General features: G+C 38.3%; 7 protein-coding genes across 10 annotated transcripts; 4 read left to right on the top strand and 3 right to left on the bottom strand.

Moving 5' to 3' along the window:
* The first annotated feature begins 423 nt into the window (after positions 1-423).
* CALHM3 (calcium homeostasis modulator 3) lies at positions 424-4,361 on the top strand. Its single transcript, XM_081956012.1, has 3 exons — positions 424-909; positions 1,613-1,874; positions 2,916-4,361. Exons 1-3 carry the CDS (start codon positions 623-625, stop codon positions 3,330-3,332), a joined length of 966 nt encoding a protein of 321 aa, XP_081812138.1. The 5' UTR covers positions 424-622; the 3' UTR covers positions 3,333-4,361.
* A 3,971-nt stretch (positions 4,362-8,332) lies between these two features.
* CALHM1 (calcium homeostasis modulator 1) lies at positions 8,333-14,567 on the top strand (the record flags this gene model as incomplete). The annotated part of the gene is made up of 2 exons (XM_081956002.1): positions 8,333-8,881; positions 14,103-14,567. 2 exons carry the CDS (start codon positions 8,333-8,335, stop codon positions 14,565-14,567), a joined length of 1,014 nt encoding a protein of 337 aa, XP_081812128.1.
* A 7,916-nt stretch (positions 14,568-22,483) lies between these two features.
* CALHM2 (calcium homeostasis modulator family member 2) lies at positions 22,484-35,030 on the top strand. 2 transcript variants are annotated; one of them, XM_081953729.1, is made up of 4 exons: positions 22,484-22,647; positions 25,084-25,235; positions 28,106-28,734; positions 32,903-35,030. In XM_081953729.1, the coding sequence occupies exons 3-4, from the start codon at positions 28,192-28,194 to the stop codon at positions 33,317-33,319; spliced, it is 960 nt and encodes a 319-aa protein (XP_081809855.1). In that variant the 5' UTR covers positions 22,484-22,647; positions 25,084-25,235; positions 28,106-28,191; the 3' UTR covers positions 33,320-35,030. The 2 variants fall into 2 exon arrangements, with proteins under 2 accessions (XP_081809855.1, XP_081809854.1); XM_081953728.1 differs by lacking the exon at positions 25,084-25,235.
* Positions 35,031-35,248: 218 nt separating this feature from the next.
* On the bottom strand, positions 35,249-105,024 carry PDCD11 (programmed cell death 11). 3 transcript variants are annotated; one of them, XM_081953710.1, is made up of 36 exons: positions 105,012-105,024; positions 67,271-67,382; positions 64,951-65,082; positions 64,323-64,490; positions 63,776-63,937; positions 62,698-62,821; positions 62,141-62,322; positions 60,909-61,016; positions 60,241-60,447; positions 58,846-58,970; positions 57,919-57,979; positions 57,420-57,566; positions 55,962-56,213; positions 55,001-55,144; positions 54,179-54,373; positions 53,579-53,749; positions 51,628-51,847; positions 50,790-50,942; positions 50,182-50,297; positions 48,959-49,473; positions 47,580-47,642; positions 46,793-46,892; positions 46,388-46,477; positions 45,203-45,305; positions 44,655-44,832; positions 40,419-40,475; positions 40,126-40,248; positions 39,605-39,727; positions 39,159-39,315; positions 38,960-39,073; positions 38,717-38,854; positions 37,871-38,121; positions 37,478-37,646; positions 36,522-36,675; positions 35,930-36,095; positions 35,249-35,645 (listed from the first exon to the last, which is right to left on the bottom strand). In XM_081953710.1, the coding sequence occupies exons 2-36, from the start codon at positions 67,370-67,372 to the stop codon at positions 35,474-35,476; spliced, it is 5,442 nt and encodes a 1,813-aa protein (XP_081809836.1). In that variant the 5' UTR covers positions 67,373-67,382; positions 105,012-105,024; the 3' UTR covers positions 35,249-35,473. The 3 variants fall into 3 exon arrangements, with proteins under 3 accessions (XP_081809836.1, XP_081809835.1, XP_081809837.1); XM_081953709.1 differs by lacking the exon at positions 105,012-105,024 and adding an exon at positions 70,547-70,696; XM_081953711.1 differs by lacking the exon at positions 105,012-105,024 and adding an exon at positions 70,547-70,696 and having other exon boundaries at positions 38,717-38,851.
* On the bottom strand, positions 78,752-95,195 carry TAF5 (TATA-box binding protein associated factor 5). The gene is made up of 12 exons (XM_081953712.1): positions 95,021-95,195; positions 93,301-93,989; positions 91,101-91,335; positions 89,258-89,573; positions 87,974-88,137; positions 87,509-87,644; positions 85,528-85,648; positions 83,028-83,157; positions 82,747-82,911; positions 82,331-82,508; positions 80,860-81,037; positions 78,752-79,729 (listed from the first exon to the last, which is right to left on the bottom strand). Exons 1-12 carry the CDS (start codon positions 95,029-95,031, stop codon positions 79,512-79,514), a joined length of 2,541 nt encoding a protein of 846 aa, XP_081809838.1. The 5' UTR covers positions 95,032-95,195; the 3' UTR covers positions 78,752-79,511.
* Positions 95,344-121,196, top strand: PCGF6 (polycomb group ring finger 6). Its single transcript, XM_081953726.1, has 10 exons — positions 95,344-95,758; positions 97,039-97,138; positions 98,867-98,963; positions 99,434-99,489; positions 101,050-101,109; positions 102,630-102,738; positions 104,991-105,018; positions 107,343-107,441; positions 112,265-112,351; positions 119,368-121,196. Exons 1-10 carry the CDS (start codon positions 95,465-95,467, stop codon positions 119,434-119,436), a joined length of 999 nt encoding a protein of 332 aa, XP_081809852.1. The 5' UTR covers positions 95,344-95,464; the 3' UTR covers positions 119,437-121,196.
* Positions 121,197-123,122: 1,926 nt separating this feature from the next.
* On the bottom strand, positions 123,123-131,719 carry INA (internexin neuronal intermediate filament protein alpha). Its single transcript, XM_081953723.1, has 3 exons — positions 129,791-131,719; positions 125,557-125,681; positions 123,123-125,271 (listed from the first exon to the last, which is right to left on the bottom strand). The coding sequence occupies exons 1-3, from the start codon at positions 130,802-130,804 to the stop codon at positions 124,962-124,964; spliced, it is 1,449 nt and encodes a 482-aa protein (XP_081809849.1). The 5' UTR covers positions 130,805-131,719; the 3' UTR covers positions 123,123-124,961.
* Positions 131,720-132,024: the final 305 nt, after the last annotated feature.

The raw sequence follows: 132,024 nt of genomic DNA, 5'->3' as shown, positions 1-132,024 counted from the left end.
GGATGCAGCTGTAGTGTTGATGCTGCAGAAATCCTCCAGCACCTTCTCTGAGAAGAACAGGGAGGGGACTCGTAAACAAACTCTCTCATTTGATTATCCTGCTTCCCCATTGTGCACAGGGACCGCTGGGGAAAAGGGAAATAAGGAAGAGCTCTGATCATTTAAACACCCTTCACAGTGCACCAGCTACAGATCCTGCAACTGATAGGAAATCCTGCAGGTATTCCAGGTGCAGCTTGTTGATATACAGAAGAATTCTGTAATTTTCTCCCTTTCCTTTAAATGGAGATAGTGGAGAGAAGTCTTTTTTAATAATCCAACGACATACAGATAAACAACTTTGCTGATGAGGACTGACTAAGAAGGCTTCTAAATACACCGGCAAGAAGGACACAACAAAATGTCATATTAATGAAAATGAGATTTCAGGACAACCAAAAAGGCCATCTGTGAAAATCTATCTACTCTACTGTGCTCTTCCTGTCCATTGTCCTACTAACTTAAGAACTTGTAGAGCTTTCCTAACCAGTGCTGAAGAGGACTGTCAGGAAAACAGAGCTTGCCGGTGCTGAAATCCTTTGACACTATTTCAGCCCTTCTTCAGGGAAATATCCTGAACAGCATGGATCGATTCCAGATGGTCCTCCAGTACTTCCAATCTAATTCAGAATCAGTGACAAATGGGATCTGTGGGCTATTAGCATTGGCAAGTGTGAAGATTTACACCATCTTTGATTTCAATTGCCCTTGCCTTGTTAAATACAACATGACATATGGCTTGGGAATAATGTTTATCCCACCAGTAGCACTTTTTTTCTGTGGGCTCATTGTCAACAGGCAATTTGTTATGATGCTTGAGGAGTGGAGGAGGCCAACTGGAGATAGAAGGAAGAAACCATCAATTATCAGGTGGGAGATTCCAATGGTTTTTACTGCAAGATTCCAATTACTTAAATAATGTGTTTATTTTAAAAATGCAAAGTACTTAGATAATTCAATTTAAAACACATTCTTCTTTCTCTGCCATGTTTTTTTCTGGAACTTTAATTCCTGGAATATTATATTAGATATTCCAGGAAATAAAATTTCTTATGTTTTTAAAATTAAACATATTTGGCAGGGATCTTTTAGATCAGGACTGAAAGAGGAGGGTTTTAAGAATTTTACTTTGCCTTATATTTTTGTGTAGCAAAAGTCCTTTGGCATTTGTTTATACAGCAAAACATTTATATACTAATCTGTAAAATAATATTTAGGTAAACCATTATTTTATAATTCTTCTGGAAATTCATTCTATAACTTATCATTTCTATTTGTTTTTTTCTTCTGTTTGGTCTCTATATACCTTTTTGTTTATTTCTGTTACATGGTTCCAATTTCTAGAAAGATAATTTGGTCTTTATAGAAGGATTGCACAGAAATATGCATAAGCAAAGTAGATTCATGCAGACAAAACTAATAGCCTAATCAACATATTCAGTGTTAACTTGCATATCATTCTTTTTTTCATGATAACCCTCTATGATTCTATCACTTTTCTTGTAAAGGCCCCTATGTTGTTTTCAGTTTATGGTATAACAGACAAGTCTCTTCCTGTCTGTCCAATGCACAGGTACATGTGTTCTTCTGTTATGCAACGGGCTATGATAGCACCCACCGTTTGGATCTTAGTCGCCCTCCTTGATGGGAAATGTTTTGTCTGTGCCTTCAGTAATTCCATTGATCCTGAGAAATTTCCAGATTTTGCTGCCAACATCACTACCTATGATGCCTTGCAACACTTCCTTGCCAAAATCCCATGCAAAAATGATGCGTTGATGAGGAATAACACTTCCCGCAAGGCAGTGTCCAGGTATCTCAAATGCTGTTCCCAAGTAAGTAATGGGCATCTATTGGCATTGGGTTCTGTGAGGAATATTCTTTCAATCCAGCACCCAATAAATGCATTGAGCTCCTGACAAATCCTATCATTCCTCGTCTTCCTGCCAAATGGGGATTTAAAAAAAACTGTATAAAATACCTTGGAATAAGATACTTACTCCAGTTTATAAATGAAAACTATATCTAAAATGACTGTAAGTTTTCAAAAGAGTCAAACTCCATTGTCCCCATTCACTGCACCAGATTTTCCAAACATTTTGGAATTACAACTCCCAGATTTCCCACTGGAAACCTAGATGTTCTAGTAGTTGTAACTCCATTGCAATTTCATCAGGTTCAGACGGATGTTCTACACTTATATTACACCACCTCGCTTCTATTCTGCACCTCCCTTTTTACTTTTTACTCTTTTGCAAGGATTTATTTCTGACCAAAAAGTGATTTCTCCTCAAGATTGATTCAAACAAAGTTATGTTATTATGGTATGGATTGACTCTGGCAACTGTTGTGAAACTTGAAGTTGCATAGGGATGTAGAGCAGGGGTGAAATCTACTTACCTTTGCTACTGGTTCGCAAATGTGAGTGCACATGCGCGGTTGCTCTGCTCGCATGTGCACCTCTGTGCATGCGCATGACCTTCTGCACATGTGCAGAGCACCAAAAACGGATGTGATTATGTCTGGGCAGGTGGGCAGAGTCTGCTACTGAGCACACCTGCAAAGGTAAGTAAAACAGCGAGGGAGGGAATCCGCTATGTCACATGATTTAGATTAGCTAGAAACCAGGAAATCCTGCTTTCTGGCTAATATAAATCATACGTCACAGCTGATCGTCAGAAATATCAGTTCGCCCGAACCAGTAGCATTTTTTTACTACTGATTCGGGTGAACTGGTACCTTTTTGTATTACTGGTTCGGGCAAACTGTTCCGAACCGGTACCATTTCACCCCTGATGTAGAGTCAACCTAGGGTTGGTTTTCATCTTCTTTCTGTAAATCCAAAGCCTCTCAATCTGTTTGTCATTTTCTTCCAGGCTTTTGGTTGGAGTCTTTTCTTAATCCTTATCGTGATGGCCTTCCTTGCTCGTTCTCTCAAGCCCTGCTTCAATCAAGCCGCCTTTTTGCAGACCCGCTACTGGAGCAATTACATTGACCTTGAACAAAAAATATTTGAAGAGACCTGTTGTGAACAAACACGGGACTTTGCACATAAGTGTATCCTCCATTTCTTTGAGAGCATGCAGACAGAAATCAAACTCAGGCGGTTTAATGCCTACACAAAAGAAAAGGGAGAAAAAGGAAAGGAAAATATTCATTTGAGGGGCATCACTAGCCAGGAACAAATAAGCACATTTCTTCTGTCCTGGTACAATAGAAAACCTCCACTGGATTTGAACCAGGCCTACAGCCAAAGAGATGATACCTTTGCTTTGCGCAGGCAGAGCAATTAACCGGTGCCATCCCCAGCCAATCAAACAGATGTTTAAAAGTAAGTTGAAACAGGGGCTTCTCACTCTTAGAAAATTCCCAAGTCACATGGCTCCCCACAGCAACAGGGGTCTACTGCCTTGATCTGCAAGACTAAGAAGCTGAACTTTTCCAAACAGCAACTGGAATTATTTAAAGAATTGAATTTATTTTATCAAGTTTACCACTTTTGTTTCTACATTGTCCATAGATCATCAGACAGAACACAAAATGGTCCAGATATATTGTTTCTCAGACAAGACTGGCTTACACATTAAACAGAGGCACAATTTTTAAAATTATGGTATACTGCAGTCCCAACTATCTGGGTTTATCCACTGTCCTAAGCAATAATCCAATAATGGACAAAATCAAATAGCTTAGTGCAATGCAGGAACCCAACCGCGGTGAATATCTGGTTCATCAACCAGAATTAAGCAAGAAAGTGTGGTAGAGTTATAGTGATGCAATAGAATTGCTTGTAAAGGCACAAGACACAATATGTTTGTTTTTCAATTGACAGTCTTATCCAACAGAAAAACAAATACAGCAAGCAAATTTTGTTATTAGAAAAACAATTGTAATTGTTAGTGAATAATGAAAACATGCAATAAAAAAAACAAATCTTTTGAGATAAGCTGTGGTGGTGCAGTGATTAGAATGCAGTATTGCAGGCTAATTCTGCTGACTGTCAGGGGTTTGATCCTCACTGGCTCGAGGTTGACTCAGACTTCCATCCTTCTGAGGTTGGTAAAATGAGGAGCCAGATTGTTGGGAGCAATATGCTGACTCTGTAAACTGTTTAGAGAGGGCTGTAAAGCACTGTAAAGCGGTATATAAGGCTAAGTGCTATTGCTGTATAGGACTGTCTATATATGAATTTTTCTTATCTTTTACTTTAAAGAATCGTTTCTCATTTAAACTAGAGTGAAAGGTAAGAGAATGATGCATATCTTTATCTGAAGTGGGCAACTGGGACCTTACCATAACTGATAAAGAGAGGCTGCTAAATTGTAAGGTTGCTTTATGCTGTTAATAGAAAATTGTTTTGTAATAACATGCTTATTTTTTAGTTAACTTTGACTTGTATTTTTTTGTTATTTGGTTTTTTATTAAAGTGCTGTATTTTTGCTGAACTAAGCTGTGTAGCCACTTCCTCTGTTTATCTATGTCATCATTATTTTTCTGAGTCTGTTTTAGTTAATAAGCCTAGCAGGCTGCTCAGAGTAGTAAAGTGCCATTTATTTAGATGGTGTTGTTCAACTAATGCTCTTAAAAATAAAGACTTTCCCCCTCCAACTTTAGAACAGAAAGGAAAAGAAATGGGATGCAATATTTCTTCTCCCAGGGAAGACAGATCAGTCCGGCTTGAAATGATTCTGTCCATAATTAATTCAATGTCAATGCAGGAATTAGGAGGGCTAATTCCATGCCTATTCCCATGTTGCTTGGCACCAAATAAATAAATATACATCTAGCATTTTCTGTTGTAAAGACTGCATATATTGTGTTACTCAACTCTGTCCTGAACTATTCTTCTTCACTAAATGGTACTGTTTGAAAAAGAGTTTCTATTGTTTTACATTTTTAAGGTCTGAACCAAATATAGTGATACCTTAGTACTTTTTAACTGCATTGAAACTCATTGAATTTGTTACTCAATGCATTTTGGCACAAAAAAAATGTCCCAGTACTCATTGTTTGTTTGGTACTCAACCCATGAGCTAGAACGTGTCACTGTTGGCTACCTTATGACTCACTACATTATTCCTTATGGGAAAATTTTGTTTGGTCCTCCTTGTGCCTCCCGCAACCAATTAACGATGCGTACCAAGGAATCACTGTACAGTTTACAAATTCAGCTTTTTTATTTATGCATCCCACGAACATTCACATATTTTATATTTGTTTACCAATAACTGCTAGAATTAATTCCAAAATATTATTGTAAAAGTTTCTATCTTCCAATTTTATCTGTATCCTTAGTCTGTTTATAACTTTCTAGGATCCAAGCCTTATTTAGCTTTTTGCTGTTTATTTCAGATTCTTAAAACTCTTAAACCTATTATTAAATTTTTCTTTCATTCAGGATTAGGTAAACTCAATCGTCCCATTCAAAATTTTAATTCTGGAGGTCTCTAATAGTTTAGAAATAGTTAATGAGCAGTTTTCCCAAAATGATTTGAAAATGAGATTTGCAAAGTTAGTATTCTTTAAAATGGTTGTGAAGGGTAGCATGATGGCTGAGCAGTTAAGACACTGGGCTTGTCGGCTGAAAACCAACAGCTCAGGTTCGTGGCCCAAACGTCCTGTGACAAGGTGACCTCTTGTCCTTGCACTAGCTCCTGCCAACCTAGCAGTTCTAAAGCATGCAAATGCAAATAGATAAATAAGTACCATTTCACTAGGAAAATAATTGCCCACATGACCTTGGAAATGTCTTTAGACAGCACTGGCTTAATGGCCCTTGAAATGGAGATGAAAGATGATTCTCATTCATTCATAGGTTGATGCATTGCACTTTGAATAATTGTCACTTGCAGGTGAAGGTTTCCCATATAACTTTGCAGCCAACTGCTAGTTGTCAGGATTTTTGGAATCTGGATATCCAAAAATGTAGCTCTATTATTCTTGACATTAATTAGCAAGGGCAGAGGATAAAAACTTCTATATCCATTAGCTTTGGGCAACTCTCCAGGTTATGGTTTACTATGACGTTTAACTTCAGTCAATAAACCACAACTGAACCAATAACAGCTTTGCATAATGTGCAAATTTAGCTAAAATAGGGATGCCTGTATCTATTTTTTGACTATTGTCAGAACAGATTTTGCATTATTCATCTTGTTGCCAACTAGGGTACATTTATTACACAAATATTCAGAATCAAAAGAAGTTAAACAAGCTATAAATATTTTTAAAACTTGCTTTAAAGGGCCTGAATCAAACATGCACTTTCTCTCGGGACCAGGTTCATCATATCTTCTTAGTTGGTCAGCAATGAATGAAAGCATCTTTAACTACAGCTATCCCAATCTATTCAGCTCAATAGCTTACTATGCATCTTGGGATTGTTCTAATTTAATTACATTCACATAGTGAATACAAAAATTATGAACCTGAACTTTCATATTTACTCAGGGCTTTAATCAAACTGGCTATTTCCTAAAGTAAGCTGAGGATGAACAAGCCCCATGGAGATCAATTGTATTTGCATACTGATTTCCCTGAAAGGGTATTTTTACATTGTTATAGACATTGCAGAATATTTTTGTTTAAATGAAAATATACTGAGACTGGTTTCTGATAGTGACACTGTTATTGTTAGACTTAACAAATCATTGTTCCTCTAAATGTATTATTAATATTTCAGTAATAGCATTCCAAGAGGCTGAAATGTGGGAAACTAACTCAATCTTTCATTCTAAACTGAGACCAGATACTAGGAAACCTGAACTCGGGGCAAACAAACAGGAACTGGAGGGTTTCCCTTTCTATCAAATAAAGTTTTAAAGGGAAGGGGACCTTGTTTTGTCTTTGTTCTTCCATAATAACAGGGTGTCTAGTTTCCTAGCCTGGCTCCTATCAGATAAGAAATGCAACTTAACCTGGAGAAGGATTGGAGTTTCAAAAGAAAATCATGAAGCCAAACGCAAATTAGATTCCTTATACATGTTACTATATTATGTATTGAGCTATTTATTTGAATTGTCAGTCCTGTTGAAGTTCTATTTCTATGTGATGCCATCGTGTGTGAGAAATCATCCCTACCCTAAGCCCCATCCACCTCCCACATTAAGGAAAGTGATTGGTGACTATTTGGAAAAAAAGGAAAGTGAAAGGAAGGAATTGACTAATCCTTTTTCTCAATGTGCCATGTACACAGTAGCAGAAGACCTTTAAGGTCCCTTCTAGCCCTATGATTCTATACTATGGACCCCATCATTTAGGAGCAGTGAGTGATTATAGAGGAAGCAGAAGTACCCAACGTTATGCTGATACAGTACCAGCCCAAGGACTGGCATATTATGCTTCACTTCAGCAGTGGAGAAAGGACCAAAGAAAAACCAGCAAATTATCTCAGTGGCCATAGGGAAGGCTGAATGGCACTTAGCTCTGTGATTCCCCAAGCCCAGCAAAAACCTTAGTTCTGCCCAAGAGAGTTTTTAAGGCAGTAGTGGAGTGCCAGGCACATCAGATCTACATGCATGTTGTTGGGGTTTTTGTTGTTGTTTTGGTCTCCATTCAGTGAAATTGATTTATTGACAGCTATTTTTAGGGGGGGGGATTATGTACATTTTCTCCTTTTTTCATGAACCATAAATACCAGCCCACCCTATTCCCCTACCAAGCAGAGGTTGATTTCTCAATTTCAAAAAAATACCAAAAAAAAAGAGAGAAAGCCACTTAATAATATTTCTGTTGCCTAGGAATCTGTCTAGGCAGAATGGATCCCATCCCACCCATCATTTTGCATAGGCTCTCTTCTTTCTTTCTGCAGGTGGAGCATCCTGTTTTTTTAGGGACTGTGGGAGGAGCCCATCTTGCAAACATCTTCACCAAAATCAGAGAGATGCCTTTCCTGATACAAATGAAAAGTGTTTGAAACTGAATCAAAACATCTGCTTTCTCCAGATAGAAGCACCATTAGACTACTAAAAAGACAGGAAGGGAGAGAGACATGGAAGAAACCTTCCTTGTATTAAGCCAAGACTTATCTAAAATGGTCCAGAACTGATGGTTCAGAGCTGGTAATACACTACATTCCAGATCCTGGGAAGAACAGAGGTGAAAGGTAAAGTAATTTTTTATAGACTGCAATAGAAAACTGAAGAGGCATGTTTTCTGAATAATGAAAAAAATGACCGGAGAAGCAAAAAGTTGGATGTTACACTTATTATTGTCATTTTCTTTGTAACTTCTGGAAAATTGAGGGACCCTTTTGATATTTCTACAAGAGAGTGCTCATAAAGCAACAAAGAAGATGGATAAATTCCGAATGATTTTCCAGTTCCTCCAGTCCAACCAGGAATCCTTTATGAATGGCATATGTGGCATTATGGCTCTCCTGAGTGCACAGATCTATGTGGCTTTTGATTTCAAGTGCCCATGTCTACCTGGTTACAATCTGGCTTATGGGATGGGTATCCTGTTTATGCCTCCCTTAGTCTTGTTCTTGTTTGGTTTTGTGATGAATAACAATGTTTCCATGTTGGCTGAAGAATGGAAAAGACCCATAGGGAAACGGCAGAAAGACCCAGCTGTCTTGCGTTACATGTTCTGCTCCATGGCTCAGCGGGCTATAATTGCTCCTGTAATTTGGATCTCAGTCACACTGTTGCATGGGGAATGTTTTATCTGTGCATTCAGTACCTCCGTCCCCATGCACAAACTTGGAAACAGCAGTTATAGACACTTTCCTGAGAAGGAGATCAGGAAGACTTTAGCCCAGATACCCTGCGATGATATTTACACTGGTCAAGAACTGATTGCCAGAGAAGTGGCAACTAGGTATCTACGCTGCATTTCACAGGTAAGCAAACAATAATGAATATAGAAATTTATTCAAGTTAGCTCATGTAGAATACCCAGCAATGTTCCCTCTAATTTTTTTTCGGTGTGAGCAGAAAAGTATAGTGTTTGAGCGGCACATTTTCATGCCTGAGCACCTGATTTTTTTCCACAGATGTCACCTAAGACAGCAACGAAATCAGTGTTATTTGAAACTCAAAGTTATGTTTATTCAAGGTACCCCCTTAATTAAAAGTGTTATATAATATATCACTTAACAACGCTCCTGCTTAGCAACCAAAATGTTGGTTCAGAAACTCTGCCATTTGAAGTGCGCAAGTCTTAAAGCTGTCAAATTACAAGACCTTTGCGCCCCTAACCCTTTAGAAAAAAGACCCCAGGGGTGTTCAAACTTGACAGCTTTTAAGACTTGTGGACTTCAACTTCCAGAATTCCTCCTCCAGTCATGTTGGCTCAGGAACTCTGGCATTGAAGTGTGCAAGTCTTAAAGCTGTCAAGTTACAAGAACTTTGTACCCCTAACCCTTTAGAAAAAAAGACCCCAGGGTGTTCAAACTTGACAGCTTTTAAGACTTGTGGACTTCAACTCCCAGAATTCCTCCTCCAGTCATGTTGGCTCAGAAACTCTGGCATTGAAGTGTGCAAGTCTTAAAGCTATCAAGTTACAAGACTTGACAGCTTTTAAGACTTGTGGACTTCAACTCCCAGAATTCCTCAAGCCATGTTGCTCTTTCGTGTCGGCACCACTCTGGCTACCTCTGTCCAGACCTGTCAGCTGCGGTGATGTCATCAGCCTGGATCTGCTCCATCTTCGTTTTTTTCACCAGGGGCAGAGCCGCTGCTGAAGATGCCGATGAGCCTCCGCCGCCACCAGAATAACTGCTGCCGCCTCCTCCTCCAACAGCACCACCGCATTTGCTGCCCAGCGCTGCGGCTGAGGTGAAACCGCCAAAGCTCCCGCCAGTGCACCTGCCCGTGGCAGCAGTGGTGGTGCCTCCCCCTCCGCTTGGAGCACCTGAGCTGGGCCCCACATTATCCCTGCCGCCTCCTCCTCCGTCACCGTGCTTTTGAGGAGCCATGAAGCCTTATTTTTCCTGCTCCTGCCCCCTCCGCTGCCTTCCTACTGGCTCCTGCAATGGCGCCGTCAGGTTCCTCCTCGCCACCTCACCTTTGCCAGGGCTCCAGCGCCCTTTTCCCCTCCCACGGTCAGTTCATACCCGCCATACAGCTCCCGCCCCACAGGAAAAAAAAGGCCTCATGGCTCCTCAAAAGAATGGCAGCAAGGAGGTGGCGGCAGGGATAATGTGGGGCCCAGCTCAGGTGCTCCGAGCGGAGGGGGAGGCACCGCCACCGCTGCCATGGGCGGGGGCACCAGCGGGAGTTTTGGTGGCTTCACGTCAGCCGCAGCGCCGGGCGGCAAATCCAGCAGTGCTGTTGGAGGAGGAGGTGGCAGCAGTTATTCCGGTGGCAGCGGGGGCTTTGGCGGCTTCACCTCAAACTACACAAACTACCGTCAGTCACCCCGTGTTCATCAAAGAAAGTCTGTGGAGGTCCTTTGCGGGCGGCCAGTTCTAGCCGCCTGCAAAGGACTTCCCCACGCTTGCTTTGCTGAATACGTGGCGACTGACGGTAATTTGAGCAGCACAGCCGGCCCCTAGGAGGTCCTAGGAGACCGGCCGTGCCGCGTAAGCTCCTGCCGCCGCCCCCACCCCCGCGCCCGTGCTAACCCTAACCAGGACAGAAAATCTGAGGCCCCTCAGCTTCCGGAGCCTGTGACATTAGAAATCACTGCGCGGCAGTTGGAAACTGCTGCGCGGTGCTTTCTTGCCATGTCCGCGGCCACGCACCTTAGAGGGAACATTGATACACAGTCTGTGCCTTCCTACTGTGTTGCCTTCAATTTCTATAAACCCCCAGCCAGATTATGGGGGTTGAAATGCTACAGAAACAAGTTTAGAGAAGGCTGCTATAGGAAATGTTGTTGTGTTTGATTCCAAAGGCTTAGAAGTTGGACTTAGCTATCTACAGCCTCTGAAATAACTTCTAAGATGTTGAGGATTTTTACCTAAGGCGGAGCACTGTCTTTAAATTGACACAACTCCCATCGTCATGATAAAGAATCAAAGGGTTGGAAACTGAGGTGATTAATATCAACTTACTCTTCTGGAGCTGCAGAGGAAGGACTTTTCCATAGGTAGAAACTCTTAGGGTTGTCTTCCCCCACAAGAGGGCAAGGCACCATTAAGCTTATAGTCATCCCATTTGTACAATAAAAAGTAACTATTGGTTCCTCACTCTGTGACCATTGCAATCTTTTCCTCTCAACCTGGGATAAGAAATTGTGCTGAAGGATGGATGAGGAGGAGTTAGCTGGCTGTCCTTTTTAGTACTCCTCTATTGACAAACTACAGACAGCAGCCTTGGCCAACTTAAGCAACAGAAGATGAGGAGTATAGATAAGTCCTGCATAGCAGGGTAAAAACACTGTTTATGGATAAAGATCTGTAGAGATTCTCAGTCATCCAAGTTATGATTGTCCCAAAGGTGTCTTTTCAGGAGGCAACTGGACTTTCTTGTTTTTTCTTTGAAGACATTTTGCTTCTCATCAAGAAGCTTCTCGGATCAGAAGTGGAACATCTTCAAGCAAAAAACAAGAAAGTCCAGTTGCCTCCTGAAAAAAAGCAACTTTGGGACTATTTATGGCTGTAGTGTGGTTGTGGAGGAAGCCATCTGGCAAGATCTAAATTACAGATTTTCAATTATTTCAGCATTTTCCTAAGTTATATAAAGCCAAGGATCAACTGGCAAGCCACACTTAAGCCTTGAGTGGGATAACACCCTGCCTTCATCTTTTTTTAGATCTAGCTTTATAGCAATCATAAACTATTTCATGAAGATTCTTTTCTCATGAAACCAATTACTCTTATTATAGTACATATTTTCTTCATAGCGATCTACTTATATTTGTGAAAATAAAATGAAGATATATTTGCATCAGATGAGGATTAGAAGAAATAGATTGTGTATTCAACTATATGTATGCGCTACGAAGCACAAACTAATTCCCAATTTAATGGTTTTATGTATGTTCCAAAGCTAATAAAAGAATGGATGTTGCCTCCAACTTTATCCTTCCCTGTTCCATATTTCATTTGCCATGCAAAAGAAGTTTAACATAATCCATGATTCCACCTTACAGCCAGAGCAAGCATATTCTGTTGTTTGTTGTCAACATTCATTTCCTGCACCTCTTATGAGATGCAAATTCTTTCCAGGTAGTCAACCCATAAGGACATTATCGACTTTTAAAATCTGGCACTAAAGGCCTTAATCCTTCTTATGTTGCATATTAAAAGTATATCGCTTTTCCCATACAATGAATACTGCCTGCTCATATGACTTGAATGCATTTTGCAGCAAATGTTTATAGAATTAGAAGGAAAATACTCCATTTCTGTTATCACGAAGGGGACACAGAACATTTGCTGCCCTCCTCTTCTCTCACCCCAACCCATTTCACCCTACACACATTTCCACTTCACCCTACCGTAAAGAAAATCTCTTCTTAATAGGAATCTCTGCAATTGTACAGTCAACTATATGGAGATGCTGTTTTGTACATGAAATCACCATGCAAAACGAACCTGGCTTCTAGGGTATCCCTAACCCAGGGACATGCGGTCAGGGGAGGCAGGGGAGGCAGAGCCTCACCTCTCTTCATGAAATAATAGTATATAATATTATATACTATATATATATATATATATATATATATATATATATATATATATATATATATATATATATATATATATATATATATATATATATATATATATATATATATATATATATATATATATATATAAAAAAATATTATAATATTATATACATCCATCCGGCCGCGCTCGGGAGCTGCGGAGGCAGAAATGTTGTCGGCGCTCCCAGATGACGAAGGCACGAAAGCAACTGGGGAACGACGAGAACCTTCCTGCCTCTGCTGGATTTCACGCGCTCCTCGCGACTGCAATATGCAGTCGCGAGGAGCGCGCAAAGTCCAGCAGAGGCAGGAAGGTTCTCGTCGTTCCCCAGTCGCTTTCGAGCGCTGCGGAGCACGAGCCGGCGGAGCACGCTCAGGAAGGCGGGGAATGGGATCACATGTGCTGGAGGCTGAGGCAGCCTGAGCCTCCAGCACACGTGGTCCCATTCCCCGCCTTCCTGATGACGTCACCAGCCTCACCAGCCATAAACCTCACCGCACGTCACTGCCCTAACCTAAGATATCTAGAATTCAAAGAAATCAAGTTTGTCACTACAAAGCCACACCTTGGTTTGGTTTGCACATTATTCCACCTGCCACAGGACTGGGGTAGTTCTGGCTATACAGTTCTGCCTATCAGCTCTCCTATGCTCCTCCTCCTATAGTCCCTTCTGTTTTAACCGAAAGTGAATCAGATCAGAGTCACAAAGGGAATCAAGTCACAAGTAGGACTTAGGGTTTGTCTTCTCTTCCTTTGTTTTCTTTTGGGCTAAATTTCAGATTTTTCTGGGCAATTAGGTTTATGGTCTCATCATTTCACTTCGCACTAAACTGGTAAAAGCTTTTATTTACATACTGACAGTACTAACCATTGAACATCTATTGTGCAATTCTAATAAACTACTAATATATAGCACGGGCATATCAAGGTCTTTGAGAGATGACATGAGAATAGGGGCAGATAGGCTGAGCTTGGACTAGAGCAGGGGTGTCCAAACTTGGGAACTTTAAGACTTGTGGACTTCAACTCCCAGAATTCCCCAGCCAGCATGGCTGGCTGGGGAATTCTGGGAGTTGAAGTCCACAAGTCTTAAAGTTCCCAAGTTTGGACACCCCTGGACTAGAGGGAGGATATGTTCCTGCATTTGTCTAAAATGGCTAATTAGCATTGTTTTGATCTCACCCAGTACTGATCCCTTGACTTTATCTCCAACTTAATGGAACTTCAGACTACCTCACTCATAGGCTGATGATAAGATGAAGACAATGTCATAGAGATTCAGAAGAAAAATGATGTTGCTAGGACACTTTCATGAAGTAATTAGGTGTAAAACAGGAAAGACACTAAATGGAAACTAAACAAAATACATAGCTCTAGAATTCTGAGTAAAATCAGGATATACCCCTAGCTTACCCACTTTAATAGCTTAGTATATTATTATGACTCTTCTTTCCCTTTGCAGGCAACAGGCTGGGTCTTTGTGCTGCTGGTAACTCTGCTGGCTTTCCTTGCCCGAGCCATACGTCCCTGCTTTACTCAGTCTGCCTTTTTGAAGAGCAAATATTGGTCCCACTACATTGACATTGAGCGGAAACTCTTTGAAGAGACATGTACAAAACATGCTAAGAGTTTTGCCAAGGTTTGTGTCCAGCAATTCTTTGAGAACATGAACAAAGACCCCTTCGTGGGCCACACACATATGCACGTTCCTGAGAAGGCACCATCAGACTCAGAGGAAGAAAAGGAACAACTGCTGGGCATCGTAGATCAAGGAACCATGAACAAGCTCCTGAAGAACTGGCACAACTGTAAGCCCCCTTTGTGTCTCAATCAAGAGCTGATGCAAAATGGAACCAGTTGGACAAGAGAAATTGCACAGCCTTGTCCCTCAAAGAAAGAGTATGCAGTCTATTACAGCAAAGTTTGAAGGCAGATAGGCTGAGAACAAAGGACACAAAATCATTACCGGGAACAGTTTCTGGATGCATCCTATTGTAGACTAGATTTTGCCTTTTTCCAGACATATAGCTAGAACTCACATCCTCCCACCACTCAACAGTTTATAGTTTATTTTATTGGAAATGTTTTTACATTAATAAACAAGCTGTAGACTACTTTCTCACATTTATTGGAGCAGCATGTCTTATTACATATAGTCCCAAAAATTCTTATTTATTTACTTATCAAAAAGCTGTATACTGAATTTCCAGCAAGCACCCAAAAGTCATATAACTGATATATGTTTCCATTTTACCTATAAAGGGCAACACATAGTAAATAATATTACCATTTAATACTGTCAGACATTTCTTAAAACAATATATTACAAAGACACTAGAGGGCGGTATAAACCAGTAAGAAATGCCTTCAATACTAAGTAATCATCTCCAGACCAAAACTGCATTATGTCACAAACATTTTGAAATAATTTCCAAAAGTTTCTTTATTTCAACATTATACTTAATTTTGTATGAAAAGTCAAATAATTTTATGCTTCTGACATTGATATGCTAAATTAATACTGTTAGAATATACCTTTCCTTTTCTCTATTTCCAATACTCCAAGTTATCTAAACAATAGAATATTTTAATTAATACTGTGCAAATACTAGTCTACATAAACAATGTAATATATCAAAAAGGAAATAAATCACACAACAGGAGGGAACCTTCAACAGGTATCCCTGGAAAGGGATAGAGCCATTTAAGCACCATCTAAGGCAGTGGTTCTCAACCTTCCCAATGCCACGACCCTTTAATACAGTTCCTCATGTTGTGGTGATCCCCAACCATAAAATTGGTGTCTCGATTCCTAAGACCATTGAAAATATGTGTTTTCCGATGGTCTTAGGCAACCCCTGTGAAAGGGTTGTTCGACCCCCAAAGGGGTCCCGACCCACAGGTTGAGAACCACTGATCTAAGGTTTTATAGGTTACATCAGCACCTTGAATTGCACTTCACAACATATAGTAAATGTTCGATGTTCCCAGCAGTTTGGTGATGTAACAATACAAATCCTGCTATTTAAGCACAAAAGCGTCCTCATTATGGGCAGCTAAAGCTTTCCAGGTGATTTTCAAAAGACTTACTTTTGATCAATACGATGATGGGAAATTTGTTTTGAGAGAGATGTCACTGATAAATAGTGGTTGAAGCTATAGTTGGCCCACAGGATGTGTTTTTCCTGACTTTTGTTTAAGTACGTATACTGTATATGCTCCTTTCTCCTAAAAAGCTACCGGCTGTGATCTACAGAATAATATTTGTACAGGTTCAGCTGGTATTACAGGAATGCTCAAAGGTACAGGAAATGTTTCAATGAATTAATGTCCATTCAACATTCAATGCACACTCAGCATCCAACAACAGGCACCTCACCATAAGCCAATAATATGCAGGCAAGGAAACAAACACAGATACTATGCTTTCCAGCACAGTTCTTTGCAGTAAGAGATAAATCTATTTACATACCCAAATTCTCGTCGTTGTGACTTTTAACTGGGCAAAATGTTGCATCATTGGTCAACCATTTTTGTATCAAGGTACATCATACGGTCTAACTTACAGATTATGTGCATGAAGCAAAATAAATTGAAATATGAGAGTGTACTCCAAGTTTATTTATTTAATGGTTTGTTTATTTAATAACACAAATTAAAGTATTAAAATGTATTCCAAATGGTTTGCTTATTTTGTTAATACACAGAATCACTTTTTTCTTAGTAAGTACGGTAATATCCTCAAAAGAGAAGTTTTGCTGATGTCAATTAATCATTAAGTATCCAACCACAGTTTAAAGCATTGGAAGAAAAAATACAAAACCTGGCATAAACAAACATTCATATTACATTTTATACAGTATTAAGGATATTACTGTTGTATATTTAGAACTTTTGCTTACTAATTGGATCATAATATTGACATGTCATACTATTGGTCATAACCATTTTGTTGCTGGTTTATTATTATTATTAATATTTTCTACCAAGTGAAAATAATTCTGTATCTTCTGGCTGCACCTTTTTTCCTAAGCAAGAGGAACCAATTTTTCTATATAATGAAATGTATATTTCAAAAAATGCAATTATACCTGTCATCCATAAAGAAAATGTTGACTATTTGATGATTATGAAGAAGGTGATGATGGGAGGAGCCAGCGTCGCAACAATATGGTTGTGTGGTCTCAATGCTCTGAGACCACAGCCAATACCTTTGTCACTGGGTGGTCCAAATGGACCTAAACCATCCTGAAGAGACGGTGAACAGGAAGAATACATCTTGCTGATTTTGGGGATATTGCAAAATCCCTGAAAGAAGCAAGAGAAGTTCTTCAAGCTGGCGACAAAAAATCCAGCCAAGGCTGACAAAGTCGGGGAGGCTCCAAAACGGAAGGATATGGAAAGAGAAAGTGTTTCCAGCTGGTGAGGAATTTTTATTGTTTTAAAAAAGAGACTGCCTATAAAAACTTAAAAATTAATTTAAATTGAAGAATAGAAGAATTAAGCGGTGAAATTAAATTTGGAATGGTTTTGGACAGTGTTTATCCCACTTTTTAAACTGCTTTTTACATGGACGGAATCTTTACAAGCTTTTTAAAATGGATGGATCAAGTCTTCTTCTTCTACCTTTTCTTTGTGACTCTCTGTGATTTATAGAACAAAGTTTTCCCCTTTCATTGTTGTGGATACTTTTCTAATTCATTAGAAAAATTTATTTAAAGTTTGGACCACCTGTTCTAACTTGAAATACAAAATAGTTACAAAAAAGAAACTTTTTAACAGCGTTGCGCTGCTCAAATGCTGGGAGGCTTTCTTGAACAGAGTTGTGTGTATTCAGGCGGGACGTTCTTTGTTTAGACTTACAGCTTGGCTACGGACTGATAAGAAGAGAAGCCAGAGGTCCCTTTGAAGTGCATTTAAAGTGAAAACAACGGCATTTGTGAAGTTATGCTTTAATCTTGTTGACCTTCCAAGCGAGAGCAGCTGCGTATGAGAATATAGCATATCAAGAAAACATAGAAGCTTTAAACTCGCAAGGAATATTTTTAGAATTGCAAAAATTATTAAATACAAGGGAGAGAAGGGAGAGAAAACTGGAATACCTGGAGCATCTAACAGCAAAATATGATGAAAAAACCGAGGATGTTTATCAAATGCAAAACGAGGTGATTGAAATTCAAAAAACCGAAGTGGAAAATGAATATAAAGAGATTAAACCTGTCGATATCTATGGCAATCGGTTTATTTTTGAAAAAGGAAAGAATGGAGTATCGAAAGAGGAATTAAATGGAGAGGAAATTTATTCTAAAGGGCAAGATATAGAAGAATAAAAAATTACATAATTTATAGACTATGAAATCCTATTGGCAAAAATATTGATAACTCTGCTGACAATCAAAGACAAGCTGAACAAGGAAACAGAAAGAGGGCATCAAGAGTACATGAGAGATTTCACAAGCAAGGAGTTGCTAAGAGAAGTCCATACAGATTTGATCAAGAAGATGTTTAGAAGACTGGTTCCACAAATGGCAGAATATATGAGACTGTTTTGTTACTGGAAAGATACAGGTTGATAGATGGAAAAGTATAATTTAAAACTAACTAAACTTAGTGAAATTTAGTGACAATAGGTATAGTTAAATAAAAAATTGATAATGATAATAATGTATACAATGTGTAGTGTTATGATAAGTAATAATTGGATATGAATATTGAATGATACCCATGAAGGGAAGGTCAGAAATCCTTTTGAATTATATATAAAGGTTAATAATAATAACAATAATAAAAAAGAACTAAATTAGACACAGTTAAGTTTTGATTATTGGGGGGAATGTTATGGTATAGATACAGTCAAATAAAGAAGAGATAATGATAATAATATATTATTATTATTGATAATAATATCAATAAGGAGGCGAGCCTGTGGCTTAGTGGCTAAGACTCCTGCCTAAGATATAATACAGCCCAGGTTCAAATCCCAGTAAGTAAATTAGACACAGTTAAGTTTTGATTATTAGGGGGAAAATGTTATGATACAGGATATAGTCAAATAAAGAAAGGATAATGATAATAATCTATATATATTTATAGGTATAATATAAGGAAACTGGATGTAAATTGTAAACAGTGATTTGGAAAGGAGGATTATAAAATTTTGTTATTAAATATTATGGATGTTTAGCTAGAATAGGATATAAGGATTCAGTGTTAATGGAGAATTTTAGAAATAGTAAATGAAATGCCAGTATGTGGTTATGTACTAAATTTTGGTATATTTTATGATGAAGGACGTTTAAATAATTATAGTCAAATAAAAGTGGAGGTATGATGATGGTAATATGTATAAACATTTGAGTTAAAATATTAGAGTTAATATGAACTATATTTGATGACGGTGGAAGAGATGCATCAAAACCTTTTGTAACCAACTGATGCACTTTCTACTGTATGTAAGGAAGGACGATTGTTATGTGTTGTGTTTGTTTTGTAAATTAAAAATGAAAAAATGAAAAAAAAAAAGAAGGTGATGATGTTATCCATTCAGACATGTCTGAGTCTTGGCAATTCTATGGGCCAGGTTAGAAATTGACCATCACTTTTATTATGATTGCCATACCAGCTTTGTAATTATGTAAGAGAGAAAAGAACACTGAAATAAATTTTATTGACACCAATTTCTCTTAGAGATAATGTAATTCTCATCTTGCAACAGTTTGTTTAGCGCAGGGGTATCCAAACTTGGGAACTTTAAGACTTGTGGACTTCAACTTCCAGAATTCCTCAACCAGCCATGCTGGCTGGGGAATTCTGGGAGTTGAAGTCCACAAGTCTTAAAGTTCCCAAGTTTGGACACCCCTGGTTTAGCGTCTGTTCGAAATTACAACAGCCCTGAAAAAAAGTGACTTTTGACCATTTTTCATACTTACCGACCATTGTGACCTCCCCATCGTCACGTGATCAACATTCAAACGCTTGACAACGTACTCATATTTATGATGATTGCAGTGTCCTGGGGCCATGCAATGACCTTTTGTGACCTTCTGACAAGCAAAGTCAACGGAGAAGCCAGATTCACTTAATAACTGTATTACTAACTTAACTGCAGGGATTCACTTAACAACAGTGGCAAGAAAAGTGATAAAATGGAGCAAAACTCACTTAACAACTGTTTCACTTAGCAACCGAGATTTTGGGTCAATTGTGGTCGAAGGTCAAGGACTGCCTGTGGTATCCATCAGTTTAACTGAAATATAACTGAAAAAATCCAGTATATAACCCCCAGGGTTCATTTTTTTAAAAGAGCGCTATCAGAGCAGAATTATCTGATCATAGATACAGAGGCACATATGCGTTGTCTTCCTAATGAGCCCATGAATTACTGTACAGTATAACAAGTTTTGCAAGGGGGTTGAATCAACATGAGCATGTAATCACTCATTGCACGGCCATTTAATTTTGCTTATCACTTTAGTAAATGCATTGGGTTATGAATATGCAAAAGCTTATCATCATAACTATTCTCTGTTTGCAAGAGAGGGTAATCACCCCCACCACCACCCCAAAAAAGAGAAGAACATAAATTGTTTTATGGGTTGGCGTTTGAATTCCAACGTGGGTTGGCAAAGCTTCCTGCCTCTCTTTCTAAAATAGTTTTAAATTCTAAAAAAGGAAATGGGAAGCTGTATCTTCATCATACAAATGCATTTTAAAATTATTTTATTTCAGCAAAATAAAGATAACAAGCATAGTAAATAAGATAAGTAAAGTAAAGCATTAATCACAAGCCTAACTTACACTTCCGAGAACATATATCAACCATATATTAGGGATATCATATATGGCCTGCAAAATTAGCTCAAATACAAAAAAAACCTCTTTTCTTTCCTTCTTTTTCTCTCTGTTTCCAGTGTATACTACCGCCATTTCTTCTCACTCTCTCTAGCAACTTTCTAACAGCAAGACTAATCTTGATATTAAACATACTCCTGACTTTTTAATTAATTGCTGACACAAATATCACAGCAGATGTTAGCTATCTGCAAAGTTCTAACCACATAGACCTGGCAGCCCCTGTCTAAGGGCTGTTATCTCTTGCTCTCTCTTTTTCTTTTTGTGGTAACAGTTAATGTAATACAAACCTCTGGGATTTTATTTTTAAGTTGTTATCTGTTACTCCAGCTGTCTGCAATCATACTGAAACCAGGAATCTCTTCCTTTATAAATTAAAAAAAAACCTGCAACGGCAAAGCTGTGATGATGATAATAGAAGTCAAATGCAATTATTGGACAAGAAGATATATTGCATCAGTAACTCGTCTGCTTTTATGATTATAAATGGAAAATTGATGTTTATGATTGCATACGGGGAAATGGTCAAAACAGAGTCAGTTCAGAACATTTTGCTGCCTGAGTTAAAGTAGCAAATAGCATCTACAGATTCTTGCATATAACCACCTGACATTTAACTGCATTATACTCAAAAAGGTCTGCATTAAAGCAGACAACTCTAGAAGGGCCTCTTTCTTTCCTTGACAATAACAATATTGATAATCGAAGTAACTAACAATCTGCTAACCTTTTGTGCAAGGTAGTTATCTAAATTAGTCAAAATGAATTCTGACATCATGTTAGCACTTCAACTGGTTGGAAGAAAATTGTACCAAAAAAATCCCTTTGAGTTAAATAGCATTTCTTGATAAAAAAAAAAAAGGTTAGAGCAAAGATCTTCAAACTTGGGAACTTTAAGACTTGTGGACTTCAACTCCCAGAATTCTCCAGCCAGCTGGCTGGAGAATTCTGGGAGTTGAAGTCCACAAGTCTTAAAGTTCCCAAGTTTGAAGACCTCTGGGTTAGAGGAACATTGTCAACAAAAGTAGCTTGGAGGTGGAAAGGCGACATATGTTTTTAAAAAAAGTCAGGAGGGAAAACAAATGGAAAGCAATTACTGTGATGGACAAAGGTTAGTGACCAGAGAGGAAATGGTGTCTTCCAAGACTCTCAAAACCTATCTCTGGTTATACCTCAGGCAGATCACCCACAACTTCTTCTGCGAAATAAAGCTTTACAGATTTCGCACATCTTAATAATATTGGCTTCAGGAGAAAATATTGTGTATGTAATGTAATGATAATCTATGACTATCTCACTTATTGAATAGGGTTGAAATAAAGAGAAAACTGTGAAGACAAGAGGGGAATTTTCATTGTTAGAGGTGAGTCTAATGCAGTCAACTATAAGCAGGGACAGAGTCTAACAATCTCTTTATTTGTATGCAGTTTCTCCTATAACAGTCTGCTATGGGTTCTGCGGAACAAATGTTCACAATTTCTTCAGTCTGAAGGCTGTGTTTTGTTTTAAGTAGCTTGCCAGAGGGAGGAGTTGGGCTCCAAAAGTGGCAAGATGTAGTAGATTCCAAGTGACCAAATGTCACAACAAACTGAGAACATAATTGGTTCTCATGGGAGTAGCTAAACAATGTTGGAGAGATGGTGGGAGGGAGGGAGGGAGAGAGGGAGAGGGAGACACGCACTTCAAAATCCATTCTTGATCAAACATTATTTAGAAAACCAGAGGACATTCAATTTCTTAACTGAGTATCTTGAGGCAGCTGAAGGACGGAATTCCTGCCTTCTGCTTATGAGTCATCCTTGTTTAGTGGTAGAATGTTTCATTTTTTCCAATAATTTTTCTATTTTTCTCTTCAAAAAGCAACCGAATGAAGCAAGCCCCCCCTTTTTCCTCTCCTTCTCTGCATGCATAATCTCCACCCTGACTGAATTCTTTCTCCTCCCCTCTCAAATGAAAAAAAGGCCCTTTCTGAGCAAAAGGAAACTGCTAGAAATCAACACACCCGCTCTTTTTAACCCGTCTTCTGACAGCAGCTATTTTTGCCTCTCATCCCAATGCCCAGCTCAAGTGCCGGACATCCGAATAAACCTGGAATAAATTCAGAATCCACATGGTCACTAGAGAAGCCCCGGACATTGCTTTAGCCACCCCCTGAAGTAAGTGATAAAAGATTACTTTTCATCATGTTTCATTTCAGTTTTAGAAAAAGCGAGACTTTTTACAATAACAGTAAAAGCATAAGGAACAACAGAGAAATAAGTGTACCAGTTTATAATACAAGACCATCTCCATCTACTGAAGATATATTGCACCTTAATATGATGATAACTTTACTTTTAGACAGAATTTAGTTTGAGAAGTTATCAGATGTCAGAAATAGATTAGATTCTTTTTTCCCCCAAACTGTCAAAAGTTACTAAAGCTTTTTTTATAGCAGTAACAAAGTGTTAAGTCCATTCACTTAGCATATTACAGTGTTGATGTTGTTCAGCTTTAAAATAATGAAAATGAAATATTTTCAAATCTGCAAATTCGAATCATGGACATGATAGGATTTTTGTTTGGCTTGGTTCTGGTTTTAATTTTAGTTAGTTTCTAACTTTTAGGCATTAGTCTAAGGGTGGGGCTCTATTGCACTAGGATGACACGTGAGACGTTTGGCATGTGCTTTTCTTGGCATTGGTGTCCTAAATGACATTACTAATTATTGTAGTGATTCCACTGCAATGAACAAGGAACAAATGTGGATGTGGGTAGAGATACGGACAATGGATCTACTCCAGTGTGGGTTTCTGCTGGTTCGCACGAGATCGGGAGAACCGGATGGTGAAAGTTACCGTGTGATAGCTTTCTACTAGATTCCCCTCTGTCTTGCCTCCTCCGATCTCCCAAGGTTCTTTCCCCAGCGTGCGATAGCTTTCTACTGGATTCCCTTCTGACTTGCCCCCTCAATCTCCCAAGGTTCTTTCCCCAGCGTCTGATAGCTTTATACTGGATTCCTCTCTGTCTTGCCTCCTCCAATCTCCCAAGGTTCTTTCCCCAGCATGCGATAGCTTTCTACTGGATTCCCCTCTGTCTTGCCTCCTCCGATCTCCCAAGGTTCGTTCCCCAGCGTGCGATAGCTTTCTACTGGATTCCTCTCTGTCCTGCCTTCTCCTATCTCCCTAATTTTGGCCCTTAATCCTCCAGTTGTCTATTTTTGGGAGGTTTTCCCCTCTCTTCCCCCCCCTACATAGAAGTCCCAAAAATTTTTGCCACATGGCTTGGGGTGGTGGTCATGTGACTGAGTGTGCATGAGTGATGTCAAGTTGGCCATACCCGCCTGGTCACATGACTGCCAAGCCACACCCACAAAATAGGCCACACCCACAGAATAGGTTGTAAAAAAAATTGAAACCCACCACTGATCTACTCTTTTCACTCCTCCGACCTGAAGCCTCCGCATTTATTGGAGATTTAAGGCAACAAAAGTTGAAAGTATTGCCTAAAAGAGAACTGCTCTGGCTTCAGCCCTTGAGCCTCAAGAGAACGTGACTCAGGCATATATATTAATTTGTAGATAGGAGTTTGTCCGTATAAATTATTACGATTGTGTACATTGAATTTCAAGTACAAGATTTCAGGCACATAAACGGATAATAGATTACAGCTCTTAATGGGTAGATAATAAATGAATATGTTATCTCGCTAACACTGGTAGGAGAACAATTTCAACCAAGGATAACAAATTCAATGGAGCAATATTATGAGGTACCCACATTTGAAAGAAGCCTGATTATTTAATATTCCCCACTCCATCTGGGTTGCTACTCAGAAAAAGAAAATGTAAACAGTTCAGGCTGACTGTATAACTATGAACAAGAATCCTCCTAGGACTTCAATCTCCAGAATTCTTAGTCAACTCTTGCAGGGTTAACACATTGGAGTCTTAATGCATGTTAAAAAGATGCTCCAGGTCCTAATAATAGGATGAGTTGGGAAACCAAACCCTTTATCACCATAAGTTGCATAGCTAAAGCAGATAATTCTTTGCTAATGGAAGCTTCTATATTATTTCACCATAATGCCTCCATACACTATACATATCCTTTTCATTCATACTAAATCATCTGTCCTAGGTTAATCCTGCCAATGTTCATACCTCATAGATTGAAAGTTTTTTTGAGGCTAGTTTGATTCTGTTCCATTACATTTGTAATGAAAATAAAACAGCAAGAGCGTTTCCTTCTGTAGATAGATAATAAACTTAAATTTTCTTGTTTTATCTTTGGTTTACAACTTATATATTATTTCATTGTTCCTTCTCTTTTATTTATTTATTTATTTATTATTCATGCTTCTAGACCGCCCCCTCTCCCAAAAGGGACTCGGGGCGGTGTACAGTCCATGCAAAATATATCAAAATACAATAAAAATTGAATATGTACAGTTGGAATGGAGGAGGTTAAAAATGGAATTAAAAGAACTGTACAAAGCAATATATATAATATAGGATTTTGAACCCCTAAAACACACACAATAAGTTTGGCAAGAGTGCACTTTGAAGTGTCTGTATTATACATATTTACATATTTTAATCATTTACATAACAGATGAGTCACTTAAATATTTAAATGGAGAAGCAAGCCTAGTAAATAGTGTATGTCTTGAATGTAAGCATTACTCCAGGATGGCTTTAACTGAGCTTGCTGATCATGGATACACAGTGGTGTGTGGAAGGCTTCCGAGAGTCCAAAGAAAACATGTACGTATGAAACTTTTCTTCTGGAAATTTCAGCTAATGCTAAGCAGGCACTCTTGAGCTGATGCAAGTCACAATTTTAGTTAGGCGCTTGGAAGCGGTGAATATAATTCTTTCCAATACACAGAGATCTAAAATAGGAAAATGGTGTTTTAAAATTATTTTAATTTCCTTGCTGCTTCCAGAAGAGAGGATGAATTGAAAGAAAGCTGAGATACTATTTTATGGGCCTTCAAGTGTACTATACTGTACTTGTTTCAAAAGAGAACAATGTAACCGACTCCAGCTAGAAAAGGAAGAACGTGCCCTAGAACAGTTAAAAATAACATGCTAAATAAAAACCAAAAAAAAAATTAAAATGACTCTCTTGAAAAAGCAGGAAGCTTGCCAATGGAAAAGGAAAGGGTAGACACTCCAGCCAGCCTTATATCCTGTAGTATAAGAGCAAGTAAATAAAGCATTAGGGATATGTTGCTGAAGTTATATAAGCTGAATGAATATAAGTACTTGCAATTCAGTAATTTCCAGTGCTTTTGCATAAAATAACAGTAAAACAAACCAGGAAAATATTTTTATAGCTAAAAATTAGGGAGCAAAAAAGAGGAATACATGGAACATAAAGCTAAAAAAAGAAAACACCACCATCGGAGGTGTTACCATTCTTCTTGTCACTTGTAGAGGGAAAAGTAGTGAAAATCTTATCAATTTCATTTGGTTAAAAAATTAATATAATAACTCTACTCTTCCCCCCAAAAGTTTCATCAGTGGGAAGAAAGGAAGGAAGGAAAGAAGGACATGGAATTTTTCCTGAACTAAGATATAATCAAGTTGCCCATTCCAAGCAGTTACTTTTCACCAGTTTGAAATTTTAAGATCTGAAATGCAAGGAATAAATTTTGTGTGATACACAGAAGTCACTAGCTAGGATTCCTTCCCTTGACTTTTTTTTCTGCCATAAAAATACCTCATTACTCATGCTGACAATAAAGGACATTCAGTGATATCTTATACACATTACAAAGAAGACGAGCAGTGACTGTAGATATTAGCCACTGAGCCATGTCACCAAAGCTGGTAAATTCAAGTTGTCTTTGTTACTCCCCTTGATTCAAGTTAGTCAGACAGTAACTATTTACTTCCTGTAATTCATCAAATGTTATAAACTCAGCCCAGATTATTCACACTAATACGGCAAACTCAGGTTAACTATTTAATGCTGATAATATCCTAGTTGTAGGGACATGAAAAAATGAGTGTCTCAAGCATCACATAGCAAAACAGAAGAGTCAGAATCCAAGATTCATGGAAAAGGTAAGGCACACTTGACTGTTGTTTTATAAGATGCAAAACGAAGGTAGACAAGCAGACAACTGAGAGACAGCAGAAGGGAAGGGAAGAACAGATGAAAGATGCTATTATTACTATTACTATTATTACTATTATTACTATTATTACTATTATTATTATTATTATTATTATTATTATTATTATTATTATTATTATTATTATTCAATTGTATCACAGCAGCCTGGTGTGTGCCATAATCATTGGTATTTTGCGATTTTTTTCATGTTCCTTCTCGTTGACCCTGCTATCACCTGGTATTGTGATGTCTATGATTGTAACCTTATTTTTCTCAACTAGTGTGGTGTCTGGTGTGTTATGCGCCAGTATTTTGTCCGTTTGTATATGAAAATCCCACAGGATCTTGACCATCTGATTTTCGGTGACTTTTTCAGGCTTATGTTCCCACCAGTTTGTTGTTGTTTTAATATTATAATTTCTGCACAAATTCCAGTGGATCATTTGTGCTACTGAATTGTGCCGCAATTTATAATCAGTCTGCGTGATTTTTTTACAGCAGCTGAGTATGTGGTCAACAGTTTCATCAACTTCTTTGCAGAGTCTGCATTTGGCATCATCAGAGGATTTTTCGATTTTGGCCTTAGTGGCATTTGTTCGGATAGCTTGTTCTTGCGCAGCCAGGATTAATGACTCTGTTTCTTTCTTTAATGTACCTGTTGTTAACCATAACCAATTTTTTTCACTGTCCACTTTAATTATTATTATTATTATACAATTGTATCACAGCGGCCAGTTGTTTCGCCGGATTTGGCATTGATTACTAGTCAGGCCCCACCCAGGGGCCTAGAATGTCGTAACATATTTTCGTAATATATGTGTGGATCCAAGCAGTGTAGCTTTTTGCATTTGACTGATGGTGATCTTGTCACGTTTTAACTGTTTTAAATGTAATTCCAGTGCTTTTGGAATAGCACCCAGTCTGCCGATTACCACTGGAATTACCACTGCTGGTTTGTGCTATAATCGTTGAATTTCAATTTTTAGGTCCTGGTATTTTGCGATTTTTTTCATGTTCCTTCTCGTTGACCCTGCTATCACCTGGTATTGCGATGTCTATGATTGTAACCTTATTTTTCTCAACCAGTGTGATGTCTGGTGTGTTATGCGCCAGTATTTTGTCCGTTTGTATACGAAAATCCCATAGGATCTTACATTCTCAGTATATGAATGGGGAATAAATACTTTTAGTGGGGCTATATGTAATAAAATGTATAACCATTTAAAATAGAGTGCATATTGTACACTGAAGTTGCATAAATTCTTATGTAATTAATATTTACAAATTTATTTCCTAAAATGTTACCTGCTTTAATATAATTAGCACATGAGAAAATTGTGCTGAAAAATATTCCCTGCATTCATGAATTGTAAACTGGATGCATTATTTTATAATACAAGGTTCATAGGGAGTTTAGTTTACTTATTAAAATATATATAGTTGACATATATGTGGATGCCTAGTGATCTTTGACATTATGGAGTTATTAAATCCACAACTGTTTTTCCAGTAAATGAAGAGTTGAGAAGACCAAGATTGTCTATAGACATCTCATCTGCATCAAAATATTAAAAGCTCCAACTGAACCCTATTAAAATGGCTGCTCTTATTGCTGAAAATTTCCGCTTTCTTTCACTCTTCTTTAAAAGTAAAGATGTGATGATTTTCAATGGCTTGGTGGCTCTGGGTACTGTTGGAAGCCAGGAACTGTTCTCGGTGGTTGCATTTCACTGTCCGTGTTCCCCAACTCGGAATTACATCTACGGTCTGGCTGCCATAGGAGTGCCTGCTCTGGCCTTGTTCGTAATCGGTGTAATCTGGAACAATCACACTTGGAACTTAGTGGCTGAGTGTCACAAGCGAGGAACCAAGAACTTCTCTGCAGCAGCTAATTTCTTGATCTTTGGATCTGTCATGGGAAGAGCTGCAGTGGCTCCTGTCACATGGTCAGTGATCTCACTGCTTCGGGGAGAAGCCTATGTCTGTGCCTTAAGTGAATTCGTGGATCCTACTTCCCTGGATCATTTCCCACTTGGCTATGGACCATCTATCTTGGCCAGGTTTCCTTGTGAAGATCAGCCAGCCAACATGACACGTTTTAAGGATGAAGTTACAAGACGATTAAGATACGAGTCACAGGTAATTTATTTATTCATAGAAAATACCATGTTCCCCTGAAAATAAGACCCGGTCTTATTTTCTTTCCGGCCCCAAAATAAGCACTCAATCTTATTTCCCGGGGGAGTCTTACCTGCTTACCTTAGGACTACTGCAGCCCCACCTCCCACGAACCAACAACTGTGGCACTGCTGCCAAACTTCTTCTGCAACTGCTTGAGGCCAGACACCACGTGGCTCATTGTGCCATTGCCGCTACTCACGGTAGGATGCACGGGGTTCATTGCACCAGTGCTGCTGCTTGCAGGAGGCTGTGTGGTGCATTGTGCCATTGCGCACGCGAGTGGCGGCATTGGCACAAGGAGCCTTGCAACATTCTGCTGAGAGTGGTGGCACCAGGCGCGACGAGCCTGGTGGCATTCTTATTTTTGGGGTAGGGCTTATCTTACATACAGGCATGAAAATCGGGCTAGGACTTGTTTTCAAGATAGGTCATATTATAGGTCACAATATATATATTGTGTCACAACCCCTGGTATGCCCAAATATGGGAGGGAGCATACTGCTTTCTGTCTTTCGGCTCACCCTAGGAGCCATCTAGGCAGAAAGCCATTTTTTAATGTTGCCTTTGTACACACACACACACACACACACACACACACACGTTGCATTTGTGCTAATAAATAAATAAATAAATAAATAAATACAGCACAAATGCAACACAAATGTAACAAAGGCAACATAAAAAAATGGCTTTCTGCCTCGATGGCTCCTAGGTGAAAGATAGAAAAAGGGAAGCAATATGCTCCCTCCCATATTTGGGCATACCAGGGGTTGTGACACAATACACACACACACACACAGACAGTACTGTGCAAAAGTTTTAGGCAGGTGTGAAAAAATGCTGTAAACAAAGAATGCTTTCAGAAATATAAATAATGATTGTTTATTTTTGTCAATTTTCGAAATGCAAAGTGAGCAAACAAAAGAAAAATCTAAATCAAATCATTGGTGTTACTACCTTTTGCTTTCAAACCAGCATCCATTCTCATAGGTACACTTGCACAAAGTCAGGGATTTCTTAGGATTATAGTCAGGTGTACGATCAACCAATTATACCAAAAAGGTTCTAATGATCATCAATGTCACAGGTAGGTTGAAACCCAGTCATGAACTGAAACAGAAACAGCTGTGTAGGAGGCTTAAAACTGGGTGAGGAAGAGCCAAACTCTGCTACCAAGGTGAGGTTGTGAAAGACAGTTTCATGTCATGGCAAGATTGAGCACAGCAACAAGACACAAGGTAGTTATACTGCATCAACAAGGTCTCTCCCAGACAAAGATTTCAAAGCAAACTGGGGTTTCAAGATGTGCTGTTCAAGCTCTTTTGAAGAAGCACAAAGAAACGGGCAACGTTGAGGATCATAGACACAGTGGTCAGCCAAGAAAACTTAGTGCAGCAGATGAAAGACACATCAAGCTTATTACCTTTCGAAATCGGAAGATGTCCAGCAGTGCCATCAGCTCAGAACTGGCAGAAACCAGTGGGACCCAGGTACACCCATCTACTGTCCAGAGAAGTCTGGCCAGAAGTGGTCTTCATGGAAGAGTTGCAGCCAAAATGCCATACCTCCAACGTGGGAACAAGTCCAAGTGACTAACAAGGCCAAGTGACTATGCACGAAAAAAATAGGAACTGGGGTGCAGAAAAATGGCAGCAGGTGCTCTGGACTGCTGAGTCAAAATTTGAAATATTTGGCTGTCGCAGAAGGCAGTGTGTTCGTCAAAGGGCTGGAGAGCAGTACAATAATGAGTGTCTGCAGGCAACAGTGAAGCATGGTGGAGGTTCCTTGAACGTTTGGGGCTGCATTTCTGCAAATGGAGTTGGATATTTAGTCAGGATTAATGGTGTTCTCAATGCTGAGAAATACAGGCAGATAGTTATCTGTTGTGGCCCAGCAGGAGCCGTTGGAGCTGCCACCAGACTCCGAGAGTGAAGGTCCTTATGAGTCGGCTCTGGAGAATGAGGAGGACCTTGGGCAGGGTTCTGACTCTGAGCAGGGATCGGAGAGTCTGGTCGGCCACCAGGAGGTGCCTGAGGCATGGAGCAGCGGTGAGAGCCAAAGGAGGAGGCCCCCTGATGCCATGCCTTGGAGCAGTGGGGAGGAGTCATGGGACAGTGAATCAGAGATCAGCAGGGAGTTCTTGGATGCTCGTTACCACCACGCCCACAGACGCAGGGAGCAAGGGCGCAGTTATTGGCGGTAAGGGCTCTCAGCTGCTGATAAGTAGACTCCCCTTCAGGCTATAAAAGGGTTGACTGAGCATACGCCCTTTGCAGAAGTCAACAAAGGAATTCTTCAAGAAGTTTGGTCTTGGAAACGTAGCAGGCTGGATAGCTGCTTTTGTGTCTTGTGTCTGTGAGCCTTGTCGTGGTGGTTTACTGCCAAGGATCTGTCTGTCTTTCTGTGCAATAAACCCTGTTAAAGTAGTATTGTTCCAGAGCGTGTTCTGTGCGGGCGAGGGAAGAAGGGGGGTCAGAACAGTTATCCATCATGCAATACCATCAGGGAGGCGTATGATTAGCCCCAAATTTATTCTGCAGGACTACGACCCCAAACATATGGCCAAAGTCATTAAGAACTATCTTCAGCGTAAAGAAGAACATAAGTACTGGAAGTGATGTGCATGGCCCTCACAGAGCCCTGATCTCAACATCATCAAGTGTCTGGGATTACATGAAGAGACAGAAGGATGTGAGAAAGACTACATCCACAGAAGATCTGTGGTTCTCCAAGATGTTTGGAACAACCTACCAGCCGAGTTCCTTCAAAAACTGTGTGCAAGTGTACCTAGAAGAATTGTGCGGTTTTGAAGGCAAAGGGTGGTCACACCAAATATTGATTTATTTAGATTTCTCTTTTGTTCATTCATTGCATTTTGTTCATTTATGAACATAAATGTTTACCACTTCCATTTTTGAAAGCATTGTTTACAGCATTTTTTCACACCTGCCTAAAACTTTTGCACAGTACTGTGTATATAGTATGTATATTATAATATAGAGTTGTACCAAATATTGATTCATTTAGATTTCTCTTTTGTTCATTCACTGCATTTTGTTCATTTATGAACATAAATGTTTACCACTTCCATTTTTGAAAGCATTCTTTGTTTGCAGCATTTTTTCACACCTGCCTAAAACTTTTGCACAGTACTGTATATATGGTATGTATATTATAATATAGAGTTGTACCTCGGTCCTCACCAGTAATTCATTCTGGAAGACACATTGAATACTAAAACAGAGTAGTGAGAAGACCACGTGACTTACCACATAACCCGCTATTTCAGCCAGAAGAAATAGCGAGTCATGAGGCAGACGATCAGCAAGTTCTTCCTCGCGTGTCCACTACTGGGTGAAAGACGAACGGTGGGACAAGATTTCTGCTTCAAAACACGTTGAATACCAAATTTTACATGTTTTGAAGCAGTTGAGAGCTGACATATGACTATACTATGCTATAATCATAAAACAAAATCCAAACATGAACTCCAATACTCACTAATTCAGATTAAGAACATGGCATGCTACAAACAAGTCATCAAAATGAAAAAAGTAACAAAAACTGAATGTTGGCTCAGCCCACAGTAAAAACCGAGGAATAACAATAAAATTCTTCCAAAGCATATCCCCCGTAAAAGCCTGCTTAAACAGCATAATTTGGCAGGTCCTATTCTTCATTGCAAGACAAATGGTTATCTGTCTGAACCATTTTTATTTTACCAAATGTTTTTAATGCAGTTTATAAGAATATCTCCTAAATTTTAGTAGCCTCCAGAGCAAGTACGAGAGTGCTCGGGAAACAGTGGAATTTGTTGGTTGCATGGAAGTCCACTCAAACAAATCTGATTATTTTCAGATATTTAATCCATAAAATCCTCAACTAGCAGTTAAATACAAACCTTGCAGCTTATTAACCAGTTTTAAGATGGAAAAAATGAAGGTCCACTATAATTATTGCTTTCACCATTATCCACTTACAAATGTAACTGAACTTGATTAGAGTTACTTTGGAGTCCAATTTCAAAGAAATAAAATAAAAGTAGGCTTTTTAAAAATCAAACTTGTTAAAAAAAATTCTAACCAATTCAAGCTGTGTTCTATTCATATGTTCTCTTTCCCTTCAGCTGTTTGGATGGATGCTCATGGGTAGCGTTGCAGTTCTTATCTTCATCACCAAGTGCCTAAAGCATTGCTGCTCACCACTCAGCTACCGCCAAGAGGCCTACTGGAACCAATACCGCTCTAATGAAGATAGGCTGTTCCAACGGACTGCTGAGGTACATTCCAAGATTGTGGCTGCCAACAACGTCAAAAACTTCTTTGGCTTTGTACACTTAGATAAAGAGGATCAGGAACTGGTCCAAGCATATAATATGCAAAATGTTCAGCCCCGGTCACAATGGGATGCCATCACTGGAGTCTACATCTATCGAGAGAATAGTGGCTACCCTCTCTATAGCCGCCTCCATAAGTGGGCCAAAAATGTAATGGGAAACTCCTCTAATCCTGAAAGCCAGGAAACAGCCTTCCTAGCTACCTAATACAGGTAGCCCTCAAGTTACAACCATTCGTTTCATGACCGTTCAAATTTACAACGGCAGTGAAAAAAGTGATTTATGACCATTTTTCACACTTATGACCATCATAGCTTCCCCATGGTCACATCATCAAAATTTAGATGCTTGGCAAGTGGCATGTATTTATGACGGTTGCCGTGTCCCAGGGTCACTTTTTGCAATATTCTGAGAAGCAAAATCAATGAGGAAGCCAGACTCACTTAACAACAGTGTTCCTCACTTAACAACTGTGGCAAGACAGGTTGTAAAATGGGGCAAAACTCACTTAACAACTGTCTTGCATAGCAACAGAAATATTGGGCTCGGTTGTGGTAATCAGTTGAGGACTACCTGCATCTACTCAACAGCTGTCCTACAAGCTTAACAAAAATCATTTTGAGCACTTAAGACAACCACGCTAGAAAGCATCCAATAATTGATTTTACACTTTGACTAAACTCTTAGAAAATATATAGCTGATAGATTTCAAATTAATTATGTCACATGTGATACAAATCTATTGCTGCTGTCTCATCAGAAATAAGGCCTAAGAAGCTCAGTGGGATATATTCTTACATAATATTACAGTTTAACAGTCTGGTACCAAATAATATTGGGGGGAGACCATGTTTTTCCAAAAACCTGTCCAATTGAACATCAGTGTATAATTTCAGAAAGTATGCTAACTGGCAAACATGTACATTTGGTCCTTGCTTTGACCGATTGCTTAGATGCAAAGTTACAACGGACTCCCCGGGGTTCCTTATGATTTGGGTTTGAAGTTTTTGATGGCTAGGCCTTCTGCCAACATTAAGTTGGCAAAACATTTTATTTGTAACATCTGCTCTAATTTCTCTTGGTCTTTAAGATCTTTCATTTCTGTATACATTTGATCGATTTGTTAATGAAAATTTTAAACACTGAAAGGTTATTTGTTGCCTCAGTCTTAGCACTGCTAAATGCTAGAAATCATAATAGTTATGAACATTCACTTTGTCCTTTTAAGTTATTGTGGGATGTATTGTGGGATTATCAGTGACTAAAATATGAAAAAAACTGCAGAGTTGGATGGCAAGACAAAACTAATAGTGATATAATGCTCAAATGTTGAGTTAGAACTGGGGGAAATCCCACCTCAGGCATACAAACTCAATGCATAATTTTGAGCCAGTATCTCTAAACCAACCAACTTTATAGGGCTGTTGATGCAGACAAAAATGTAACTGTATACTATCTGCACAGACTTCAATTCATAAAGAAAAAGCAGGTTATAAAATAAATGAATAAGAAATTAGTCAAATACCACATGCCAAAATATATATGCCCTACCATTTTTCTCCAAGGTGCATGACTGTCAGTTATTGGAATTAAGTGCAAAAGAACAAATTATGCCTATTTTCCTGGCAGTGCATGGCATTTGCACTCTTGCTATGCAAAGGGCATAACACTGCCAATTTTTAGGCAATGACTATGGTCTTCTGTAGGAGGATGAATCAGGAACACTGGGTTGTAAAAGAACAGATGGAAAAATGTATGGAAACTGCTTATTGTTTAGACATTGTATATTTAACACTGATATTTTTAGCATATTTATAAGAAGTTCAGAATTCTGTGAATTGCAGATGTAGAACAGGATAGAACTGAGTATTTTATACTTAAGCTATGATGATGAGGCTAATTAAATGGAATTGCAGAACCTTGCTTCTGCAGACAACAGCCTTTTAATTTAGTCTTTAAGCCTTGAATATATTTTATAGGATGCTTAGAAAGCAGCGGTGGTATTATCTTCTAAGCCTATACTTGGATGCAAAATATTTTAGGGAGGGAAGAACTATTTACTTGCTACTGTAACCAAGCAGTTGGTTGCTTTCTCCCAATTATGAATTGTATATTTTAAAAAGAATCACAGACAAATAAGGCTATAAATATAATTATTTTATTTGAGTTTGGGGGGAGGGAGATAAACGGTGTAAAACATTTACATCACTTACACTGTTAATGTGTGGTCCTGGCTATTCCAATATGTTATTGAGCTCATTGGGAAATGCAAAAAAGCAAGAGGGCTTTTCGTACTACAGATGAGGCATGTCCACTTCCCTGCTCAACATACTGGGTTTAAAAGCAAGACCCCGAAGTCTGTTATCTCTCAGCAAGGCTGTTCTTGGATTCCACATACTCCAATGCTGCCGCCTTCACAGCCTGGATGGTTTCCATGGTGCCATACTTCTTCTCATACTCCAGATAGCGTTTAAAGAAAAACTTCATCTTCTTTGCTGTTAAATTTAGGTGAATCACTCTTTCAAAAATATCCCTGTGAAAAACCCAAAATAATGTTTAGAATAACAGTTTTAATCTGATATTTTATTTCTATTTAAAATGACTAAAATTGTTAGATTGCTTTCTCCTATGTATAGGAGATATATTTCTAGAGCAAATTCTTTAGGTTTCTCATTGTTAAGTGTTAATAATGTTTCCTTGCCAAAATCAAGTCACTCTGCTTGCTTTAGTTTTAAGCTAATACACATTCCCAAGCTTACATTTGCATCTTTGCTGGAAATTAAGAATCCTAACCTTCCTACATGTGTTAGTACTCACCGGACTTCTTTTTGGCTTCCATGTTTTATCATTACGTCTATGTACACTGACCAGACGTCTGTACGTTTAGGGTATGTGCTCAGCATGTTTTCAAACATGGCCTTGCCGTGTTCTGCATCACCAAACTGAAACTCTAACTGTGCCAGCTTTGAAATCACATCCACATCTGCAACAAAAAAGAAGAAGCAAGGATTATTTAAAGGATTATTTCCAGCAGTCATTATTAATTCTGCCTGAAGTTTGAAGGTGTAACTATTATTTAGAAATATATGGTTAGCTACATCCTCACTAAAAGAATTTTCAGAGCAGATTAGCGAACAAGATGGAAAGGTCTACTCTTTTGTGAAATATGCACTGTTCCTTGGGATGCTCAAAATTGTTTCTGTCTATTGGCATGAAAGAAAAAAAGAATGTATTAAGAAATGAAGGTGAAGAAATGGAAATGAAACAAAATGACTGAAAGAGACAAAGATAAGAATGATTACAGAATATAGATAATACAGATATTAATCTACTCCAATCTAAATGGAAGTCCAATGAGGAAGATATAGACAACACTATTCAAGAAAAAAGGAAAACAAATAACTCTTACGCTCTTTGTCTGGCAAGCATTTCAGTGCCCGTGGCATAAGTCTGTGAGCTGCCTCCACCAAACCACGCTTCAGAAGAAAAGTGGTGTACTTTACCCACACAGACTTTACTTGACGGAAGCGTTTCAGCATTGTATTATATAGGTCCTCAGCTTCCTAAATACGTCAAAAGAAAGGATAAAGAATCATCCTAAATATGCAAAATCTTTTTATTTACATTGCTCCTAAATTACAAAGGATAATCTAGCTCTTGTTCTCACAAAAACCCCTAGTTTTCCTATCCTATCTTACAATAATTATAGAAATGGGTAGTAGCTACTTTTGTGCTAGGAGATTTAGATATTTATGTGGGGATGAAGCTAAATAGGCATGGCTTCAAAATAGCTGCCTTCTGTTTTATTTCAGTCTTAAAAGTTCTATGCTATAATAATGTTACCCAGGCTTTGATGATTAAACACAGGCTCAGAATGCTAACTGCTATTCCACAATTGGACAGAAATTCTAAATTCAGTTCTAAAGAGTTGAAGGCTACATCTTCTCTCATATTTAGAAAAATAAAAAATATACATTAAGCCTGTGTGCCTTATTCAACAAGGTGCTTCACTGAACACAGGCTAAATATACAACTACATGTCCTGTTTCTTCATCGTCAACTGCCAATTCTGCAATTTTAGAATATAGATTTCATAGGTCTTAAGAGTGCATCATTTTGCATTCAATAATCTGGACAAGAGCAGTAATCTTGACATTGAAAAGAGCAACACAGAGAGAAGATTTCTGCTGCTTCCGCAAACAGAGGCGGCATCTACAAGCCCAAAATGTTAAGGGAAGTCTAGGACAAGCCAGAGCAGACTAGGTGCATTCTTTCTTGAAATAAAACAGATATCCTTCCTGTCATATACACATAGATGAATAAAAGTGAGCATTCTTTTTATCATGCTGCTATAATTGGCATCACCTTATATTTCTCTGACGCGCTGTAGATGTCTGCCAATTGCTGAAAGACCTTCAGAGGCTCATTGTACTGAACTGCCCTTTCAAAAACTTTCATCAGTCCTTCCTCTGTGCCATACATGTTCTCCAGGTTCAGCAAAGCGACCCACACATTCAGTTTCTCTTGTTCCTCTCTGAAGGAGAAAGAAAGCAACATTCACTACAAAGATCAAAGCTCTTGATTTTGCTTTTGATGTTGATATTCCTTGTGGCTAGTTTATACTTGTGTATTTGGAGAAAAGTAAGAGAAAAAAGTTGCATGTTTCCTTTACGCTGCAAGCATCTTAAGGTCCACAATATAATATGGAGATGAACTGTTACCAAGGAAACTGAAAATCAACAAAAGAACAAAAGTCACCTAAAGGAGATAGTTTTTAGTGCCCTTTCTGCAACAGCTCTAGCTTTCTCGATCTCTGTAGCTTGGAGATGAAAAGCCATGAATTGCAACCAAAGGATGGAGCTGTCAGGACTGCTGAGGACCAAGCGGTCAAAGTCATCTGCTGTCTGCGGCTGTCGCTTGGGATCCATCAGGGCAGCTTCCAGCTTGGAGAGTTCTTTCTCTGCCTTTTGCTTCTCCAGCTCCTGTTTCTTTTTTGTTTGCTTCTTGGCCTTAAAGAAAGAAAAGGGAGAAAAAGAAAGGCCTTCATCACTGGAACACCTGTAGTGCTGCAGGAGAAGACAAAGTGGGGGGCCTCCAAGAACCAGAGACTACTCTCTGGGGTACTTAGAAGGCTCAATTAGACTAGAGACTCAGAAGTTTACTATTGTTGTTACAGAAGGATGACCCTCTGTGTCTCTTTCTAAGTTATTCTTAGCACCAGTAGTGCCACAAGAGTTCCCATGTTTCATTTGTTTTTTTAGTGTTGTGAAAACGGTGCAGCAACTTTAAAAAGTAAAAAAAAAAACAGACATAAAAAATAGCTATGTCTACAAAAGTATTCGCTTTTCATAGTTACATACCTCATAACCTGTTATTATGTATATGTGCACGGAAATGCTTTATCCAAGACATTCTTCACCATGATCACTTAACATTATAAAGAAAGGAATATCTCCTCTCCCTCCCCCCCCCCCCCAGTGTGTGTGTGTCTCACAGACTCTTCAACTAGATGGGCCTTTTTACCAAAAGGTTAACTGCAACTACCTACTAACTGCCATTGCATAGAAATTAATCCCAAGAGCAAACAATGCAGAGATTCTGTACCATGGATTCGGCATCATTTTCTTCCTCACTGTCTGAGCTCTGCTCCTTTGGAATCAATGTGGTTCCATCCAGCACGTTTAAGCCCTCCTCCCACATAAAGCTGGTTGAAACCGTCAGTCGTGGAACTTCTTTTCCCTGCTGATAAACAAGCAGAAATATATACTCACATCAACCATCCCACTCAGTACAAAGACATGGCTTCCACCATGCCGAAAGACCTATCTCTTTCTCGCAGCCTTTTACCTTAGACTTCTTCTTATGCTTCTTTTCCTTCTCCTCTTCCTCCCGGTAATAAACCTCCACACCACTATCACCGTCCTCAGTACAATTAGCTCTCTTTTTTGCTGGCGTTACTTCCTGTCATTGAAGGAAAAGGAAGTGTTAAACAATGGTTTTTAAAACGTTTCCTAATCAAGCCTAAAATCTCTTCCAGGATAGATACCCGCTCGCTTTCAGAGCGCTTCCTCCTTTGATTTCTTGATTTCTGGGAGGGCGTTTCCGTTTCACTACATGGCTTTTCATCACATGGAATAATGCTTGGCTTCCCTGTGTCTTCAGGAAGGAGAGAGAGCTCCACAAGGTTCTCCCGTCTGTTTATGCTGCAGAACGATTAGAACATAGGGAATGATAGGAGAAAGAAGAACCAGCATAATTATGCAGTCTATAGTGTCCTCTTAAAATGCTTTACAGTTTTAATTTGTTCAGCTTCACGCCCTTTCAATAAGGTAGCAGTATGATTACTTAATAAAATGATTAACATCAAGTAAAACACATACACAATTCACCATAGTGCCACACCCTCTCTTAATTATACATTTTGCTGCCCACAAGGCCCATTCATTTTGCCACTTCAGAGGAACTGTGGTTTGAGGAAAACACCCTGCTTACCTGAGAACTTTGGCAGTGAGGAGCTGATCTGTATGTATATACTTCATGCAGAGCGAATGATCTGGCACAAAGAATGGGGTGACATATTGAAGGGAAATTCGACCCACCACTGAATCAGACAACCTGTCAAGAAAGAAGACTGTAACTTCTTCAAGTGTACTTCAAAAGGTAAAACACACACTTTGAAATGGTGCCCATGATACGGCTAAAAAAATACAAGTCCATGGCCATAACAAGATTACAGAAGCTACACTTATGTGGGGAATGCTACATATTTGAAGGATGTAAGTCTATATTTCTCTAGTTGCCGTAGGGGGTTGAAGGAACAGTGTTTTTTCAAGCACAAACAATTTTCTTCAAAAAGAGATGGTAAAAATCTTCCTGCTTTAAGGAATGTATCTGCATATTAATTAAATCTGGTAAGATGCAAACAGACACACACACACACACACACACAAGGAGGCATACACAGAAGTGAAATAGTATCTCTATTTACTTTTATGATCACAAACAAAACTCACCCCAAAGAGATGCCTGATGCTGTAATGGATTTGACGTAGCCTCTGATGAGTTGATCGTTCTGAATGTTATCAAGAGAAGCAATTTCAGGATCCTCAACTTTCTGATGGCCTTTAGGATTTATCCTAAAATAAACAGGAGAATGAGTGAAGAGCCTTCTTCCTGCGTAGGCAAAATAAATTAGAATGACAAACCCCATGCTCTTCTCTAAATGCACATTTATAATACAATGGAATTGTATTAAGACTAAGAGCAGGTTTCTTTTCTGAGTGTAGATGAGGCAGTATTTCCTTACCTGGATGGTCGGAGGGATACTTTTACAGCATTGTCTTCAATGGAAAGAATATAACATCTATATAGAAGATGGGGGGAAAAGTAACTTCAGATGTGATTATCTCTACTAAAAGAAAAAGTTGATTACGCTATACATGCCTTAGATGTATCATGCTGGAGCATCCCAAAACATTGTAGTTATTGGATATTGGCATTTGGAGATATTTGGAAGACATGGTTCAGAATAAAGTGGCAAAATTATCAAATGTTGTCTAAAGGATCATGCAACGCCTTAACTAAAACTCATGCACTAGTTTTGATTTGTTTCTTTTCAGGCAATTCAAGGATGATATCTACATTCGGAAAGGTTTAGACTTGGGGTGGTTGAAGTATCACATTTTCTAATTAAAGCTGTTTTGCCTATTGCAATAATCATCAGAGAATCTCTTACATTTCTTAGTGTCCATAGAAATCCAACTGTTTGGGACCGTGAAGCGGAATTTTCTTAAGAATGTATCTAAGGTTTGGAAATTGCTTCCAGGAAAGGTTAAACTTCTTCCTCTTTTAATGAACTTTTCAAAATTAGTTTTTAAAAATTATATATTTAAAATCACAGATGAAATTGCTGTTATTATTTTTTGTCGTCATTCTAATAGTTTGTGAATTGATGCTTTCACCCTTCCCTTTTATAGTCAGCCACCTTGAAGTTGTTTTTTTTTAGGGAAGCACAGGGTGTTTAAAATAAAAGAATTATTTTCTAACATTATTCCTGAGCAAGGATCCTTCTTGAAATATTGGCAGTCAAAACAAAAGACTGGTTTTCAAAGTAGCTTAAGAAAATCAATGATCTGAAAATGGAAATTCAAAATGTAGGTTTGTAACAACCTGTCATCCTTCATATATTCTGGAAGCTTAATTCCTTCCCAGGCTTCCAAAGGTTGCATCTGTTAAGGTCGTAACCAGTGGTGGGTTTCAAATTTTTTTGGAACCTACTCTGTGGGTGTGGCCTCCTTTGTGGGAGTGGCTTGCCGGCCAAGTGACCTGGTGGGAGTGGCTTGGCAGTCATGTGACCAGGTGGGCATGGCTAACTTGGAAAATGTGGTGAAACTCACTTAACGATGCTCTTGCTTAGCAACCAAAATTTTGGGCCCAATTGTGGTCATAAGTTCTTTTTCTTTCTTTCTTTCATCTCTCTCCCACTTTCTTTTTTTCTTTTTCTTTTTCTCTCTCTCTCTGGCTCTTTGTCTCTCTCTCCCTCTCTCCCTCTCTGTCTCCCTCTGTCATTTTCTCTGGGTGTCTATCTGTCTGTCTCTCTCTCTGTATCTCTGTCTCTCTCTCCTCCTTCCCCCATCTCTGTCACTCTGTGTGTGTGTGTCTGTCTGTCTCTCACTCACTCTGTGTGTGTGTGTGTGTGTGTCTGTCTCTGTCTCTCCCTCTGTCTCTCTCCCCTTCCTTCCTCTCTCTCTGTCACTCTGTGTATGTGGGTGTGTCTGTCTCTCACTCATTCACTTAATCACTCACTCTGTGTGTGTCTCTCTATCTTTCTCTCCCTCCCTCCCCCTCTCTGTCTCTCTGTGTGTGTGTGTGTGTGTCTGTCAGTCTCTCTGATTCCCTCCCTCACTCCCTCTCTCTGTTCCTCTCTCTGTCTGTCTGTCTGTCTCACTCACACACACACACTGTGGTCACCTTGTTGAGTGTTCCAATCACATTTGAAACACTCAACAACTGGCCTGCATTTATGGTATTTTGCAGCATTCTGCAGTCATAGGACCAAAATATATGCTTTTAACCATATATTTTGGTCCTATGACTGCAGAATGCTGCAAAATACCATAAATGCAGGCCAGTTGTTGAGTGTTTCAAATGTGATTGGAACACTCAACAAGGTGACCACAGTGTGTGTGTGTGTGTGAGTGAGACAGACAGACAGAGAGAGAGAGGAACAGAGAGAGGGAGTGAGAGAGGGAATCAGAGAGAGACTGACAGAGTCTGACAGAATCAGAGAGGTACTTTTAACTACCTGGCAGCGGCGTTTTTCCTTGGGGGGCTCCTTAGAACATCCCAAGACTTCGGAGGGAAGCCTCCAGCCCGGAGCAGGAGCAAAGCCCCTTTTCCAACTGGCCTTTCCTCGCTTGGAGGGCTTTGGAGGGAAGCTTCTGCATAAGCCCGGCCGAGTGACAACAAGTTCCCACCGTTACGAAGCCTCGGAGGCTGTAATTTTCTGAGCTGTGCGCGCGCGCCTGTTTTCCACGGCGTGGAGCAGCAGCGAGGTTTGTGTGGCCGGCAATCACTCCAAATGCCATCCGGGAAGACGAGGAACGTGAGGGGGGACCGTTGACGGCCTCCGCAATCATCGCTCGCCTCGCAGAGCCTCGCTGCTGCTCCACGCCGTGGAAAACAGGCGCGCGCACACAGCTCAGAAAATTACAGCCTCCGAGACTTCGTAACGGCGGGAACTTGTTGTCACTCGGCCGGGCTTATGCAGAAGCTTCCCCCCGAAGCGTTCTGAGCCTCGGAGGCTGTAATTTTCTGAGCTGTGCGCGCGCGCCTGTTTTCCACGGTGTGGAGCAGCAGCGAGGCTCTGTGAGGCGAGCGATGATTGCGAAGGCCGTCAACGGTCCCCCCTCGCGTTCCTCGTCTTCCCGGATGGCATCCTGAGTCATTGCCGGCCACGCAGAATCTCGCCGCTGCTCCACGCCGTGGAAAACAGGCGCGCGCGCACAGCTCAGAAAATTACAGCCTCCGAGACTTCGTAACGGCGGGAACTTGTTGTCACTCAGCCGGGCTTATGCAGAAGCTTCCCTCCGAAGCGTTCTGAGCCTCGGAGGCTGTAATTTTCTGAGCTGTGCGCGCGCGCCTGTTTTCCACGGCGTGGAGCAGCAGCGAGGCTCTGCGAGGCGAGCGATGATTGCGGAGGCTGTCAACGGTCCCCCCTCGCGTTCCTCGTCTTCCCGGATGGCATCCTGAGTCATTGCCGGCCACGCAGAATCTCGCTGCTGCTCCACGCCATGGAAAACAGGCGCGCGCGCACAGCTCAGAAAATTACAGCCTCCGAGACTTCGTAACGGTGGGAACTTGTTGTCACTCACCCGGGCTTCTGCAGACGCTTCCCTCCGAAGCGTTCTGAGGGAGGAAGGGCCAGTTGGGAAAGGGGCTTTGCTCCTGCTCCGGGCTGTAATTGCGCCTATGTTTTCCACGGCGTGGAGCAGTGGCAAGGCTCTGCGCAGCCAGCGATGATTCCGGAGGCCATCAATGGGGGGCAGGGTCCCCCCTCATGTTCCTCATCTTCCCGGATGGCCCCCGGAATCATCGCTGGCTGCGCAGAGCCTTGCCGCTGCTCCACGCCGTGGAAAACATACGCGCAATTACAGCCCGGAGCAGGAGCAAAGCCCCTTTCCCAACTGGCCCTTCCTCCCTCAGAACGCTTCGGAGGGAAGCGTCTGCAAAAGCCCGGGCAAGTGACAATAACTTCCCACCGTTACGAAGCCTCGGAGGCTGTAATTTTCTGACCTGTGCGCGCGCGCCTGTTTTCCACGGCGTGGAGCAGCAGCGAGGCTCTGAGAGGCGAGCGATGATTGCAGAGGCCGTCAATGGTCCCCCCTCGCGTTCCTCGTCTTCCCAGATGGCATCCTGAGTCATTGCCGGCCACGCAGAATCTCGCCGCTGCTCCACGCCGTGGAAAACAGGCGTGCACGCACAGCTCAAAAAATTACAGCCTCCGAGACTTCGTAACGGTGGGAACTTGTTGTCACTCACCCGGGCTTCTGCAGAAGCTTCCCTCCAAAGCCCTCCAAGCGAGGAAAGGCCAGTTGGGAAAGGGGCTTTGCTCCTGCTCCGGGCTGTAATTGCGCCTATGTTTTCCACGGCGTGGGGCCACGGCCAGAAGACAAGGAACAGCAGTGGCGGCGGGGAGTCAGCCCCGATGCAAAAAACGCCAAGGGGGCGGGGCAGGAAATTACTTCCGGGTTCATTCTTCAACCGGATCGTGCGATCCGGTGCGATCCAGTAGAAACCCACCACTGGTCGTAACAGACTGAAATGCATCAGGTTGGAGAAGACTGCTCTAAGCAACCAGCACACACATCTCAAGATGAACTGGTTAATTTTAAGCTGTTTGGCATTGATATTACACTGATGTATTTCACAAGCCAAAATGCAATATAAAATTTCCATGCTAAAAGTAAGGAATAATCAGGAGACAATCATTGCTAAAGATCATTACTTTCAGTTATTTAAAGCTTTTGCAGAAGGCTCTTACCTGACTATTTTTCCAACACTGAATTCTTCAAGCGGTTGTTCTGTGTATGAATCGTTTAGGTGGAAAAGACTGACTCTGCCAATCCTCCCAAATGGAAGGATAATATGCAGACCAACATGGGGAATCACTCGTTTCACAGTGCCCAGTGCAATTGTTCCTTTCTCCAATGAACGAGTGCCTGAGGAAATCCAGATCAGACGCTACAGATAACTGTTATAGAATACATTTTCTTTTACCTTTAAGATATTTGAGGCTGTGGATTTCTAGTCTTAATTTTCAAGCATGCCTTAGCTTCGATCAACTCCTAAATACCAAAGGTTTCATCCATTCCCAATTATGAGTGCTAGAAGTTCTACCATAGTATGCAAAAAGATTATCAAATTACCAGTAACAGAAACAAAATATACTATAATCTCTGTAACATTTAATCCCAGTAAATGGACTTGGCAGCTTTTTCCTGGCTCCAGGCACCATACCCAATTATTGCAATTTGGCACGGAAATACCTATTTGTCTGATTTTAATACACTGATCACTATTTAAGTATACCTGTTAGTGACAGAGCAAGTTTGGTTCCAGAAATATCACAATCTGTCACTGTTGCAATCAATGCCTGTCCTTTTTTGAAGCATTTCCTGGCATGTTTTATATTCTATAGAAAAAGAAATATAGACATGACTATCAAAAAGTGCTCACAATACTTGCAAAAAAATGCTTAGTTTTCAAGCAATACACAGTAAATATGTAATTATACAATAAACATGTAGTTTTAGGCATATGGTTAATTCCTGAAAAATATTTAGTGCTACTACAAGAGCTTTTCTTGAGCTCTTTCCTGCAGAGTTAAGTCTAAGCACAGGCTTCAAGCTATGGCAAACGATCGATAAGAAATCTCAAAGTTTCTCATATGAATAACCAAACAAAAGCTTCATGTGTCTACTTTGGGTCCTTAACACCCAAAGAATGGAAAAAGCCTTTTACAGGAAGATTACAGGCCATGTAAGAATGCAGGAGTCACAGAAGACGGCATAACTAGAATGGAAACGTAAAAAAATCTGTGTTAGCGCAGTGGTACAGGCTAACTTACTGCTGACTTCAGCAGTTTGATTCTCACTGGCTCAAGGTTGACTCAGCCTTCCATCCCTCTGAGGTTGGTAAAATGAGGACCCAGATTGTTGGGGCAATATACTGTCTCTGCAAACTGCTTAGAGAGGGCTGTAAAGTATTATGAAGCTGTATATAAGTATGTGTGAAATGAGTCAGTGGAGAGGGGCAGTGCCTTACAAAAATACAAAAAAGGGCAAACTGATAGTCAACAGTCACCAAATACTTAGATTAACTCCGAAGTGTCATCCGTAGGGCTAAACTAACTCATGCTGATTGCTTTTTGTCCTGCAAAAAAAAGACTCACAATACTAAACACTCGTTCAGGAAGGTTGGTGTAGGAACTCTATGCCTCTAATGGTGACTTCATGAAATGGTGGTACCAAAACCACCATTTGTATTATGCATGTTGTGGGGATTTTATGGGATCTGATTAGATTTTATCAGATTAACAAAAATTTTAATAGCACAGAAATAGGAAACAGAATTATAATCAGGACATAATATACCAAGATGTAAGATTGCTGTAAAATATTTTAAAGGTAATGACTCTCACATAATGATAAATTTTCATAGTAGTCTCCTAAAATGTGCTTAAGGATACTGAACCTCTTATCCTTCAGCAATTACCTTGGGATTTGATGAAAGCAGCAGCTGCAGAATTCTCCCTCTGATGGTGGGACTAACCTCCACCTCCAGCCGTTTCTTTAACACATTGTACTGAGAACATATACAACACAGACTTCAGCATTTCATTGGAAAAAGACAGATAATTTCAACGTAACCTCCAACAACAGGTTCTAAAAACCTTTTGAGAATTTCAGCATTACCTGCACTTAATCTCACACACATATGCACATAAAACTAAGTAAAAAGTAAAACTCTTAACTCCTAACTCTTCAATGTAATAATTTTGGAGGAAAGGATACAAATTATTTTTTTAACTATGCACTTCTCATTTTATTTTTCTCAAAAGTTAAAAGGTAAGAGGAAAAAATCTCCACTGTACAGATGTTGAGAAATTCTAAATCTCACATTCTTAACATAGCATGTCACCGTCTGCCCAGGTTTCAGTGGTTCTTCTGGACTGTCATTTTCAGCATTCAAGGTCACTTTGCTTTCCTCTTTCAGTTCACTGATCGTGAGAGAAAGTAAAATAGTTATGCCCAGGCATTCTACTTTGGCATTCCAATATTTTCCTTTTCGGCAAAGTATCTTCTAGTTCATACTTAGGAACAAGCAGCTGCAAGGCCACAGGTGTATTCAAATCCCAAGACAGGTGCAGGTAACCCTTGACTTACAACCACAACTGAGCCCAAAATTTATGTTGTTAAGTGAGACATTTAAGTGAATTTTGTCCCATTTTATTACCTTTTTTGCCACAGTTGTTAAGTGAATCACTGTAATTGATCAATTGGTAACATGGTTGTTAAGTGAATATGACTTCCCCATTGATTTTGCTTATCAAAAGGTTGATCATGTGGCCTTGGTAAACAGCAATGGTCATAAGAAAGGATCAGTAGCCAAGCATCTGAATTTTGATTACATGATCATGAGGATGCTACAAAAGTATGAAAAACAGTCATGATTCACTTTTTTCAGTGCCGATGCAACTTTGAATGGCCACTAAATGGGCCACTATTGTAAGTCTACCTGTATTACAAATGTATTTAAATCTAACATTATGGATTATTTAGAAATACTTGTTCAGATTAGAAAACACAACCGTAATCTATGAATAATGGCTAGAAAGGAAAGTTTACAGAGTGGATTATATTTTAAATATGTTCTGACTAAGCACTGTATTGAAAGATTTCCTTACCTTGGTCGGATGCTGAGCTCTAGGAATGTACGGGTGAAGTAGGTGTGGGTAATGGGCAAATATCTGTAAGTTCAGAGCGTATGACCATATAAATATCATTTGGAATTGTGAAAAATAGAGCAGCAAATGCATTCATCTAACACACTAATAAATACACCATCCCATAGCTTTTCACCTGTTAATCTTAAGATTACATTAATCATTTTCAGGGAAACGATTAAAAGGGAAAATAAAACATTTGCAAAAAATAAAAGAAAAATATACACAATGCAAGAAATTCCTATACTTATGCCTATCTGAAACACTGATTTTTGTCCAGAAGGAAAATTGTTCTTCAATTATATAAAACTTATTCTCAAGAATCTAAAAGCTTGCACGTCCAGTATCTGTCAAACACATTGACAGTTATTCTCCAGGTTGCAGAAACATACATAACATACATTGTAAGACTGTCCCTGCAGTTATTTGGCAACATTTTGGAAGTAGTTTGCCATTGCCTCCTTCCTAGCCAGGGTTGAGAGAGTGTAACTGATGCAAAATTGCCCAGCTGGTTCTGTGCCTAAGGTGGAACTAGAACTCATGTTCTCCCAGTTTCTAGCCTGGTACCTTAACTAGTACACCAAATTGGCTCATAAGACCCTGAATCCCAATAAATACATTACAATACAAACATTTCAGATTTCTTTCTTTGGTAAATCTCCACGTTTTTAATTTAGTTCATACATTTGAAACAATAGAGATGCTTCTTAAACATTTCTATAATATATAAAACATAAATACAGAAAAACATATTTAAATTTAAAACACCGACTGCAGCTTTACAAGTGCTGTTCGTGGCAACTGATTATGATCACGTGGACAGATTTTCAATCCTTATCTCTGCTTGCTCCTAAAAAGACACCCTGACTCCTTGTGGCTTATAAGCAGCCACAAGGAGTTTTATCCATACAAAAGGGACCAAGCAATGTTATTATGTGTAAGATCTGACTCTAATACAGATGGGAAGGGGGAGGAGAAATCATGATTCTAGATTGAAATGGGTGGTACTTAGATGGGAATAGAGATCACAGCACTTAAAACACAGGGCCACACATGACTCGGGTCTAAATCCAAACTCATAGTAGCTGACTGGGTGATTTTGGTATTTCTACATGGCTCCGGGGAAAATTAGGAGATGGACAGGTATGTATTCCTGAAGGAAATTGGGAGAGGTAAGTAATCTAATAAGTAAACTTAACAAGAAAATTTTCTGGAACTAGGAGTAAAAATTAAAAACAAAACAGCAAATGCATGAGAAATGCTATGCTTGCTAGCCTGTTGAGCAACAATGAAAATAACTGTGAACCACAATACAATAAATATATAAAATGTTATCTTACTTGTGACTTTTAATGCCTCTTCCTCCAATCACCCGAGCAGTAATCTTCTGTCCAACTTTTAGTAATGATGTTGGAAAAGTGCCTACGGTAACATCATCCAGGATCTGGGATGCATGAATGGAGCCAGTCAACCGATCATTAAACGCCACTAAGACATGGGTGGGTTTGACAGACTTCACAATTCCACTGACTATGTCTCCTGGGCTTGGCAACTGTTTTGTTGCAAGTGATGTATCCTCTAGTGTCTCCGATTCATGACGTGATCTGATTACACTCTTCTTCTTCCCTGAACTTTGCATCGCAAGCACCATCCCATGATCACCAATCTGTGTGCTTTTCAGAACCACTTTGACGGACTGACCCGTCTTCAGTTTTTCAGAATCAAATCGGAATGTGTCATTCAAGTGAGAAGCCAGGGGAATTGCAGTCAGCTGACCTGTTCCTAACAAGGAAACAACTGCATGCTCTGTAGCCACGTGGTGGACAATAGCCTCATACTGAGAATTCGGGATTAACTGGAATATATAGAAGTTACAGTCAGAAAACCAAAGAAAAGTCTGTTATACCAGTAATATATTTGCTTTGCTCTATTTCAAGCTTACGTTTTACCCTTCTTTGAAAAAGCTTCAGGAATTTCACAACTTTTTGGTGATTTCTGGGAATTTATTAGAACTTTCTAGCATATAACATTCACAACTTTTAAGCTGTAAAAAAAGATCCCACAAACATTAAAAATAATAATTTTTAATGTTTTGGGGATCTTTTTCTGTAGCCTAAAAGTTTCAAATGTTATATGCTACAAAATTCCAATAAATTCCCAGATATGACTAAAAAGTCGTATCTTCTTCAAGACTCGCAACAAATGCTTGAGGTTTTGATGAAGGGATGCCCTTAGGATATTTACAGGCAGGCATCTATGTTGGATTTATTGTAACATGTGCCTAAAGGTTAAATAATATGTGAAATACTGTAACTTAAATCAACCACTACTTTTAAGTCCCTTTAAGACATAGGAAAGAACCAATATTTTTTTCTTTTCTGCTAGTATCTTATCTTTTAAAAAGATGTTATTATATAACCTACAGAAGCATTCCATTGTAGAGATTTGTCCATATCTGTAACTGTTAAGAGTAATGCATTTTCTGCAGTTTCATCATTACTAACGTAAACATGTATCTATTTTAGAGTTAAGTACTATATAAAAAAGAATAAGGATATCATACCTTCTTGGCTTTGAGAGACAGCAGTTCCTCTCGAAGAGATACATAGATTTTTGATTTCAGAAGATCAACACAGAGAACTACAGCTTTTGCTTTTTGACCTTCCAGAATACTTTTGCCTTAAAAAGACAATACTTAGATGAAGATAACTATTCCATGTTCAGCTAAAGAAAGCAACAATTAATGGTGCCCTAATAAATTAGCTAAATTATATAAAGAGCAAGCTCAATTCCCAGTGACTTCAGAAACATAAGTTTATTTGGCAACAATATGGAAGTGGTTAGCTATTATTTTCTTGAGGATTTTTTTTTTCTATTTCCCTCTCTATGCACTGGGCTTTTCTGATGGACTCAGAGTGCCAGATAGGTCCATCCCTGCTTAGCTTTTTGAGTTCAGCCAAAATTGGAAAACTGCTGCCATCTAATTGAGCTATAATTTTACTAGCACAGGGGAGGGAAATCCAACATTAACTGGATCACTTGTGTGCTCATTATCTCATTCCTTTTGCTCTGAAAAGATGTAACTCTATGGTAATCAGTGATTCATTTCCAGATAACAAACAAGATAGAGGGGATCAAACAAGAGCTGGGGAGGGGGGATAAATACTGTACCTCCAAGTTGGCTGTGAATGGCTATTACAGTCAAATCAGAAACACGTGGACCACTGAAAACTGCTGAACCATCAGCCTTAACTTCGGTAACTACCAATTCTAGCCTCTGTCCCACTTTCAATTTGGAGAGTTTCTTAGCCACACTGGAATCATCTGCCAATAAGGAGAACATGAATTAAATCTTATTTGCAAGTTGGTTTTTCATTCTGAAAGTATATAAAGTAAGTGTACATTTTACCTTCCACTTTTGACAAAAGTTTCAATGTCATAGCAATTAGGTTCTTCTAAAAAATTTCCTTAAGCTAATTCTCCCAGAATAAGACAAATATGCGGCCTCAAACTCCCTTTCAACTCCCTACAGTACTCGGCACTATATGAATAGTATTTATAAGAGCTGAAAGGGCAAAGCATTAATTCCTAGCAGTGAGGGGGGGGGGGGGGAGATGCAAGCTGAAGGCAGCGCCACCTGGTGGACCACAAGTTGCTTAGCACTGATTCATTTTAAGCCCCTTGAAAATTGGCTTCTTGTGTTTAACTTATTATGGAGATGAATGCAAAAGATTAACTGAGATATTTTCTTTTTTATGATTTGTCAAAATTCATTGTAAATGCAAACAGAAATTGCCAAATTGAACCCCTCTCTTTCTCTTTCTCTAGAAAGAGTGGGGGACAAAGTCATCATGCAACAACTTTTGTTTGAAACAGAATCCTGGCTTTCAATTTGTATTATTTTAAAAGATATATAAATGTTTGCATAGCTTCACAATGCAACGACTGTACTAGCAAGTGCAGACATAAGACTTTCACATGCCACCTTTGTGTTTCCAAACACTCTTACCTCTACTGCTCATGAAGCTCATAATCTCCTGCAGTTCATTAAAGTACTGTTCCAGTAGGCCAAAGCTCTCAGGAACAGGCCCCTCAACAGAGCACTCTGACATCTTCAGGGACAGCAAGATGCGCTGCTTCTCCTCATCAAAACTGGTCACCTTGGCAAGTACAGTTTGACCTACCACAAAATGGTCTTTGGTGTCTGTCACAAACTTGTCACTCATTGCCTGCAGTGACAAGGAGACAAGATACAATTATATCAACATCCACCCCAAGGTCTCTAAGAAGACAGCAATACAACCCAAATGGCTGATTAGGGCAAATTCTACTAGTTGCTGCAGTATTTGTTCTTCTACCCGATGCCTTTTGACTTATTTCTACTCCTCAGTATGTACCAGCATCAGTGACGTGCAGTCAGGTGAGGCACAGCCTCACCACTCTCATCATGAAAAAAAAGTAAAAGGAAAAAGCTGAGCTAGTTGCTGCCTCACCGTGGATGACTCTGCTTAACCTCACTGGTGCTCTCCCTCCCCAAGTGTAGTGACTTCCTCCCCAGGCCCCCATTCATTTCTCTCTCACACACACACAGCTGGATAAAACTATATAAAAATCTAGCCCAGCTTCACTGATTACAAGTTTGAAAAGGCAACGTGGCTCCACCTGCAATCAACTCTGCTTAACCTCACTGGTGCTCTCCCTCCCCAAGTGTAGTGACTTCCTCCCCAGGCCCCCATTCATTTCTCTCTCACACACACACAGCTGGATAAAACTATATAAAAGTCTAGCCCAGCTTCACTGATTACAAGTTTGAAAAGGCAACATGGCTCCGCCTGCAATCAAACTACACTTGGGGAGGGAGAGCACAAGCGAGCACTGAGGAGACCACAGGAGGAGGCAGGAAGCCAGGCAAAGAGCCATGCTGTAGTACACACACTTCCCCCCCCAGCCTCTTTCTTTTGGAAGGCTCTCAGCTCCCCTCCAGCTTCTCTGCCTCTCCTCTCACCCCAGCCTGCCAGCAGGAGGTGGTGGGTGGGCTTTATTGTGTTCCAGGCATTTCCCACCCAGACAGCAGGCTGCATTTGCAATGGTGGAGGTGTTTGGGAAAGGCAGCAGGGGAATGGGGGGGGGATGGCAGAGGAGCTGCTTTCAAGCCACTGGAAAAGATATCCAATCCAACTTTTGTGTGTGGGGGGGTTTGTTTGAGAGTGAGTGAGAGAAGGAAGGGGTAAGAGAGATAGTCCAATCCAACTTCTGTGTGTGTGTGTGTGTGTGTGTGTGTGTGTGTGTGTGTCTGTGTCTGAGAGAGGGGGAGGAAGGGAGAGAGGGAGGAAGGAGGGGAAGGAGAAGAAAAAGAAAAAGAAAGAAGGAGCAAAGGAGAAAAACAAATGCTGTCGCTTTAAATTGGAACTGAGCATGCCTGGCTGTGGAATTCTGGGAGTTGAAGTCCACAAGTCTAAAAATATTTGAAACCCAGCACTGTGTCAGTGCCTCACCAGTCATAAACCTCACCGCACGTCACTGACCAGCATACAGCAGGCTTGTTTGTGCTTTACATTTAATAGATAATGAAAGTTGCATAATTCCATTCCAAGCTGGATAATTTTATATACTTTGAAATTCTGGAATTTTTTTTTTTTTTTGGTTCCTGAATGCAAACCTTGCCTGCAGAATTCCAAGCTCTGTCTCTACTCATAATTTTTCTATTAAAGCCGTTCAAAATAAAAGTTTCAATTCCTAAAGTTGAACTGACAGTCGAACCAATAACCCAAAGATGTGGTGGGCTTCCCTTTAACAAATGTTCCTTTGCATTAATGTGAGGTTGGATTGGATGGCTTAAAAGTCTCTTTCCAGTTCTATGATTTTCTGAAGAATAATATGACATCTGTGTTAACCAATACCCCTCAACAAATGCATCTGAATAAAGCAATCATGATAATGAACACTGAAACGAGTCTTACCGATTTGGGGGCCAGCCCAGTCAAACCATAGGGAAACTCCACAAATACACCATAAGGCATGATGTTTCTCACAAAGCCAGTAAGCAGTATTCCAGGCTGGATATCAGCAAAACTCTTCACTACATGTTCACCCTTCATAAAGGAAATCAATGCTGGCTTTCTACTCAAAAGCTACATAATGAATTAAGGTTTTTTTTTTTTAAAAAAAAACACTTTCTTGTACTAGATAATAGAAACAAAATACTCCACCCAAGACTATCAATGTATTACAAGCTTAAAAAGTGCTATAGCTGACCGCACATTCCTGCATTGATCAGTCTTTTTAAACTAATGTCTTCACAGAGCCAGAATTCCCAGTTAGTGTGGTCCATCTGAAGGACAAAAGAGACTGGGGAAATATGAAATAAATCATGATGCAGACAGCCAACTGAATACAAGTCAGATGCCATGGGAGGAGAAACCAACCAATTCTCTTCACCCACCCAGAAATTTGGCTGGGAATCACAAGGCTTTGTAGGAACTCACTTTAGGTACGTGCTATTGCACTATATACGGTGGGAAATGGATTAAATCAAGCTTTGGCAAGAATTAAAAGGATACAATGTGACCTCCTTTGCTATGGAGGCATATAATCTTTTGGAGAACGTCACCTTCCTTGAGCCAGTGCCACCACAACCTGCTATTCGACACATGATCAGAAAGTTGTGCCATGGGAAGGTAGGCCGAAACATTGTTGGGTAGGATTGCAACTTCTAAGCCATCTTCTTTCTTGTTCAAAATTTTTACATCTACAATCTAAATAGCATAATTTAAAAAAAGAAACCAGAGGTTTTAGACCATTTTCAGTTTATAATGCAGTACCCAGAATCCCAGTGGAAATAACAAACAGGGTTTAGCTATTTAAAAAATAAATGTCTAGGAGCAGTAAGAATCTTTACTGAATCTCATATTTTATAAGGTTAAGTTCATCAAGCAACTCAACATTAGCTCATTACTGTATCTTTACAGAAACAAAGGGGCATTCTAGCATTTCCTGTGTCCATGTTTCTTTGTTGGAAATTAAGAAATAAAAACAAGGGAACTGCAAATGGTAAGATTAATACCAGAGCTGGTTGTGTTAATCAAAATCCCACTCTCTCGATTGCTTCCTTACAGGAGAAAAAATATTTTAATCTTTTAAAGTGATATGTGGGAGAAAGGATCAAAATTGAATTCCATGTCACTATTCAAAACTCACTCTCCCTCACTTTTTTCTTTTTTTCTCTAGAAAATTAGTAATTTTGTCAGGGTTGCTGAAATTGGAACCTTTCCTCCCACATATATCAGAGGCTGAAAAAATATCTCGAATTATCCCTGATGGTTTTAACGTTTGCCAATGGCATGCTTCTCAAGTAATAGAAAATAATTATTTTAGAAAACTACCTGTCCAGTTTTATATGCCATTTCACGGTCCTTTGAAATTTCTCTTCTTCCAGCATTCTTTGCAACAGCATCCTCTTCCAATCTGAATGACAGCAACAATCTTTCCTGCTCAGGCTCACATGTTAATACGGCCACCTTGACCACCTGTGATTTTTTTTAAAAAAAGAAAATCATTATAGTTAAGTATATCCAGGTCTATACACTGAGGAGCAATTTGCTATTCATATGAAACTGCTTTAGTAGCAAGCATGTACGTACACACAGCAGCCATACTGTCTGTGAACCGATCCACAATGAGGCGGGGTAAGAATTAGGACCCTTAGCTTAATCCATTTGGAACAGAGAATGAAGACTAAACAAAGTACAGACTAAAAAATACTGCTTCATTCTCTGATTGCTTTCAAAGAAATGTTGCAATTTAAGATGTCATTTTCTAGTTTCTAGAAAAGAAATCAGATTCCTGTTTTAATACCACAGGCTTAGTTTGGCTAACCAAACCAAGCCATGGTTATGGATTATTAATTGTATAACTAATTGTGGACAGAGCCATCAGGTACCAATGGATCCAGCATCAACTGATCACCACATTTATAGTCGCTATTAGATTCCGACTAATACTTTATAATACTAAATGCACAATTGCTATGTATTCCGTAATGACAGCATTATATAATTGCTCCTAAGCTCCCCTTTACATCCTATCTCTATTGTATTAGCAACTTCTTTACTTGGAAATTCCACAACTGTTCTTTGGACTTTTACTTACTATTTAATGGTTTTTTTCACACCATGATAACTTAAAAGTACTATTTTAAAAAAGATAAAAATATTCTACATTGCTATTTAGATTTTAAAATATTATTGCACGCATGTCAAGTCTGTTATACAAACATATGCATTTGAGGTAGCTGTTTTAAGTGCAATACTCAAGGGTATTTTTTTACTTCTATTAAGCACTTACCTGGCCTTCATAGAAGGCTTCTTGAGGAGCAGTTAAGGGGAGCAAACCAAGTTCATTAGTGGGTACTAAGCCCCTCACATCATTATAGAATTTCACAATGCAGCCAAAATCCTTAACACATGCAACAAAACCATGAGTGATCAGGCCTGGCTTGGCATCTTCAAAACTGTCAAGGACAGGGAGCTTGGAATTAACAAGGGTTCTCTTAAGAGTCAGAATAAGCTTCTTTGTTTCAGGATTGCAGACAAGTACCTGGAAAAGCAAGAGATTGCAAGAGATGTTTGTTAACAAACATAGTTTCAAGCCAGGTTATGACTAATTTATGCAATAGGAGGTAAATGCAATTGATGGACTCCCTAAATTCAAAAATATTAGTGTCACTAAAGCTGAAAGAAAACTGGGAAGTAATGTACTTCCTTACATTATAAATATAATAATGAACTAACCCTGAATGTAAGTAATTTCAAATGGAAGTAACCATTAACCTTCAGAGAAACTTTCCCCCAACTGGTACCTTTGAGATACTTTGGAATAATTTTACACTTGCCTACTTAGGAATGACTGTCAATAAAGTCAATAGATTTTAACTGTTTAACCTTGAGTTACGATGGATCAGGATTGCCATGTTAAATGATGCAATCTTAAAGTGTGACTCAAGTGACTGCATCACTTAGAGATGACACTCTCAGAAGTCCTGGTTGGCGTCATAACCCAAAGTTATGTGGGTTGCTAGGTTATGGGTCCCAGATAAGGAGTGCAGGGCGGTGACAGGGAGATGCAGGAGGCCTACAAGGAAGGCTGACTATTCAATTGGCTTTTCTTCACAAATGGCAATTATGTGATACCCGGTTCCCCGTAACTTCCTCATCATGAGCTGCACACCAAGTCCCCAGATCACAATCACGTGACTACAGAGAGGCCATGGAGACCAGAATTTTGATTCACCATTTTTTCAGCCTGCCATAAAGAGTCACTGAATGAACGGATGTAAGTCGAAGGCAATCTGTATTAGGAAAACATGCACAAGATTGTGACATAGGTAGTGTATTAATATTTGCCTGATGAGAAAGAGGTGTCAGGATTTATTTTTAGTGAAGCTCATATATATAAAGCATAACAATTTGCTTAAGTAAGTAAGTAAGTAAACTTTTATTTATAAACCGCACCCTTTCCTAAATAGGACTCGGGGCGGTGTACAGACATATTAAAAACCATATAGATACAAAATATAAATGTGCATAAATATATAAACATATAAATGGAGGAGGTTAAAGGTACCTAGCAAACAACAAGGCTCAGAAAGTTTGCATATCCAGTTGAAAGTTTGCATATCCAGTTGAAAGTTTACCCACATTGTCACAACAGCTTTAATAATAAAGGTTATATAGAAATACTAATAACAGTTAAGAAAATTAAAATTTAAAATATTTAAAATAGAGTTTTACAGAAAAATCTTACCCGGCACTTAACAGTAGTCCCCGTGCTATACTTCTTCTCTGGTTGTTTCAATTTCACATCTGCAAGATGTAAATTGGGGACAAAGCCTTTGATACTCTCAGTGAACTTCACCTGCATGCCCAATGGCTTCAGATTCAGCACTTTTCCCTAAGAGTCAAAAATAGACAACAGGTAACTCAAAATCAAAATCAAGGCAAACAAATCATTCAACATTTCTTTTTTTCTTAAGCACATCAACAATTCATAACTCGCTTAGTGGAAATCATAGTGATATTTATATACCTCCCCTAATAGATCTATGAAATAAACGTAACAGAACAAAATAACACTATTTTACTAGAGTTATACAAAGTTTGGACTCAAATACTGTATATATACCAAAAAATGTTAATATTCTTTCAGAAGTACTTGAATAACATTTTCAGTCTGAAATTTGTTTAGTTATGATAACTGATTCACAGAAAATATAGAAACAAATTTGTTTTCTTATTGAACTTACTTCCAGCACTTGTGCAGGATGTATATCATGATATCTCAGAAATGGAGCGTTAACAATATGTCTACAAGCATTAAAGGAAAGAAAATAATTATTTTTGGTGTGAAAAAATAAACAGGATGAAGCTGACTAAATTTTACAATATGCTGTAGAAAGTTGATATGATGATTTGATCAAGTTGGCTTCAAATTAACTATCTAAATCTACAGGAAATTAATATTACTCATCTAATAACAGCTGCTTCAGAGCGTAAAAATTCCAACCCAACATACACTATATTGCCAAAAGTATTCGCTCACCCATCCACATAATCAAGACTCAGTTGTGAATGAATACTTTTGGCAACATAGTGTATGTTCCATATGTTCTCTTTTTCTTTTGCTCTTTGTGCCCCCACCATTGCCTCCTGGAAGACGAAAAATGGCATTATTAACTATGATAAGCCTTCTGCAACTGTGTTCTATAGTGGTGAAAATGATTTATTACAGTATTACAACCATCTTTATTCCAAATGTTATACTAATAAATTGCTTACAGGTAACATAATTTTTCTCATGTAAACAGCAAAACTGGGATATTTGTATCAAAATAAAGAAACACAATAATTTGTGAGTCACTTTGCTAGTCTTTTTCAGCATTCTACCAAACTGGTGGTTCTTGAATTAAAATACAAAGGTTCAAAATACATAAAATTGATTTAAAATAAGAATGTATAGTTATAGCTAGTGAAGTCTGCATAAGTATCTATCTATGTATTTCTTTTCGAAAGCAATGGGAGTTCAGCACTCAAGGGAACTGAAATGTATCAGATATTTATGAGTTCTTCCTGCCTTGGTTAGTGTCAGAAATGGACATACATTTAGACTATGTTCAGAACTTAAAACACTGATCCATACAAACAAAATATATGAAATGAGACAAGAACCTTACTCTTTGAGAGACACCACGATCATGTCATCTATCAAGCTGTAGTCAATAATTCGGCATGTATGTTTACTTCCAGGCTTAAACACCTCACTTTTGAAAGATTTGGAAGTCTTTGGAAGATACTTTATCTATAAACATATTATAAAGATTAGATCAATTTCTAGTATACCATCAACCCTACTATAAACACAAAAGAAATGATGTCTTAGATGCTTGGCCAGATTCAAAAACTCCATATTCACTTTATTTAAATCAACATATATCTTAAGGATTGTGGAATAAAATGAACAACAAAACATAATGAAAATCTTATAACGCACGTAACAATAATATTTATTCCATATTAAAATTTCCCTATCTAAACCAGGTGTCTAAACTGCAACAGAGGAGGGGGAAAAATGGTGTGATGCTGAAAAAATGAGGGCACCAAACTCCTGGGAGGGTCAAAAGACCATGGTGAAGAATATACCTATGAAAGGACACTCTCTCCTTTTATTAAAAGGTAGCCTCATTACCATTGGCGGTTTCATTCCCTCCAAATGCAGAAAAGAAAACCAGTCCATGCAAAAGCATGTCCATTGCTTTGTACATGCACAGTAACAACAACACTAAAAGGCCCAAAGTGCAGAAACATAAAGACTTTCATGTGTATGCAGAATTCTTGTTCTGTTTGACAAGTGTGGAAACATGATATCTGAACAAGCCACAGACAACAGAACCACTGTGGAACGTTTATAGTCATTATTATCCATTTCTTAAATCTACATCTCATCTTTTCTCCAGAAGGCTCAAGATGAGTTACAAGTCAGTGATCCTTCATTTTAGTTCCTATCAATAGGCTGGAGCAAGAGAAGGGACTGATGAAAATCATCCAGTGAATGTCCATACTGAGGCTGCTTTAGGATCTAAGTCTCCCAAATCCTGATCTAGTATCTTGACTATTAACCATAGTGGATCTCAGTTTGGTCTTTAAAGATACACCAAGGTTTTAAACAACTGAGAAACCAATAAACCAGTTTATTTTAAAGGATGCTTCATTATTATGAATGAATGATTATGCAGAAGAAAATTGAAAAAGTTTTCACTAACTTTGGGAGGAGGGGGGTCAAAACCCATGAAATTCAGGACTATATCACCATAATCTGATGGCAAATTATGTTATGATTAGTGGAATCCAAGCGCTCTATTTCTGTTCTACGGATTTCACTGTACAAGTACTTAAAGAAATAATGAAATACATTTAGCAATGACTCATTAATGGATAAAATGACTGCTAGAAGCTGAAGTCTTCCAGCCAGTTAAGAAGATAACTGCATTTCCCTGTCAATGGTTTTTGACTAATGAGACTTCTAAGCAAAGAAAATGAATGCAAGCTGAAGCTACCATCATGTCACTTACATGTGAAAAAGCATGACTGCCATCATCCAGTATGAAAACAGCACCAATGTTTTTGAGAAACATCTCTACTTTTGAGTCCGTCACTACCACACCAATCCGATCATTGGAAAGTTGGCCAAGCTGGATGCCAGGCTGAAGGAAAACTGGGCGCAAAGAAAGGCGAATTGCCTTGGAGGCAGGATTATTTGAAAGAATACAGGCTTTCACCTGGAAAGAGGAAAAGCAAAAGAAAGTATTTTAATTCCATTTACTATTTACTACAAGATATCGGTTTGTGGAGGAATATAGAAAAATATTTTTATATATATTTACAAGTTGTCAGAAAGTAGTAAAGATATTAAAAATCTTGACCCAGGTGATTTCATGGGTACATCTATACAGTCTTTTTTACAAGTGACGAAGAAGTATTAACTATTTCTAAGTAGTTTATCAATTTGTCAGACTAACTTGGTAGTCTACCAACCAAGTATTAACCAACCCTATGCCCACTGAGTTTCTATGCTTATACAAGGATGGATAAATGCTGCCACTTTCTAAGATCATTAAGAATATCACTTTTACTTTTTAAAAAATTCTAGAATCCAGGAATATCAAGAACTACTATTTAGAAATGCACTAATTCATTTACATTTTCATCATAGTTTAAACATAGTTGCTTACCAACTTACCATCTGATTTGGTGATAAATGTCCTGTTTTTAGAGAGTTTGTGTGCATGAAATCCACAATTCCAGTAAAGGAAGAGAGAAAACTTAGAGAAATTCCAGAAGAAGTCACCTGGAAAAAATGTAAAAGGAACAAAAATTCTTCTTGTGGATGGATTTCCTTAAAAGAACTGGAGGAAAAGAAAGACTTAACAAAACTTTCGAAGTATTTATTTTGACATTTTAGAACTTTCATATATTTGGCTTTATTAATTATTTTCTACCATGTTTGAATTAAATTAAATTTTGCATGCATTACTGAATATGTGAAATTATATATTCTTTAAAAGTCCAGCCGAAGATGAAAGCTAGTAGCATGTATGTATATTTGCCAACAAAAATATTTTATTTTGTAATTATCCTTATAGTATACTGGATTTTTAATGGGAAAAGGAGCAATTGATATATAAGATAATACAATGAAATACCTTCCTGGCCATAGTTGCCACCTGCTCTTTGAAGACGAGCTGTGAATCTAGGACCAATTGCAAACTGGGTCCTAGTTCCTTCTAGAACTAAAATTGAAAAATCCCAAGAGAGAAATGGCCCATGACTTCCCAGCCATTCAGATTAGCTAGAATTGATCCTGGGTTGCTCCTTCTCATCGAGACCCCAACATCCTCACACTATTACAATAGAATCTTGACAGATTCACTTAGTAGGCCTGGATCAAGACATTTAATTGTATCATCAGCAGATCCTTGATCTCATGATGAGGGATGAACTTGTCCAACAGTTTTAAGTAGATATTAAATAGGAATACTGAGAGGATCAAGTCTTGTGGGAGTTCACAGTTCAGGTGGCTTAGTTTCAATCACTCCTCCTAAACCAATAGGGAATGGAACTGGGCTTCGGGAAAGGAGGAGAATCAGCATTCTTGCTACTCTTGATTCTGGGAAGCAAATGAGATACACTTGGAAACTCCCCCTCACTTTGAAGGAAATGAAATTAATATAGAATTGCTGCTTAACAAATTGAAGAAGGGGGGCTTATAAAATTCAGTATCTGCCTACATACTTTCCAAAATGATTTTGAATCTAGAAGAATGAAAATTGCAATCAAGCAGTTATCTGCTATATAGACTCTTGGATTAATAGATCAAAAACTGGTTCTTAACTTCAATATGGATGAACTATGCCTACTATAAATACATTTTTTAAAAATCTATGCCTATAGACAATGGAGAAATGTTTTTACCTCCTGAACCTGGGCTTTCACCACTAGCCCAGGTAGCAAGTTGGCAAGTGACCAGTTTTGTTTCTCTGTGGCAATGGCTGAAGCAACCTCAGACTGATTGATGGATATGCGGATTATTCTTCCACCATTCTTTACTTCTTCAATAAGGCAGTTCAGATATTGCCCTATCATCAGTTCAGTCCCTATAAATCCAGCGTACAAAATAAAATCTCTCCTCAGTAATTATTTGCTATAACATTTCTGTTATTATCATGCTTTTCAGCACTTGCTATTTCATAGATTCACCAATTTCATCACGAGTGATAAAATGTTTAAATAACCAAAAAACAAACAAGCATCTCATTAAAAAACCTAGAAAGGTTGGTCAAATATGGAAAATAGTTATTGTACATTGATTTAAATACACACATACACAGACACACAGGCACACAGAACTTTGTAATGGTTTTTGTCACTATTCATTTTCATAGCTAAGCTTTCATAATCCTTAGACTTACCTACTTCCTCCTCCCCCCCCTCCCCAATGCTACACTCAAAACAATTATAAAAAGTGTTACCTTTGGCGAGTGATTGCAGATAACCCTGAGCTTTCTGCCGAGGAAGAAATGCTTTTGTTCCAGGAATACCTATATCAATAAGGTAACCATGGTCCTCTATACTAGATAAGCATCCAGAGAGTAGCTGCTCAAAGAAAAAAATGTTGAATTAAAGATATATGAAGAACTATATAGAGTTATTCATAGTGCTCTTTGTCCCCTATCTTTCATTTACTAAGTTTGCACTGAAAAGGAAAAAAAGCCATTGACTTTCACAAGACCTTCATTGCTAATTGCCCAAATCTTAATGGAGTTTAAAAGACTGTCATTGTATTATACAACAAAAGTGCCATTGGGATCCTTCTGACTCAATGGGTAACACAATGAGCATGCCTAGCAACAAATACCTCTGTGTCTGTGTCTGTCTATCTATTTATCTACCTACCCAGCTATATCCAAGATATATTCTCACACACAGAGAGAGAGACAGACAGAATGCAGCAGTTACAGGTAATCCTGGATTTACAATCAATTGTTTAATTTTAAAGGCTGTTCAGAGTCACAATGGCCTTGGGATGGGTACTTTAATGCACCCATTTAAGAACTGAAGTGATGGCAAGAAATGTCATAAAATGGGGCAAACCTCACGTAGCAAATGTCTCACTTAGCAACAGAAATTTGGGGCCCAATTGTGGTCATAAGTTGAGGAGTAGCCATATTCAAGACAAATCCATTTTATAACAGCAACTTTTAAGTATCTGTGTGAGGTTGAGGCCATTCCCATGAAAGCTATTTCTTAGATGTTATGTGTGACACTTGTTCATTGCCTTATAAACTTGTTTGTATATTTCAGCATTTTAAACCAATATGTACTGTCTTTAATGCTTTCCCTGAATTTTCCTATAAAGCTCTACAGGTAAAAATGTTATTTTGGAATTTGACTTTTTTTTCTAACCCACCTTTGTTTCCTTTAATTGCACTGCTGTCATTTGTAACCACTCTTTTGCTTACAGTTTAACAAAAATGTTTTTTTTCCCTATCTGTCTCAAACAATTTGGGAATATGAAAAATAAGATGAGGAAAAACTTGAGTTACTTACCATGCCTTCTTTCAAAACTGTAGGATTCAAACCTTTGTTGACATCTTTTGGATTAATGGTTAAGTGTATCTTTTGATGTCCCATAGCATTCTTCTCCGTGCCTACCACAGCACATCTCACCAACATTCCTGGAGGGAACAAGTCTGAGAGAGAATTCAGTTCCTGCAAAAAAAAAAAGTCAAGAGGGAGTAGAAAAAATAAGAAAAGAAACGTGGCAAGGTGTTTTCTAGCTTTCACAACAAGTAACATAACACTCTCCCCTCCCCCGAGTATATTCAGTAAATTGAATGTATTTTGACATTCTAGCAAATGGTGTTACAGGCTGGACTCATAGCAAAATATATCACAATTAAGATTAAGTTCAAGAATGGTACGTATGTGCTAATTCCAATGGCTGTCTTCAACAAACATCCATATCTATGTGTTCAAGACCTGGACTTAGCAGATCCAAATGTGGTTTGATTAAAAGCAAAGGAAATTACAAGGCAACTATGAAAGCCTGCTTTGTTGATCTTCATAGATTTCATCTATCAATTCATCATCTTACCTCCACAGGCTCATCAGTGGCCACCTGCTTATTTAGCAGTTCACTATAGGCATCACATAGGCACGTTATTTTCACAAACCCAGTAAGACCATTTGGTAAGCTGATCACCAGATCAAATTGATTACTCTTTTTCACACATCCTAACAGCAGTGTTCCTTCTGTAAGAGACTGTTGAAGACAAACAAACACTAATAAGCAACAATCACAGATATACTTTTACATAGGTTTGCACACTAAGCTTCTGTTAGTATGGATAATATATGAATTTAAGGAGATGCAACAAAGCACCCAGAAAAAATCCAGTTAGGTGGAAAGGAAACCAAATCACCATTTCAAGATCAAAGATCTGTAACTTGTTTTATGCTGAGAGCTTATACTGATCTTGAGTATACATAATCAAACTTTGGCTGGATTCAAACATCTGTCTTTCTACCAACATGTGGTTTATTTGTGTCCTTGGTAGCTTGTGCAAATCTAACTAACTGATGTTCATTTAATTATTGTGCCATGTCAACAGGGCTTTTTTTTATCATGGTGACACATCATCTAATAGAATCAATTGGGATAGTCAAGTAGAATTGTACGTCACACCACAACAAATAAATTACAGTACAAATTACCAACCAACCTCTGCTGACAAAAGTTCAAAATCTTTAATACTGTTTTTTGAAACAGCTTTCTTCTCAGACTTAAGTTTTTTTGGCTCCTTTTGATCTTCATGTTTTTTCTTTCTTTTCCGAGTTACTTCTTCATGTTGAGTCTAAAATAGATTACATAAAAATACAAAAGTTGCTTCCCCAATTCTATAGAGATTAGTAACTGGGAGAGGAAAGCAACATATCAATTCAAAGTTCAGGAAATGAAATAGAAAAAAAGTTAAAAGATGATGGCTGGTTTCCACAAAATTCAGCACAATATTATCAAAATGTATCACTGGAGACTTGGGCTATAAATAATATATTATCTTCTACATTGTAGAAGCAAAGCTATGTCAAAATATGGTAACCAAAAATTTCATGAAGTGAGCTGCAGTTCATGAAATCTTATGCATCATAATAAAATCCGTTAGCCTAAAGGTGCTGCCAACTCTTTTTGATTTTTATCTCCTACATACAGAGAAGTTGGAAACATTCATCTCCATGTTTAATTAATCATAACTTATCAATATAAAATGAGAAACTATGGTTAACTAAACATGGATTTTCTAGTTAACCTAAAATGATTTATTTATTTATTTATTATTATGAATGAATAATTGAATGAATGAAGTTTAAAAGCTGCTGAATTCCAAAATACTCTGGGTGACTTACAAAATTAAAAAACAGTAAATTAGAACAGTAAAAACACAAACTATGTGTATTCAGGGAAAAACAACCCATAATCAATTAGAATTTATTTATTAATTAAATGTATATGCCGCCCATCTCAGTATCCAAAGTAACTCTGGACCAACTGGAGAATTCTACAGGGATGTGGCATCTATCCTAATCCAAAAGGGATGGGGAATAGTCAGACTTCCAAAAACATATTTTACATCATGGGATAGGAGCCATACAAATCCCTGGTTGCTTTGTTCCAGCAAGCAGGTGTTGTGAGAGAGAATGTATGTTTTCTGGGTTGCAATAAATGACATTGCTTAATTAAAGAGACTGTAACATACACACTCTGTCCCTGAACTATCCAATGCACTCTAGATCAGAAATTATCTTGGTTCATTTTAGTAAGGCATAGCTTAAATCAACTAATTTTACCTGATCTATACACAACAGTTAATTTAACTAGGAAGTATAGGCTTCTGGCTGCCTCCTCTTATACAAGGCAGAAGAGGTAAGGTGAATGATTCAATGTAAGACTGGAACAAGCTGAATTATGGGCCAAACTGGATTAAACTTGCTCTATAAACATGCTCAAACTGAACTTTTATACAGCGCAAACATAAAAGCTTCTACTACAAGATTTTATTAATTGGCAGGTATTACAGGAATCATCCAGGAATGAATACAAATGATATATGGTTGAAAACATAGCAATCTCCTTGGATTAAAGGTTATTTATATAAAATGTTATATCCCGTCCCATTAAAACACACAAACCGTTTAAGTGTGTGCTGCAGCTACCAAGCCAACATAGTCCAAAGCTGCATCAACAGAGGGATAGCATCAAGATTAGAGGAAATGATACTATTGCTCTATATTATACTAGTGATTTGGAATACTTCATCCAGTTCTAGTAACCAAGATTTTAAAAAGATGCTGAGGCCCTAGAAAGAGTGCAGAGAACAGCAACAAAAATGATAAGGGGTGTGATGAATGTTAAGGGAACAAGGTATGTTTTACCCCAGGGGTTCCAAACCGGGGTGCGAGACGATATTCCAGGGGGTACCAAAACTTCGGTTTAGAAGTTTCAAAATTATAATGTATACGTATAATTATATGCACATTGTTTATTTTGTTAAGGGGTGCGAGAATATATCAGAAGCATTCTAGGGGTACAAGGTATAGAAAAGGTTGGGACCCCCTGCTTTAGCCTAAGAGAAGGCTCAGGGGAGACATGACAGCAATCTGTAACAGGGAAGAGGGCATTCATTTAATCTTCATAGCACCTGAGGGCAGGACAAGAAGCAATGGGTGGAAGTTCATTAGAAGGGGATTCAATCTCAAAATAAAGAAAAATTTCCTGAAAGTGGCAACGATTAATCTATGGAAAAGCTTGCTTGATGGAGTTGCGGGAACTCATCATTGGAGGTTTTCAAGAAAAGACTGGGCAACCATTTGTCTGGTATGATATAAGAAGGCGGGGGATTGGACTAGACCTCCAAAATGCCATCCAGCCCTATGAGTCTAAGAAAGTCAAGGAATAAGGCAATTTATATCAGTCACAAAAGTACTGTAGTTGGGAGGAGTCAACAGTCTGAGACAATAGAAGTTAAATGTTCCTAATTTGCATACCTTGAATAAATTGTCATCTACCGTTGGTTGTCTGACTGTTTTTTCTTCCTGTCCTTTCTTCTGTGCACCACCTCTTGGAAAATTCTCCTCCACAGATGACATGGTTGTCTTTCTTTATGAAAAGAAACTAAACTATTAGAGTTTATAAATCATTAGGATAAAATCATACAACATAAGTATTATTTCATTTTAGGAATGAGATGACAGACATTAAATCATAAGAATATATAATATTTGACTCATTTTATTAAATTATTAGCTCTTTAGCCATTCTAACAGTGTCAAAAATTGGAATCATCCAAATATATATATGATACCCATGTCATCGTCTGGGTAAGTTAAGTGGGTAATGATGGGAAGTTCAAAACAACCAAAAGATATGAGATAAGGGAAGGCCAATGAATTCTGGGACACTGATAATCAATATTCATTCTTTATCAATAATTAAGTCCTGGGCCAGAGGGATCATAGACATTTTAATTGACTGCATCATACAAATATTCTAAAACTGAACTGTTTTAGCAGAGGTTGACTATTTTCAGTTCTTTTTTCAGTGAGCTATAGTTTCACAATGGCTAGTTGTCAAAATTAACAGATGATTTTTCTATGACTTATTAAACTAAAGCTTTTCAAGTTAGAATGGAAATAGTTTCAACTGAATAACTATTTATAGTCAATTATTGAATTCATATTGCAAAAGTAGTTGAAATGAGCTTTCTTAAAAGCTCATTTTCTTAATAACTTTCTTAAAAACAATATCCTGGAAATTCTGAAGAGTTAATCTACATCCTGAAATTGCTGGCACAGCATCACAGTGTCCCCTATTACTATTATCTACAGAATTAATAGTCCAATAAAAATAAATATGAATTTGTAAGAGAAGAAAAGTAAGTTATATCTTTGCTATGTGTCTGCTTCAAAGAAACTATTTTAACCTCAGCTTGCCTCTCAAACATTTAATTAGCTATTTTTATATCTCACTATCAGCATAAAACTGCAATAAAAACTGTTATTCTAAAATTAACAACATTTACTTTGGTTTGTTACTATATTTCTGAGCATTAAGTTACATTGTTATTATTTTCTTGTACAGATCTTTTTCAATCCAAAGCAAACCCCACTAAGCATTGTCTCCATGATTTGAAAAAATAAGTAAAAAACCTGGGATCCTGTTTTCAGCATATTACAGAAAACATTGAGCAAACACAATGTCTAAAGCACGTGGCATCTAAAACAAACATTCTGCAAAATGCTTTTATGCATTCCTATAAAAATATATGATTGGTTCACTGTTTGGAATGGTCTTTCAGGTACACGCTTAGTCTTATTCAAGTATTAAGGTAAAGGTTCCCCTCAGACATATGTGCTAGTCGTTCCCGACTCTAGAGGGTGGTTCAAAGTCGAAGAGCCAGCGCTGTCTGAAGACGTCTCTGTGGTCATGTGGCCGCCATGACTAAACACCGAAGGCGCACAGAACACTATTATGCATGTATTACCTGCTAGCTATTAGTTAATACTATCTATTGGCTACATATATTATCCATTAGTTATTATCATCAGAGAAGCAGAACACCAAATAAAGTCTGAAACAGAATAAATTGTTGGGCAGAATACAATTCAACCTTATAAAGTCACTCTTCTGCACAGGGTTGCAGGATTTTAAGAGGCCTAATTTTTTTGGTAAGGTACAGATTCTGGGCTCTTACTCATCTCTTTATTAATATTATTGATTCCTATAAAATTAGAAAACGTCTGTGCTTAGCTAAGTCTCCAAGTCTTTAATGGTTGCATAATAAGCTGAAACCAATACACAATTGGTTTTCCAAGAAAAAAAAACTTATAAATTGAATTCTACCCTTCTCACAATTGAAAAGGGCTGGAATTTTTAAAAAGATGTGCACACATTTGAAACTAGTACTGCAGCCATGGTGATGTTGAAGGCAGTTTCTTTTGTGCATGAGATTTTTTGATGCAGTTACCAAAGTAAAAGGGTGAAATTGGAATACAAACAGGAGCCACAATGAATGGCTGCAGTAAACATGATTTACAGGTACAGGTAATCCTCAATTTAGCCCCTAATTTATTTTGCTAAGGGAGACATTTTGCTAAATGACTTTTGCCCCATTGCATGGCCTGTCTTGCCACAGGTGTTAAGTGAATCATCGCAGTGGTTAAATTAGTAACGCAGTTGTCAGATGAATCTGGCTTCCCCATTGACTTTTGCTTGTCAGAAGGTCTCAAAAGATGATTATGCAAGGCATAGCAACTATAACTGAAGCTGGCAATGAGATGATGAAGGGATTTTTTTTCTTTTTGCTAGAGTGATTCTTCCCTACCTCCCCTCCCTTTCTTTATTTTTTTCTCTTTCTTTTTTTAAATATATTTCTTTTTTATATATATTTCTTTTTTTTGTTTGTTTTTTGGACATGGGACATACTTAATTTTTTATGTATTGATAGCTAGATAATAGAGACAGAAGTTAGAAGGGAAGAGATATTAAAAGATGATGTATTAAAGAGGAGAGTTGTTAAAGAAGGTGATGTTAAGTATTACTGTTATATCACTATGTTGTTATTATTATGAGATGAATACTAAAGCAAAGATGAATATGACTGTTTAAATGCAATTGTAACCCAGACCACCCACTGTTTCATGAAAGTTGGATTGAATGTAATATAAATGAAATAAATAAAACTTGGGGGGAAAAGATGATGATGTGACTCTGGGACAACACAACCGTCATACATGAGTCAGTTGCCAAGTGTCTGAATTTTTGATCACTTGACTATGGGGATGCTGCAATGGTCATAAGTGTGAAAAGGGTCCTCAGTCATTTTCCCCCCAGTGCCGTTGTAACTTTGAACAGTCACTAAATGGACTAGTGTAAGTCGAGAACTAGCTGTACCACCAGTAAGGGTATCTTCACAATAAGCAGAACTAAAGTGGAAAAGGGGACCGTCGCTTTATCTTAAATGACTGGAGATTTTTTTCGTTCTTCACAACGTTTTATAAAATTATATTCTTCCAATGATGTATACAGAAGGCACTTTGCGGATACAAAAAAAAAAACCCTGGAAAGCGATTATTTCAGCGGAGACGATAAATCCACTCCGCAACGCTTGAGGTCCACCCAAGTTCAACACGTGGAACTCACGCTGCTTTCTTCCTCCATTCCTAGTTCGGAAAGTAAGCCTTCCCTCTTTACGTCCTGCTCCATTCCTTCTCCCCGCCACTCGCCTTCTTCCAAAGAACCCATCTTACATTCCTCAGACTTACTTTTAAGGCATCAATCTCACGCTTGAAGAAGGGACACCATTTGCTCCTTGACCCGGAAGGGAAAACGATGCCGGAAACAAAAAAGGTAAAAGGAAGTGAAGCCGATTACTAAGTAACCATAGAGCCACGGCACTGATTTCCGTCACAGAAGGTAGGCGCTAGTAATTTGACGAGCATATTCTTTGGCCAATTATAAAAACCGGTCTTGGTCACAGTTCCGGTTTGGTTAGATAAAGTCCCTCCTCAGCGCATCGAAGATTGGTTAGGGAATTGGTTGGTCAATTGAATGACTCCATTTTGTACATGAAGGGCATTGAGTCGTTCATACCTTAGAGGAGGAGGAGGTAGCGGATAGAAAACGCGGTGGGTGCCGCCTTGTCTTGTTATTGGTATTTGTGAATAGTATTTCTCAGTCAGCATGCTTTGAAGTAAATTAAATTTTGTCTATTGCAATATATAAATAACTAGGGGTTGAATACCAATTTTGTTCTGCAATTACTTAAAAGATTATGCCTGCTTTTACAAACGTGGTTATTTTTATAGCATCCTTCTCAACCAGAGTCTTCCATTTGTTCTGTAATTACAATGTAGGGCAACGTGACAGTTGCCAACACTTTTGAAAAGCACCTGAAGGACAAAAAATGATTAGTAGGATCATTTTCTGCCTGATAAATAGGACTATGTACTGGGGCATGCAGAGCTACCCTATTTCCCTCAACCGGCATCCTGGAATTGTATAGTAATTTTTTGTTCTTGGGTAGTTAAATTAAATTTATGTTTGAGCAGTGCTGCCTGTCTATAGGAGGTGAACCGTCTCCTTCATATTTCAGATTTTATGTTCTTAAGTGGATATAAATTCAGGTGGAAAAGGAATCTACCTGTGCTCATCTAGATAGAAATGTAAAATACTTTGTAAGTGGTTTTCATATAATGGACTACTTTGCTTTAATTGTTGTACTGGATTGATTGATTTATACTCCCCAGTCCTATATTCCATTTCAAATCCTAAAAGGATGGAATATACTTCCATACTTTTCTATTCACTGTAATCGGGTACAGATGTGTTGAATGCTATGACATTTTTGTCCCTTATCAGGAGAAATGTCATGCACTTCAAAGTTCATAATTGATTAAAATGTGAATTGATCCTTAAATGGTTAATAGGATGTTGCTTTCTCTGTTTCTGGCTGAAAAATTTGGTGCTCTAAGAATACCTACAATATCCTTCTACCTATGCCAAAAACAACACTATTCCAGCCCTAGCAGAATACTCTCTTGTTACGTATTGTGCATTGTAGCTCCCTCTCCTAGTTGCATGCAGCTTTTTGTTTTACTGGATGTCTGGAAGTGTGGTTAGCCTAGCACTAGGAGAAGATTAAGCTAGGCTAGGTATCTTGATTGTCATAGGTTGCTTTTGAGGGTACTGAGAAACAAATTGGTCCATTGTAGAAAAAAACACCAAAGAAGTTAAAATTTGTACAGTCTTGTTTAGCACTAACAACTTGATAAAGGCTTCCAGAGGGAGGAACAAATCATTCTCTCCTAGAGAGAAAGTAGTTGAACTTCAACTGTAGAGGTGCCTGGAGGAAACATCTGGACACATTTCAGTCAGATTTTAGGTCACGGATGTCGAACAATAGTGTCACACGATGTATCATAGCATTTTTTTTACCTTTTTGGAGCCGGGGTGGTTGTGGCATGCGTGTGACGCATCTAGTCCGCAGGCCGCCAGTTTCACACCCCTATTTTAAGTCAACATTCAGTTTAAGAGAGAGCATTCATTGCATTATGTATAGGTTCTAGTCCTCCTGGCTTTGCTTGATCTCACAGTTGTTTTCAATACCATCCATCATAGTATTCTTTCACCTTATACCATCCATCATAATATTCTTTCACCTTATCATTAAGGGTTGGAGGACCTTATCATTAAGGGTTGGAGTGATCAACTCTAAAGCCTTAATTGATCATAGGGGGGATGCTGTAGGGCTCTATTTTCTCCCCAATCCTACTCAACATTTAAGTGAAACAGGTGGTTGACATCCTTCATCAGGTAACTGGTGATGTAATTCTCAACTATGATCAAATAAATGATGCTGTCAAGTTGCCAGGAGACTCTCCAAGACTGGATGGGGAAGAACAGATCCTAGCAAGACAGAGTACCATTGGGTTCCAAGATCTGTCAATTTCAATGAAATTCCATTGTTAAATCTAAGCAGGTGGAACTGGTTTACAATTCAGACTTCTCGTTGAATTCATAGTTTCTGCACAAAGAGCAGGTAGTATCTGTGACCAAGAGGGTCTTTGTATAGTTTTAGTTTTTGTGTAGCACTTTTTCTTGGAGTGAAAGGCATTACTGTTACTTATGCCTTAATAACTTCTCAACTGGACTATTGGAATGAGCTCGGTATGCAATTTGGGGCCTGCAGTGATTGAGTAGTGGTTGGTATCTCTAGACACACATGTAACACTTCTAACAGCCACATTGGCTACCTATTGGTTTCTGGGTGCAATTCAAAGCCACTCTGGCTCGCTGAGACTGAGGGTTAGTTTGTTGTTACCTTTAAAGTTTTCAATGTTTTGGGGCCTGTATCCGCAGGGCAGCCTTCTCCCAATAATATCTATCCACTTGATAGGATTCAACAGAGCAGGTCATTTATGTGTCTTAATAACATTTATTACTTTAGGGACTCTTCAGCATGTTTTCTCAGTGCCTGCCTCACTCATGGGAATAGCATTGCCCCTGTGTGTGATTGACCCCTTCCCACCTGGCTTCTAGAAAACTAATAAAAACGTGGTTGTTTCATCAAACCAGAGCTGCTGAACTATTTGTTTTCATGACTATTTGGATCTTTTATAAAGCTGGCTAACTAGAGAATTCACTCTACAAATATCAAAGTTAAAATGAAAAATATAATTAAAATAATGTATTAAATTAAAATATTGAGGCTCTGGCTTACTAAGTATGTTTTTAACTCCTCCTTTATTGTAATAAGAATAGGGATTGTTTCAACTCAAATAGCACTTTGTTCCTCAACTATGAACTTTGCCAAAGCAGAATTATCGGCAACAGATCTTCTAAAATATCTCTTGCCAATGAAGGTTTAGGAGTGAAAGGCAGATTATATGGGATGGTCATGTAAGCATCTTGGCCCTAAGCTATATAAGCCTTTATATACCATGTGAGTATTACTGGGAGTTGGGATAGCATATACAGCATATAAACCTTGAGTTGGACACAATAACCAGTAAGCTTTTTCATACATGGTAGAGGGTTATATGCCATCTTCAGGAGTTGATAATTTTACATCCCATTGCATTCTATGCTTGCTGCAATTTTCAAACTAGCTTGAACAGCTAAGGGACACACTGCAGTAATCACGCTTGAGATTCACCACCATATCAGATACTGAAGCTAAGTCTCTCTCCTTGTATGAAAGCCATTGGTTTATCAGCTAAAGGTGATAAAAGGCTCTGTTTGCTACTGGTGTCATTGCTAGTGTTGGATCCAGGAGGACCCCAACCTGTAAGCTTCTGATCTTCGGGAGAGAATGCAACCTGTCCATAACTGGTATTTCTTCTAGAATAAGTAATATTTATACCTGTTCATTTATTTGTATATTTGCTTCAGTCCTGGGCTACATATCCGTACATAAATTGTACGCCGCCCCGAGTCCCTTGGTGGAGAGGGTGCGGCATATAAAATGGATTAATAAATAAATAAATAAATAAAATCCATGTGGTCTTCTGTCAGACTACTTATTTGAGACAGAACTACAAGAAAGCAAGTATAGCTGCTCTGTAACTGTTAGCATATTAATTATTTTTTGTTTACTAGTTACCAGTAATTTTGTTATGCATTAGAAATTCATCAAATAAACAAAATTGTTTTAAATTAAAATTAATTTCAATTGCATCTAGATCAAGCAATAATGGCAGGACCAGATTCTGGATCACAACACCAATTTACAGGATTAAAGAAATACTTCAATAGCTATACAATAATAGGCAGAAGAAATGTAAGTATCTGCCATTATAATTTTACAGTATCCATTTGAAATTTTGCTTGAACTGACCTGTATGCATTCTGTCTTTAGTATGTGATACTTACATATGGAAGCCTTCTAGTGCTCTTCCTTGGATATAAAATGAGGAAACCTAAGGAAATTTCACACAAATAAGTAAGTGTCATAATTTGGTGTATAAACAATAAGTAAGTGTCATAATTTGGTGTAATAACCTCCATCTAGTAACACTGGACCTTAAAATCTAAAATAATCTCTAATATAGCTTTTTTCCTAATTTTCTCCTAACGTAGAGATTTTATGCAGCTTGCTTAAGAAAAGGGTTTAATTGCAGGTAGTTCTCATTTAGCAACCACAGTTGGAAGTGGTGACTTGGTTGCTAACTGATGCAGTCACAACATAAAAAATCATATGACGACAAATAGCTTACAGTGTTACTTTAGCTTTGCTTTGCTTTGCTTTACAGTATCAAAAGGATTTGACCCAAAACAATTGAGGGAGTCCAAAAGGTTTCCAGAATTTGCCTCACAGGCATGGAGAGTAAAATAGCAAATCTTGCAATTCTCTCCTTCCCCCCCCCCCCCCTGCCTTTTAGAATGCTCATTTTAGAATTATCATTGGGATAATTAGCAAGGGAATTAATGTTTGCATTTATATTTATTGGAGATGAAGAAATTTCAAGAGAATAAGCAGGCCCACAATGGGGAATACATATTGAAAGTAATGAACTGGCACCAGCTGTTTGCCTAGCTAGTTCCTGAGCTGCAAACAAAACCCAAAGGTGTGAATTGATTCAGGTCTAGTTAGTTACTGACAGCTTAGCTTGTTAATTTCTGGTTAGCCCTTTTTAATTACTTAGCACTTGGTTAGAGAAAAGCAGCTCAAAACAGCTCACTTGTTTAGCCTATCCTCTCTGAGGAGAGAAGGAAAAGAAGGAAAATGGGTCAAGCATAGGGCAACATTTACTAATCAGCAAACACATGACAAAGGGACATTGAGATCATAAAAGTGGGCTTTGATCACAAACTTTCTTTTTCCTCACTGTCATAACGTAAGATGATCACTGGCTGATGCAGATACTAAGCAAGGTCTACCTGTTTTAGGCTATTTTTAGTGAATGTACTGAAGCTTACCCTATTTTATTTTTAGTCTAATAATATATAATTCCATACTGTCAATTCTGTAATTCCTTACTTTCTGTCACTTCTGATATCCGTTAGTGAGCCTATTTTTATTTCTATGTAATGTCTACAGATAGCCCTTGTTTAGCAATTATAGTTGGGATTGCAATTTGCACACTAAGCACGATGATCACTAAGCAGAAGATCAAATGGCTTCAATGGGCTTACAGCCTTCCCATTTGGTTAAGTGGAGCCCCACAGTTGCTAAGCAAAACATTATATGAACACAAGTTACAGTTTTATTTCCACATTCTTTATTAACTTGCTTGCTGCAATGGTAATCCCATGACTATGAGATGTTGCAATGGTCTTAAATGTGAGGTTTGGTCACATAGCTTTTTCTTATAGTCATAACTTTGAATGGTGGTTAAACAAACGATGTTGATAAGCAAGGACTACCTGTACACCCATTTCCTCATTTCATAAAGAAGAATTGAGTCTTAAATAAAAGTTATGATAGATGATGTGTTGACTGAAGTTTCTTTTTTTTTCTTGGACAGGTTCTTATTGTTGGACCTTCCTTGTTGTATTGCTGTCTGAGTTGCAGAAGCAGTTCAGTAAATCATGAAAAATGACTATATTTGCCTTTCGTATCAATCCATGAGTGAAAACTGTCCAAAATTCTGGTGTATATATTATTAATTAAAGCCCTCTGAAGCTATATTGCCCATAAAGAAAAATAATTTTAAAGCATTGCAGTAAACCATCTGCTCCAAAATAAAAAGGTGACTCTTTAACATGAAAGCAAGATCACATCTCTGTCTTAACAATTTTGAGCACTGATTTATTTCACTGAAAAGTATTTTACTATTCTGCCTTTCTAAACAAACAGAATAGTCAAGGGAGGCACTATAAAATATATGGAAATAAAGCTAACATAGCACAATCTTTAAAAAAAGAACAAAGAATTCTTTAGAACAGTACATAAATGCCCATTAAAAAAATATATCTTAAGATTTTATTCTGAAGATCTTAGTGTATGGACAAGTTTATAATGAGAAAAACTAGGTTAAATATAGATTATTGGCCTTTGGGGGTTTAAAATGTTAAAATAGTGATTTTTGGCCTATAAAGTTTTATGTGCATCTGTACACATTAATGCATATACCCTGTGTCGTTCTCCATCTACCATATCCTGTGTACTTTTCTACAAGTAAAGGGAGATATCAAAAACTAGGCAAATGGTAAAATAATATCCTGTAATTATTTCCTATATTAATAAAAATTGGATTTGTAGTACTGGATTTTACACTAACTAATCATGTGATGTAATTTTAGGTGTTAACTTTTAATAAATAGCCAAACAGATTAGTATTTAAAAAGTGATACCCAGTGTCTGTCCCAAATAATCAAGTCTGTAAATCCCTATAATAGACAGCACAATTAACCAACCTTGGCTGTCCTAAAAATCTAAGCAGGTATTTGGCTTGAGACACTGGCCCAAAATCATCACCAAGCCTAAAGGAGGCCTAAAACTCACTTTTCTGGTTTCTAGGCCAGCATCTTCATGCCTACATCAGCCTGGGTGTACATGTATAAGAGACCATTAGGAAAGGCCAGAACCATAGACTTGGCAATTAAAGAACATCCTGGAAGATGGAAATAGTAAACCACATTTATATTGTTATCAGTAAAACTACATGGAGAATCCATTAGATAAAAAAATTGAGGGGGGAGGTTAGAATACAAAGGGAGGTCGTGTTTTCCTACACCTTATTCCTGCAATCAGTACTTTGAAAGTATATTGCATACAAGTACTAGCCCAAATCCATAAAGAACATGTTTACTCTTATTGGGTGCCATCAATCACAATTCAGTTTTATAATTTTTAAAAATGTTGAAAAATGTAAAGTCTTGAAAATGTATGCCCACTGTCCACTCCCTCTCTTAAATCATAGTCCAGCGTTACATGTGAATCACACCTAATTCTAACTGTTCTCTGATGTTCTACATAAATACCTTTTTAAATTATTCTACCCATCTGGAACTTAGATGCAGGAATATAGTTGACACTGCTTTCCTGTTTGTTTTAGGAGAAAAGGTTAACCAGTCACCGCAAAATTATTTAAAAGCATAAAGTTTCCCTAAAACAAATCTGTAGTAATAGAATATTTGTAGCTCAGGGTTGAACTGCTGGTCTTTGGTTCTTTCTGAGCTTGATGATTTTCTTACAGATGTGAAACACATTTTTGTTTCAATCCAGTGCTAAGTGCTGGCATCATACAATCCCAGAAATGTTAGCAATTTCCCCCCCACAAATTACATTATCTGAGAATTTTTTCACTATTTGCTGTATCATAACTTCTTTGAAATTGTAATTATGTACAGGTAATCTTCAGTTAATGACTACTCGTTCAGCAACCAAAATGGTCATGCTGAAAAGTATTTATCACTGGTTCTCAAAAGTTGTAGTCATTGCACCACCTGTGATCATATGACAATCATATGGTCATATGTCAATGGGGAAGCCAGCAGGGAAGGTTGAAAGTTGCTTAAAAGTGCTCCACCATTTTTTTCTCTCAAGGCGCCCTGCTACAGAATATGAGATACCAAGAGTTTCTATATAGTATCTATATACGAGTTTCTATATACTATAATGCACACTTGCATCATTGCACATGCCACCCTGCAGTTACACCACAGCAGCATCCTGAATAATTCACCTCAGCACTTCCCTCTCACCCCTTAGTACTTGTCCACTAGTTTGCAATCCGCCCAGGACTAGCAACTTCCCCACAACTTTTCTATTGATTTTGCTTATGGGAAGCTGGCAAGTTGCAAGTCGCACTCATACAATGTTCTCACTTAATGATCTGTCATTTTCATTTGCCAGGATTGCTATTGTTAAATGATGCAGCCATGTGTCATTCTTTAGGACTGCATTGCTTAGCAACAGAAATTCTGATCCTAATTATACGTGAGAAGTACCTGATTCGTTGCATTAAATGTATGCTAATACAAGGTTGCTTCTTAAAGAACCATGTAAAGGTAACTCACTCAAATGCAAGTATTTTTACAGAATTTTTATTATAAAGATAAAAAACTGTATAAAATACAAAATCACATTTTATAAAAAAAAAAGTCATAAGTCAACACTTATTACGGAAGTTTACAGCCAGCTATTTTTTTCTGATTCATACTTGAATAGCCATATTTCTGTGACAATAATTTTTACTTCTGTAGTACAATACTTCAAATTCTTAGAGAAGCCAGTCTCTCTCTTTAAAGTCTTAAGTAACATAAAGTCAATCTGAAATGCTACTTACTTTAGTAATTCCCAATACATATGTAGTTATATAATGTGATTTTTAAAGCTCTGGGGTACTTAATTTAAATAATTCTGATTTTCTTGCTACATAAATACAGCACGCTGCTCTATACATTCTACTCTCCCAATTTTTTTGAACAAGTTTTACAAAAAAATATTTATGCAATGCTAATGTTGGGAAAGGTGTCCCAAGGACCATTGAGAAAGGGAAAAAGGATTGACTGGTACTCAAACTAGCTGTCTATTTACACTATCTTCACAGCTGGCATCAATTCCTTCCTTATGATTTCAGTAGAAAAAACTGTTCCTGTTTGGGGGTGGGGGTTAGAGAAAAGCAGAAATGCAAGTTTTTTGTCTGTCCTGCTTTACTTAGCACCCTTGTACCAATAGAATTTCAGTTCATTTGTACAATATATTAATTGTAATATTCAGGAATGTGAAGATCTAAACATACTTTACAAGACTTGCATAATCAAGCCGTCTACTTTTGTGTTTTACTGAGGACTATAAGCCCCAGCAGCAAGAAGTAAATTTCTTCGAGTAAAGTGGAGGTGTATAACTGGAGTTGATTTGGTCATATATGTGCCCAGAAGCAAGTCCTGTGAACTTTCAGGAAGGTTTATGTGTCCAGTGGCTGTTGTAAAATCATCTGTCTCCAAGTCCTCAAAAGCTTTCACAGCATCCCAAAGTTTAACTGTACTGTCCATTGAACCTTCAAAAAAAAAATACATGAAGAATGTTAAACATAGGTATTGCAACTATCAGTTCATGGCATCCATGGATTCTCTAAACATTGTAGTCAATTTGTCAAACATAGTATTTTCTGGAAAAACAAACATCACAGTAAATGTAAAAGCAAAATTATGTCTTGATTCAGAACACGAGCACTGAATATCCCTGTTAATGTCTGGACCAGGAAAATTACGTTGAAGGTTGACTTCCATTTGGATCTGAAGAATGAACATATCCAAACTTTCAAAATATTGCTACAGTGATTTCTATAGTATACCTAATTACTAGCATTCCTAATTACTTTTCCAGCCTCATCTGTCTCACACAAAAGCATTTATGCTACAGTGCGATTTAACACCTTATTCTCAAAAGGTGTTGTAAGAGAGCTTCAGTAACACCAGATATTTGAGGCATCTCTGACCATGCTTGGATGAAGCTATCAAGAACTGTTTCATACATGCCCTCTTTTGATCCATACTTAGTACTCTGAGTTAACATTTGTTCTATCTGCCAAATATACCAGTAGTTTGATATAAATGGAGCTTGTGCACTTTGCATTACTCACTTTTTCATTGTTTATTGTACTTTATGATTTCTACAGTCTTAAACTGTATATTCAACTAAAATAACGAAGTGCTCAACATGCCAGGAATTTATAAAGAATTCATATGAGCTGTGATATTTGGAAGATACTCATCATTTTTTTTAAATTTATAAAAACTCTACATGACACTGTCATGTAAAACACTTTTGTCTGCCCAATAATGTTGACAGAAAAATGTCTGAATTGAATTTAAAGGAATATACTACAGATCACAACTTTATTTCAAGAAGTCCTGCTCTATTAAACTTAAATCTATAAATATGAAACCAATTGTACAAAGACAATCCTAGCAAAACTGGTTTCAAAATTGCACAAACGTTCATTTCCAAAGGCTCAAACCATCTAAGAAATGTATTGTCAGGATGTCATGGGTGGATGGGACCATTTATAATACTAATGCAACCATTTCTGCAATTATTTTTCATCTTTAGAAATGAGATGGTGCACAAAATATAGTGTATTGTAGTTAATAGCATTAGTTTGATAATATTTTTTTAAAATCATACCTGAAGCTAAGATCTCTCCATCTCTACTGAACCTGAGTGCATAAATTGTGTCTGAGTGTCCTTTTAGCTCTCCTACCATTAAACCATGACCAATATCCCACAGAAGCACTCTTCCATCAGTTGCTCCAGTTGCCAAGAATCGTCCATTAGGAGAAAATGCTAATGAATTAACTGGTCCCTAAGGGGTAAACAAATAAAACAGGCTGAAAATAATTTATAAATGTTCAATTAAACATGCTTAGTGTTTAAATCTGCTATCCATTCCCATTCAGTAATGAGTCTTTGTAGATGAAAAATTCCAGTTGGAACAAAATCAGTTATCAGCAGTTGTCCATCTGATAACACTTTTCAATTTCCAGCAGAATCCAAAGGTAGCTGGGTCAAGTACACTTAATTTTCTACTTCAGCCAATAATCCAAATAATGAACTTAAATATGACCAGAAGGATGTTTTGATTATAGTTTTTTAAAATCATAAACAGTAATAACTCAGATACAAGCTCTATTTATGTGATTTTCTCTCCCACTAGAGAAATCATCTCTTAGGGGTGAATGTAGAGTTTCCCACATCTCTTGATTTGGTCTGGCATCAGTCTATTTGCTTGTCGGTGTAAAAACTGAGCTTTCACACATCTGTTACAAGGGACCTGGGAGCCTCCTTTCATGAATGGACATGCAAATGCTCTCTGAAGGAGACTGGCTTCTAGAAAGATTAATCATACACAATGTAAATCTGCATGGCATTATAAGTAGCACTTTACCATGTTCCTGAAAACAAACTGGCAACTGATATATCACCGCTGTTATGGCACTCTCCCCAGCATATTACTTAAAAGTTTGTAAGTAGTCATCAAGACCAGTCTCCAGTATAGATGCATTGTAGCAGTCCATCTTCAAAATAATAAAGGCATAAGTGCTAAAGTCTCCGATTTTAGAAAAGGTCACGATTAGTGCAAAATGCCACAGTCTATCTTATTAGAAATCTTTAACATTTCACCAGGAACTTCCCTAATAGACAGAGTTCTCATTGTATTTGCTCTCAGACTTGCCAGAAGAGAGTTTTGCTAGCTTGGTACATATACACACAATAGATCATAAAGCGCCTTGGTTTGAGCTTAGCACGATGTACAAATCAAACCACTTTAGTTTTAAAATAAGGGTACATAAACCATGATTGGTAGAATATATGAACCTATTTTATGAGGAAAAAACTTCGGTTTGACTGATTTTTGAATGAAAAGTTCTAACAAAGTATGTTTGATACGGCCTGCTGGGTAAAATTAAGGATTCTTACAAGTGTAAATTATGCCTTGCTTGCAAACCTGTAATCGGGTTTCACCTAAAATTTGCATTTAAAAGTTACAATTTGGATATGAATCTACCTACCTACCTACCTGAATATGCAGTGAATGGGATCTATTTATTAATTAAATTAGCAGCAAAATCAAATTATTTCCATATGGATTCCATACCTTATGTCCCGTAAAGATTCTTACACAGTTTCCATTCAGTACATCCCAAAGTCTCACAGTTCTGTCTGCTGAGCCTGTGGCAATGTAGTTGGAGTTTGGGTGAAAACGTGTACATGTGACATCTGCCAGATGACCAGCAAAGATCCGCAAAGGCTGATAGTGATCTGTAGCCCACAAACTTTAATCCAGTTGAGAGTATGTTTAATAAGAGAAAAAAATAGATTGCATTAAAAATGAAATATTGTCTCTTTTGTGCATCTATATAAATATAAACATAACTATTTTTAATCAATGGTAATTTTGTAATATAGGACATATTCTAAGTTACAGTAGCAGCTAACGTAAGAAGTTTTCTTAGCTAAAAATAAACAGTTCTGAGATTGTTATCTATATGAGAAACCAATGATAATTCTTACCGAGACACTCTATCGTGGCCACCAGATACAAAATAATATCCATACGGAGAGAACTGTGTGTCCCATACAGGATAATTATGTCCTTTGTATCCCACCAAACAAGAAAAAGTTAGAAGACTCCACAATCTGATCGTGCCATCCTCTGAACATGACAGCAAATAATTCCTGACAAAACAAGCAAGAAAAACAAAATTCCTAAATGTTTATCACAAGATACATCTATACAAACAATACCTGTAAATCAAAAATTCACACTCTCAGGGAAGGAACTATTATCTTACCTATCAGGACTAAAGCTAGTACCATAGACAGGTCCACTATGACCATATAAAATCTTCAATTCACTTGCTGTTTTTTCATCCATGATTCTTTCTAAAACATCATCAGATTCTTTATCTATGACACTGAGATCTGAAAGGAAAAAAACCCCTATATTTCATATTCAGTATAATCAACTACCGGTAATAGTACTTGTTTTAGTAAATCTACTTAATTCGTACTAAAAGACAATGGATTAAATCGTACTACAAATACAGCAATTGAAGGTGTGAAATATTTATTGTTTTAATCTAACGGCCTCAGTTAAACTGGTGATGCATATATAGAATAATATGGGTGACTTGTTTGATAGGCTAATAAGGCCTGCACTTTCAGTATTTTCTTTTATTATATCTTCCCAACCATCTGAATTTACTATCTCTATATTCTTCCTGAATTTATTTATCTTCTTTCCTTTTGGCAAAAATACATTATTAGTGAGGTGCAAATCTCAATGATTCAGCGATTGACTCTTCCTGATAATTTGGGAACATTCAATTACTCCCCAAAAAGCTTGACAAATAGAGCATGAATTTCAAAATCTGGCTCATGGAATGATGCTCCAGATTAAAGCCTATTTCAGCTCTGTATCATCCCCAAGATGGACTTTTGTTGTTTTTACTGGTTGTATGCTGCCCGGGATTGTTGTTACAACTATGAGTAGCTATGTGTCTTTTAAAATAAAATAAATATATAAATATATTCCAAACTATGTCTAGTCCAAACTACTGCACTTGCTTCCAGAAACCAGAAAACTACCCACAGAATATCATAATTCTGAAGGAAAATTGGAATGGAAACACCGGAGGTATTTTAAATCTTCTGGTACGAAACCAGTTTTCCACTTTTTCTCCTTCCTTGGTCCTTGTGTTGACTGACAGGTTCCTGAAGCATTTTTCAGAACTGGTTTGTCATTGCCTGCTTCCCATTGCTGGAAAGAGTAACTGGTCCAAAGTCATCCAGTAGGTTTCATGCCTAAGGCAGACTAAAACTTATGACCTCTTGATTTCTAACCTGGTGTCTTGAGCACTACACCAACTGGCTGTTTTGGTACATCTGTACACAATAACATAGGTAGTCCTCAACATGACTGTAATTGAGCCTGCCCATTACAGTTGCAAGTCATGGCGGTAATTAAGCAAGATGCCCATGTTTAATGACCCCCCCCCATCCTTGTTCTCCCCAATGGAGTTAAGCAACTACAAAAGTCCTTAAATGGAGCATTGAATGCCTTGAGTGAAGGAGGACCAGGTCCGTACTGCAGCACTTCCACATCTCATACATGGCCTACCCCAGGCCTCCTCCACCCCCGAGTCACCCCCATGCTCCACTTTCCACCACTCGAAGTCTCTGCACGCCTTGCATCTGCTTCCCCACTCCACTGGATACTCATATTGGGCCTCCTCCCCATTGAGCCCTTGCAGGCTTTGAGCCTGTTTCCCACCTCTCTTGGTCCCATATCCTCTTCCCACCCGTCACCAGGCAGTCATTTATTTTTTCAGTAATGTATATCTCCTTCTGGAAGAAGTCACTCCAGCTTCTTACACAGTAGAGGTTGTATAGTTCTGTCCCAGAAACCATTTTGGAGCGGCCACAATTCATTCCCCATATGGCAGCTGCTTCCAGGATAGTGAGACACATCCTCCACTACATAGGAAGGCTGGGGGGTACAGTGGCCTGCTGTCCTTCCCCAATGTGGTCTCCATTTGGGGAGTGGCCACAATGAAATGACACCCATTTCCATGCAGGATGGAGTCATGCAGCCTCCACTGTGTAGGAAGACCACACACCAAGCCGTTGCTTCCAGAAGGAGATCAACAGTACTGAAAAAAATAAGTGATCAAATAGTAATGGGGATGAGGAGTGTATGAGATCCAATGGGATGCGAAGCAGGCCCAAGGCCGGCAGGGACCCAGTGGGGTGGTGAGGTAGGCTGGGAGGTGTGGTGGTGTTGCAGACTCCTTTCAGTTGGTCTTAATGACAGGTAGCTTGCCAAGTGCTTTAACTTTGTTCACATGATCACAGGGGCATTACAGCAGCTGTAACATTGGACAGAAGTCACAATTCCTTTTGTTCATTGCCATGGTAATTTTGAACAGTCTCTGAAGAAACAGGTACAAGAGATGGACTACCTGTACAAGACTGCATCTCTACACAGGATGCATGTTATGAAGTTCCAAAAAGGTAATACTTGGTTCACTAAATACGGTACTTTTTAGTTTTTCTGATGTATATATTTATGTAAAAATACATTTTGCAAAGGTATTAATCCAAGGGTCTTCAACAACATTAAAGTATTGTTAAGCAATGTAAAGACATGTGAATGCTTAAATTGCAAAGAAACTATTATGGCCATTATTTTAGTATTTCTCTCTTCAGCTTAATATTGTTATTCTAACAGAACAACTTCATGAGAGCAGAACAGCTATTATGAAAATTGAAATGAGAGTTAATTTTTATTACCTGTAGCTGATTTTACACTGCGAAGCTTTTTGGGTGTCACAGACCATACCCTGACAGTGGAATCAGCAAAGCCTCCAACAATCATGCTAGAGTCATCTGTAACGTCCACAGCTGTAAGACCCTATTGGCATAAACCACAATTAAAGTTTTATTTTAAATAAAAAGTAAAAGCATAACACCAGACTGAAAGCAAACAACAAACCATCCACTGGTAACAATCAATCAGTCACTCTCTCAGCCCATCCCACCCGATAGTTACTGTGAGGAAAATAGGAGAAAGGAATAAAAAGCATGTTTGCCCTCTTATTTATAAAAATGACTAGCTGTATCCGGCCATGTGTTGCTGTGGCCCAGTCTGGTTAAATGGAAAAGAAAGAAAAGAGAAAGTGCAAGTCCCCAGGCAGAGGCGGCCCCCGCATGGAAGTGAGCCACAGTGGCCCCTGCAAGAGCCATCATGGAGGACGCTCCCACAGGCCCTGGCCTGGCCGAGCTGAGGAGGAGGCGGCCGCCGTCCCCAACCCGGCTTCCCTCAGCGGTGGCAGCGAGAGGAGGCGGCTGGTGTCCCCTGAGGAGCAGGAGGAGGAGGAAGGAGCCGCCCCTGGCGACGCGGATGCAAGGCAGCCCCCGCTGGCCCAAACAGAGATGCCGTTGCCCCGTGAGTCGCTGCCTCATGGGGCACCCAGCGGCCGCCCCAGCCCCGCTGCGCCTCAGGCTGACACCGCCGCCGCCCTGCCAGAGCCGCCTTGGCGAGGCCGTAGCTGGCTCCGTGAGGGGGGTGGAGAGCGCGCGCAGCCGGATGGGCTTAGGAGATGCTCCGCCTCCACCTCCTCTGGAGCTCCACTGGGCTGGGCAGGGGGAGGCCGGCTTAAGGGTGGGAGGAGGCAGTTGAGGGATGGGGCAGGGGCTGCCCTGCCGCAGACAGCAAAGGCCTGGCGGGAGGGAAGGAAAGAGAGGGGAGGGGGACGCCGAAAGGCTTTGGCTTCCCTTCGTGGAAACGGCAAAGCTCATCGGAGGAGGGGCGGAAAGGGGAAACGGTGCAGCCGCAGCCCAGACACACATATAAAGGGACCGTCGGGACGAAGCTGGAGAGAGGCCGAACTGTTCCGAATATACTATACTCAAGAAATGAATGCTATGGTATAGCATGTGTTGCTTTTACATCCAGCAGATGGCACTGGTTTTCAAAAAAGCATGTTTTTACAAAAAAGCATGTTTTTACCTGTCACAATTGTGACATCTATGTAATATACGTATGTAAGAACATGCGCGTAGTCGAATGCAACATTGTGTCAAAATTTCAAAGCAATCGGTGAAGAACTTTCGGAGATTTGAGATTTTGAACAAACAAACATTACATTTTTATTTATATAGATGACAAGATTTAAATAAAAAAGTTAAGAAATGAATAAGATAAAAATTATCAGCTTTTTTTAAAAATGGCTTCGAAACTTAGTGAGAACAGAAAGTTTGACTGTGCAGGGTGTGGTTATTTATTACTGGGGGCAAAGCAAAGACGCAGTGCTTCCAGATACACATCTATTGCTGAAGCCCTATTTATGTGTTTTCAAAAAGACTGCAAAGAGGGGCTTTCCAGGCTAAAATAAAAATGGGGCCCACCTGGATTAAAATACAAAAAAGGCATGGGCTTTTGGCCCATATTATATAAGGGAAGTGGAGGGGTTTGTGCTACTTTCTCACTCTGTTAACTGCCCCCAGAAATAATGGAGCGAAGACTATAATAATAACCTCTATCTTCACCTTAGGTTTCGAAGCCACTCTGAAGGGTTGGACGAGTTCACAAATAAAGTTTGCACCTTTTGAAATTTAATATTCTTTATTTGGGCGACTGAAAAAATAATACTTTTATTTTCCTTCAGCAATAGTTTATAAGTCTTTGGATTCTTCCCCTTGCAATCACCAATCCAAGCCATGCATGCAAGCTGTGTTGTGATCTGATCCACTGTCAATCCAATACACTAACCTGGTATGCATTAAGAAATGTGTAGAAGCAAATGGAAGGCAAACAATCGGGACCAAGCCGAACACGTTTAGTAGCTTCCTTCATATTCATTATTTTATCCAGTTTATCAGAATCCTTTAGCTCAGGAAGAGGGATTCTGCATAAAGAAGAACAGTTTCAGAACACAGATAGAACATTTTCAACTTCATTGAGCAGATGCTTATCCTCAAGCAAATTATCAGTCTCCACTTGAAGACTAGTAAATATTTGTCTGCACCCTAGTGTAGTCTATATGGTGATTCATATAATTGATAGTTTTTCTCTATGCCCTTTCCACTTGAATCTCTCTTTACACAGAAGGCTGGCTATGGGGGTGAAAATGGAGGGACATTTAAGCCAGAAAGAGTTGCTCATTAAAGTTTGGAATGTTACATTAAGTAAGAACTGCACCTGAGCAATTTAGATGGAAATTAAGAGAGGTTTTACCTATTCTGAGGAGGAGCATTTGGGTCCTGCTTTTTACTTTTTGATCCCATACTATCTTTTTTTGGCTTCTTTTTCTTTGGCTTGCCCTCTTCATTCTCTCCCTCTTCATCTTCGTCATCCAAAGGTAACTCAATTTCTGGTTCTTTTAATAAGCCAAAAAATACCTGTAAGTCAAAAGGAGAAAGTACAAATTACAGAAATATGTCCTTAGCATTTCTGCCCTGTGTTGTGGAAAAGAGAGATTGAGTATGTCCATGTTGTAAACTATCTCTAAGCACAAATCACAATCCAAAGTTCAAAAAGTATTTTTAGTTTCTATTTCTTTAAATAGCACCTCTTTCCTGACGTATCTCAACAAGTGATAAGAACCTCAAACCCTTTGCTGAATGCTGAAAAGAAATTACACTGATCTAACCATAATTCTCTCTCTAATCTCAGATATGCTGACATATCAGAATTAAGTGTTGGGGAAGGTTTATCTAGATAATTGTTAGATTAAGAGGATGAAGTAAAGCATTTTTACATGTAGTGCTAGTTCTCAATTTACAAGTCACTTTTTTCAGTGATGTAACTTTGGTCATTAAATGAGCTGTTGCAAGTCAAGGGCTACCTCTATCACTTCATCTATTGTTTTTACAGTTGTTTTATTCAATTGCTATATGCCACCCAAAGTCATTTTTGGGGAGATGGGCAGCTGCACAACTTTCATTAAATAAATCTCTCCCTGCTCACTCCTTGCTTTATGTGTGGTGTGAATAACTTGCAGCACTTAGTTCAAAAGCCTCTGCTACCAATTGATTCAATATTTTCGTTAATCTATACCTCCCCTCATTTATTTTTATTTTGTCTTTATTATTCATCTTTATCTTTATTATTGTTACAAACAACTCAAGACAGCAAACATGTCCAACACAAATTCCTCCTCCTATTTTCCCCACAATAACAATCCAGTGATGTGAGTTGGGCTCACTGACTCAAGGTCACTGTGACTGACTCAAGGTGATTCAGCTGACCTTAAGCTTATCCTTAAGAGTTGAAATCAAAAAATCTTGTTTATATGAACCAAATTTAAACAAGCTTATTTCTTATGGACCAAAACTTGATTAACTTAAAACTATTATTTTGAAGCTTGTTTGTTCTCAATAATTATTTTTCAATTTGAGCAAAACAGTAAATTTTTGTTAATTGCAGCAGAATATGACCAACTGCAGTCATAAATGTAATTTTCATGGTTTTTTTTATCCATGTGCAATACTGTCCATGATGATATATCTCATATCATACCTTTGCTTTATTTGCTTCTCGTTTTGCTTCTCCAGCTAAACTTCCCACCATAGCATCAATTTGCTGTTTACTACGAGGCATTCCATCAAAAATATCAATGTAAAGATGTTCCTGAACAATGTTCCAGATCTGATTGTTCTGTTTTTCCTGAAGATGTCTCTTCAGAAGCTGGTAAGAGTCACGGGAAATACGCAACACAAACTTGCTTGTTCGGAAATCCAGCATAGTCTCATTGCCCCTCATATGCTCTTTTTTGGTTAAACTTGATAGTACACGCAAGTCATCTTGGTAATAACATTCTTGATCCCCGTGAAACCTGGGAGGAAATTAAGGATATATTAGAGATAAGTAGGGACTTAATCATCACATTGATTGAAGTAGTCAGGAGACCTTGAAGCTGTTGTAAAATTGTATCATAAATAGTTACATTAAAAACTATGGCACAGAAATATAATTGAGATGTATGGAGAATTGGATGGAAAATAATCAATAGTCCTCCATTAGGAGCAACTCTTAGCAGCATTACATGTAACCAAAATGGATAACAACCGACACTATACTTAAGTCCCTATGCGATACATCTAGAAAATGATATCCAGATATATGTAGTATTTTTCCAATCAAATCATGGGCAAATTTCTTTTCCTGTTCCCAGTCTTACTCTTTGAAGTCCTACTCTTTGAAACACCAAGGGAGAAATGCTGTCCGTGAAGACCATCCAAAACCTCTAGCTGGTCAAGATTGCAACAATGTGGTAAATGATAAGAGCATCATGTTATGTGCACATGACTTTGATGCTTCAAGAACTGCACTGGTTACCAGTTGCTTTCTGGGGACTATTCAAGGATCCTGTTTATCCCCTTTAAAGCTTTTCATGGCTGAGGGACCATCAATCTCCAGCCTACTTGGAACAATTAAGATGATGGGTATTCTCTGTGTCCTGTCAATAAACATTGCCAAATGACAGGACCAGGAAGCGGCACTATTTTGTTGTCTTCTGAAATGTTATTCCCCCAGAGATTTGTGCAGCTCTCACTCTTAAGATATCTAGGAAATTACTAAAGACCTAGTTGTTCCTTTGTGACAGATTGATTGTGAAGCCCTCTTAGTTATGGTTGCTTCAATGTTTGTGTTTTGTTTTTCTGGCCAGTTATGATTTATATATTTATATAATTTTTTATTTCTTGTTCAGAGTTGTTGAGGAATTGGATGACCTCAAAATCTGATAAGTAATGGATGTATATTCAAACAGAAAACAATAGTTTTAGCATTTCATGATAAATCATCCTTTTACCAAGAAGGAATAACATTATTCAATGTTTCAGGCCAGAACATTTCAGCAGTAAAAATTTTACATGGACAAAATATAATTACCTTAACTAGATTCTAAGCACCTCAGAATAAATATTTTTTGACATATACATATCCACAAACAAAGCAAAGCATATTTTATATATTCACTGATGCAAGAAATCAAAACTCCCTGAAAAGAAATAATTTATAGATAGTAAGTAACCAAGTAACTGGGAATCTCTTTATTTTGCATCAAAATTCCCTAAAGAAATCATATCCATTTACTAACACGATCAACCACTTTCAAAAGAATGTCTATTAATCTTTCTCTGCCAAGAAGGATTGACTGGTAAGCTTTCTATATTTTCAAAATGTTTCAAATGAATTTTTTTCTACTCTAAATGCATCCCAAAGTAAATGCTATAGATTCTTTCTATTCCCAGTTTACCATGCTTCAAAATGAATATGTCCTTTTTACTGTAACTACAATTATGGAGTTGTGTGCCTATTAGTGAAACATCCATGGGTATTAAATGAACAAAATTATTACTTTTGAAAGAATGATTTTGCTTCATTTTCATGTCCATTGTAGACTAGTTCCAAGTACATGTGTACAAACAAAGGATAAAAAAGTTGTGATAATTCAGCTCGATGACAATCCAGAGCACATTCAATGAAGTGTTTCAATCCACTGTAGTATTCTTCATAAAGTGCTGGGTCTCCTTGTTGATTATAAGCAGATAGCACTGCACTCACATCTGGCTGATCTTCTACAAGAACTCCGGCTACAAAATTAATATAGGAAAATTAATGTCAGCATTCTTTTGCAATTGATTATTTCAATCCTAAATCCTTTTTAATTCCTTGTAGCAAAATCTCCCATTTTATTTCAAATCCAGCACATATTGACTATGAGATTTGATTTTAACTAGCAACATTCAACCAATGGCTAGCAAGAATGTTTTGACCCAAATTTATCAACTAAATGTTTATTAAGAACAGCTGCATTAGCAATTTCCCATTAATTCCACCCTTTCAAAGTTAAGAAATATTTACAGATTGTTTACAATTTCCCCCTCCCCAAAATTACAAATTAAGTACAGTAAAATCAAATATAGAGAATGAAGGGAAATTCTGAGGACAGACTAAGAACCATTTGTAGCATGAGATAATCAAAGAAAGAAAATTAGTGCAATATTGTTAAACATCCATTTCAGCAAGAGCTTTCTCCTTCTTTCCAATCCAACAGAATGTTTTAAAAATATGTAAAGAGTATCAGGATTTGTCTTCTCTATAAAATATTTTTTTGAAAATGTAATTTTCCCTAATGCATTTGTATGGGAGAAGCAATTTGGCAGCATCTAAGAATGTAGCTAACACTCCCATTCTCCCTCTAAGACCCCTCCCACTTTTAAAAATTCACATTTATTAAGATGTTCTCTTGCAACAGAAGATATATCAAAAGGAAAAAAAAGAAAATATTTTTTAAAAAATACAAAAAAGGAAAATGAAAAAAAAAGTTAAGGAAGTTAAGAAATTTTGGATACAAATTCATAAGATTTTAAAGATTAATATTTATGGAGAAACCAGAAATCTCTTTGTTTGGATTTTATGTACAATGAGTTAGAAAAGACTTATGGCAGACTGATTTTATATATCGCAACTGCAGCAAAATTATTGTATGTACAACAATGGAAGAATAATGAAATTCTCACGTGGAGAGCTATTTTAAGATGGATTAAGCTATTTGAAGCATGTTGCATTCTTGTATGTTTGTTGTTTACTCTGGATGAGAAGCAAATTTTGGTCTCATAGCTCAGATTTTTAAAGGATTAAATTCATCACATGAAGTTACAAAATTGGATCAGGACACAATTTCTGATCCAATGTTTGTATTTCTGATACCTAGCTTCTAGAAATAAGTGTGAGTAATGTACAAGGAGATCAAAAAGTAAAGATAATGATCACAACTATGCAATCCAATTCCCACTCCTTTTTCTTTCTGGATTATATACAAAAGGATATGGTGGGGGAGGGCAATTATTAAAGTGTCAACTCTACTCCATTTTTATGTATGTCATGATACTGCATATAAATAGGAAAGGATACTTTTGTTATTGTTTTGATTAAAGTCTCCAATCCAAGTGATGACTTTGCATACCCTTAATATGGAACACTGATACATATCTTATTGGAAAAATCTCTTTAGAAGACAAATATATATTCGGTTCCATATTCAGAAAATATGGAACAGAATATGGAACAAATGTATATATGGTATATACATGGTATATCCGAATATTAAACTATAAAAATATAACAAAAAATCTCCTAGCAGTTTTTTTTCTAAGTTTTAAATATGCAATTTAAAACCACAGTCGAGTGCAATGTGTGTTAATATTTTCATTTGGAAACATCTGGGAAGCTGTTACGTTACTCCACCATGCTTTTAAACTGCATATTTAAAACTATAACATTTACAATGGAAAGTGAGGAACAACACTCACTACAAAGAATAAACAAATGAACCATAGGTTCTAACGCTTCCAAACAAAAATATCATTAACCCGCATAACACTTCAACATTTACTTATAGATTATATTACTATAACCACCGTAAATTTAGAAGGACAGTGCTTGATGTTCTCCGAAATGAACTACTGTATGTTGTACATCAATTTGTCAGGAGAGCCGGGCACATGTAATTAGCTGGCTCAATGAACACTTGCAATTAATGTTTTACAACTCACCTTTCCCAGGATGGCCCAAGGGCGCTGCGGGAGGTGTCGTGATAGCAGCTGGAGAGATCGTAGGTCCAGTCTGGCCAAAAGTGATAGAATTGATTAGCACGTCCGACGCTCCAGGGGCCAAGATCCCGGCGCTGGGATCCTGTCCTTCCCCTCCATGAGCTCCGGGGACCCCAGGAGCTGAGGAATTCGGGTCGCCCGGGACGTCATCGACAAGACCACGGGCTTCCCTCCGGAGGATCTCCTCCGATTCGCGCAGATTGCTACGGCGCAAGAATTGCAGCACCGCCAGCAGAGTCTGCTTGTCGGCGGGTAGTTGAGAGGCTGGCGGCGTGGGGCTGGAAGTCACCGAGCTCTTCGCGTCAACTCCTCCCGCAAGCGGCTCCCCATCCGCGAGAAGGGTGGCAGGGACCGAGGACGCCGACGCAGGAGGGACAGTTGTTGCAACTGCTGCTGCCGTCGAGATCGGGGACTGGGAGAGAGGAGCGGGCGGCGGTGCTCCTGCATCAGGATCCGGCTTTACCGCTACTGCCTCCGTCGGCTCCTCCGGCAAAGCAGCCATGTTGGGGCGCCCAACGGCTTCACCTCCCCCTTTTGCTTTCCCGCGTTTTTGCGACAGTCCGGGCAAACCCGCCCAGCGACAACTTGATAGGCTGCAGGAAGAGGCTTTCCCTTGCTTTACGACAGTTCCACTTTATGGAAATCAAAGGAAAGGAGATGTTTCACTGAGCAAGAGCTTGGATAAAAGCTCCCGCAGAAGCTTGAGCGTGTGTGGTTAGAGTAACCGCGTCTTTTGAAATGTGCAGTTTCTCTTAAAAGTTTTTTGAAATAAAAACTTGCTTACATAGAAGAAACTCTGGTTCATTATCATTGCATCTTTACACACTAGAAAGTAGTATATCCTTGGGTGTATTGTTTAGTATGTCGAACCTCGAGAGAGCTCATTTCCCCATAATATGAAAATAGTAATATTTAATAGTACAGCTAAGTAGAAAAAGCAGTTAAAATGTAACTTATATTACATTGCATAAAATATAATAGTGACCTGGATTCTGAAGTGTCTTATTTATTACCTTCTCCATTTATTGAGCACATAACTATTATTAATGCCTAACGGTAATAATAAAAACAATGCTTTACTTTTCAGTCAGATATAAACCTATAATGCATGCAAGTTTGTATATAGAGATAAGCAATAATCCCTGATAACTTTAAATACGGGTCCAAAAGATTTTCAAAAGCTTTCACCAACTTATTCAAAGTTATTAAACATACTTTTAAAAGGAAAATTCATTAAATGAAGAAAAAACTATTAAATATGTTACTTTAAATATAGTTTTAAAGTAATTTTCATTTTTGTTTAAATTTACATTTAAACAAATTACACCTACATTATAGGTAGGGTACAGTAGGGCAGAGCAGGGCTCAGCTCCTCCCACCCCCCGCTTTATACTACTGAAAAATTCCGTAGTCTTTAGTAACCTACTAGAACTAAATCCTACGTACTATATATTTTGATGCCCCAGATGTAACTTGGGACTTGGAGAACATTTATTGCAATGGCAAATAATTTTTGTGCATAAAGCCAAGCTCGATTGGAACTACAGTCTAAAGACAGATCAATAGAAGGAGCAAAAAGTCAGCGTTATTTTAATAGTTTATATTTAATTAGCATTACAATGCAGCAGAATAGCACAGGTATGAATTGTAAATGATCAGATACTTTAATTGCATTAATTTTTGTCCCTTTCTCACGTTTTGACACAACTTCGTCTGTACATATTTTAACTCTTATTTTAATATTGAAAATTAAAATTAATTCCGGTTTTTAGGAACCCTCGTATCTCGCGGATTAAAAACCCTCGCCCTCTCGTCTGCAAAAGAGGAACAAAATTTAACTCGGTTTCCCAGAACACAGCGCGAATATGTAAATTATGCAGGTGTTCTGGAGATGTGCGTGCCAAATTAGCCGTGCGCACGCGCTAAATTTTTTTTTTTAAATTCTGGTTGGAGGGGCGGGACAGACCCCTCGCGCAAATTAGCGAGAGGGGCGGGGGAGGGGAGGAGGCGACCAGGTGGGCACAGCGATACTCCGCGTCTGCTGGAAACAAACTGTGTTTCCTTGTGTGGACGGAAGCCGAGCGGCTGCTGTTTTTTGGTGGGAGATATGGCGTTGACTCTGCTAAGCGAAGGGTCCGTGGCTGAAGAGGCGGCGGGACCGGCCGAGGAAGTGGAGGATAAAGTAGCGGCGGCAGCCGCCACGCTGGAGACGCCTGGTTGCTCCGGGGCGGGCGCTCGTTACGAACAGGGGAGCCGCTCTGAATCCAGCTGTGGAGGTAACGAAGAGATGGAGGATGAGGAAGAGGTGATGGAGGAAGGGACTGCAGGAGGGGGAGCCGCAGCTCTCTTCGGAGGATTTGGCACGGAGGAGGGCGAAACGGATTGCGACGAGGAGGACGAGGTAACACGGGCCGCCCACTCTTTCCTCGGCAGCTTAAGGGGTTAGGGGACGCGAGGAGGGCGGGTAGCACGGTAAAGCACAGCTGCGGAGGTCCTTAGGCAAATTACCCTCGGCCAACTTTGCTGATAAGGTTATTGTTGAACCGTTTTGATTTTCTTGGGACACAAGTACTCGCATTGCTTTCTGTGCAAATGCATTTCTTCTTTTTTTCTTTTTTGTATTTTGTCACAAATGTGACATTCCTTGCCCCCCGGGTTAAAACAGTTCTGTTGATCCTGCTGGTTTCTTTTATATGCTCTTACAGAGAAACGATCCAGGGAAATCCAAAAGGGATAACAAAACGTTTGTCTAGTTTGTAAAACTTGTTATGTTCAGAAAGAGAAGGAAACAATTTGCGAGACAAACTTTTTAACGTTCTGTTGTGTAGTTTCCTATACTTATCCTGTTGTGGATGAGTACAGGATGGATATATGAATATGTCTTGTGCAAAGGTACTGCTGCTTTTCACACCACAGACAGTATTTGTCATCACATTCTGGGAACAAGAGATTGGCTTGGAACATGTTACTTATACATTAGTCTCTTCTTTCCTTCATAGGTAATGCCTAGTCTTCAGTGGTGGGATTCAAATAATTTAACAACTGGTTCTCTGCCCTAATGACCAGCTGGGTAGGTGGGGCTCAGTGGCCATGTGACTGTGTGGGTGTGGCTAACTCAACATCACTCACCTCAAAGGGCGCTTCGCCTTAGCTGTTACAATGTAATAAGGATTAACGGAAGAGGCAGTTTCTGTAAACAGGGCAATAAAGATTAGGCTAAAAACAACACCAGAATGTTTCCTTCCTGCCTTCCTTACAGGATTAGCACTGTAAAGTGAAAAAACAAACAAACTGATTTCTTTCAACAACCGGTTCTCTGAACTGCTGAGAAAGCTAATAACAGGCTGAATCCCACCACTGCTAGTCTTGCACTGCTCAGTTGCTGAGGCAGTTAAAGAGGTTAATATCAAACATTATGTGAGAAGACACATGCTTGTTTTCCAGGAATCCTCTTTTTAATGTGGCCTTCTAGATTTGCTTTGGAGACACACAACTCTCTCTAGGAACCTTGGAAGACTTGCAGAGATAAAACATGCTTTCAACTACATAATATGGCCATTATTGTTTGCAAATAGTTTACTGAAAAAATATGTTCTCAACTACTTATTTTAAATATAAAAACAGTAATGTTATAAGCAAACTTTTAAACAATATTCTTGCCGTCCTTTTTTGAAATTTCAGCGCATGATTAATCTTTCTGAACTGGTACCATATATCATGTGTTCCATCTGCAAGGGGTATTTCATAGATGCCACAACCATCACAGAATGTCTTCACACATGTAAGTATTGGAATTGTGATTAAATTTGTTTGCTGGCCATTGCAACTCTGGGCAGCTTACAATGTTAAAAGCTATAAAACTGTAAAACAAATATTTCTGGGGGGGAAAGTTTACATATGTTGAAAAAAAGAGTTCTATACACTTTAATAATATGAAAGTTGTAATAAAACTTTAGGGCTGAAGCTCTAGACTTGAAGGAAAAGGGTGCTTCAAAACATGAGCTTGAACTTGATACTTTTCTGTAAGTTCTTAAAGCAACCTCATGTTTTCTGGAATTATACTGTGCATCTACTTTATGTCACAGCCTTATAATATGTGGTACGTCTTTAAGAATAATCCTGGAAAATTTCAACAAAACATGTATTATGAAAATTGCTCCTAAATTGTTCTTTTTCCCTTTGATCCTGATGTTCCCCTGAATATATTCCAGAGCCTAGTCTGACATTCAGTCTCCTACAGGGAAATCTGTTATTCTGAATAAGTACGTTTACTATGCAAAATTCATTTTTTTAACCCATTTATCATGGCCAAATCTGGAGACAATTTTCTGGTACCAACTCCTGAAAATAATTCATGCTAGGTTGATGCTAGAGCAGTGTTTCTCAAACTTGGCGACTTTAAGTCCTGTGGACTTCAACTCCCAGAATCCCCCAGCCAGCATAGCTGGCTGGGGAATTCTGGGAGTTGAAGTCCACAGGACTTAAAGTCGCCAAGTTTGAGAAACACTGTGCTAGAGCCTGAAGCACTGTAGGTAAAAGTATTGCTTTGTTTATCAAGCAGAAGAACCAACTGCTTCACCTCAGAGTTTTCCTACTGCAAAAAGCCTGCTGTCTGAAATTTTTTAAAAAAACTGAAATAGTGTGAATTGAACCGAGTAGCCTGAATTACAGGTATAAATTCAATATTCATCATTCAGTACTTCACCCCCAAGTAAATCTACTTTATCTGGCTTCATCTTTAATCACTAAAGTCCTGTGTATTCACAAAAAAGGGCTAGGTGGAGGACACAGTCAGGAATCCAGTCCATTTGGGTTAATAAGACTGGATTAATGGGAATGTATAAAAACTGGATGTACAAATCTAAGTAGAATTGTTACATTTTCATTTTTATTTTGCTGTTACTTTACATCCTAGCCAGGACTTACAACCACAATGAAGCCCAGAATTTCGGTCATAAATTGTTGGACTTGATTTTATGACTATTTTATGATGGTCATAAAGCTGGTCACCGCAGTCATTAAGCTCATCATGTCATTAAGTGAACAATGTAGTTGTTAAGCAAATCCTGCATATCTAGTGGGCATTTTTTGCTTGAGCTGCTGCAAAACAGCAAACATTTCAAATTGTTGTCGTGTGAGCAGAGAACACTGCTACCCATTGTAAATGTGAGCTGTTTGCCAAGCACCAAAAATGCAATCACATTAAGTGAAATCACTTCATTTTTTAAGAAGAGACTGGACAGTCACTTGAAATGTTATAGAGTCTTCTGCTTGAGCATGGGACAAAACTAGAAGACTTCCAACTCTATTATGATTGACTGATTGATTGATTGATTGATTGATTAATTGACTGTAGGAGGCAGTCATAACCTTGACGATGGGTTGTAAGTAGCTTTTTTGAAGTCCATTATAACTTTGAATACTCTTGTATCTCTGCAGATTCTGGAAGTCACTGCTTTCAATAATAATGGATCATTTTGTAACAGTCATGTAATTACTTTTTTTACAGTTTGTAAAAGCTGCATAGTAAGACATTTTTACTACAGTAACAGATGTCCAAAATGCAACATTGTAGTACATCAGACACAGCCGCTTTATAATATCAGGTAATTTACCTATTATGGTATACTCTATATTTATTTTGTGTATAAATGAACAGTTTATATTCTTATGTTAATTCCGGTCTTGACATTAACTATTGGAGCTAAGGATTATTTCAAATAGGGAAAATATGTTTAAGTCTTCCAAAATTTTAGCAATGTGTTCAAAACCATTAACTTTTTTATTAAAACAATGAAACTAATCTACAGACCACACTTCACTGTCTTGTACTTGATATTTTTCCAATCTATTTCTACGGTTTAGTATTCTGTTGAAATGTTAATGTGCTATTTTAAAAATGCTAATAAAGTTGCTTTTGTAATTTTGACATGACAATTTTGCAGTTTTGATAGCTTTTTTCAGCCAATCTTACATCTGTTATAGTTTAATAATTTTGTGTCAGTGCCTATCTTTCAATATGTCACTAATAAAAAATAGATACATTTAAAAATTACTTTTTTTCTTCTTTTTATAGACTGGATCGACAATTACAAGACATAGTATATAAATTAGTTGTCAACTTGGAAGAAAGTAAGTTTTTACCTCTGAATCTTGGTAAAACTGAAAGATACACCTAACTGAATGTAACTTACTTTGCTCGTATATATCTTATGTTGCCATATCAGTCAGTCCTCTTTTTTAGATTTTTGAATTTAACATGTTTGTTTTCTTCTGATATCATGCTCTGTGATATAATTTGGAATATTACAGTTAAAGATTCTTAGCTTATAAGATTTATTTTAAAAAGTGTGAAATCTTGGAAAAATGATAGAAGGAATGGTCCACTTTCTTTAGAATGTTCATTTTCTCTTCCCTTTCCACATCTATTCATCTTCTTTTTAAAAGTCTTCATTTAGTGACTATCTTGTTTAGCAATTGTTCACAGGTACAATAGTGATGAAAAAGTAACTTTGTGACCAGTCCTCATATTATTACCTTTGCAAGTCTATAAAGTAAAGGAGAAGTAAGACTGTTTTGCTTAACGACCGAGTTGTTGGTAGTTGCTAAACAAGGACTAGTGGAATAGGCATATTAATGGAATGATTGATGAAATCTTTCTTCAACATGGGATATTCACAATTTTTTAAAAAAACACTATCAAAAATCACTGCTTTATATTATTTTGATACTATAATCCTCTTATTTAAATAATACAATGTACTATTTCTGTCAGTTAAATTTGTAACAGCTGTGGAATTAAAGCAATGAAACAAAAGATTGACAGATTGCTTCAGAATCTTAAACTCTAGCAGCAAGATGTAGATTTGAAATTGAATCTGTCTGAATCTCTCTGTAATATAGAATTATTATATTGTAGCAAATCATAAATAATCATCAAGATAACTTGTAGAAAAAATTATTCTGCACTGAAATAACATTCTGTTAAATGTAGCATTTCTAGATTGTATTGGTGAAATTTTAGCAGATTGATATTAATCATATTTTAATCAAGTCTTTTTGAAGAAACAAAGAAAATACCTCACGGTCTTTCGCAATATATTATTGGCCATATTTTCTAACGGATGTACTGTAAGTTATTGTAACATAAAAATAATGAAGTTCCTTTTATTAGCTCTCAGGTTTTTATTACAAAATATTGGAAAATTAAAACACTCCTCTCATTGGAGGAATCATGTCAGAAATTGTTCTGAAAAATTAACAATGAAGACCTATAAAAAACTGTGAAAGACAAACTATTAAAATATAATAGCCATTTATTAACTATATCAGCAGGTTTCCTATTTTCATAATCTTTTTTCTGTATAGAGTACTTTCACCTGTGCATGCATTAATCTAGAAATAATATGTATTTCAAATGCTTATCCTTTTTTTAAAAAAAACATCATAAATGTGCTTATGACGATACATTCCCAAGTTTTTATTTTCTCATTTTCATTTTCCTAGTCTTTTTGCTCCAGATCTGTGCAGCATTTTATCATTTATTTTGTTTATTTAGTAAAATGACAAAAATGAAGAATTTAGATGATTTTCTTTATCTGTTTTGTCTGTTTTTATCTATTTACTCCATATCAACTAAATCCATATTATTGAGGTTGAGGATAACCAGCCCTTTTGTATTTATACATTTAGGAGAAAAAAAGAGAATGCATGATTTCTACAGAGAAAGAGGCTTAGAAATACCCAAGCTTGGTAAGTTTTTTAACTGTGAGATACTATTGCTGAAAATAAAGGAAATTTATTAAAATTTAAATTAAACATCTTTTATTATGCCTTACGCCAAGAGATATGTAGCTATGTATTTAACCTTTTCTACAGACTAAGACCAATATGTATTTCTTCTCCAACATTATAGTTGCTTTGGTTAAACAAAAGTGACTGAAAAAACTGTATTTTTGTGCTAGTTAAGTTTTCAAAAAAACCTAATAGCTGAAAAAATAATATTCTAACATAAAAATAGTTAACCTTAAACAACGTGATTAATATTTTTTTATTAAAATACAACCGAAGTTACTCATATTTAAGTTGCGGTTTTTGTCCCAAACTTTTTAAAGATGGTAGTTTAGTAAGTAGTTTTGTTCATGTGTCAAACTGCACTAAGATTGTTGATTAAATGTCTTCAGTCAGTTCTTGTTGTGTTTGATGTGATCATTACATCAGATTTATATAATTGTATTCATTGCCTACCTGCCTCTGGCTCTCTCAGAAATTCAACACCATTTCTTAGTCTTCCTGAATCATTGAGATAAATATGAAGGTTAGAAACATAGCAATGTTTACATAAAAGTATCAAAAATAGCAATGGGAGAATAGCTGTATATAGAAAACTACAAGGTTCAGCATGATATATTAGTACTTATTACTTTACATTGCCTGTAATCGTTTAAATGTTTGCCAGAGATTTTGGAGGAGATGTATCTTTTGTTTTAATGAGATAGTATATAAGAGATACTCTGACATCAAAAACCTAGCCAAATTTAACAATTTTCTAATTTGGAAGACAATAGTTCTTGTGTCATATTGTTTTAAGATCTTTGATTACATTTGCCTCTAGGGCACAAATGAACAGATTTGTAGAGGCATTTCTCTGTCACTATCTCTTCATTACTGCTCTTTTTGGATTCTCTTTTTTCCTACTCTTGGCCCTTCTTAGTCTCTGGTCTGAGACCTAATTAGTACAAACTGTTACGTGTATGAAAGTCTTGTATTTACAATGGAACACATAAAGGGAAGAAAGAACATAAAACTATGGGACATAAAGGAAAGAAGCAAAATGGTTACTCAGAAAGAGGTTTCACAATTGATGATACTTCTAAGAGAGAGAATACTGTATGGTATAAGAGAAACAAGAGGGAGCTGAGAAATCATGGGGTTGGAAGGGGACATTTAGGCCACGAAGTCCAATCCCCTGTTCAGCATAAGAATCCAAATCAAATAATTTCTGATTGAAAGTTATCCAACTTCCACTTGAATATATCCAGAAAAGAAATGCATTGCTTCTCCGAGTAATTGTTTTCTGGGGCAGTGGTGCAAAGATTGTTAAATCCCATCACCAGTGAGATAGAGACAATGTGTTGCTCGGAGAAAAGACACCATGGATTGAAAAAATAAAGGATTGAAAGAAGAGCAATCCGCAAGTATTACAGGGAAAGAAGCATAAATGTATTTATTTTATTCTCTGTTCTTAGCCTGATTAATCTTCTATATTTTAGCTGCACCCCAGCCAATGGCCGTGGGGAGGGGGAGACCCCGCAAGGCTGTAGGATCTGTATTCCGTATTCCTCCAGAACTCGACATGTCACTTCTTCTGGAATTTATTGGGTAAGTTAAAATTGAATTTCTGGGAGTCAGTGTTTTATATATGGACATCGACAATAGATTATTGTCTATTAAATCATATTTAAGTCTTGATATTGCCAGAAATACAAATAAATATGGTAGCATCATGCAAGTTAGCAGGTGGTGAAATGTGCATTATAATGTCAACTCTGCCCCTTACATATTTAAGTGTGATGTCTCAGTGTGAATGTAAAAGGACTGAGCTTCAATTATGAGATAACTATGCATATTTTATCACTTTGTGTAATTATGAATGATCACCTATATTGGCCCATTATATTACCACAATTTTAAGTTGCATTATTAGATTTTTAGTGCAGTGAAAAGATCAAGGGATAGTGGAATAAATTAAGGTCTGCAATTCTGCATCAATTTGCTCAGTTTGCAACATATGCTGATAGTGGTGTATGAAGAATACAGCTTTCTGATATAGAAAGTAGCATTATTTTCACTATGCTTTGATTTAGCTTTTATGATTTGCTGAGTAGTGCTATACTTTGTGCAGATGATAGATAATGTGATGTTTGTCCAATGCATTAAGCTATAAATTATGCACATGGTATCCATACAGGTAGCTGGCAGGAAAGACTGCAAACAACTGTCGCCTGCCAAGAGATATTTCTCTTCTTTGCTGACTAAAAGAGGTGCTTGCTGAGGGGAGCTGAACTGCTTTGGCAGAGTAGAGAAACAGAGCTCAGAACCTGAAAATCTGAGCTCCATTCCTGCAGCCTGCCAGAGCAGTTCCTTCCACACACAGAGGGGAGCTGAGCTCCTCTGTGGGTGCAGAAATAGAGCTCAAATTCCACAGATTTCAGATCCTGAAGGTTAGTTTAAAGAAACAAAATAATAGCATCTGCCAGAGTCTTGTTCTCGTAATTAAAGCTAATTATTACCCTGTTTCCCAAATATAAGATCTCCCCTGATAATAAGCCCAATTGGGCTTTTGAGCGCATGCACTGAAATAAGCCCTCCCCTGAAAATAAGCCTTCCCCGAAAATATTGCAACATAGCAGCAGCCATGAGGTAACCATGCTTGCCGCCTCCTGTTCCTCAAAAATAATAAGACCTCCCTGAAAATAAGGCCAAGCGCTTATTTTGGGGATCAAAAAAATAAGGCCCTGTCTTATTTTCTGGGAAACATGGTAGTTATATCCATTCAGGAAAATATATCTTTGTTTAAAAATTGAAAGCATAGAAGAAGAATATGACAGTTGAGTAAGCTCATTTCCAAAGTAACTAAAACCAAATCGAGCTTGGCACCAGATTTCACATTATAACTAGTTGAGAAGCAGACTTTTTGTCTTTAAGGTGCTTATGCCTTGTGCATCAATGTCTTAGTGTAATGAAAAATCCAAATTAATCATGTGAAGTGGTTCAGAATCTCAATAATTTGAAGGAAATAAATTAAAAGACACTCTCTTCGATGTATCCACTAGGTGGCAGTAATTACCAAGTAATGTTTACATTGATTCCTGCAGTATTTCATGACAAATATCAGAATCAGAGGTAGTATTCAGCAGGTTCTGATCCGTTCAGAACCAGGAGAACTGGTAGTGGAAATTTTGAGTAGTTCAGAGAACCGGCAAATACCACCTCTGACTGGCCCCGCCCCCATCTATTCTCTGTCTCCCGAGTCCCAGCTGATCAGGAGGAAATGGGGATTTTGCAGTATCCTTCCCCTGGAGTGGGGAGGGAATGGAGATTTTATAGTATCCTTCCCCTGCCATGCCCATCAAACCATGCCAAGTCCACCAAGCCACGCCCACAGAAACGGTAGTAAAAAAAATTGAATCCTACCACTGGCTCGAATGTGTCATCATTGGTAACATTCAAATGCTGGTTTATTAAAAGTGTATCTTAAAAATAATGTTATGGTACTTCAATCTTCTTTAACCTTTGCGATTGTACATGTTTAGAAATTAGTTTAAAAGCTGAGGGAGGGCTCTTGGGGCACTGACCAGTCCCACGCCTGCATTCTCTTCCCTGAGCTCCCCATGCAAGACTATATTTTAACTCCTTCATGGAAGGCCAGTAGAGTGGGGGCCTCTCTTGCCTCCTTTATTCCACAGGGTTAGGGCAAGAGAAGAGAATGCTGTCTTCCTTTTGGCCCCTCAAAAACCAAAAATGAAAGGTTTTCTTTGGGAACCACAAAATACGTACTGGGGGAGCATGCTGTAAGTTGAGCATGCCAATGTATGCATAACTTTGATTATGTTCATTTCTCTTTCTTTCAGAGCAAATGATCTCTCTGGGAATTTTAAGGTATCAATATTACCAAACCTTTTTTGCTATATTAAAAGTAAATGTGGCATTATGTTTGCAAACCTATTATTTGTAGAACAAAATGGACATTTACAAATGAAATAAAATAACAGAGACCAACCATAAAAGGCATTAGGGATTTTTAGTGCTAGACAACTGTTCAGCACTAAAGAAGAACTCAAGAGAAACTTAATTTGTTACTATGAGGAGAAGGGAAAGTGAATTGGAAGTTCTTCTTTCCCAGAGGGAATATATTTGAGTTCTTGACTTGATTTGTTTACTATATTTCATGGAAACATGCCTTCTCTTTTGAGAACACTAATGCAAAGATGTTGATTCTGCCTCCTCATTGATCCCCCTTATTATAGCAAGTCTAGCAATCTCCTTCGCTCTTTGTTTCCCTTCAAAAATCTCTGAAAATTTCCATGGAGGTTCTCAGTCATTTGCTTGTAAATAATATAAATCCTCCCATTCCCCACCAGTTTGTTAGAACTGAAGAAGCTTCTTGGATGAGAAGTGAAATGACTTCAAAAAAAAATCAAGGAAGTCCAGTTGCCTTTTTGTTTCTTACTATGTTGTACATTTCTTGCCAGTTTCTGATCTTTAGGCTTTATGAATCCAGGGCCATCTGTTTTCAGTCTTCTTTAGTTATTAACCAATTTTTATTTCCCAAGATCTCCTTTTGACTTCTCAGCTTTTCAGAGATATTTCAGTGCTGGTTTTATTTGTGCTCTTAAAGCTTGTTCAGTTTGCCCCTCTCATTAGGATTGTTTGTCCCAATGCTTTTAGTATCTTGGTTTTCAGGATCTCCCTTCCTTCCTGGTTTTTTTTTTTATCCTTTAAGGATTTTAAGCCATGGTACACAGTTCATCCTTCACATGAATTCATTAAAATCTGCTTTCTCAAAGTGCAAGGTATGTGACACAGTTCTGCATTCTATAATTAGCTTAAGTGCTGGCATGATATGATTATTTTCCCCAATGTGCTTAACGTTTTCAGTCCAATTCCTCTTAGTTGGCCAGAATTATGTCCAAGGCAACTGAAATGTCAGGATATCTCCACAACTTGCATTCTTGAGAATTTAGTGAGTGATTTAAAAATACATTGCCCATATCTTCTGCAGTTAAAGTAAATGTGGTGGTACAGTTTTTACGTTTTTGCTCATTTTAAATCTTATTCAGATGCTTTAAATATGGCTTCCTAAAAGTAATTTTACTGTGCTTATTAACCAGCACAAAAGACTTCCATATTCAGGAACATTGAATTCTTTATAAATGTACAAGCTATTTCACCTCTGGGAATGAGGTGATTTATATTATTTACAAAAGAACCTTTTTTTAAAAGTTAATATCCTTTGAGTTCTACATTGCACTAGCTATTCTTTCTGATAATTGCCTATATTCTCCATAAATGTATGTAAAAATCACTGAAAGATACCAGTTTCCTCCGTACTATCATGATGATTTCCAGACAACATTTACTGCATTCTACTTCTGTTATGATATGCTTAAAGCCTAACACTTTTCTAGATGAATCCCTACCTATCTCTCTTCTCTTTTGGTTTAGTTTAAATCCTTCCTGACATGTTAGCAACTACATTCTTTTCTGCCCTTGTAGGATGCAGCATATATCTGCCTAAAAGCTTATTATAGTAGTGGTATATGTCATGGTCCATAAATCCAATTTTTTCTTCCAGTTTAATGCTTTCCTTTATAATTCTTCAACCCCCACAGAGAGGATAGATGAAAATATCACCAGAATCTTCACATTTTCATTTATAGATTTATATTTGTTTTTAATCCTCTATCTTTTCTGGCTGCATCATTTATCCCCTTGTGTTCAGAAATTAAGGCTAATGATCAGTTGATTCCATTAGCACTTGTCATCTTTCAACCCTTCTTTTTCACAGGACTAGACAGTATGCTTCTCTTAATAACTTGTCTTGTGTATACTACTGCTTCTATCCTTTGCAATAGTATGTCTTCTGGCATTTTTCTCCAAGTGAAGGGCTTTGATTATTTGTTGGGGCAATACAAATATCTCAGGAAGCTGGAGCTCACTTTCCATATCTGGAGGCTCAAATCAATTTCAATTGTTTGCTAAAAGGGCAACATAGCACCTGAGCTATGCATTACAATGCAGTCCACTTACCTAGACAGCAAATGATTGTCTTATCAAAGTCTGAAAGATGAACAGTGAAAAATTATTGATTTCATCCTCTGTGGCTATTTTAAGGTTTTAAAGTAAACATGAGATTGACTATTTGCAAAAGATCCTATGTATTACAACCTAACTGTAAATTAACCTGTTCTTTGTTCTTGTAGCCACTGGAAAAGAAGTTTGTACGTGTTTCAGGAGAGGCAACAATTGGACACGTGGAAAAATTCCTCAGAAGAAAGATGGATCTTGATCCTGGCTGTCAGGTACACTGCAATAATTCATATAATTTTACCTTTTTTTGCTTGTCAAGAAGATGTGTATAGCAGCAAACAGATGAATGATATTACATATTTTAATGTAATACTTTTCTCTGTAAGCATTATGTAGGTGGGAAAAACCAAAATAACAGAATCGAAAAATTCAGGCAGTTAAAATAAGTACTAAAAGTTAATGCCTGTTAAACTGAGAAGCTGGTTTTGAACTTTTCACTTTAGCCTTTGGGAGTTATAGCCACTGATTTAATCTCTTGCAGCAATTAGTACTGAAGATGTAAGAGCTAACCCTGAAGTAGCACTTTTAACATAGTAAGTTTGTAATATTCTTCAGTCATTTATTTAAATCAAGTGGGGAAAAAACCTTTAACATTTGAAGTTGATAACAACAGCAATATAATTAACATAGTTTGCTTTTTCTAATGGTAGGTGAGAATGACTTTGAGGGATGTGAGGGAAAGATGCCCAGGGAATGATCAAATAAAAGAGAGAGGCTGCATCTGCCTAATGGGCAAGGAAGGAAACATTTAAGTACCTACTCTAATATATCAGACAGTTAAAAATTATGCAGGAGGTTTGTATTTTCAGACTTGCAAAATGTTGTTAATGTAGCATGACAATAAAGTAGAATTAGCTCATCTAATCATGGTTTACTTGGGAGGACTGATAATTTTACATCTTCCATTTATCATCATCTGTCTTTTAAAGATTTTAGGTCAGATACAGCCAAGCATAATCTTTTCTAGACTGGCAAACAGAATATGGTTGTTTCAGTTATAAACAAATGTATACAATCATGGTGATCACATGATTACAGGGGATTGGCAATCAGTTGTATGTGTGTATGGGTTGCCAAGTGTCCACATCACAATCACATGCCCCCAGCAGTTCTGCAATACCCCTAGCTTTGGGTATCTAAGCCCCTTCGTTCATAAGTTTGAATGGTTCCTGAATAAATGGTCATAAGTCAAGGACTTCCTATATTATTAAAATGATGTTTTCTTATTCTGGTTTTCCATTATATTTTCAGTATTTTTGTTTTATTTTATTGAATGGTTGAAAACAACAGTCTGATTTTTAGAGAAATCACATAGTTCTGAGAATATTTAGATTAGCTTCCCCCATTTTAATGTCATCTTCCAAAATTTTCAGCAATAGCTGTGCTTTTGGGGAAATTCTGGGATCTAAAATATATACATCTGGAAGGCACACAGAATGGATAAGACTGGTATACACTAAAGCAATATTTACTGTAATAAACCACCTGTTTTTAGAATTGCCCAGAAAGTAATTTTTGGCTATTTTTAAAGTGTATTTTAAGAATTTTTTTGTTGAGGGTTTAATGGTGAAAACATCAGTAAAATCAATCAATCAATGTAGAGACGATTTGCCTGTTGCTATTCTGCAGTTCTGAACAAAGGAAAACACAGTGTCTGATAAAAGAATATAAAGTGGGAAGGACTATAACATAGTGTTGTGGCCCAGCAGCGGCAGGCTGAGCTGGTGTTTGGAGTCAGAGCAGGAACGAGAGGCCTGTTGGCCACCAGGTGCCATCTGAGTCAGGGAACAGTGAAGAGGAACAGAGGGAAGTTGTCCCTGATGTGCATATGCGTAGAGCTGAGAGGAGAAAGGAACAGCTGTGGAGAAGACGTCATAGAAGGAAGTAGGGGACAGCTGGCTATGGTTGTGGCCCCTCCTGAAGAGTTTATAGGTGGAGCGATGGGAAGGGAATCTTTGCAGGAAACAACAGTCCATTTTACTAGCCGTTGAGAAAGCATTCCGTAAGTTTATTCTTGGTTTCTTTTTTTTTTTAACAAAAATTTTTATTGGTTTTTCAACATTTATAGGGAAAAGGGTAAATGGACAGGTATACAAATTATGGCAGTTGCAGAGTGTGACAGGCGCCCCCCTCTCCATACTCATAGTATACATTTATATATAATGCATTGGTGTATAATTGATTACAATCAGCATATTAGTACTGTTACTAAATTCAATCAGATTAGACATTACAATATAAAATCCAGATATAATTCCATTATCACTTTCGGACAGTTTATAATAATAAGATTTTCTTGTTTATTTTTGTGATCTGAGTCTTCTTGCTATTGCCCCATCTCCCTCCACTGGCAGAGCTCTGGCCCCTCCCGTGTCCTGCGTGTCCGCTGTAGTATCTCGTGTTTTTTCTAGGAGTGTTCTGTTTTTTTCCATAAAGGCCTGCGCCTCTATGGGTGAATTGATTCTAATTCTTGTCTCCTCCCAGAATATCAGCATACCTTCAGGCATCAACCATCTAAACCACACCCCTTTCTGGTATAATTTATTCGCTAATTGCGAATAATTCTTCCTTTTTTCTCTAATCTTCTTAGGGATCTGCTTCAGAATGGTTATCTCCATATCATGGTATGTCAATGCTTGCCCCCTTTGTACACCCAGAATTTCATCTCTTGTGCTTTTTCTAAGAAATTTAATGTGAACCTCCCTGGGTACATTGTGAGTTCTAGCATAAGCTGAGTTCACTCTATAAACCAGATCTATATCCCACCCCATCTGTTGTTTTTCTTTATGTGTGTAGTCAGCCAGGATGTTTATCATGATGTCCCTTATGTTTTCCCCATCTTCTTCTATAACATTTTGAAATCTAAGGTAATAGGACATTCTCTCAAATTCTATTTTCATCTGTTGGATGTCAAGATCTTTGTTCCCTTTCTGCACAGCTTCTACACCCCCCCCCCCTCACCTCCTCCACCTCCCCTTCCACAAGATTCAGACTTTGTGAGTTCTTATATATTTGGGCTTGATTTTCTTTAATTTCATCTTTCATTTCCCTTAGCTGTTTCTTGATTTCCTCCTGGCCCTGTAAAATTTGTTGAAGCATTTGTTGAAAGTCCATCTCTGTAGTCTTATGTTGCATCAGTTCTGTTATCCTTGACTGTGTGGCTGGACTGGATGTTGCGGATGTTGGAGCAGAAGTGGCAAAGCCAGGTTTTCCAGGAGGGGGTCTTTTGGATGCCATCCTTTATAACGTTAGAAGTTCAGTCCAAATATGAGGTAAACAGTTAGAAAAGAAGGGTAGCCAGGTGAATCCGGGAGCAGAAGAACCAGGCAGAAAAGAGTCTCTCCAATAAGTCTGGCATAGATAGAAAATTTCCCCTAGAAGGTTTAAAAAATACCAATCCACAAGAGATTCCTCTGGGAGACACGGAGACAAAGACCGGAAGCCTGAATTTTAAAGGTGGAGTCAGGTTTCAGAGTTCATAAAGACAACGGAAGTGTGCCATCTTGCCCTGCCAGTTTTGGGCACAGAGGCATAACAAAGTTTTAAAAAGTTCCAAAAGTCCTCAAATCATTGTAATATGTAAGATTAAATTGAAGAGAAAATCATCTCAGCCTAAGTGAGGCTTCATTCGTTGGCTCTCCCCCCTCCTCCTTCCCCGGGGGCTGAGAGCAAAATTGTTTCTCGCCGCTTATCCAAGGGGGGGGGGAAAAACCCCTCCCTCCAGCCGCACCTCCAAAATGCTCCGAAAGTTATTTTAAAGTTTTAAAGGCTGAATAAATCTTCATGCAAAATAAGGGATGAAGAGAGAAGCAACCTCACCGCACCGCAGCTGCTTCCTTCAATTGTAGCATTCTCCAGTCGGCTTATAGCGAGGCGCGAGGCGTAGAAACGCGAAGCGCCCTCCGAGCTTGCTCCCCGGTGCCTTGGGCGCGCGAGAGACCTCCCGCCGGCCGCCGCCGCTGCAGGAGTCCTCCGCGATGCCGCCCCTTCGGCAGGACCCCTCTGCGGGGTGTCCTGTGCCCCCCAAGGAGTGGGGAAGCCCACCGGGGAGCTGGAGCGGGCAAAGAGCTGCCCGTCGCCGCCGCCGCCGGAACCGGAACTCAATCTTGGTTTCTTGAAGATAACTTTCTAGGCTCCTAGCCAAGGGGAGGCTTTATCTATGTAATTAGTCGTGGCAGACAGCTAAGCCTGTGTCTGCATACTCATTGGAATCACGGGTCAGAACACACATCAAGTGTAAAATAGTAGAGGAATATAAAGTAAGTATTAGGGCAAATAGTCCATTACTTTTAACTCCCTGTGTGCATTGGAAATGTGTCATAAAACTTAAAGCAGAAATTTTCTGTAATCTCAAAGCAATTGAAAATACATCTACAACTCAGATTCGACACTAGAAAGTTTTAATTCCACTAATCTATAACAAATTGGAGATATCATAGGAAGAGCTTTGTGGTTGCAAATGGTATGATCATGAACAAATGATCATGCTTTTGTTTCAGTTGCATCATTGAACATTATTCTTTTTTAGCGGCTTGGATGAATTAAGCAATGCCATGCAATAGTTGCATGTGAATAAATAGTGCCTCTGGGTCTTGTTAATGCTAGATGATGAGCTGAGTGGAAAGAAATAGTATTCCACAGAGCACTGGGTTGCAGGGCTCATCCATTGTTAAATTTAAATTAGTTTTGAACAAAGAACAGCTGCTCATCTTTAACAAATTTAGCAACATCTGAAAGAGTATTAGCCTGAAAGTAGAGTTTTAAGATACTTCTCTGCCCATACAATGTATGTAAAACAAGGGTAAAGTTTTAAAAGGACAAGTACAGGAAGTACACTATTTGCCAGTTAAATACTGTACAGTTAAAAATAACTTACTTGTAACAGGTGTTGTGTAGTTTCTCCGAAAGTTATAAAGCTCATTGTTAATAGTTTTAGCAGGTTATCATTCTTGTTAATTGGACATACTTTTTTACTTTGAACACTCCCTTTTACTAAGTATTAAATTATTTGATAATTTCTTTCTGTTCATTTCAGGTTGACATAATATGTGGTGATCACTTGCTGGAACAGTATCAGACTCTAAGGGAAATTCAAAATGCTCTAGGGAAGAGTGCAGTGCAGGTAAAATACCGATATGTTAATTTTAAAAATGTTTTGTTTAAAAGCAATTATGAACAGTGTTTTGTTACCATCTCAAGGCACTATTTACTTATTTCAATTTGTTGGCCTTCAACTCTAGTAAGTCTTGGCAGCGGGCAAACCTAAAAAACATACGAATAGTAAGAAACATTAAATCAACAGTAGCCCAGACTCTTCTAACAAAGCCAAAACAAGACAGTATCCATTAAAATAACAAACATTAGATCTGGGAACAAAACCAGGCTTTAAGTCTTTCCAGAACCCAAGGAGAGAAGACACTGTCCTTATCTCTGGAAGGACACTGTTCTCAAATGTGGGAATATACACATTTTCTAGGCCCCACAAGATGACAATATTTAATTGATGGGACCTGGATACATCCATTCTGCCATAACAACTAAGTAGGCAGAAATTATTGGACACTTATTTGCCTTTCGCCAAAGTGTTTTTGAGACTTTTTTTTTAATTTATTGAAAAAATGAGTCCAGGGATCTGGATATTCTTGCACTCCCAAATGCTATTCAAGTCAAAATCTTTGTGTTCCCAATTGAGAAACTGAACTTGCAGCTTTCTTCTATGTGCTTGCCTTACATACTACAATCTTGGCACACTGAAACATACAGTCTCATTATATAGTCTTCATAACATCTATAGAAAGATTGGGCACTATATAGCATGCCATGCTGGCTTTCTACAGGAACTACATGCATATATCTTTAATAGATGGGTTTCGAAACCGATGAAGTTTTAACAAGCAGGCAAAAAAAGGGCCAGGACATGAACAAGGCATTCCCAACTACACAGCATAGCATAGGAAATGAGAGTAAGTAGAAGGTGTAAGTTTGCATTACTAGTGGGAAGAAAACATAGTGCTTCTATCCTTTTATCTATGACTGTGGATAAAGTAGTCAGAATAATCTGTAACATATGAAATATAGTTTACAATCCAATTGCTGCTTTCATCAAATCTGAAAAAGAGATTTGAAAAAAAATCAGTAAATAAAATTACATGTGAAACTACTCCTAATGTATTTTCACAGTGCACAGTGCTAAATCTGAATTATACAGAGAACCTGAAAATGTGTAATTAACAGTTACAAGACAGTGATGGTAAAAATCACAGTGAATTAATTTTATTATTTTGCATTAAATTATGTGTTAAGACTTTTGCAATCATTGTATCAAATCCTAAACATAGTATCAGAAATATCAAAGAAAATGCGACTACTGCTGTCCCTACTAGGAACCTCTGTACAAGCTTCTCAGGAGACTTTGCCAAAAAAATTGTCATGATTGGGTCTGAAGATGCACAGTCATGCATGAACTATCTGCAAAGCAATCTTGTAGACCCGACTTGGGCATTTTAAGGCTTACAGGACACATCTGACCCACGGGTTGCCTCTTTCTGGCCCACAATGTTTGGCGGGGGGGGGGGAACAGGGTGGCAGTAATATTGGGAGCAAGATGGTGGCAACCCTCCACAACAGACCCAGTTTTTCATGTGGCCCCTTGGGAAAATTGTCCACTGCTGCCAAAGAACATACTGTAGGCACAATGACTAAATAAAATTTATGGAAACTATGCACAGATTGGATACATTTTTCTCTTTTATACTTTCATTTAAAGTTTTTTTAAAAGATAAAAGCTAATACAAGCTAATAATAAAGGAAAAAAATCAAATAGAAAATTAAAAGTGCTAGAAAGGAAAAAATACAAGAAAAATAGAAAAGAAAAATCAGATACTAGGAAGTGATTTCTCATCATCTTTGCAGCAGTTTTAAGTATAATTATAAATTCACCTTTTTACCTAAAGTTGTGACATCTCTCTTATTTTAATCTATCCTTCCTAGTGATCAAAACTATAAATCATATGTTCATTTTTTTCTGTTTTCCACAAAAAGTCCATAAGGGATTTCCTGTCAGCAATAAATGTAGATATTTCTTTTCTCTCATCAAAGAAGATAATTTGGCCATCTCGGCAATTTCCATTATCTTCACTAACCATTCCTCTGTTATAGGTATTGCCCAGTCTTTCCATCTTTGTGCATAGATTAATCTTGCTGCAATTATAGAAACATAGACAACTGATGCCAGAAAAAGGTCTACTGCTCCATTGATTCTTCCCTTTGGGTTTTTTGTTAGTTTATTTTTGTCTTTTTCATTTTTTTTTATTTTTAGCGGATGATGGATATGTGTTTATTCAAAGCAGGTTTAAATTCAGTTACTGATGATTGACCCACTACCTCAGCTAGAAGTTGCTTCCTAGCTTCTACCATTCTTTCTGTGAAGTAATACTTTCTAACATTACTTTTGAACTTCCTGGCAGTTTAAAGTTATGCCCCTACGTTCTTTATTTTTGCTTAATATTGAAAATTCTGCCTTCTAGAACCATATTCACACTCTTAATATATTTAAATGTTTCAATCATGTCCCCCTTTCTTTTCTGGCCCCCAGGCTATACAATCATATTCACTGTGTCGCACACATCTGGTTGTGAGTCTCTGGGCGTAAAGTGGGGCCCAGGGAGTCAGTTGGGCCTGTTGATAGTATACCTGGCTCCCCGCCATACATCAACGGCCCTGCCCGAGCTCCTCGAGCGGATCGCGGAGATGGCGGTTGAGACCCCCAAACTACTAGTGATGGGGGATTTCAACCTGCCGTCGACGGGAAAGGCATCCGAGGTAGCCCGGGAATTCATGGCTTCCATGACAGCCATGGGTCTGACTCAAGTAATTCAGGACCCCACTCACAAGCGAGGCCACATTCTGGATCTTGTGTTTGTCTCCGACCAGTGGACGAGTGATCTGGGAAGAGGGCATTTAGTCATCACGCCCCTGTCATGGTCAGATCACTCACTTCTCCAGCTGGACTTCCCTGGCGCTACTCCCCACCGCGGGGAGGCGGAACCAGATTATCCCAGATGGTTCCGCCCCAGGCGCCTGATGGAACCGGATAGGTTCCAGGCGGAGCTTGGGCCACCTCCTGCTGACCTGTCCCGCCCCCGGGCTGAGGACCTGGTAGCCGCATGGAATAGTGCGGCTGCCGGTGCCTTGGACCGGGTGGCGCCTTTGCGGCCTCTCCGACGGCCACGATCAACCCGGGCCCCCTGGTTTAACGGGGAGCTAAGGGCGATGAAACGCCTTAGGAGACGCCTGGAGAGTAAGTGGAGATCCTCCCGCTCCGAAGCTGACCGAACACAGGTAAGAGCCTACATAAGGACCTACCTTGTGGCAATAAGAGTGGCCAAACGTCAGTATTGTGCCACTCTTATAGCGTCCGCAGAGAACCGCCCTGCCGCCCTGTTTCGGGTGACCCGCTCCCTTCTGTCACAGGAGCAGCGGGACCCCCCATTGCAGGGCAGGGCAGAGGAATTTGGAGAGTTCCTGCAGGATAAAATCGATCATATCCGGAGAGGTTGGACCCACTCCAGTGCTCCAGTGGGGACGTCCGAGACTAGTCTTGAGAGACCATGCTGGGAGGAGTTTGACCCTGTTGTCATCGAAGATTTGGACAGGTTGCGCGGGCGACTGCGGGCCACCACATGTTTACTGGACCCGTGTCCCTCCTGGTTGGTGCTGGCCTCCTGGGAGGGCTCACGAGGCTGGCTACTGGGACTGGTGAACGCTTCGTTGGGGGAGGGCCGGATGCCGGCCGCCTTGAAAGAGGCGGTGGTCAGGCCCCTGCTCAAGAAGCCTTCTCTGGACCCAAAGGAGCTAGCAAATTATCGTCCTGTCTCCAACCTTCCTTTTTTAGCGAAGGTTGTTGAGAGTGTGGTGGCTCAGCAGTTTCCGCGCCACCTGGAGGAAGCTGATTATCTAGACCCGCGCCAGTCCGGCTTCCGACCCGGTCACAGCACGGAGACGGCCTTGGTCGCGTTGGTGGATGATCTCTGGAGGGCAAAGGATGGGGGTTGTTCCTCCATCCTTGTCCTATTAGATCTCTCGGCGGCCTTCGATACCATCGACCATGGTATCCTATTGCGCCGGCTGGAGGGGTTGGGGGTTGGAGGCACCGTGCTACGGTGGTTCCGCTCCTACCTCTCTGGCCGGACGCAATGTGTGTTGACGGGGGAGCAGAGGTCGACCGCAAGGCCCCTCATTTGTGGGGTCCCACAGGGGTCGATCCTCTCGCCTCTCCTGTTCAACATATATATGAAGCCGCTGGGCGAGATCATCCGTGGTTTTGGGGTGAGTTACCATCTGTACGCTGATGATACTCAGTTGTACATTTCCACCCCAAACCACCCCAACGAGGCTGTCGAAGTGATGGCCCGGTGTCTGGAAGCCGTACGGGTCTGGATGGATGACAACAGGCTCAGGCTCAACCCCTCCAAGACAGAGTGGCTGTGGTTCCCGGCTTCCCGATTCAATCAGCATATTCCATCGCTGACCATCGGGGATGAGCAATTAGCCCCGGTGGAAGGGGCGCCCAACTTGGGCGTCCTCCTTGACGATCGGCTGACCTTAGAAGATCACGTGGCGGCCGTGGCAAGGGGGGCGTTCCACCAGGTTCGCCTGGTGCGCCAGTTGCGGCCCCTTTTGGACCGGGAGGCCTTGCGCACAGTCACTCACGCGCTGGTGACGTCCCGCCTGGACTACTGTAACGCTCTCTACATGGGGCTCCCCTTGAGGTGCGCCCGGAGACTGCAGTTGATCCAGAATGCAGCCGCACGGGTTATTATGGGGAGATCGAGATTCTCCCATATAACACCTATCCTGCGCGAGCTGCACTGGCTTCCTGTGGCCTACCGGGTGCGCTTCAAGGTACTGGTTACCATCTTCAAAGCGCTCCATGGCACAGGGCCCAGTTACCTGCGGGATCGCGTCCTGCCCCATACATCCCTGCGACCCATCCGCTCACACAGAGAGGGGCTACTCCGGGTGCCGTCCTCTAGAGAGTGCCAGAGGGCGGTGCCCAGGAGTAGGGCCTTCTCTGTGGTGGGCCCTACCCTTTGGAATGACCTCCCCCCAGACATCCGGACAACAACCAACCTTCGCTCCTTCCGTATGAAGCTGAAGACCTACCTGTTTTGTCAAGCCGGCCTGGCATAACGTTACAATCTTGCCACCCCAGGTCATTTTATAATGGGAAATTTTGTTTTTTAAAGTTTTTAGAGTTTAATATTTTTGGGGTTTTAAATTTTGTAAGTATGCTTATTTATGGACTTATTTTTACCTCCTCTGCACGATATATGGTGCTATCTTGATTATTGCTCTGTACGTCGCCCCGAGTCCCTGTGGGGAGAGGGGGCGACTAATAAGTTCAATAAAATAATAATAATAATAATAATAATATTCACACTCTTAATATATTTAAATGTTTCAATCATGTCCCCCTTTCTTTTCTGGCCCCCAGGCTATACAATCATATTCCTCCGATCATATACAAAAACATCATATCATATATAAAAACAAAGTTCCCTCACTGTCCATCAGTTCCAAAAGAAGTGTACTTTAGTTTTTAATTGTATATTCATCTTTAAAATCCACTGAATCTATTTTCTAGCTTTTTAATGCATGCATCAAGCATGATAAAGCATCTTTTGGTTCACATTTTGAACATATATTTGAGGTGCCTTTATACATTCTAGACAATTTTTCTGCTGATATATTCCAGTGGTACATTCTTTTGTAAAAATTCTCTTTAAGATTATAACAATGTAAATTTCAATCTTTTCAGTCATATATTTTCCCATTGTTCTATCTGTATATTATTGCCAAAATGGGAAGGAAGGAAGGATGGAAGGAAGAAGAGAAGGCCCCTGAGGTCAACCACAACCCTGATGTGGCCCTCAATGAAATCGAGTTTGACACCCCTGATTTAAATAGTGCATTGTCTGTCAAAACTCTGGATTTTCTGAAACAAAACCATCATTCTAAAAACGTGATCTATTTCTATCACAGAAATTATCTCCATCAATGACAATTCGGTTTCTCCAATCCTAAAATAGCTTTTTAAACTTCATTTCATGTCTTAATAGTTGTTTTGAAATAGCATATATATTTGTCATAGTGATACCCAGATATTTTCCTTACGTTTCAATCTTAAATAGATACTAATTCATACGCATGCAAATGGTGCATATTTATTTACACGACTCACTGGCCTGATGTGAACCAAATCTAAATAAACTTCCAGGGCAATGCTCAAACTAAATAAGTGTCTTTACGTTATTTTTTCAGGGAATTGTTTTCGGTAAGTGTGTTTTCTATAAATTTGTTCTAGAAAGTAAAAATGGAAGCTTATTCATAATGAAGTACTTTTTTCATAAAGGATCCATATACGTACATGGTTAGCATGACATATCTGGTGTTAATGCTTAAAATGCTTAGCCAAGGAAAAGACTGAGAGCCACAATGAACTTAATTGTCTTCAAAGTTACTTTCAAACTCCTTGGAAGAGTCTACAAGGCTAGGAAGATGGAAAGTTAAGTAAAAATGTGAAATCCAAAGTTGGTAATAGCTCTTCTTTTCTTCTTAACGGGGAGTTAGATTTAAGGCACAAATAGACAACTGAAACAATATAATATGTCTTTTAAAGATATTTTGTCATTCTGTTTGTGGAGAATTGTATTTAGATTCAGTTTCATGTCTTTTGCTGTTTCTCTACAAAATTATTAACCCAAAGGTGTTTTGTTTCAGTACCAATACCTAATGTGTGCGTGTATATGTGTGCACCTCCAAATCAGTGTTGATTTCTGGCAACTGCTTAGACCAGTCCTTGCAGTTTTCTTGGCAAGATTGTGGGGAATGGTTTGCTATTGCCTCCTTCCCAAGGCTGGGAGTGATTAGCATAAGGTCACTCAACTGACTTTGGGCCTAAGGTAGGACTAGAATTCATACTTGCCTGATTTCTAGCCTGGTACCTTAATGACTATACAAAACTGTCTCTTGTACTTAATGCACAATAAGAAAACTTGTCCGTACAAGTTATTGCTTTTTTTAGTTTGCTGATTTCATTGGATTTTTGATTTATACAATTTTTCTTTTTCTTTCCAGGATGGGTTACTTATACTTCACTATGGACTGATTCTTAGTGGAGATTCCACATTTTCAAAAATCTCTTAAATTTGCAGAAGATATTTGAAAGAACATGAGAGAACTGCAGCAAAAAAAAAAGAGCCATTTTATTTAAATGAATTTAAAGAAATGCACCGTGTTTGCTCTGCATAATAATTAAGGAAGTGATTTAAAGCAGTTGAGAAAAACGAACAACTGTACCAGTAAGTAAGCTATAAATACTTCAGTGCTCTTGTATCATCAGCGCCAAGCTCAGGGAAGAAGCGGCATATCAACGTAACAGAATTCATTCTAAATATGTAGGTCTTGCGGCATTCATGACTAATCCATGGGCAGTGTTGTACTTGAGACTACAATTTATCCAAAAGTCTTTAAGTATATTTGCAGTACTGTTCTCAGGGATGATCTCTTGAACCACAATGTCTTATTGAGAAAAACATGCATTATTCATTGGGGAATTTGAATTTTATTTTAGTTGTCAGTTTAGAAATAAAACACTTTCAGATTTTTCCCTATACATAAAATGGGGCTAATCACCCTTTACAAATTGCAAGCATTTCTATCTCATGCCTTATATGAAGAATATTGAAATACATAATATACCAAATATTAGAACAGGAAAAGAAATAAATCTGTGTTGCGTATAAATCATCACTGGTTGAATAGCAATGTAAGTGTAAAAGTAGATGAGACAATGAATTGGGCTGCATTGGAACAGGTGTTCCACTGTTGTTTGTACCTTCAAGGTCGGTGGGAAAATAAATGGACTATATGCTTTCCAAATGTTTAAAACAGTAAACTTGTTCCTCAGGTAGTAAATGTGCACTTAAATAATAAATTGGGAGCCGGCTGAATAGTAGCAATAAAATAACAACTAGAATAATGGTCTTATTAAAATATTAATTTGATTAGTTTACAGCTAATATATTAAAATGAAAAAAATGAAATACATCAGATATAAGAAGAAAAAAAAGCCATAGAAGCACTCAGCACAAGAAAGGTATGGCAGGATTATTGAAAAGCAGTGAGAAATTGTTAACAATTATTTTGACTGGGTTTGGCATGGGATTGTATTGCCTCTGACTTTTTTTTTTAAATTATAAACTAATTTCAGTTGCAACAACATAAGCTTGCTGGAACAAATGGGTGAAATACAAATATTAAATCTTTGCTTCCCCCATACATCCCAAATTCTTAAAAGAGTGAAATATTACAGTGTTCGTTACTTTTTTTAAGTTGATCGAGTAAATAAATCAGTTAATGGTTACCTCAGTTTGTAAAAATATCAATATTGCAAAATTTATTATAAGCAAATATATTGAAATTGGAATTAATGCAGAATAATTCCAATGTTTTCTGACAGAAAACATGGCATAACTTTTGTAGTGAGAAATCTGCATTGCCAAGTAGAAATTTTTCTGGAGTGCCAACTAGGGATGCTGCATTACATATATTTGAATGTCTAAGTAGGCACAGTCAGGAAGCTAATTTAAGTTTTCAATATGCTACCAGACCTTATTTTTACTTTGTTGCAAAGATTGTTATGGACTCATGAGAGGATTGTCACAAATGAAGCATTAAGTTCATGGAGAGAAGTATGGAGTGCTTTTCCCCCCTAGTAATCAACATATTTCTTACCGATATGTGATATACCCACAAATGTTCAAGCTTTGATTAAACAGTATAGTGGCCAAGTACTGGTCATTATCAAATTCAGTTTGAGTTTCTGCATGTATTATTTATAGATCTGAAATTTATACAGAATATGTTAACTATAAAAATGAAGATAAAATGAACAGAAAAACGAATGCATTGTATGGATATTTCATTTAAAGAAAACAAGTGAGGCATTTCAGAGGGAAGTGGTATGAAGAAAACAATTGAAGCACTTTTTTTCTTGTAAAGCTAGAGTTCATGACCATGAAGTTAGCTATACCTAATTAAGCAAGCTTCAGGAAACAAGAGGCTTGCCTTTATATTGCATATGGTAAACTTTAAGAATTCACTGCCTAAGAGGTGCTTACCACTGGTTTAGATGGATTTCTGTTAGCCTTTTCTGTATCTTCAGAATCAGAGAGAGTTATGTTGCGGAGTATTGCAAGAAAGTAATCTTTCCAAAATCTGCATTTGGGCTTTATTGAGACACCTTTCATCCTTCAGGACTTTTTCTTTCTTTATACTTGGAGCACTTTCAGTAATCAGTCTAAGCCAAAACGTTTTTCACATTATACATTGATAGATTAGTTGGATGAGACACATAAGAACAAGAGTGATCAAATCTGTCTGCCGGTGCAGTTTTCAGAATTTGTATGTAGCATATATTGCACATCACACAGTATTTTGGAAGGCTCCATTATTTCTCTCTTGAAGAGGAGTCTGCATTCCAAACTGATCTTTGAATAAACTATTCAAATATTGGAAATGCACTACTTATTTCATTAAAAAATGAAGCTCCACGGTGGAATATGAATTTTCCCCCCGAATTCATTAATTCGATTGCAAAGGATATAGAAGTTCATTATATCTGTAAATCATATGTGCAGTGTTAGATGAGCTTATTTGTGTTGTTCTCTTTTGTTTCCCCCCCCCCCACTTCATCTATATATTATTCTGCATGAAAAAATACCTCCCCAAGTTATTCCAAATTTTGCCTTATCAGGTAAATATAAAATATTTTATTACATCTTGGTTATTCAACATTTGGAATTTATCACAATGTTGAAGCACATTATGATGATATATATTTTATGTGCCATTATCACAATTGTAACACATGTAGGGGTCATGTTGATACCAATACCACATTTCACATTCACATCTCATAAGTATAATCTTTATTGTCATTGTACTTAAATACAATGAAATTGGTTTTAACCTTACTGGTGCAAAATTATAACAGAAACCAAAAAAGAAACAAAAAGAAAAAAACTAGCATGTGCATGGAGTGTTTGTGGTTGTATTGTGCTGAATTGATCACTCTCTGTAGTGCCTTCCTGTCCGCAGCTGTTAAACCAGCATACCATACTGTAATACAATATGTGAGGACACTTTCTATGGTGGACCAATAGAAAGAGGTCATCAGCTGTTGTTCCACCTGATTTTTTCGCAGGACTCTAATGAAATGAAGTCTCTGTTGGGCCTTTCCAATCACCAGAGACAAGTTGTTTTTCCAGGTGAGATCTTGACTAACAGGCACTCCCAAGAATTTAAAAGAGGAAACCCTCTCCATACAGCCCCCCTCGATATACAGTGGGGCAGGTTCCTCTCTGTGCTTCCGGAAACCTAGCTCCATCTCCTTTGTCTTACTAGTATTCAATCCATAAGATTGAGACAATCCCAACATATTATTACAAGAATTACCTAGAATCCTTTCCTATCCATGCTTCACATATTCTTAAAACATTTTTCAGAAGTTTCTTCCAAGATCAAAATAATGATGGCCATTCTGCCCCCACCTCCATTCTGTGGCATTCGTCTTCCAGTTGTAAGGTTAAATACATGCATATATAAATATATAAATTCATCTTACAGGGTCATTATGAAAGCAGTGTGGAATGTGGAAATCTTACACATGGTTATAACTGAAAGCATTTTATGGTTTCACTCTTTCACTTTTAGTCATTGGTCCTTTCCATACAAATAAACTTAAGATATTTATTGGCTTTAATGTAACTATATTAATTCTTAATACCAAAGTTTAGATTCACAATAGCACAAATGACAAACAGGCTGGCTAAAGTGGTACATTTTTTATTATTAATTTGTGCCAGAGAAGAAAAGTGTATTAGTTCGAGGGACACAAGATATGACATGGATTTATATTATGAAACTTTGTGACAGGATGAATCAGTGCAAAGACATCAAATAATACAGTCTTGAATTTCTGCAGAAAGCAATTTAGTTGCTGGCAATTTTAAGGCATTCAAATAAAATCTAAAATAGTGTATTCTATATAAAACTTGGCACATGTTCAGATAGAGATACATAGTGAAGTTAAATTCTGATAGGAGTTGGAAATCTGATTTATCAGAATTATCAAATTTGTTTAGGAAATTTTACGTTGGTCTCTTCCAACCAAGATGATTCTCGTGTCATTTGCTGCAGAAACATGAACTGAATCTGCTACTTGTTGGAAATATAACAATTTTTATTTATCAGATTTCAGCACCATTTGTTTATTTTAAAAAAATCAATTGTTTTTGTGTGTGTTGTGCATGTATATGGTTTTCAGTTGTGATTGGCAAGGCTGAACAATTACATTCACCTTAACCAGTCAGAGCAAAATTAGAAGAACCACTAAAATTCACTAGTGCATTTTATTTGTGCAATAGTGAACGTAAGAAAATACATTTAGGAAAAGCCTCTTATTTAAGAAACCATATCTCAATAACTTACATAGAAGCCATATTGCTTTCCATAATACAGAAATAAGCAGCTGGCATAAATCTACATTCTTTTTCTAATGATGAACCAACACATACATCCCTGTTTTAGGTTGTAGATTGTGCCTTATAGAAACAGCAACAATTGCTACTTTTGAATCAGCATTAGTACTGTGCTTCTAGACAATACAGGAATACATTCCTTTAGCTTTGTTTTATATAAAGCTAACTTCTAAAACATGTGTTTCTTTTCATTTTTAAATAGCTGGCACTATTGATTCTAGGCAACAACAACTTTTAAAATTGCTGGCTACTAATATGGCACAAGGTAAAATGGACAGTGCAGTGAATTGTTAGACAATCACAGATGGTCAAAAACGTGCATTCAACTAACACTTAACCAGGATCCTAAGATTCCTAATTATTTGACTACAGCATGTAGATTTTTTTTAAGATGGGCATACTGAAAATAGTTGTGAGTAACCTTAGAGATAAAAAATGTATTATGTGTCTCTTGACAATGTGCTAATAGGATTTCTTTATGCAGTGATACAGCAAGTTTGTCATGGGGGGGGTGTTCATCTTCCTAAACCTTGTTTGTATTTTCTACCTAACATTCCTAGATAATTTTGTATTTACTTGTAATGTGCATAGACCACAAGGAGAAATAAATATTTGAATTTTCTACATCTGTGTGGTCCAGAAGGACTAAAATGGAGTAAAGTTCATTATCTGGAAATTAAATAATTGAATTCATCTGTTAGTTTCTTTATTTCACAAGGCAGACAATAAGGATTAATCTTCATTTCACTGATGGGAATCAGTTGCTAGATTTTGCCAACTGGAAAGTTGTGCTCAGCAGAAATAAATCAGAAACATGAATTAGTAAGAATACATGTGCGTGTGTTAGCACATGCTTATTTTCTCTTTAATTCAGCAATTGGGAGACCTGTCTGCCTTACAGCAATGCAATTGGCGAGTAAGATTTACTGGAGTATTTCTAAATTAATATTTGAGCCTCTGTGTTTCTGATAGTATTGAACATAATGCTCCTGTTGAAATAATCTTCTGTGAAACATTAGAAAGTTAAATTGATGTGAGCTGGGTAAGTACCTTAATTCAGGTATAGGCAATTTAAAGACTTAAGCTATATTCTTATCCCTTGCGTGTATCTATATTTAAGGTCACTGATTATATTTTTTGATTGACAGTGCTTCCTTCTTCCGCGTTTGTTCTTTCAGTTTTTTTAGTGGATGTTATGGTTTCCTCTATCATTTCAGCAAAGGGGTCTCCTACATGGCTTGATGAAATTTTTGAGGCTAATTTAGCTTCCTCTTTCTCATCTTTCTTAAAATAGAAAGAGGACATTTTAGAGCTGCTGCCTACAGATGAACTAAAGAGCCTGGGTTGGAAAGAGTAAGTAGGATTGGAAATGGGATTCAGAGATGAGATATTCATGCTTGAAGTACTAAAACGTGTCTCCTCACCCTCCAACAGCTTCCTGCAAATGCAACAAAAAAGATTTTTTATTAATAATGGAAATTGAGGGTTTTCAGGCACACTTACATACACATAGACAGGGTAAAATGTGTCTGTCTTATGTGATAAAAACAAATTACCCTTAACAAAATAATCGCAAAATTATGGCAAAGCATCAAAGTAAATAGGATCAAGCATTTCTGATCAAGTTATTAGGACAACATAAATTTGATCACCTATTTTGGGCATTTTCAAAATAGTAAGCATTACAATTCTAAATAGATACTAAGAATCAAATCCTTGTTACCTGTATGCTGCTATCTCTATATCCAAGGCCATTTTGACATTCAGTAAATCTTGGTATTCTCTCAGATGCCGAGCCATTTCACTCTTTGTTTCTCTCAAATCACTTTCTAATTGGCTAATTGTATCCTGTAAATTCAGAGGGTTCAACATTAACATTTTAAGGCCAAAGACTGCTAAATAGTTTAATTCCTTTTTGTCAGAAGCAAGAAAAAAACTGAAGTTTTGCTAATTTGTTGCAGAAAAACATAATGATTGGAAAATGAATTAAATCACAATAAAATTAATTAGAATCTTTTTTGTTTCAAACATCGTAAAATTATAGATATATAGCCTTCAATACTGAGCAAATAAAATAGGTATAAAATAGATATACCTATAAATCTATTAGGATAGAAATGCCACTTTATTATTTTTTTAAACAATGATAAGCACCAGTTTTCAGTTTCTGAATAAAACTCCCAGAATTCCTAATTTCTAGCTATATTGATTGGACTAATAAGAACATTCTCTCCAATTGCTTTATTAGAATAAGATTATATAAAAATAATTATGGCAGCTCAATAGGCAGTGATCATGCATTGTCTGTATTTGTTTCATTTAGTAATGTTTTTAAAGACTAGAATAAATAATAAAGCAAGAGTAATACATTTGATGAATTCATGATGTTTCTAGTTGTGTTCTACTGATATAAAAATATGAAATAATGTTAATTTAATATGATTTCTGATGTGATTATTTTTATTTGATTTAATTATTCCAATTTTAGTTTAATGCTTTTGAAATTACATTTTATTGAGAAAAAATAAGCAGGCAAGTTACAGATTTATATAAATTAATCAAAAGCGAAAACCTCTATTCTGCAAACCCCGAACTAATGGAAATTGAGACTGTGGATGTATATTAACCTTATTTGATGGTGTACACAATCTCACACATATTCATAGAATGGACAAAAGATTATTGGCAGTTTTCAGGATGATCTCTCTGCACATATGCTTATATATCAAATATAAACAAAATGTATATTCAGGCTTGGAACCAAGAAAGGAAACATAATGAACTATCATTCGAGTCAGAAATATTGTATATGAATGTATGTAAAAATGTCATGCAGCATGTTTAATTCACCACTATAAAAATATATAAATTTGCATTTTTATGTTTCATATGTAAATAAGATACCATATCTTTATAATTAATACAACATCTTTTCATGGGTGTTTTAAGGCCATTTGTATTAACAATGACCTAACCCTGAAATCTCACTGGATAGACTTGCTATAAAAAACAATGAATAACATTGGAGAACGCCCCTCTCCTCCATCTCTCTCAGGTTTGGAAGCTGTAGTACTGGTGCAATATGATGAAATAGATTGACTCCAGGTTGGCAAAGGAGTGTGACAAGTTTATATACTCTCTGTGACTCAAAGTACAGTATATGCTTAATGTGCTTTAAAAGAAACTGGATTAAATGAAAAATAAGAGTGGAAAATTAGAGCAAGAAACAGCAATAATCTGTGCTCTGTTGATCACATAACTCTGCTAGCTAAAATGCAAGGATCTGCAAGTGAAATTGTGGGCATGGTGAAAAAAAGGAGCTAAATTAAATATAAAAATTCCAAACTAATGACATCACATACAAAAAGCAGCCTTGGGATTGATAATGAAGCTATCAAAGTGATAGACAGTTTAGGATCAATCTTGTTAGTGATGGACATTTTTAGGATCAACTATGAATAGGACAGGAAAAAGCACTCAAGAAATGCATTTTACATTAGCACTCAGTAGTATGCATAACATTATAAACTATAATGTATATTTGATCCCTAAACTACATAGGAGCAATTAATTTAAACTTCGTTGTTTAAGGCAAAGTTGTTCCATCTGCTTGATAATTTTGGTTTCCCCTTTTTTAACATTCTTTATAATTATATCCTTTTGGGGTATGGTGAAGTAAACAGTATGCACCATATTGTAAGTATAATCACAGTGCAAAATAGTATAAGAGCAGTAAAATATTGCATATTTATTTTTGTTCTCTAATTGATAGTTTAGGATTTTTCTTTTTTATAGCAAAGGACATTGTTCTCATTGAGCTAATTATCACAAATCCATTTGTTCAGTTTTGCCAATGTATGTAGTATTTGTGAAATTACATATTCCAATGCATTTGCCAATTTAATTCCTAATGCCCCATTTTGAAATATTCTTCTGGAATGCTTTATGTAGGTTTTTTTATTGTTATTTCATAATCCACATCAATAAAGCTGACCACTTTTCAGCTTACTTCTGTATTCAGAATGTTTATGAACATATGAAAATCCACTGCTCCTATTATAGATTTTAGTTTTTCCTTCTGTGCTAAAGGTATTTTTTTTATTCCTATTCTACATTTTACATTTCTTGAATAGTTTAGATGAGATTGACCTCTGTGATTTATTGCTACACAGGTAGTCCTTGATTTACAACAATTGAGCCCAACATTTATGTTAAGTGAGACATTTGTTAAGTGAGTTTTGCCCCATTTTACTACCTTTCTCACCACAGTTATTAAGTGAACCACTGTAGTTCTTAAATTAGTAACCCAGGTCACAAAAGGGGAACATGTGACCATGGGACACTGCTATCCTCATATATATGAGCCAGTTATCAAGCATCTGCATTTTGATCACATGACTATGGGGATGCTGCAAAGGTTGAAGAAACACTGCAAACACTAAAAAATGGCCATAAGTCACTTTTTCAGCGCCATTGTAACTTTGAACAGTCATTAAACGAACTATTGTAAGTTAAGGACTATCTGTATTGCCTTCATGACTAATATATTTATGTAATAAGTTATAACATAAAATGAATAAATGCTTTCTGATATCCAGAAGGAAACAATTTAGAAAGTAATCACAGTTCAAATTACTCTGAAGAAATCATCTACTCTCCTACCATGTTTTTTTTAAAAATGGGTGGATATGCATCTACTTAATTTTCAATGCAATTGTCCATCAGTTTTATATTGGCATGGCTCCTAAGTGCTTTTTGTAAACAATGCTAATTCAAAAACTCAATTATAGTATCTATATTTCAAAAAATGTAAAGTCCATATTTTCTGATATGAATTAAATGAATTCAAATTATAATACATCTGCTACAATACATCTGAAAAGCATCATCTTTCATTTTGTAAGGCTATTTCTCACCTTGAAACCCATTCCACATAAAACAACAATTGTATTAAACATGTTTCTGTAGTATTGAAAATATAATAAATGAACAGCAGCAATGGACTTGAGTTTGCAATATTCTTTCAGAGATGTCCAGCTGAGACAAATACTTTCTGTGCTAAATGAGCACTTCTGAATGTAATAACACGTTTTATTTCAATTGTGTCTTTTATTATCCCTATTTTAATTCTGCCTTTTCTAATTTTACAGTTTACCATCTTTATAATTTTATTAGGGTTAGAGTTTTATTAGTTTCACAGTAATTAACTGTGTAGCATGTTTAATTTATATATAGTAAAAATCTAAGCACAAATTATTAACCGTGAATAATTAGCCTAGGATTAGTTAAGTAATGCATAGTTATGTCTATTGCAGAAAGATAATGAACATTCTGGAAAATGAATGGCTGGTTTGCACGAATTTTGAGCAGGATCCGTAAAAAGTAAAACATTTCATTCCTGCTGGTACACAAGCACAATTCTAGAGGTGCAGTAAACCAATTGTCGAGTACATTCAGCACCACGGAGAGCAGCGTGAACGTTAAGAAACGTCGCGGTGCCTATAAAGCATTATTCAAAGGCATGAGATGCTCACAGCAGACAGACATCCCGGTGCAACCCTTCCTGTGATTTTCGTCACTGAACACTGTGATTGCTTACAACAATCATTAAGCCAGCTAGAACGGCCAAGCTCTGGCTGGAGAATTCTGGGAGTTGAATTCCACAAGTCTTAAAGTTGCCATGTTTGGGGACCCCTGCATAACGCAAAGCATCTGACAGGCATTAGGAAAGGTAAAGCGACCCTACAGCTGTCTGCTGTAAATTTAACAACCGTTCTGCTGAATGTTTTAACGTATTGGATTTTTAACTTGCTGAGGGTGTTTAGAAGACAAAAATGCGGTAATCGCAGGAGGAGCGAGAGGCTTGAAAAACGTAGCTGGCCCAAACCAGGGGCAGCACGATATCGCCATGCGGTACTTTGCGAGGCAAGGACTGCGCTCGCGCGGGCGAGCCTCACCTGCAAGCCGAGTGCCTCGGCGTTATGCCGCTCCTCCATCTCATTTAGCTGCCGCTCCAGGGATTCGTTGGCTCCGCGCAGGCTCTCCACCTCCAAAGTGCGGGCTTGCAGCTGGCGGCGGTACTCGCCGATCTCCTCGCGGCTGGCTCGGATGGTCTCGTTGTTGCGCGCCGCCTGCTCGCTGAGGTTGGCGAACTTGGCGCGGTACCACTCGTCCGCCGCCTGCAGGTTCTTGGCGGACAAGGATTCGTACTGCGAGCGTAGCTCCTTCAGCGCCGCAGTCAGATCGGCCTTGGTGGCGTCCGGCTCGATGGCAGCCAGCTGGGTTGGCTGCAAGGAGACGCTGAGCTCGGCCACCTCCTCGGCGTGGACCTTGCGCAGGAAGGCCAGCTCATCGAGCAGCGCCTCCACCTTCTTCTCCAGAGCCATGCGCGCCAAGGTGGCGCCATCCACCTCGCGCTGCTGCGCGCGCAACGCCTGCTCGGTCTCCGCCTTGGCTCGTGCCTCCTCCTCGCAGTGCGCCCGTAAGAGCTGCACTTCCTCGGCCAGCCGCTCCCTTTCGAGCGCCCCCTGGGCCCGGGCGGCCTCCGTCTCGTCCAGTTGGGCCCTCAGCTCGCGGAGCTCGCTCTGGAAGAGCTCGGTCAGGCCGCTGGGCTCGGCGTGACGCTGCCGCAGTGCGCTCAGCTCGGTCTCCAGGAGGCGATTGTGCTGCTCCAGCTGCCTCACTTTCTCGATGTAGCCGGCGAAGCGGTCGTTGAGTCCCTGCAGCTGCTCCTTCTCATTGGTGCGGGTCAGCCGAAATTCGTCATTCACCGCCGCTGCTTGGCTGAGATCCAAGGTGTCTGCCTGCGCCAAGCGATACGAGACGGCGCGGTTGCTACAGCGGGATACCGACTGAGACCGGTAACTGCTGGCTGTGGCCGAACTGCCAAGACGGGAGGAGTAGCGGGGCGGCTCCCCGAATATCTTCCTGTAGGAAGAGGCCAAATAGTGGGAATCCGAAGAGAAACTCATCCTGGAGGTTGTGGAGGGTTGCACGCGACGTCCCGGTCTTATATAGAGAGGCGGATCGCCGGTTCCGCTGCAAAAAGGCGGGGGACGTGCGCTTCTAGGGCGCGGTCAAGGGAAGGAGATTGGTTTGGGGGGAATGGGCGGGGACGATAATGGGGTGGCGCCAGGATGTTAGGCGTCAATGACAATCTCGATCTTAAACACGTTTTCTTTGACTGCAAACTCTAGGGATGCTAAAGTTTGGCCAGCTTTGGAAGGGAGAAAGTGAATTGGGGTGGGGCGGGACAGCTGACAGGAGACACTTAAAAGAATGTAGTCATCGTTGGATTCTTCACTTAAGGTGGTGGTTGACAGTGTGTGCCTTCAGGACACCGGGGCAGATAAGTATAAAGATTTAGCAGTGTTAGGCCAGGTCGGAGGCCGAGAGGTTCTCAGGGCTCTCATCAGAATAGACGAGAGCCACCTAATTGGCATTTAGGGTTCCATTAAATAAAAGCCAAGAAGGCAAAAATGGAAAGCGACAGCTGGAGAATAAAAGACAGCTGGTTGCAGAGTTAGTAAAAAGAATGGGTGGAAGACCGAACAATTTCATGTTTGTGGCCCTGCTTTCACGCCCGACTCTTGCTGCACGCATTCCCGGTTCATTTAACAGGACTAGACTAGAAGAAATGCTGATGGAGCTGTCCATTTTGCCGCAGTGCTGATGTCGTTCCCTCTCAGCTACCCCTGGCGGATGAAAATAGCTAGCGCACTCTTTTCGCTTTTATGTTCAGAATCTGTAATAATACAAAGGAACAGTTCTTTTTAGAAATCTGTGTCTATTTTATACTGAATTCCAGCAATAATACTGGTGTTAGGAGCAAGTGCTTTGTTTTATGTTGCTTGAATACTCCAATACAAATGGCACGAGCATATATACCAAAGGATACCAAAGGCAAATTCCTTGTGTGTCAAATCACACTTGGCCAATAAAGAGTTTTATATCAATAAATATCAATTCTCTATCAATTCTCTATCAATAAAGAAATTAAAGAAAAACTATGCTGTTTTTATTTCATATTTATTTCATAATACTTCATATAAGTTACCTACTTTTTAAAATATTGGTGTCTGTGGATATATATGCATGTGTGTGTGTGTGTGTGTGTGTGTTTGTGTTGTGTGTGTGTGTGTGTGTGTGTGTTGTATTTGTACTGATAAATAAATAAAGGGAGACTAATATA

Source organism: Natrix helvetica (genome assembly GCF_964273705.1).
Source record: "Natrix helvetica genome assembly, chromosome: 5".
NCBI lineage: Eukaryota > Metazoa > Chordata > Lepidosauria > Squamata > Natricidae > Natrix > Natrix helvetica.
This window is presented reverse-complemented; position numbering and strand designations above follow the sequence as displayed.

Excerpts from the sequence above, each read along its gene's own strand:
- CALHM3 (XM_081956012.1), top strand. The coding sequence starts at position 623 with ATGGATCGATTCCAGATGGTCCTCCAGTACTTCCAATCTAATTCAGAA. Across the intron at positions 910-1,612 it reads AAGAAACCATCAATTATCAG|GTACATGTGTTCTTCTGTTA; the intron begins GTGGGAGATTCC and ends TCCAATGCACAG. Across the intron at positions 1,875-2,915 it reads ATCTCAAATGCTGTTCCCAA|GCTTTTGGTTGGAGTCTTTT; the intron begins GTAAGTAATGGG and ends ATTTTCTTCCAG.
- CALHM2 (XM_081953728.1), top strand. The coding sequence starts at position 28,192 with ATGGCTGCTCTTATTGCTGAAAATTTCCGCTTTCTTTCACTCTTCTTT. Across the intron at positions 28,735-32,902 it reads GATTAAGATACGAGTCACAG|CTGTTTGGATGGATGCTCAT; the intron begins GTAATTTATTTA and ends CTTTCCCTTCAG.
- PDCD11 (XM_081953710.1), bottom strand. The coding sequence starts at position 67,372 with ATGTCATCTGTGGAGGAGAATTTTCCAAGAGGTGGTGCACAGAAGAAA. Across the intron at positions 56,214-57,419 it reads GGACTACTGTTAAGTGCCGG|GTACTTGTCTGCAATCCTGA; the intron begins GTAAGATTTTTC and ends TTGCTTTTCCAG. Across the intron at positions 55,145-55,961 it reads AAGCCTTCTATGAAGGCCAG|GTGGTCAAGGTGGCCGTATT; the intron begins GTAAGTGCTTAA and ends AAAAAATCACAG.
- TAF5 (XM_081953712.1), bottom strand. Across the intron at positions 85,649-87,508 it reads CATTTCTTAATGCATACCAG|GGTCTTACAGCTGTGGACGT; the intron begins GTTAGTGTATTG and ends TTATGCCAATAG. Across the intron at positions 82,509-82,746 it reads GGCCACGATAGAGTGTCTCG|TTTGTGGGCTACAGATCACT; the intron begins GTAAGAATTATC and ends ACTGGATTAAAG.
- PCGF6 (XM_081953726.1), top strand. The coding sequence starts at position 95,465 with ATGGCGTTGACTCTGCTAAGCGAAGGGTCCGTGGCTGAAGAGGCGGCG. Across the intron at positions 97,139-98,866 it reads CACAGAATGTCTTCACACAT|TTTGTAAAAGCTGCATAGTA; the intron begins GTAAGTATTGGA and ends CTTTTTTTACAG. Across the intron at positions 105,019-107,342 it reads ATCTCTCTGGGAATTTTAAG|CCACTGGAAAAGAAGTTTGT; the intron begins GTATCAATATTA and ends TTGTTCTTGTAG.
- INA (XM_081953723.1), bottom strand. The coding sequence starts at position 130,804 with ATGAGTTTCTCTTCGGATTCCCACTATTTGGCCTCTTCCTACAGGAAG. Across the intron at positions 125,682-129,790 it reads CCGAGGCACTCGGCTTGCAG|GATACAATTAGCCAATTAGA; the intron begins GTGAGGCTCGCC and ends CTGAATTTACAG. Across the intron at positions 125,272-125,556 it reads ATAGAGATAGCAGCATACAG|GAAGCTGTTGGAGGGTGAGG; the intron begins GTAACAAGGATT and ends TTGCATTTGCAG.